We start from the raw sequence: 120420 nt of genomic DNA, 5'->3' as shown, positions 1-120420 counted from the left end.
AACATTTCCTTGTCTTCTAATCCTCTTGATACTATCTTTTGTAGAGCAGAAGTTTTTAATTTGAATAAAGTCCAGCTTATCAATTATTTTTTTCATAGTCTTTTTTTTAACTTTATTTATTTTTTATATAGTAGGTTCTTATTAGTTACCTATTTTATACCTATTAGTGTATATATGTCAATCCCAACCTCCCAATTCATCCCACCCTTCCAACCCCCCCGACTTTCCCCCCTTGGTGTCCATATGTTTGTTCTTTACATATGTCTCTATTTCTGCCTTGCAAACAGGTTCATCTGTACCATTTTTCTAGATTCCACATATATGCGTTAATATACAAAATTTGTTTTTCTCTTTCTTACATCACTCTGTATGAGAGTCTCTAGGCCCATCCACATCTCTACAAATGACCCCATTTCGTTCCTTTTTATGTCTGAGTAATATTCCATTGTATATATGTACCACAACTTCTTTATCCATTCTTCTGTCAATGGGCATTTAGGTTTCTCCCATGACCTGCTATTGTAAATACTGCTGCAATGAACACTGGGGTGCATGTGTCTTTTTGAATTATGGTTTTCTCTGGGTATATGCCTAGTAGTGGGATTGCTGGGTCATATGGTAATTCTATTTTTAGTTTTTTAAGTAACCTCCATATGTTCTCCATAGTGACTGTATCAATTTACATTCCCACCAACAGTGCAAGAGAGTTCCCTTTTCTCCACACCCTCTCCAGCATTTGTTTGTACATTTTCTGACGATGCCCATTCCAACTGGTATGAGGTAATAACTCATTGTAGTCTTGATTTGCATTTCTATAATGATTAGTGATGTTGAGCAGCTTTTCATGTGCTTCTTGGCCATCTGTATGTCTTCTCTGGAGAGTTGTCTGTTTAGACCTTCTGTCCATTTTTTTATTGGATTGGTCTTTTTTTTTTTTAATATTGAGCTTCATGAGCTGTTTACATATTATGGAGATTAATCCTTTATCCACTGATTTGTTTGCAAATATTTTCTCCCATTCTGAGTGTTGTCTTTTCATCTTATTTATAGTTTCCTTTGCTGTGCAAAAGCTTTTAAGTTTCATTAGGTCCCATTTGTTTATTTTCGTTTTTATTTCTATTACTCTAGGAGGTGGGTCAAAAAAGATCTTGCTGTGATTTATGTCAAAGAGTGTTCTTCCTATTTTTTCCTCTAAGAGTTATATATTGTCCGGTCTTACATTTACATCTTTAATCCATTTTGAGTTTAATTTTGTGTATAGTGTTAGGGAGTGTTCTAATTTCATTCTTTTACATGTAGCTGTCCAGTTTTCCCAGCACCACTTATTGAAGACACTGTCTTTTCTCCAATATATATCCTTGCTTCCTTTGTCACAGAATAGTTGACCATAGGTCCATGGGTTTATCTCTGTGCTTTCTATCCTGTTCCACTGATCTATATTTCTGTTTTTGTGCCACTACCATACTGTCTTGATTACTGTAGCTTTGTAGTATAGTATGAAGTCCAGGAGCCTGATTCCTCCAGCTCCATTTTTTTTCCCTCAAGTCTGCTTTGGCTATTCAGGGTCTTTTGTGTCTCCATACAAATTTTAAGATTTTTTGTCCTAGTTCTGTAAAAAATGCCATTGGTAACTTGATAAGGATTGCATTGAATCTGTAGATTGCTTTGGGTAGTATAGTCATTTTCACAATATTGATTCTTGCAATCCAAGAACATGGTATATCTCTCCATCTGTTTGTTTCGTCTTTAATTTCTTTCATCAGTGTCTTATAGTTTTCTGCATACGGGTCTTTTGTCTCCCTAGTTAGCTTTATTCCTAGGTATTTTATTCTTTTTGTTGCAATGGTAAATGGGAGTGTTTCCTTAATTTCCCTTTCAAGTTTTTCATCATTAGTGTATAGGAATGCAAGAAATTTCTGTGCATTAATTTTGTATCCTGGAACTTTACTAAATTCATTGATTAGCTCTAGTACTTTTCTGGTAGCATCTGTAGCATTCTCTGTGTATAGTATCATGTCATCTGCAAACAGTGACAGTTTTACTTCTTCTTTTCCAATTTGTATTCCTTTTATTTCTTTTTCTTCTCTGATTGCCTTGGCTAGGACTTCCAAAACTATGTTGAATAATAGTGGTAAGAGTGGACATCATTGTCTTTTTCCTATCTTACAGGAAATGCTTTCAGTTTTTCACCATTGAGAATGATGTTTGCTGTGGGTTTGTCCTAGATGGCCTTTATTATGTTGAGGGAGGTTCCCTCTATGCCCACTTTCTGGACAGTTTTTATCATAAATGGGTGTTGAATTTTGTCAAAAGCTTTTGCTGCATCTATTGAGATGATTATATGGTTTTTATTCTTCAATTTGTTAATATGGTGTATCACACTGATTGATTTGCATATGTTGAGGAATTCTTGCATCCTTGGGATAATTCCCACTTGATTATGGTGTATGATCCTTTTAATATGTTGTTGGATTCTGTTTGCTAGTATTTTGTTGAGGAGTTTTGCATCTATATCCATCAGTGATATTGGTCTGTAACTTTCTCTTTTTTGTAGTATCTTTGTCTCGTTTTGGTATCAGGGTGATGTTGGCCTCATAGAATGAGTTCGGGAGTGTTCCTTCCTCTGCAATTTTTTGGAAGAGTTTGAGAAGGATGGTTATTATCTCTTCCCTAAATGTTTGATAGAATTCACCCGTGAATCCATCTGGTCCTGCACTTTTGTTTGTTGGAAGATTTTTAATCACAGTTTCAATTTCATTACTTGTGATTGGTCTGTTCATATTTTCTATTTCTTCCTGGTTCAGCCTTGGAAGGTTATACCTTTCTAAGAATTTGTCCATTTCTTCCAGGTTGTCCATTTTATTGGCATACAGTTGCTTGTAGTAGTCTCTTAGGATGCTTTGTATTTCTGCAGTGTCTGTGGTAACTTCTCCTTTTTGATTTCTAATTTCATTGATTTGAGTCCTCTCCCTCTTTTTCTTGATGAGTCTGGCTAATTGTTTATCAATTTTGTTTCTCTTCTCAAAGAACCAACTTTTAGTTTTATTGATCTTTGCTATTTTCTTTGTTTCTATTTCATTTATTTCTGCTCTGATCTTTATGACTTATTTCCTTCTACTAACTTTGGGTTTTGTTTGTTCTTCTTTTTCTAGTTCCTTTAGGTGTTAGGTTAGATGTTTATTTGAGATTTTTCTTGTTTCTTGAAGTAGGCTTGTATTGCTGTAAACTTCCCTTTAGGACTGCTTTTGCTCCATCCATAGGTTTTGGATCATCGTGTTTTCATTGTCATTTGTCTCTAGGTATTCTTTGATTTCTTCAGTGATCTCTTGGTTATTTAGTAAAGTATTGTTTAGTCTCCATGTGTTTGTGTTTTTTACGTTTTTTTTCCTGTAACTGATTTCTAATCTCATAGTGTTGTGGTCAGAAAAGATGCTTGATATGATTTCAATTTTCTTAAATTTACCAAGGTTTGATTTGTGACCCAAGATGTAATCTATCCTGGAGAATGTTCCGAATGTGCACTTGAGAAGAATGTGCACTTGAGAAGAAAGTGTAATCTGCTGTTTCTGGATGGAATAGCCTATAAATATCAATTAAATCTATCTGGTCTATTGTGTCATTTAAAGCTTTTGTTTCCTTATTAATTTTCTGTTGGATGATCTGTCCATTGGTGTTAGTGAGGTGTTAAAGTCCCCCACTATAATTGTGTTACAGTCGATTTCCTCTTTTAGAGCTGTTAGCAGTTGCCTTATGTATTGAGGTGCTCCTATGTTGGATGCATATATATTTATAATTGTTATATCTTCTTCTTGGATTGATCCCTTGATCATTATGTAGTGTCCCTCCTTGGCTCTTGTAACATTCTTTATTTTAAAGTCTATTTTATCTGATATGAGTATTGCTACTCCAGCTTTCCTTTGATTTCCATTTGCATGGAATATCTTTTTCCATTCCTCACTTTCAGTCTGTATGTGTCCCTACATCTGAAATAGGTCTCTTGTAGACAGCATATATATGGTCTTGTTTTCGTATCCATTCAGTGAACCTGTGTCTTTTGGTTGGAGCATTTAATCCATTCATGTTTAAGGTAATTATCGATATGTATGTTCCTATGACCATTTTCTTAATTGTTTTGGGTTTGTTTTTGTAGGTCCTTTTCTTCTCTTGTGTTTCCAACTTAGAGAAATTCCTTTAGCATTTGCTGTAGAGCTGGTTTGGTGGTGCTGAATTCTCTTAATTTTGCTTGTCTGTAAAGCTTTTGATTTCTCCATCAAATCTGAATGAGATTCTCGCCAGGTAATCTTGGTTGTATGTTCTTCCCTTTCATCACTTTAAATATATTATGCCACTCCCTTCTGGCTTGTAGAGTTTCTGTTGAGAAATTAGCTGTTAACCTTATGGGAGTTCCCTTGTATGTTATTTGTCATTTTTCCCTTGCTGCTTTCAATAATTTTTCTTTGTCTTTAATTTTTTGACAATTTGATTACTATGTGTCTCAGCCTGTTTCTCCTTGGGTTTATCCTGCCTGGGACTCTCTGCACTTCCTCGACTTGGGTGGCTATTTCCTTTTCCATGTCAGGGAAGTTTTTGACTATAATCTCTTCAAATATTCTCTCCAGTCCTTTGTATCTCTCTTCTCCTTCTGGGACCCCTATAATGCGAATGTTGTTGCGTTTAATGTTCTCCCAGAGGTCTCTTAGGCTGTCTTCATTTCTTTTCATTCTTTTTTCTTTATTCTGTTCCACGGCAGTGAATTCCACCATTCTGTTTTCCAGGTCACTTATCCTTTCCTCTGCCTCAGTTATTCTGCTATTAATTTCTTCTAGTGTATTTTTCATATCAGTTATTATATGGTTCATCTCTGTTTGTTTGCTCTTTAATTCTTCTGTTTGTTTGTTCTGTAATTCTTCTAGGTTTTTGGTAAACATTTCTTGCACCTTCTCGATCTTTGTCTCCATTCTTTTCCCAAGGTCCTGGATCATCTTCACTATCATTATTCTGAATTCTTTTTTTGGAAGGTTGCCTATCTCCACTTCATTTAGTTGTTTTTCTAGTGTTTTATCTTGTTCATTCATCTGGTACATAGCCCTCTGCCTTTGCAACTTGTCTACCTTTCTGTGAATGTGGTTTTTGTTCCACAGGCTGCAGGACTGTAGCTCTTCTTGCTTCTGCTGTCTGCCCTCTGGTGGATGAGGCTATCTAAGAGACTTGTGCAATTTGGGAGGGACTGGTGGTGGGTAAAGCTGGCTGTTGCTCTGGTGGGCAGAGCTCAGTAAAACCCTAATCTGCTTGTCTGCTGATGGGTGGGGCTGGGTTCCCTTCCTGTTGGTTGTTCGGCCTGAGGCGACCCATCACTGGAGCCTACCTGGGCTCTTTGGCGGGGCTAATGGTGGACTCTGTGAGGCCTAATGCCAAGGAGTACTTCCCAGAACTTCTGCTGCCAGTGTCCTTGTCCTCATTGTGAGCCACAGCCAGCACCACCACCCTCCCCGCCCACCGCAGGAGACCCTCCAACACTAGCAGGTAGGTCTGGTTCAGTCTCCTATGGGGTCACCGCTCCTTCCTCTGGGTTCTGATGCACACACTACTTTGTGTGTGCCCTCCAAGATTGGAGTCTCTGTTTCCCCAGTCCTGTTGAAGTCCTGCAATCAAATCCCACTAGCCTTCAAGGTCTGATTCTCCCTGAATTCCTCCTCCCGTTGCTGGACCCCCAGGTTGGGAAGCCTGACGTGGGGCTCAGAAACTTCTTTCCAGTGGGTGGACTTCTGTGGTGTAAGTGTTCTCCAATTTGTGAGTCACCCACCTGGCAGTTATGGGATTTGATTTATTGTGATTTTGCCCCTCCTACCATCTCATTGTGGCTTCTCCTTTGTCTTTTGATGTGGGGTATCTTTTTGGGTGAGTTCCAGTGTCTTCCTGTCCTTGATTGTTCAGCAGTTAGGTGTGATTCTGGTGCTCCCGCAAGATGGAGTGAGTGCATGTCCTTCTACTCCGCCATCTTGAACCAATCTCTCCAGAGGTTAAAAATTTCTGCGGAGGAAGCAGCTTTTCTCTTTTTTCATAACTTTACAATACCCATTTTTGTCTTACTGCCTAAATCAGAAGTGCCTCGAGTGAAAAACTCTGAAAAACTCTGTTGTCATAAAACCTATTTGAGGGATGAAAAGAAACAGGGTTAAAATGAACATTTATTTAATGCACGATTTCAGGCCAGACAGCTCCACATCAGCCAAGCATATGCAATCAAGCACAAGTTATGAAATATTGTATATTTGAATGAAGATATTAGTACGGAGAGATTAAACACTTCCTGCACTATGCACTCCTTTATCACTAAGTGGAATTTCACATGTATGCTCTTCAGAATTATGTGGATTTAAACTGATATCATTGACTATTTTCTCTTGAACCTAATGAAAATCTTTGCAACTGAAAGCAATAGTGATGCTGCAATGAAACTGTCCCCCTGTAAAAATTCTTCCTGTTTAATTACTATTTCTAATGGGCCCTAAGAAGCTTAAAAATAAATCTATTTTAAATCTGTCATGGATGAATTATTCCACATTTTCCTTGCTGAGTTTAAAATGCAACACTCAAGCCACTAACATAATAGAGATTAAAATGAACAAATATACATGTAATATTTTTCAAACCAATAATTATTTTGAATAGGTAATATATGTAGAGGGTAGAGAGTTTGAATGGTACAAAAAAAGGTAAATCAGCAAAATGTAAGTCTCCCTTCCACTCCTTTCCCCAGATACCCATTTTCTTTCTGGAAACAACCATTGTTATAAGTTTACTATGCATGGATCTAAAAATGAAATAATAATAATAGCCACCATTTGTTGAATAATCACTCTGCACCAAGGTTCCTCACAAAAATGGTATGAGATAAGGACCGCTATTCTCCTCATTTTACTAATGATAAAACTGAGTCATACAAACATTAAGAATCTTTTATAGGGTCACACTTTGTAGGTGGAAGAATTTTGGTTCAAACAAGAGCTATTACTCGTATTTGTACAGGCTGTACTCAAACAGATACTATACTAGAGAAAATAGCTGAACTAGAGTAACAGTTGCTAGGATAATTGAGATTTGATAAAACTTTACAATGATACCTTAATTTAAAGGGTCTTTAACAGTTAAGAACTAATTTACTTACTTATGAAGTAATATTTATTGAAAACCTACTATGGTCCAGGCACTGGAAACATACTTGCCATCCTCACATGAGAAATGCAGGCAAGGGAAAAGCAACTAAAATATGCAGTATACAGAATTGGGATCATGCCATAATAAAACTCTAAAATATGTGACATTGATTCCAAGACCATGTGGCAGATGAAAAGGAAAACTTTAGTAGAAATAGCAAGAAAACGATTGCAGGAGACTAGAAAAAAGATGAGGAAACTGCTACAGAAGCTAAAAAGATAGTGACCCATGTCATATAATATAGTGGTAAAACTATCACCTGCAGTAACTTGAAAGATAGTCCACCCAGTAACCTGATGGACTTTTGGATTTGAGCAGAGATTTCTAGGAAGAAAACTGAGAGTGTTTGTACTAGCTGAAGTATGAGGAGCTTCAAGAAAGAGATGGGCTCTGAAAACAACTGACCAATATGTAAGCAGAATTTAAAGAGATTATAGAGGGGCTAGAATTTGCCAGTCTGGAATGTAAACTCTTATTTCCAGATTCTCAAGCAAATAAAAGATTTTCAAATTAAGATATGGCCTAAAGATAAAGGATAAAATCAAAACTATGGCCAGAAGACACTTTTCTAATGCTTCTAAGGAATTTAAATTGGTGCTTTCTTGGGCTGAACAAAATGGCTTCTCAAAAGCTTAAAGATGTAGGTCCACAGAAGCCTGATCTGAAAGTAGCAGTAAATTAGTCTAAAAAGAGAAGAGTGTCTTGAAAACAAGTGTGGCTTTGGCTTCTAGAGCATGGAGTGAACTTTCATCTGATACATAGAAGACTCCCAAAGTTCTTAAGGGAATTGTACTAGCAAAAGTACTGCCAGCCTGGACTAATAGGGACCATGACTATTCAATCATAAATAAGTTTCTGGGTTCCTAACTTTATAAAGGCAGGAACAGGCTGAGAAAGTTGCTCAAAGGACATACAAGGAGATGAACTGGAATTGGACATTTGGAATTTTAAGTGTCTGTGGGATATCAGAGCAGAGAAATCAGAGGAGTTGAACATGTGGTTCTAAAATTTAGGAGACAGGACTTCCCTGGTGGCACAGTGGTTAAGAATCCGCCTGCCAACTCAGGGGACATGGGTTTGAGCCCTGGTCCAGGAAGATCCCACATGCCGCGGAGCAACTAAGCCCGTGTGCCACAACTAGTGAGCCTGTGCTCTAGAGCCTGCGAACCACAACTACTGAGCCCACGTGTAGCAACTACTGAAGCCCATGTGCCTAGAGCCCATGCTGCGCAACAAGAGAAGCCACCACAATGAGAAGCCCACGCGCTGCAACAAAGAGTAGTTCCCGCTTGCTGCAACTAGAGAAAGCCCACGCACAGCAACGAAGACCCAACACAGCCATAAATAAATAAATTAATTAAATTAAATAAATAAAATTTAGGAGACAGATCTAGGCTAGAGATATAAATTTGAGAATCATTAGCACGTATGAAATACCAAATGCAAACTTTCAGCTTTGGTTGAAATATAAGCAAAATCTTGGGACCCCAAGTGACAATGTTATTCAATGAGAATCTTTAACATAAGCAGAAAATTGTTGACACAAGTGCTTTTGAGGATGCAGAGCACTGGGCTAGTTTTACAACATTATCATAAAAGTCAGGTTCCCAGAAAGAAAACAAATTCACCCTAGATGAATTCAAATAAGACTTTAATGAAAGGAGTAACAAGGAGCGGGCAGAACTGAGGAGGACAGGGAATGCCGAGGCACTGAGAGCTTTGCAGCAGTGGGGAAACATTATTACACCTATGACTAAAAAGTCAAGAGTAGGAAACAGTGTTTTTTGTTTTGTTTTAAAATATTTATTATTTATTTATTTTGCCTGTGTTGGGTCTTAGTTGTGGCACGCAGGATCTTTAGTTGCGGCATACCTGTGGGATCTAGTTCCCTGACCAGGGATCGAACCCGGGCCCCCTGCATTGGGAGCATGGAGTCTTAGCCACTGGACCACCAGGGAAGTCCCCAAGAAACAGCGTTAATGGAACCTAGAGGGAGGCACTGCCCAGCAGAATATAGAGTTGGGGAGGAACACAGCTACTGCAAGAGATATGGCACAGAGCACGGAGCAGGCAGGGAAGAAATGCCCTGACCTTGCTCTCCTCTTGTGCTATATGTCCAGCTGGTATACATGCCACTGGACAAGCCAAAGGGGCACAAGTGATATAGTCCTCAGAGGACAGTTTTCCAAGGCATAAGGCAAGGGAGAGAAGGGCAGAGTGTATCCAGACAAGCAAATGCAAAATAACTAGCACAGGTTTTAGGTAAAGGAGAAGATTTAATAACATTTATAAATCAGGTATCAAAAATGCAAAAGAATGGATAGCACTAGCCAGGTGGGGAGAAGGCCATGTTGAATTTATATATGCAGTTTCTGTATCATAAATATGAATCTCTGGACAGTTTGCTGAGAAGGACAAAAAGAACCTTTTTTGTGATATTCTACTTGTAATTACAAAAGAATTATCATAATCATTGTCATAGTCATCATCATCTCCTTCAAAATGTAACATTAACTCAAGACAATAGATACTACAAAGTTTGTTTTTCATGTTTGTTATGATAATGTATTTATGAATTACATCAGTATTGCATGAAACTGTATCTGTTAGAATGTTTGTTGTAAGAATTGACTCTACACACCTATGCTGTAATATGTTCCCAATCAGCATGAAATAGATTGCTAATAAGGATTCATTAACACATTTATTTTGGCTTTCTCCTTATAGACCTATTTAAACAAGATAATCTTTTTGATTCCAACAACTTCATGTCTAAACACAATGTCAAAGCATTTTTCTTACATGATATGGATGATAATTTCAGTCTGAAGAGCTGATGACATCAACCACAGAGCACTGACAATGAGAAGGAAAGATGCCTAGGAAGCCCGGAGGAACATCAACATTTAAGGGAAATGCAGACCAAAATGTAGCACACAAAAAAGACTAAGAAGGATAAACCAGAGACATAGGAAGAATGTGGTGTCATAGAAACCCAGTGAAAAAAGAAGTGGTCCACATTTTTACTTGCTGCATACAGATCAAATAAGGTGAAGAATGAAATGGTTCCCTTCCATTTTTAGCCACATGCACGTTATTGGTGACCACAGAGAACATACTTTTAGTAAGAGCAGAAGTAGAATGAATGAGAGATGCAGACATTAAAATGCTAAATATAGGCAACATTTTAGAGATGCTTGGCTCTAAAGAGAAGAATAAAGACTAGTAGCTGAAGGAGGGAGTGGGGGACAGGGGTCTGTTTTTCAGTTTGGTTCCATTTAGTTGGTTTTTAACTGGTAGAGAGTATTCAGCACAGTAAAATGCTATCGGGAAGAAATGAGTGGAGTGACAGAAGCTGAATCTACAAAAGAAACAACAGTTAATCAACAAATGGAACATGGCATCTGTTACAAAGTAGATGCTCAGTAAGTCTTTACCAAATAAATGACTGAATTCCTTTATAAGAAATGAGGTATTTAATCCAGAAACCAAGTGAAGAAATTGTCTGTAGACAGGAGGCACCATATCTCTTCCATCAAAAAGGCAAAAAATGAGGACATGAGTGTGGATGCAGTTCATTTGGTAGATGTGGGGTCAAGAATTTGAGAAAGTTCCATTAGATGTTTTCTATTTTCTCTGTGAAATGAAGATGAGATCATCTGAGAAAAATAAAATAAAATCTGGGGAGTGGTAGATTGGAAGGACTGAGAAGAATGAAAAAGGTTTATGAATAGTCTCTTGTGTTCTGAAAGGATGCTTCAGAGAGAAGCTCCTTTAAGCAGCTGCCAGCCTCTGCAGTATGCGGGGTGGCTCGTGAAAAACGTTGCCCAGCGTATATACTCCCTGTACAGGGCCTCAGGGCTGAATCAGGTGAACTCACCATCATCTGGCATCTTTCCCTGTTCCTCCCTTACTTGAAACTCTTAGCCACAGTCTTCAATATTTTTTCCCTCCTGTTTTCCTGGCATTGTTCCACCAGATTTGGTAGAGAGCTCCCTGGGAGTCCATGACCTTGGACAATTCTGCCCCCTAACCAGGACAATGTTCCACGGTTCCACTTGAGGACACTTTTTGTAGCTCATTACAAGTCTGAGACCTGCTTAGCCAGATACTGACCCTACCACCAAGGCACCCACTAACCTTCAAAGGAGCAAACTGGGCATAAGGTCTAAGAAGGGGGCTAAGCCTACTTCATTGTCTATCCAGTCTCTTCACACAGAGCTTGAGTCATCTTTGCCCTCAAGACCCTGCTCTGGCCTGCTTAAGTCCTAAGGACTTCATTCCCTCTACTCACCCAAGTACCTGATGGTGGAAAGGATCTCTCCCTTTGAGAGGAGATCCTGCTTGAAATCTACCTTAATATGACCTTAGCCCATGGCCTCAACAAGGAAACTCTATTAGGTTATAACACAGAAAGCCTAACACGCCCCCCCAAAGAGAAAATAGTCATAAGATAGGCAGTTTTGTTACAACAGTCAGAAGAACTCCCAAATCTGTATAAGGATAAATAGTACAATATTCTGTTCAACACAGAAGTTGAAGACAAAAATGAATAAACTATATGTCCATTGTAGTCATTACCTAACCAGTAAATGATGTGTATATAAAGTATTTTAGACAAACTCTAGGGAATTTTAAGTCAGTTCTCAACAAACTTTTAGAGGATGCAACACAAATTCCTGAATAACACATGTAGCTTTGTAGAAAACTTTGCCAAATAACTGATTATCTAGTATTGAGATTATGTAAGAGGAAACACTGAAAAAGGTGGCCTAGGGAATTTATTTTCAGCAAATGTGGAGGGAGAAGGTGAGAGAAACAAAAGTGATGGCTGAGAAATTAAAAGCACTCTGAGAAGCAGTGGGACCATCTCTGGATTATATAGTTACTAAATTTTCTCATCACTTTGCTCTAATGTATATGAAAAAAGTTATTTAGACCAGGCAGTATTTTTTTATGATTATGGCTATAACTCTAGAGGAGAATTATTCATCTGTTTTGGATCATTAAACTCAGTATGTGCATTTGATTAAATTCCACTCTTCTCTCAGCTACCCATTATGATACTCCCTGTTTTAAAGTAATTCTCCCTTGTAAAGAGTGATGCATTGCTTTCCTGTTTAAAAAAGGAAAGAAAAGGCAGTGAGAGGCAGATCTCTGAAAGAGGCTATTTTTTCTTGTTACTTTGCAAAAACAGCAGCAGCCGAAGTCCTGGAACAGGGAAGCTAGAAAATCTATCTCTTTGGACCCTCCTCTCTCATAAAAAGTAAAGGGAAACTTATTTACAAAATAAGCAATAGAAAAAATTTGGCCAAGTACCACGCAAAATTATTATCATTAAAAGGAGAATAAGAGGCAGAATAAAATCCCCACAAACCATGACAAAAACACTTCGAAAAGACATGGCAACCAAATGTGAAACTATAAAATCTAATATTTCAAAATAAGCTAAAAGAAATTAAGAAAAGTATAGAAGCTATGAAAGAATAACATAAATCAGCATCAGAGAAACTCAAAAATAGCAAAACCAGAATCTGGGGTTATAAAGCAAGGAAGCTGAGACCTTTGTTGAGTTTCTCTCTGCCATTTCTTTCATCTGGCCCTTCAAACTTGAAGCCCATTGAGCACATTATGCTCAACTTGAGCCCATTATGCTCTAGGCTAACTCTGCCTTTGCCATGAGCCTCTGCAGTGCTGACATGCAATACAGCAGATTAAGCACATGGTAGCTTTCATTGAACAAAAGCCAGTGAGAAAGCAGAAGAAAGAGAGGCAACAATAAAGAAAAGGTAAAAGGTTGAGAAAAGTTATCTTGTGCAAACAAAGACTCAAAATTAGAGATTATTATGAAAAGAAAGCAATGCAGTTTGCGCAGCAAAAGGAAATGTCCACCATGACAAATCAAAGCAAGTTCAAAAGTCCTCTGAGCCGAGAAATGACCATATTACAGACCTAAGTAAAGCAAAATACACTTAGCAAGGTGGTAAAAGTACAACCAGGCACCGAATGAGGCTGTAAGCACTGGTCCTCCAGGGTTTGTACTTGTTGCTATAGCCCCTAACGACTCTTCCTTACAGGAATCGAGACTCCCTGCTGGTAGAGGTTCAAGTGCAAAAAGAAATCCTTATATATAAAACTGCCACCAAAAAATGATGCCGATGTCTAAGTTGATCAAGGTGCCTACCTGTCTGAGTAAATAGCTGGCCATTTTGAAATCCGTGATGGAGATCACAGAATAAAGGTTTCCAACACCCTAAAAAGCCAGCTGGATCTCACAGTTCAAGAAGGATGCCAAAGTACAGTGAACCTCGTTTGGTGTGATACCAACAGAAAGTTTTTGGATTAAGCCCTTTTTTTTTTTTTAAATTTATTTGTGGCTCTATTGGGTCTTCATTGCTGCACGAGAGCTTTCTCTAGTCGTGGCGAGCAGGAGCTACTCTTCGTTGTGGTAGGTGGGCTTCGCATTGTGGTGGCTTCTCTTGTTGCTCTAGGTGCGTGGGCTTCAGTAGTTGCAGCACATGGGCTCAGTAGTTGTGGCTCACGGGCTCAGTAGTTGTGACACACGGGCCTAGTTGCTCCGTGGCATGTGGGATCTTCCTGGACCAGGGCTCGAACCTGTGCCCCCTGCACTGGTAGGCGGATTCTTAACCACTGTGCCACCAGGGAAGCCCTGAATTAAGCCTTTGAGAGGTGGAGCTTACTCCACTGCTATACGACTACAATATGAAAGCATCTGATACTTGAAAAAACAAGATTTTCTATGTTACCTCCTCTTTGATGTTCTGATATTGTTCTATGTTTATCAATGGAATGCCTCTTCTGTAGCTCTTGCCTTTGTTCTAATCATTAAGATCAGGAGAAAACTCACTTGAACAAACAGGAACATGACACTAATTCTAGAAGTTATTATACCATCTTCGGTGGTTTTGAGCATGAGGTAGAGGAGATCTGACAATCGTTGTATGACTTTCAGCCAGTCTTCTGCTCTCTCTCTAGTTTAGAGAGTTTTAAGTATCTTGCAGTCTCTGCTCTTGGGAGTTAACATGCCCGTGGCAAGCATTCATTGCAGCAGTGGGTACTTCACCATTTGGGCTTAGGAGTTTTCCTCATATATAAATGTGCCTTATTTAGTGATACAAAAAGTTTATGTAGAGAAAAAAATGAGAGAACTCAGGAAATAATTTTAAAAATTTTAAGGAAGCATATATAAGAAACACAAGAACAAATAAAAACAACAAATAATGACAGAAATAGGAGATCAAAAGGAAGAAAATGTTAAAATTCAAAAAGAAATGAAGAAAGAGTTGAAAAGGATTTGAGAGAAAGTGACAGGTATAGAAAACAGTCAGAGAAGTTCCTACAGATGCATAGCAGAAGTGCCCAAAGAAGAGAACCAAATCAATGGAACAGAACAAATATTAAAAGCCTATAATCCAACAAAATTTTCCTGAAGTAAAAAAAATAAACAAAAACTTGAACATACATCTTGAAAAGCACACTATGTACCTGGAAAAACTAATCCAAAATGACCAACATCAAGACTTATTTTAGTAAAACTAATGAATTTTAAAGAAAAACTTTAAGTATTCGTTTTGTATCTAGACCAAAACACACAAATCATTTATAAGGGAAGTGATATCAAATTGTCATCAGATCTTTTTACAGCAACCCTTTATGACTGAAGACAATGGAGTAACATATGCAAAACACTCAAGGCAAGAAAATGTGAGCTAAGGGTTTTATATCCATGCAAACTGACATTTAAGTATAAGGAACATACAGAAACTGTTGTGAACATTCAAGATGTACAGAATCTCAGGCATGTACTCGTGCATGTAAGAATTCAGACTCCATCTTAAAGGGGGTAGTTACTACTCAGCTCTAGCCAATTATTGGCACTGGAGAATATACATGTAGTATTTTGGGGTCTTCCAGCTTTTTAAAAAGACTCAAATTAAAAGAAAAATTTTGTGGAAACCAAAAGGTCATTTCTGATGAACAATTAGATATGTGACTTTTAAACTGAGGCTAAAGAAAACCACCTATTTATTTATGTATCCATTCATTCATTCAATACTCAGTTTTATTATTTGAAGTTTTAACAACTAGCACATAATTTATAATAAGGTATTTTAAAAAGATGATCACTTGATTTTATTATTTTACAACTTTATTCATGTTTCACATATACTAAAGTATAATTCCTATCTTCAGATGTACACCATGACTTGGGAGAGTTTTAATGTTTAGATTATTTATTCTGTTCACCTTACATACCCCTCAGTCTTATTGTCAATTTCTTTTTAAATGTTTTAGTCAAGTTAGTTTTTCCTAATGATTTGCATGTAAAACTACTTTTAGAAATTTGTTGGAGTCAAACAAGCTTCTTTTACTGCCTATTATGGAACGAACTGCTTACCAATTCATGTATCACAAATCAAAGTAAAAAAAGCACATTATCTGGCTCAAAGTATACTTTAATTATGGCTGTATGTATGATTGAGGCCAGCTATATGATAAAAATTGCTCTATGATGTATCTTGGTCTCCCATCTTGGAGAAGGAACAAATATATTTGTAAACTAAAGATACTAATATCTTTTGACTTTTTAATAAAACATGGTAAATTCTCAGGATATAAAAAATAAGTTATATGGAAATTTTCACACAAATAAAAAAGACAATGGTATAACAATCCCAAATATACACATCACCCAACTCCAACACTTATTAATAAATAGCTAACCTTTCCCTGATCAATATCTAAATGTTTATGGGTAGGAACAGACTCCTCAGCTGATTTGTAGTCACCCTATAGCACTGAAAACCACTGCCACAAAAAAACTTACCTCCTCAAGGGCATGATCAATTTCATTCACCTCAGTATCCTTGGCTCTTGGTATATGTGCTACAGAGGAGACACCAAGTATATAAATGATGAATGGTTAGATGTCTATACTAGAAGGCCAGGGGTTTTTCATGCCCAACTATGAGTGGTGTTTTTAGCAAGAAATAAAATATACTGTCTTTCCTCATCCCCCAAACTAAGCTGCTGCTTCTACAGCATGATGGGGTTTGCACATGTTGGAAGGAGACAGTAAACAGTCTGCTTCTCTAGGGCTTCCCATTTGCCCTGCCATTCATTTGGAAACTCCTATGGGCCTGAACGTAATTATCTGTCTGAATTCCTCCAACCTGTTGCTTAGTCATCATGGCTTAGAATCTACAATCTGCCTACACCCTGCGGTTATGTTCTTGACAATAACAGTTCTTTAATAGCACATCTTAAATATTCCTTTGCCCTTTACCTTGGCACAGAAGTGTGAAACACAATGAGACATGTAAGTGCTTTTCTTTAACAAATGTTCTTCATATGCTAAAATAGTAACTAGCCAAAGATTAATAGCTATTTTCTCCTATGGGACTTGGAATTCAAAAGAGCGTAAATCAGGATCAAGTTAATCAAGCTATGCGATTTGTAATATTCAGTATTTCTGTGTGCTATGAAATGGTGGTTAAATCAATAGCTAGCAGATCCCCTTATCAAATACAGGACTAGTAAAATCAGCACACTCATTGGAGAATGACAGGTGAAATAGTAAAATTCCATTTAAATGGTGGCACCTAAGATTCTCATTCAAATTTGAAAACCTTAATACTTAAACTCTGAAATTCATCAGTATAGTAGAATGTATAAGCTAAATTTATACTAGCATCATTCATTTCATGAGAATATTAATATTAATGAATTAGCACAAAAGCAAGTAGATTACTTCTTTACGCAATATATAAGAAGCTATTTAGCAAGTTACCTCTATACTTTTTAGATGTGTTTAATTATCCCTGTGCAGAAAAGAGTTAACATAGCACTCCTGACTGCTTATACTTAAAAAGGCCAGCTGACAAGGTTGGCCCTTGGTTGGCATCTGGGAACTTGGATTCCAGGAGCGCTCCCACCATTGACTGATATGAGTGGCTCACTGTGCCTAAATTGTTTGTACAAACAATGTAGTTATGGAACCCTCTGCATCCCTTCTGGGAGTCTGAAATTTGGGTACATGACAGGCAGGGGTGCCTATATGATAAGCTCCCAATAAAAAAATCTGGGTATTGAGTCTCTAATGAGCTTTCTTGGTTGGCAACATTTCACACAATTTGTCACAACTTGTTGGGTGAGAGATTAAGCACATCCTGCATGACTCCCCTGGGAGAGGAATCTTGGAAGCTTGCATACGTTTACCCCAGATTTAGCCCCATGTGCCTTTCCTCTTTGCTGCTTATACTTTGTACCCTTTCACTGTAATTAACTGTAGCCATCAGTATGACTACATGCTGAGTCTGGTGAGTGCTCCTAATGAATGATCAAAACTGAGGGTGGTCTTGAGTACCCCCAACACAATCCCCTAACCTACTTTTAAAAGAATCACTTAATTTGAGGATTAATAATGTGCACCTCAACGTAAGATATAGCTTCTAAATGCATTACTAATGAAAACTTAAGGATTTCCTAAGCATTGTAAATCAAGAAATCTGTACAATTGATTGTAATTATACCTTGTTCTGATTTTGGTTACAATGGTGTAGTCAACCTTACAGACCATTAATAAGGAATTCTCTTCTAGTTGTTGTCATGACGTTGCCCAAGATCACATCGGACCCATTGCAGAGTACCCTCTGTATCAGACAGGACCCATAGACAAAATTCAGATCTCTTTTAACTAAATTAGGTGTATCTTGAACTATATGTTTTACTTTGATCTTACCATGCCTCTCATGAGTGGTTGGGGGTTGTTTTTCTGGTTTGTTTTGTTTTTTTAACTTTAGAAGATGAACAGTTATTTGCAACCCAATCTAAACCATTGTACAGGATAGTATTCTATGCGTATGTTTCTCTGCACTGAACTTGGCTATACTATTTTCCTACTCATATTTTAATGTGTCCTAACTTCCCCAGTTTTTTTCTAACTCTCTTATTGCAGGTATTATTGCCAGACATTTCAAAAGTTTTCAGGTAAGCCATAAAGGAAGGAAGAAAAGGACTGAATATGTAACATGTCTAAAGAAAGAAAAGCGAAAAAAAGGGCAAGCAGTTAATACTGGAAAATGAAAATTAGTCAATTTATCACTAAGCACTAGATGGACTGGCGGTCAGATGTACTTTGGCCTCCTGGACAGATACACCTCATCTATAAAGGTGGGCGCATTATAATTCCCCTTTCTCTGGTTTCAAGTTCATTGAGCGCCCTTCTGATTTGCATTTCTCAAGGAGTGTTAATATGTTTTCAGGGTCTACTATGTTTTACATATGGTGTTCAGTTTTCACAGCAACCCCAGGAGTTGTTATCCCTGTTTTACAGCTGAGGAATAGCTGGTCACTTCTGCCTGGGGTTGCCCCTCTGGCCTTCAAATATCCACAGGCACTTTTATTCCCACACACAGAAAACACTACACGTTTGTTCTGAGTATGTAATGTTTAGACTATGCGATGAACTTGGGGGTACAGATATCTCTTTGAATGAATTAATAGAAATGTATAAAACTGCTCACATCACTTATTTGTTAAATGTTTCATTTGGAACAAGAAAATAGTACCTGCAGTCAGTTGAAAATTTCACTGTAAAAAAAGTTTGTCTTAAAATTTTTATTACCTACCTCCAGCACTTCAGGATTTTAAAAACATTTTTCATTACTTATTTAGTTCAATATAAAACTTTAAATCACTGTATACTGAACAATCAATCAACCTGTAATTTTAAGCACTGTACTACTACTAAAGTTTGTTTGTTGCATCAAAAATGACCACAAGATAGGTAATACATAACAATGTTTTAATATTTGGGAGATTCTTAAGGAATGTATATTATCAAATAAAAGTGGTATTTTGTTTCATTTCAAATATTATGTTAGTCTCTAATTTTAAGAGAGCCAGCAATTTTAATTGTAAAATAGTAATTCTGCCACTTACTGCCCATAAAAGGACAAATAAGACAGAAAGCTGACAAATTTCAAAAATCTTTATCAAAGTGCAGGATCTCCATTTGATGCACAGTTGTCTCGATCATATCCAAATACAGGTCCATGTTGGAACCAAAAGTCAACATATCTGCCCACCCCCTACACACCCAACACACATTGGTGGCGCAGAGACAGGAGAACACAAGGAAGAATTCAATCTCATTTACTTATTTATTTACTTACTGGAAAGAGACGAACGGGAGACACAGCTGTCACTGGTCCACAGCAGTGATGAAATCCTGCCAGGAAGGCATGAAGACCTCCTGCCCAAAGTCAGATAACTAACTCAATCTGTTCAGTCTTCAAAATGGGTAATAGGGGGACTTCCCTGGTGGTCCACTGGCTAAGACTCTGCACTCCCAATGCAGGGGGCCCGGGTTCAATCGCTGGTCAGGGAACTAGATTCCCACATGCTGCAACTAAGAGTCTGCATGCCACAACTAAAGATCCCGTGTGCCACAACTAAGACCTGGCACAGCCAAATAAATAAATATATATTTTTTAATGGATAAAATTCTCCACTCTACCACATTGTGTAATAGGCTGACCCGCTGATTTTTATAATTAGTTATTAAATATCTGACTCCCCCAACAGATTATAAGCCCTGTGAAAACTTTCTGTTCACCACTATATGCCAAGTGATTAGCAAAGTGTCTGACACTTCAGAGATGTTCAATAAATATTTGCTGAATGAACGAACAATATAACTACTATAGACTACTTAGCCATTATATTTTCAGTGTAAATTAATAAATAAATATTTTGAGTTATGTACCCATCTTCACTGAATTTGGTTAGCATGAATCATTCCTCCTGAGGCAAGATCATTGGACGGACTGAGTTTCTTGAGATGTTGGGCTAGTAGACCCAACTACATCATCCAGCAAAATGCTATGTATCATAGGTTTACTGCATGTTTGTTTGTTTGTTATTACTTCAGAAGCACAGACGAATACTGGATTAATCATTTAATTGTAGTTCTTGGCTTGTGGCACACTTTCATCATTGGTCTAAACCTAGCTCTCTTCTATTTTAATGTATTTTATGTGTTTATTTAATGATATAATAAACACCATGAACTTATTTCCCAACATGAATAATTGGACATTACCAGTAATTTACATTTACTGTGGGTTCCTCTTCTATCCTGCCTCTAACTTCTCCCTGTCTTGAAACCTAGAGGTGACCAATCACCTTGGTTTTGCTTTTCATTCCCTTTATTTATTTATCTTTATGTTTTTACATACATATATTCAGTATTATGTTACTAAGATTAATTTATGATGTTGTGTATACTTTTTGCTCATTAATTTTCTCTCAGTACAATATTCCATTGTGAAAACATACCACTCTTTATTTATCTGTTCTCTTGTCCACAGTCATATGGGTTGTTGCCAGATGAGGGCAACTTCTGGATCGTGCCCTTAAAGCATCCCTTCTAGTGGAGTTTGTGTGTGAAGCCAGGAGTTGGTACAACCACCCTGAACTTGTTGAAGAAGCTGTACAGTAAGAATAGTAGAGTTATAAGATAGAAGTGTATGTCCTTGATGTCTTCAAGAAGAACAAACAGCTTGGACATGATAAATAATTTTGTCTAATTTAAACCATCGTCATTTTGGGATTACTACCACAGCAGCTGATAACCTAACACATAATTTGTACCTAAAAGTGAGATGCTACTGGAATAAAACGTGTAACAGGAGGCACTGGCAGTCAGGCAACAGGTGGTGAGGATACTGTGGATGGGAACGGTGGTGATTCATGCTATGGCAAAACATCTGATAAAACTATCACCATATGATACTGAAGTTGTAGACCACGTGCTTATAGAGCCTATAGCTCTAAGGTAGTGCTTCTTAACATAGGTCCTCTTGGCATTTGGGGTAGAATAACTTTTTGTTGGTCAAGAATACCCTAGGCATCGTAGGATGTACAGCTCCTCACCCATAAAATGCCAGCAGTATGAACTGAAAATGATTCAATGATCTTATCTACTAGCCCCAGGCAATATAACAATCAAGAACTTCCTCATACATTCCCTCATGCCCTTTATAGGAGCTAGACTGCCCCCAGGTTAAGAACCACTGCACTAGAGGAACTAACTAGAAAAAATGGCAGAACACTGATGTGTTGGCTCCTCCTTGCCACTTTTGGCAAAATTCTACAAGACAGAGAAGCTCAGGCTAGGTTTACATGCAGAGATGGAGGGAACTTCCCTTTGGAAGAGAGGTTCTGTTTGTGGCTGGATGCAGAATGGTGGGACTTTGGGATTGTCTTCCCTTGGGAAGGATAAACATGTTCTGCAAGTGGAAGGAAGGATGCCTGTAGCTGGTGGACAAGGAGGAAGACTAGCAATGACGCCTGGCTTTCCTTAGAATCCCTTTTCTCCCTGTAGCATAGCAATAGAACTTTTAACTGGGCACACAGCTACCCCGCTAGACATTTTCTAGTCTCCTTGTTAGTTAGAAGTGGCTACATGAATAGGTTCTTCCAATGGGATGTGAGTAGAATGAGGTGTGTAACACTCAGGACGTGAGTTTATATGGAGAAGTATGCCCTTCCGTCTCCCTCCCTCTCTTCTGCTGGCTGGTATGTAGGCATGATGATAGAAATTGGAGCAGCCATGTTTTTCACAAGGTGGAAGCCATGCATTGAGAATGGCTGGTCAACTACACAGAAGGAGACTGGAGCCCTCTCTAGCCACCATACCAACTATCTTATTTAGCCCATCTCACCGGGAAGACACATGCACTCTCTTGCATCCATGATCTCATATGTATTATCTTGCCCCGTTTGTTGTTAGCTGGTTCAAATTGTAAACTGAAGGGATAATAACATTAGCTGAGTTCAGGTCATCATTTTCACCAATCCTAAAACGTGAGCTGGACTTTGTGGTCGGACCTATCTCAGCAGGAGAACTCCTTCTTTCAGATTTCTAAATTTCCCCCCAGTTTTACTGAGATATAATTGGTATATAACATTGTATTAATTTAATGTGCACAACATAATGATTTGATATATGTATATACTGGGGAATGATTACCACAATAAGTTAACATCCATCACCTCACATAGTTACATTTTTTTTCTTGTGGTGACAGCTTTTAAGATCTACTCTCTTAGCAACTTTCAAATATATAGTACAATATTGTTAACTATAGTCACCATGTTGTGCATCAGACTTCTAAGGGTTTTTTTTTTAACTTTTAAAGTTTTTTTTCTTTGTTTTATTGAGCTATAACTGACATGCAGTACTACATAAGTTTAAGTGTACAGCATAATGATTTGATGTACAAATATCAGGAAAGACTTCTAAGTTTTAATGATCTCAAAATCTACAATACATAACCTATCTAGCACCCAGACCTTGGTTTCTAGTACCACTGTCTAACAAAAAGAATGAGGGTTCTTTGGGAGAAATGACTGATTCAAATACACAAGGTGAGCCTGGACCATCTTGTAGTGATAAGTGTCAGAAAGCAGTGCTCACAAATTTTTTTAAAGCTGGCGGGGGTGTGTCAAAGGGGCACAGCAGCCAAATGAAAGAGCTCCCAAGAGTCAAAGTTGGAATGACTTGAGGAAAAAGTGTATTCAATTGTAACCCCAAGTATAAAATAAATATCCATGAGTTTGTACTGTTACAGATAAATGAATGAGTACATTAATAATGGGGAGAAGAGATGAATCTCTCTCCCAGGATTCCAAATAAAATATGTAGATACTTCACCATAAAAGAAGGGGAACATAACTCCACATTCCTTAAGTATAGCCTGCAGGTAGTGACTTCCTTCCAAGAGTAAAGTATGGAAAAAAGCAGGTGGACAAGTAACTTTACAGTGGAGAAACAGTCATTACTTCAGCCAGGTTATCAACATCCTCATGAACACTCATAAATCATGTTGCTAGTAGGTACCCTTGATATGAAGTGAGGAAAATGCACTTTCTATCTGTAATACCCATAACTCCAGTTCAGAAAAACATCAGACAGATCCCAATTGAGGCACATCCTACAACATACCTGACCAGTTTGAGTACTCCTCAAAACTGCCAAGGTCAACAAAACTAAGGAAAGTCTGAGAAACTGTCGCAGACAAGAGAAGCTCAAGGAGACATGATGACTAAATGTAATATCATGTCCTAGATGGGATCCTGGAACAGAAAAATATATTAGGTATAAACCGAGGAAACCTAATGTATCAATAGTGGTTCATCAATTATAACAAATGTACCATAAGATGTTAACAGGGGAAATAGTGTGGGGTATATGGGAACTTTCTGTACTATCTTTGCAATTTTTCTATAAATCTAAAACTTGAAAGAAACAAAGTTTATTTTTTAAAATCTAAAGTACAAAATAAATTTTTTTAATTATTTGAGGGACTTCCCTGGTGGCGCAGTGGTTAAGAATCTGCCTGCCAAGGCAGGGGACATGGGTTCGATCCCTGGTCCGGGAAGATCCCACATGCTGTGGAGCAGCTAAGCCCGCGTGCCACAACTACTGAGCCCGCATGCCACAACTACTGAAGCTTGCACACCTAGAGCCCGTGCTCCGCAACAAGAGAAGCCACCGCAATGAGAAGCCCACGCACCACAACGAAGAGTAGCCCCCACTCACCACAACTAGAGAAAGCCCGCACGCAGCAACAAAGATCCAATGCAGCCAAAAATTTAAAAATAATAAAAAATAAATAAATAAATGAATAAGTAAATAAATAAATATTTGAAAAAACTTATTTGAAAAGATAATTCTGCTTAAGTACTTTTAAAAACGAAGCACCAGCATGATGGAAATTTCAACGCCTTTAATTTAATGTGACTATCTTGCCTTCTTTCCACATAAATCTGATATGTATGTTAACCTGTCTTGGCAGCAGAATATCTGAAAATATTTGGGTTTTGCTTGATGAGCTTGGGGATAATCTATTTCTTTTTAGAAACTAAATGCTCATTAATACATTTTCCAACTTGAGAATCAAGTATTTCCCCAAAGTTTACATTTAAGTCAAGTGTTTGAAACTTGAAACACATTTTCCCACAGAAATGTTGTTACAAACAGTGGTTAATTCCCAGGCCAGCCAGGTGAAGCTCATTAAACTCATAATAAGCAAAATAGACATCTTCAGTGAAAACAGTGTAAAACTACATTATGAAAAAAACTTGCCTTTCAAATTCAAAAGATAAATTTAAACATGCAATTTAAATTTATTCTAATCAAATCCATCACCCAGTGTCTGAGCCAAGGGCTTTCTTTGGGCCTCTTTGCAACACTGCAAATGAGGAGGGGGCGGAAGATGGAGGGTGTTAAACTGGGGTGAGTGGGAGATGGAAAAACCATAAGCACAGTCTGCGAAGGCAAGTGTGCGCTTTTGACCCAGATTGGGTGGGCAGGTTTCTACTTTGATTTCTGAGGATACAATGAAGTTGGTACCCCAAAGGACAGAGAAAGGGATAGAAAGGGGACTTTGTCTTCTCCTAATCCTAAATCTTTAATGTGCTACTATGCAGAAGGTGCGTAATAGTCTATGGGCAGCTGGTAAGGATGAATGACCAGTTGGCTAACTCTTCAAGCTGGTGGGACTTGAGTACATGGATGGACAGCAGTAGGCATTGGACCAGCACTCCTCACGACAGTATGCTACCGAGCAGAGGACCAAGAAAGAAAGTGGATTCACATAGGAGATCTGCAGAAATGCTGACAGGGTGTGAAGAGGACTTAAATTCCCAACAGGAAGGCTCAGAAGAGGAAACAAAGGTAAGTGGAAGAAATGAAGTTTCTTGCAGTGATACCAGCCAAAATATCAGACCCAGCTGCGGTCAGGATTTCTATAGCACAGCGAGGCCTACGTTTGATGTATTTCAGGTTTGTCTATCCTGATTTGGAGACACACTATACCGTTTGTTAAAATAAAGATACATTGTACCACAAAAAGAACTATAAGAACTTTTCAGAAGCATAATTAAAAAGCAAACATTTTTATCAAGTATTTCTTAAAAACAATAATACATATTTTCTTATAATGCATTATGGATTTGAAAAAAATTTTTTTAACTGCTCTTCCTCTCCCTCTCCAGATACCCTCTCCATCAACGCTTACAACATGGTAAACATCTTTCCTTAATTTTCCTAATTTTCCATTAAGAATTCAAATATATATTGAGTGCATTTTTCAGTTTTATGAAACAACAATATGTGTTGATAATAGCAAATGTATTGTTACTACATATTGATAACGGCAGGTATATGATATGCTGTAACATAGATATGATGAATTTATTCAACCATTTCTTTATTGACAGTCACTGCTCCCTTTATTTTACTTTTCACCGCTTGGGGAAATGCTGCAATAAAAATCTTCATACAAATATCTTGTGTTATTCAAGTTTATGCTCACTTGCTGTTGTTAACAAACACTCTAAGCTTACCACAAGAGTTTGTTTCTAGCTCACATCACTGTCTGGTGCAAGTCAGGCTGTTACTATGAGTTTGCCTCCGATCGTGATTCCAGGGCTCCATCTTATGGTTTCCCTATCTCAGATTTCTTCGTTTCCAGCAGTCAACACGGGAGAGAGCTTGGAAGACAAGGAAAGGTTTATGACAAAGACTGGATGTATGTTAGGACACTTCTGCCCAGATTCCACTGGCTACAACCCAATCATGAGGTCCCAACCTAATTGCAAGGAAGGCTGGGAAATGCAATCTTCCTGTGTGCCCTAACAGGAACTGGATGAACATTTAGTCAATTTTGCAAATATTTTTATATACAGTAAGTCCCTACATATGAACGAGTTCCGTCCCGAGAGCGCATTCATTAAGTCCAATTTGTTTGTAAGTCCAACAAAGTTAGCCTAGGTACCCAACTAACACAGTCGGCTATATAGTACTGTACTATAATAGGTTTATAATACTTTTCACACAAATAACATAAAACACAAAAATAAAACATTTTTAATCTTACAGTACAGTACCTTGAAAAATACAGTAGTACAGTACAACAGCGGGCATACAGGGGCTGGCATCGAGGGAACAGGCAAGAAGAGTTACTGACTGGAGGAGGGAGAGGAGGTGGGAGGTGGTAGAGCTGAAGGATCGTCAGCAACAGGAGACGGAGGGCGAGCTGCAATTTCACTCACACCTGACACTGATGGCACAGGTTCTGGCTCCTTGCTGGATTCAATTCTATCGACCCTCTTGAAAAAATGATCCAGTGATGTCTGGGTAGTAGCTACTTTTTTTCTCGTCATAGATGACATCCTGGGCTTGAAATAAAGATACTGTACTACTGTACTCTATACAGTACTGTAAAGTACACAAAAGCACACTTGCAGAGGATGTATGCACGTGACAACGTACACCAGACATGTGAACTAACTTACGTGACTGGACATGCGAATGCATGTTCGCATCTTTGAAAGTTCACAGCTTGAAGGTTCGTATGTAGGGGCCTTACTGTATTGGTGGCTTTACTCCAAAGGATATATTCCTGGACTGAAATTTCTGGGCTGTGAAATTCTATATAATGTGTGTATGTCTATCACTTCACAAAAAAGGCCATGACAACTCCTGTTTCTGTCAGCAGAGTAGGAATATTCAGCACCTTTCTTGCTTTTCTAAATCTCCCTTCCAAAGGTACTAAAAGACTAGAAACTCCACTGACCAGATTCCTGTGTCAACAGGGTCCTGGTTTAACTTCCACCAATGAGAGGCACTCTCCCTGAAACTAGAAAAGGTGAAGAAAGCAGGCAGCCTTTATTCCATTCTAACATGTTGACACTTGGCAGAAATGGCCTGTAGTTGCTTCCAGGTGGAACCCTGCATTCTGCAGAGATTACTGGCAGGGGCTTTCCCTGAAGTTCCTGCATTACCGGATTTTCTAAACGCCAGCAATGATTTCTCCTGACTTGTTCTCTCAGTCTTTCTGACAGTTTAGTGAACATCTCATTTCTTGTATAAAACCTCTTCCTACTTGAAATACTTAAAGCAATTTGTTTCCAGACTAAGTACTAACCTACACATCAACCTAGCATTTGTCTTTTATCTTTGTTTATGACCCATTTTTTCCCACATATAATTTTTTAATTCTTACATTTCAAATATATTTGTTTTATGTTATAGCTGTGGTGTTGCTGCTTCCCAAGCCTTAGTTAACATATTCTATAAAACGTCTAATTTCTATCTTTTATAGTTAAATCATTAATTCATCTGGAACTTACTTTTGCATGTGTTGAGACTGCTAGTATCATTTATTAAATCAATCCTGTTTTCTCATCCAACTGAAATATCATCTTTGTCCCAAATATCTTGATCTATTTCTAGGCCACCTAGTCTATTCCAGTGATCTGTTTATTTTCCTGAGCAATGCCATACAGTGTTGATTGCTGTGGTTTTATAAAATATTTTAACAACTGTTTTATAAATCTAAATTCAAAAGAGACCATCTAACACAATAACTTGTGTTACCAGGTTAACTCAGTTGTACATAAACTCATAATAAAATTTGAGTATAATTTTATTATACTCGAATTTTTTAATTATAATTTTTTAATTATAATTTTATTATACTCAAATTTAATATACTCAAATTTAAATAAACATAATAAAACTCATAATAAAATTTGAGTATAATTTTATTATACTCAAATTTAAATAAACATAATAAAACATAATAAAACTCATAAAAACAAAATATGTCTATGCACATATTTGAACTTTCTACAAATATTAATAACAGAAACATCTGAATACTTGGCTAAAATAAGGGAGCAATGACCAATCCTAACCTGATTCCAAATGTTGGAGAAGGAGCAGCCTCACTCTTCTGACTGCTTTCATAAGTTAATGTTATAAAATTGAATTTGTAAAGTAACATTATCCTAATCAAATACTACTTTTGTCATTCATATATACTTTATATATAAGACTATAAAGGACTCTATGTAAGAGTTTGTTTAGAGAGGTGGAGTCAAGATGACTGTGTGGGAAGACGAAGAGTTAGCGTCTCCCCACAACTAGGGCACCTGCCGACCGCTGGTGGGGGACTCTGATGCCCAAGAAGACGCGAGGAACCCCAAAGTGAACTGGTAGGATGAAGGGGGACTGCGGGGGGAGGAGAAGTGGACGCCAGACAGGATGGGCACCCCTGAAGCTGGGGAGATCAGGAGAGGAGTGGAGAGGTTGATTGCCCCGCCCACTTGGACCAGGGGAGCCTGCTGAGCTCCCAGGCTGGTCCTCTGCCCTCCAAGGTCCCCCCCCACAACCGAATTGGTCCTGGGGGCATAGAAGGGAGGCTGGGGAGATCAGGAGAGGCAGGAGGCATGGGCTCTTGCAGGCTGGAGGAGCGGGAGAGGAGAGGAGGGCGTCTGCCCCGCCCACTCAAGCCCAGGAAGCCTGCTGGGCTCCCAGGTGAGGTCCCCTGGCCTCTGAGACCAGGGCTGGGGGGCACTCCTGGGCCCCTTCTGTTCCTTGAGCCTAAGCCCCACCCCCCATAGCCCCCAGGGCCTTTTCCAGCCCTGTGGGTCCTGAGCATTGGCCCCACCCATCACCCAAACCTCGCCCTTGCTTAGGCCCCACCCTCCACAGCCAAGGCCTCCCCCCACTTCTTTTTTCTTTTCTTTTCCCTCCTCCTCTCTTTTACTATTGTGGTACTGACATACCTTCTGATTGTTGATTCATATTTTTATATTCTTCCTAACATATCTGTTAGTTTCCCAGTCTAATTTTATTTTTTACTTCGTTACTGTTCTTTTTTTTTTTTTTTTTTTTCTTTTCTTTTTTCCACCCCATGCACATTGAGGGATCTTGGTTCACGAGCCAGGGGGTTGGGCCAAAGCTCCTGCAATGGGAGCTCCAAGTCTGAACCACTGGACTAACAGAAAGACCCCAGGGAATATTCAACGGAGTGAGGTCTCACGGAGTTCCTCATCTCAGCACCAAGACCCAGCTCTACCCAACAGCCTAAAAATTCCAGTGTTGGAAGCCTCAGGTCAAACAACCAGTAAGACAGGAACACAATCCCACTCATAAAAAAAAAAAAAAAAATAAGACAGCAAAATAATATGTCACAGATGAAGGAGCAAGGTAAAAACCTACAAGACCAAATAAATGAACAGGAAATAGGCAATCTACCTGAAAAAGAATTCAGAGTAATGATAGTAAGATGGTCCAGAATCTCGGAAACAGAATGGAGGCACAGATTGAGAACACAGAAGAAATGTTTAACAAAGATCTAGAAGAACTAAAGGACAAACAAACAGATGAACAGCACAATAACTGAAATAAAAATACACTAGAAGGAATCAATAACAGAGTAACTGAGGCAGAAGAACAAATAAATGAGCTGGAAGACAAAACGGTGGAAATAACTGCCAAGGAGCAGAATAAAGAAAAAAGAATGAAAAGAATTGAAGACAATCTCAGAGACCTCTGGGACAACACTAAACGCATCAACATTCAAATTATAGGGGTCCCAGAAGAAGAAGAGAAAAAGAAAGGGTCTAAGAAAATATTTGAAGAGATTATAGTCGAAAACTTCCCTAACATGGGAAAGGAAATAGTCATCCAAGTCCAGGAAAAAGAGACTCCCATACAGGATAAACCCTAGGAAAAACACACCAGGATACATATTAATCAAACTAACAAAAATTAAATTCAAGAAAAAAATATTAAAAGCAGCAAGGGAAAAACAAAACTAACATACAAAGCAATCCCCATAAGGTTATCAGCTGATTTTTCAGCAGAAACTCTGCAGGCCAGAAGGGAGTGGCAGAATATACTTAAAGTGATGAAAGAGAAACCTACAACCAAGATTACTCTACCCAGCAAAGATCTCATTCAGTTTCGATGGAGAAGTCAAAAGCTTTTCAGACAAGCAAAAGCTAAGAGAATTCAGCACCACAAAACCAGCTTTACAACAAATGGTAAAGAAACTTCTCTAGGCAGGAAATGCAAGAAAAGAAAAGGACCCACAAAAACAAACCCAAAACAATTAAGAAAATGGTAATAGGAACATACATATCGATAATAACCTTGAATGTAAATGGATTAAATGCCCCAACCAAAAGACACAGACTGGCTGAATGGATACAAAAAAAGAACTCTATATATGCTGTCTACAAGAGACCCACTTCAGACCTTGGAACACATACAGACTGAAAGTGAAGGGATGGAAAAAGACATTCCATGCAAATGGAAATCAAAAGAAAGCTGGAGTAGCAACACTCGTATCAGATAAAATAGACTTTAAAATAAAGACTGTTGGGGCTTCCTTGGTGGAACAGTGGTTAAAAATCCACCTGCCAATGCAGAGGACATGGGTTCGAGCCCTGGTCCGGGAAGATCCCACATGCTGTGGAGAAATTAAGCCCGTGCGCCACAACTGCTGAGCCCGAGTGCCACAACTACTGAAGCCTGAGCGCCTAGAGCCTGGGCTCTGCAACAAGAGAAGCCACCGCAACAAGAAGCCCACACAACGAAGAGGAGCCCCCGCTCACCGCAACTAGAGAAAAGCCCACGTGCAGCAACGAAGACCCACCACAGCCAAAAATAAAATAAATAATTTTTTTTAAAGTAATAAATAAATAAATAAGCTACAAGGATACATTGTACAGCACAGCACAAGGAATATAGCCAATACTTTATAATAACCATAAATGGAGTATAATCTCTAAAAAGTTTGAATTACCATGTTGTACATCTGAAACTAATATAATATTGTAAATCAACTATACATCAATAAAAAAATGAATGCCAAAAAGGAAGAGTTTGTTTATAAAATGGGTAACATTACCAGTAATTTTTAAAACTATTGGTCTAATACATAAACTTGTGCTGCTTTTAATATCATTCAACTGTTTGTCTGATTTATTTTTCATTAAGATATAATTCACATACCACAGAGTTCTTCACCCTTTAAAGTTTCCAATTCAGTTGCTCTTAGTATATTCACAAAGTGTGCAGCGATCACCACTTTGTAATTCCTGTTTGTCTGATTTTCTTTTTTATTATTTAAAAAAATGGAAAATCAAAAGTATAATTTTCATTCAATAAATATCATTTGATCCTTAGGCAGTTTTGTTGCAGAAAGTAAAGTTCATGATTTTAGAATGATGGTAGCAATTCATCAACAAAGTAATCAGTTTTCACACAGTTTCAATAACTGCAGCAATTTCCTTGAACTGTCTGTAGAAATTCTGGAGAGAAAGGGGAAAAACAATATTAATTTTGCTTTTAGAGGCTATTTAAGTAGTTCTTTTAATTATATCTAACCAGCAGAGGCTCTAGAACATATTAAGTTTGCATTTTAATGTTACTTCCTCAACTATTATTATTCGAAAGTTACTATAAGAAACAAACAGGTGTAATTTGGTGCAAGCAAAAATACTACTGTAGAGTTGGATAATTAGCTCATAAATAAGCTTTTTAAAAGCATCCAACAAAGTTCTTTGAGATCACAACAGAAAGATTTATTAAATGCCCAGCACTGTTCTCAACAATGAAGACTTTAAAAAAAATGACAGATTGGTTCCCAGGCTCTGAACCACTTTTAATACAGTGAAAGACTGCATTTCAGGGTGATAGGGGCTGTCTTGTCAGTTATACTAAGAGGGACCCAACACTGACAGCAGCTTACATGGTAGAAGCTTATTTCTCTTTCAATTAAAAACTAAGCTGGTATGGTAGTTCTCCTGTAGAAGTCATCAGATAAAACATCAGATAAAAAAGGGATCAAATTCTGTTTTCCTTTCTTATTCTCTACTTGCTGAGAAGTAGGAAGCAAATTTGATATACTCTAATGATTCACATCCTTGTATTTTCCCTCTTCTTTGGACTTAATTCTCTATTTTGCTACTTAAAAGAGTATCTGTATTTTGTTTTAACTCATATGTAAGTTTATTATGGAACGAAGAAGGAAGTAACCATTTCTTAAAAAATATATACTCATGATCATAATTTCAGCTACTAGAAAGATAAAAGTCAAAAGCTCAAAGAATGCTCCTTGGTGCTCAGTCCTATAATGTGACTAACAGGCTGTTTGCCTGGTTAGCTGTAAGCCACGTAAGAACTACCTCTAAAAGAGTTGCCCCATTTGTGATCTTTTTACTATGAGAAAAAAATTTTAAGAGGTGGAATCAGGGAGCACAAATGTGGCAAAGAAAAATAAGAATTAGGCCAGTATTATGAATTACAAAAGGACTGAAACCTATATTCCTTTTTGAAGTAGATTTGGTCTTTATGTTCAGTTGCAAGCTACTCACATATCACAATACACTACACTTATTTCCTTCCAACCAAGTCCTAATTTGCTTCCAAGACACCATTTAGCATTAAAAATAATGAATCTGTGACCCTTTTTTTGTTCTACAGCAGACACAGCTGTTCTAAAAATAGGAATCAAAAGGTGAGAACATCCTTAAAATGTAACTTGTAAAACAGAACTACAATATAACCCACAAATCTCACTTCTGGGTATATATCCAAAGGAAATAAAATCACTACCTCAAAAAGTTATCTGCACTCCCACATTCAGTGCAGCATTACTCACAATAGCAAGGTATGGAAACAACCCAAGTGTCTGTTGACAGATGAATGGATAAAGAAAATGTGGTGGAAAAAAAAAAAAAAAAAGAAAATGTGGTGTGTATATATACACAACAGTATACTATTCATCCTTTAAAAAGAAGGAAATCCTGCTATTTTTGACAACATGGGTGAACCTGGAGGACATTATGCTAAGTAAAATAAGCCAGACACAGAAAGACAATACTGCATGATCTCACTTATATGTGGAATCTAAAAAAATTGGAATTCATGGTAACAGAGAGTATGCTATAAGAAATAATTCATATCTGTTCACTCACCAAAGGGATCAAAACAAACAAAAACAAAACTCTAAGGCCAGTTAAACTAGCCAAAGACAAAGCATTTCCCTGTATGTACATTGAAAAGAAAATGATTTCTCATCCACCCCCTTTCTTCCTTTCTTGCTTACAGATAAGAGGTATAATAATAATATATATAATATTGGATACGAAAAAAAAAATAATATATATAACATGATTCTATAAATAAACTATTGAGTTACTCTAATCCCCAGCAGATAAAATTACCCATCAAGTACTAGTGGTCTGATCTACATTTTGTAAACATTATTAGTCAGAAAATTCAGGGTCAATACTGCTCAAAGGTAAGATTTATTTAGCTTAATCACTCTTGAATATTAAGCCTAAGAAGAATAAAACAGTTAAATGCAAAGTAAATATCCTGCTAGAAAAGATGCAAATTTCTTAAACACACTCACAGATGAGTTCTTGAAAGTGATGGAGTGTCAGTATACAAATTCAGCATATTATATTGAAAATATTGAAAATAATTTATCAAATTCCCAAATAAAGTAAATCCAGATCTTTTGCATGTAAAGCACATCAAAACAATTGCAAATAAAAACAGTTAAAATTTTCTCTTAAAGAAGATTTTATGCATCTTTTTAAGCAGTAATTACAGAACAATGGCTAAACTGAATGAGTTTTATCACAAACCTGAAACTGTGGAATTGTCATTTCGAAGGACTTGTTCTTTACTTGGCCTGAATGATCTGCCACTTTGAGCATCACTGCAACGTAAGGATACTTAAGTGATCTGCAGCTGTCTGAGCTCACAGCCATACCCAGCTTCCACTGAAAATCTATTAGCTGTAATGAAACAGTACACAATACACCAGTTATAATATTGCCCTGAATGAAGATATTTATTCAATTTTACTGCTCTCATATTCAAGTTTTAATTTCAAGGCCAGTCAGAATAAAAGAAAATATCTTCATTTTAATATTGTTAGGGGGATATAATAATCAAATGAACACAGAGAGAGGCAATAAGAGATATAAACAGGGTTGGAAAACAACACTGTCATAATTACAAAAGGGAAAAAACAAAAGTCTCCACCTGATGTGTTATGGAGGTAGATGTGGCAGTACTAGTTTTCTTTTCATTTTGCTCCTGTACTTAAGGGGACTCCAAACGTTTTGGACCATCTCTTATCTCATTTTCCTGTTCCACATATGCCTTGCCCCATTCCACAACCCAAAAGTCCTAAAATGGAAGATGAGTTATATACCATCTTCATATTTGATTGAGGCATACATGGGACCATACCAGTTTCTTTCCTCACCACAGTCCTTGACATGAAACCTTACACTATTGGGGAAGGTGGTTTTAGATTTCATCACTGTTGATGATGGATACCTGCCACGTGATGTGCTATGCAGTTTACATGTATTTAATGCCTCACTGAATCATCATAACATTATAGGCTATTATTTCCATTTTGCAGGTGACAAAACTGAATTTCAGAGAGCTTACGTAATATGCACAAAGTCATGCATTTCTGGACTCATAACTGAAACCAAACTCTGTTTGACTCCAATGATTACATGCTTATTGACTCCTGGTTGCCTCAATACCTTCTAGCTAATTCTTTTCAATGATTGTTCAGTGTTGCCATGGCATAAAACAGGACTGGATAAATGCAACCCTTAATACTGAGTTTAAAAACATAAGACAATAAATGGAGGAATTTTGTGTCTTGTTCCCAAAGCTTCGAAAGATATGTAGTACCTAGCAGGCACTCACAAAAAATACCTGTCTATTGACTGATACCTTTTGCTACCAAATGAATGCTTACTGGGCAAATAGCTTTACATATTAATAAAAAAATTTTTATAAAAGGTGGGATTAGTGTAAGGACCAAAATTTCCTCCTGTCTTCATACTGGCATTAGACGAACCAGCTACAGCATGAAGGGCAGGCTGGTCCCGACAAAAGGTTAACATCTTTGATAAGTAAAAAGACTGTACAGGTACTTCTTAAAGTTTCCCATACAAAAATAGAGAAAGGATAGTAGGTTAATAAGAAAAGAACTACAAACAGCTAATAAGCATATGGAAAGGAAACAGGGAAATGCAAATTTAAAACACAAAGAGATACCACTACACACCTACCAAAATGGCAAAATTTTAAGTCTGATGATTCTAAAACTGGCAAGAAAGGATGTATCACAGTGCTGCTGATGGAAGTCTAAATTGGGTCAATCTTTCGGAAAATTGGCTTTACTTAAACTGCAGTTACGCATATCCAGTGATCCGGTGATTCAATTATTAGGGATATAACCTAGAAAAACAGTATACTTGGGGCTTCCCTGGTGGCACAGTAGTTAAGAATCTACCTGCCAATACAGGGGACAGGGATTCGAGCCCTGGTCCGGGAGGATCCCACATGCCACAGAGCAACTAAGCCCGTGCGCCATTAACTACTGAGCCTGTGCTCTAGAGCCTGCGTGCCACAACTACTGAAGCCCGTGCACCTAGAGCCCGTGCTCTGAAACAAGAGAAGCCACTGCATTGAGAAGCCCGCGCACCACAATGAAGAGTAGCCCCTGTTGCAGCAACTAGAGAAAGCCTATGTGCACCAACGAAGACCGAACACAGTCAAAATAAATAAATTTATTTTAAAAAGTTAAAAAAAAAAAAAAGAATCCACCTGCCAGTGCAGGGGACATGGGTTCGAGCCTTGATCGGGGAAGATCCCACATGTCGCTGAGCAACTAAGCCTGTGCGCCACAACTACTGAGCCCATGTGCCACAACTACTAAAGCCCACCGGCCTAGAGCCTGTGCTCCGCAACAACAAAAGCCACTGCAATGAGAAGCCCACCCACCACAACGAAGAGTAGCCCCTGCTCGCCGCAACTAAAGGAAGCCCTTGCGCAGCAATGAACACCCAAAGCTGCCAAAAATAAAATAAATATTTTAAAAAAGGAAAAACAGGATGCTTATGTGAGAATGTTCCTAGCAGCTATATTCAAAATAGCCCTAACCTATAAACAACCCAGATGTTCATCAGTAATAAAATGGACAAATGAAATGCTGTACAGCAATGAAAATGAACTTCAGCTACACTTAACACCAAAAATCCTGAAAGAAACAAGTCAAAAAGTTATGTGATTCCATGCACTTAAACTTGAGAAACAGGAAATATAATACTGTTTAGTGATGCATACACAGATGGCAAAACTATAAAAAGAAGCAAGAATATGACTATCACAAAAGGATAATTATTACCTCTAGGGAGGAGGGCGGGAGATATATGATTGGGAAGGGGCATGTGGTGGGCTTCTGGGGTACTGGTAATGTTCGATTTCTTGAGTTTTGATTGTAGTGACACAGATGTTCACCTTTAAAGTACCCATTTTTTTGGTAACTATTTGAGGGGATGGAGGTTAACTAGATGTACTGTGGTAATCATTTTGCAGTATATGTATGTCAAGTCATTATGCAGAGCTGTATTTCAATTATATCTCAATAAAACTGGAAAAAGTAAAATTATTCATTAAACAGTCCAAATGTTCTGCACGTTTTGGTATAGATGTTATCTTGCACATATAGCAGGGGGAGGGGAGGATATGTTAGTGAGCTCCACATTTCTGGTTGAAAGGAAAAATTTATTTAGGGTAGGTGATCAAAGGAAAGCTTCAGAGGAGACAGAGCTCAGTTTTGAAGAATAACAGAACTGAAATTGAGAGGAAAAAATTTGTTTTATTTATATATTCCATAAATACACACCTAGCAAAGAATAAGTGCTTAATAAATATTAAGCTGAACCAACTAGAGATAAAAGTAGTTCATATCTGGCTGAGGGATAGAGCACACTGTCTCAAAGTGAAAGGCTCTTATAAGGAAGTATGGAAAATAAGGCTGACAAGAGATCAAGAATCAAGAGGCCAGTAATTTTTTGCAAATTGTACAAGTTTTCAGAATACTCTCATTTACAGTTGACCCTTAAACGATGTGGGTTTGAACTGCAGGGATCCACTTATACACAGATACTTTTCAATAGTAAATACTACAGTACTACACGGTCTGCAGTTGGTTGAATCCACATGTATGCAGAGGAACCTAGGATATGTGACAAGTAGGATGAAGCTGATCCTGTGAAGAATGGATCACTAGGTCTTGATGATCATCTACAGTTAAGGGAGGTATCAAAGACAACTATAAAATTTTGAGCCCAGATGACTGGGAGAATATATCATATATGAATCAGGACTTTTTACATTTTAAGCCCAAAAGTATTATCAAGAAGTGATAATTAACCTATATGAGAAAAGAATCTAAAAAAGAATGAATATATGTATAACTGAATCACTTTGCCGTACACCTGAAACTAACACAACATTGTAACTTAATTATACTCCAATAAAATTTTTTAAAAAGTGATAAGGAATATCTAAATAGGAATGTTCAATAAGTGGATAAAAATTCAAGAACAGAATTCATGGGAGTTCATGATTAGAGATAGTTTTATATCAGTTCAATGGTGATATTCAAGAAAGTAACTTAACACTTTTTAAACATATTTGCCCCATACAACTCCTTGATGCAAGAAGTTCCATTTTTACTGTCCATAGTAAAATGGGAGATAAAACATTGCTTATTTGACTCTAAAAGTATGAAATAAAACTCTGGATTATCCAGAACATTTTAAGCAGAAAAGCAATTAAGGAACACAATGTTGGAATTCACTGACCATTACAATGGTGAAACTGGAAGGTGGGGAAATTGGGAGAGCTGCCATTTACTGTGCAAAGCTGGTATTCATGAGTACAAGAGCTGGGATTAGGGTTATGGGATAAGAATTTCCCAAATTCTGAACTGAACATTTAAATGCAAATTATCAATAAAAGCAAACCTTCTAATAAGTGTGACTGAGCCTTAAATAGGAATTAACTACAGAGGAGATTTTAAAAAGAATAAAAAAAGAAAAAACAAAAAAATCAGAACAGGGCGAACATCACTATGGAGAATATTAAGAATGAAGTAAGAATGAAGTAGCCTCAAAATTCTTGTAGAATTAAGCAAATGATTTAAAAAGAAAAATGTACAGAGAAAAAAAGCTAGTAGTAAAAAAAATATAGGAATAACCAGAAGTAAAATGAATACAAAGAAGAAAAATAATCAGAAAGCAAATATAGATTAAGAGGTAAACAAAGAAATTAGCTGTAGTCTGTCACACTAAAAATAGTTGATATGGTGGCTGAAGTTACTGTTAACATAAAAACATCACTATAAAAACCGTGTACAGGGGCTTCCCTGGTGGCGCAGTGGTTGAGAGTCCGTCTGCCGATGCAGGGGACACGCATTCGTGCCCCGGTCCAGGAAGATCCCACATGCCACGGAGCAGCTGGGCCCGTGAGCCATGGCGGCCGCTGAGCCTGCGCGTCCGGAGCCTGTGCTCCACAGCAGGAGAGGCCACAGCAGTGAGAGGCCCGCGTACCGCAGAAAAAAAAAAAAAAACTGTCTACAAAGAAAAAAATTTTTAAAACCATTTCAGTTTAAATTTAATGTTTATTTTTCAAAACATAACAGGAGAAAATTTAAAAAATAATCGTGTAAAACTGCATCATCTTAAAAACTATGTTCATATTCCTGTGTCCCCGTTTCTAGTCTTTGTATGCAATTTTTATAGCTACAGTCACAAAATACACACTTTTATGTTCTCTCCTTTTTTAAATGAAAGTTTTCAAATGGAAAGAATGTTAAGCATTCTGCACATATTAATCTCTCCCAAAGTACTACAAGGAAAAGACTGATTAAACTCATCCAAGGATACAACACTAATAGAGCTGGTATTCAAACCCAAATTTGTCTGATTCCATATTCCATGCCTTTTTCATTATACCTAGCTGCAACATGACTACCATTCAGAATTAAACCAAGTCCTAATAGGTCAAGAAAGTAGACAGGTCTGGGACAGGGCAAGCGTGTTTGGCATCTCCTAAATGCTAGGCCTGAACTGTCCAGTATAGTAGCCACTAGCCAACTGTGACTATTTAAATTAATTTAAAATGAATAAAAGATTCAGTTCCTCAGTTGGACTAGCCACGTACAAAGTGCTCAAGAGCCATGTGTGGCTACTGCTACCATACTGGATAGCGCCAACAGAGAACATTTCCATCATCGTAGGAAGTTCTATTGGACAGTGCTGTGCTAAACTCTGTGCTTCGTACTTTGTATCTGCAGATATTGATTATGGCATGAGTTATTAGCAAATTTTACTTGAAAATTCATATTAGTTCTAGCCTAAGTGGACAACTTTTGCTAAGTCATTAGCCTTTCTCATCTTGCTTAACGGCACCTTCATCCATGCTTTGATTTTCTTCATAGCACTTAACGGTTTCTAAAATTATGTTAACTTATTCATCCCCTGTGTCCCCAAGGAAATGGCATTATGAATCCAGTTACTACTGAATCTATTACAACATTATCTGATAGAAAGTGAATATTCAAATAAGTATCTGTTGAACGGTTTAGAAGTTCTGGGGTATGTGGTAACTGGTCTCCAAAGATAGCCTCCAGCAATTAATTCCACCCGGCTCTGTAAGTACACGTCACTCTTCACATCAAGAAGTGGAGCTTATTTTCTCTCTGCACGAATCTGAGCTGTGCCTGTGATTGTTTTGACAAGTAGAATATGGCAGAAGAGGTGTTCTGGAATCTTTGAGCCTAGGCCTTAGGAGAACTGGAAGTGTGTCCTTCCTTCTTCATGGAATGCTGGCTCTTGGGACTCTCCTTGGAACCCAGCCACCATGATGTGAGCACCCACATGAAGGAGAACCGAGTCACGCCAATGATCAGCTCTAGCTCAGCTCATAGCCCAAGTCATGACTAGCATGTGAGTGAGCCCTCTTCACTTCCACCCAGCTAAGGCTCCTAGATGACTGAAGCCCCAGCTGACATGATAAGGAGTAGAAACCACCACCCAGCTAAGCCCAGTTAACCCAAAGACTCATGAGAGACAATTAAACAACTGTTTTAAGTCACTAAGTTTAGGTGGTTTGTTATGTGGTGACAGATAACTAAAACAGAGCAAACACAACTAGCTGAAAATAGCTTTGTTAATAAACTTATTACGATATACGATTTATCAAAAATGAATTCTCAAAACTATACAATCTGAACTATATTGGTTTATAGAAACTGTAGCAAATATAAATAATCAAAACAATGTTTCATATTTGGTTAGTGTTAATACCACCAGTAAAAATAATCCAGAGAACGAAAGCGTTTCCCATTAAACACAATCGCTACTAGTAAGTTCACAGTACTACTGCCATGCAACACAAAACAAGTATCAGCTTTCCTCAAAATGGTTTTTAATCCTCATTTCTTTTCTGATGACCCCCATTTTCTAAGTGACTCAGGTTTGAAACTTCAGTCAACTTTGATTTTTCTCTCTCCCTTACACAAAACACTTATGAATCGCTAGGTACTCAAGATTTTATTTCAGCCAATGCCACTTATTCCCTTCTTCCCAATCTCACTGTTACAGAGCCTTTTAAAAGGCTTGCCTTCAATTTTACTGCAGCCTCCTAATCAGTTTCTTGCCTAGAGTCTTCCTCAGTTCCAATCCACAGGATGGACTCTAAACACTACTTATAAACTTACCAAATCTAAACTTGTAATGTCTACTGCCTCAGGAACTAGTTAACCCTTCCCCTAGCACTTAAGTCATCTCACAGCATAGTCCCAAACAGCCTTCCCACTCGTGCTCAAGCTGGACCGCATCCTCTCTTTATTTTTATTTTTATTTTTTTTGCGGTACGCGGGCCTCTCACTGTTGTGGCCTCTCCCGTTGCAGAGCACAGGCTCCGGACGCGCAGGCTCAGCGGCCATGGCTCACGGGCCCAGCCGCTCCGCGGCATGTGGGATCTTCCCGGACCGGGGCACGAATCCGTGTCCCCTGCATCGGCAGGCGGACTCTCAACCACTGCGCCACCAGGGAAGCCCCGCATCCTCTCTTTAAATTATCTTTCAGTCTTCAAACCTTTGCTCATGCTGCTCACCCCTCTTGGAATACAACTCTCAAACACCTATTTAAAATTCAAAACTCCTCTCAAATTCTACTTGCTCTGTAAAGTCTTTCCTGGTTTACTCAACTTTTCTATGAATGGTCACGTCACTTCTTACACCCCAGCACTTAGAACATTCTGACTTGAACAGTAGTCATCTGTGGATCTGTCTCCCTCCCCCACCATCTACTAGACCGTAAACTCCCTGAGGGGAGTTCATACATCCTTACATGACTTGTAGCACCCAACAGGACACACAGAAGAACAAAAACAGACATACGTTTATGAACTATTACACAAACTGTACAAAAACTTAAGTCACTGTCTCATATACGGAAGAGGGAAAAGGGCACTAGATATTGTGCGTCAATATACATATTTCTGTTGATTTATACCATAAAACTGGCAAGCAGGAAAACAATAAAATGTGGCAACAACAGGAACAATCATTCATCTATGATAAGGAGTTCTAACTAGACATCTATAAAAAAGAACCATGAATTACTTCAAAACAGTGATTATCAGCATCAGAATGTGAAGTAATGAGTAACCTTAGACCTTCTGGTGCTGGACAAGGTAGCACGACAGTTTGTTAAATTTAACAAGTTCAGACTCTGAAGTTAGACAGACCTGAGTTTGAATCTCAGCTCTGCTACCTTCAACCCATGTGACTTTGGGCAAGTTACTATGTCTCTATGCCCCAATATTCAGTTAAATATTTACGAAACAATACTATGTTCTAGGCACTGGGACTATAAAAAATAAAACAAAGGGTTCCTGACCTCAGGAACTTACGTTCTAGTAGGGAAGACAGACAATAAGCAAATATATATACAGTGTCGTTGTACTAAGTGTTATAAAAAGAATTTTTTAAAATGCAGGTAAGGGGACAGAGTGACCAGGAAGGCTATTTAGATAGAGCCTGGGGGAGACCTCTGTGAGGAGGTAGGTTTTGAATAGAAAGACACCTAAGTAAAGTGAAGGAAAAAGCCACAAGAATAACTGGAGAAACGAGCATTCTGGACAGAGGGAGAAGCATGCCTGGCCTGCGCAGGGAACAGCAATGAGGCCCGCATGGCTGGAGTGGCGTGAGCTAGGAAGAGAGGTAAGAGACAAAGAAACACTTTCTGAAGGGCCTTTAGGTCAAGGAAAATACTTAAGACATTTTTCTAGTGAGACAGTACTCTCTTAAATGGCTTCGAGCAGGGAAAACACCTGGTCTAACTTAGACCACAAAAGTCTCCTCCAGATTGATGAACAGGGCATTAAGTTTAAGAAGGAAAACAAAAAGACTCAATTGGGAGACCATTACGGTATCTACACAAGAGGGTGGTGCTTGGGACTCAGGTGGCGGCAAGGCGAGGTAAATTTAGAGAATATTCTTAAAGGTAGAGAAAACAGTATTCTGATGGATTGTATGCGGGGTCTGCACTCTCACGGGAGGTGTGGTCCCAGTTAGCCTCGCTGATTCTTATATTGGTGAGAAATATTTAAAGAAAGAAAGAAGGTATTATAGCTCAAGGAATTTAAACTAGTGTTAGCCCTAAAAATTAGCTATATCTGGTACATTTAAAAAGCATATACTACAAACAGAAATGACTTACTGCTAGGTCAAGGCTTTTCTCCCCTACAAGACTGCTGAATACACATAATCATTTTATCTAGCAATATAATATTTAAAAAACACATCATGAACTATGAATAAAAAGGTTCAATTTAAGAGTTCCTGGAGGTAAAACTCACAAAAGTGTGAGGTCCCCCTAATGACTGGGGTGTAGGTGGGTGCCTGAGATTTTAACTCGGCCTTGTCCACGCTGAGCCTCCAGTAATTCATCAATTATGGTTTAGGTTTTCCTACCCCTAGCACTGGTTTTCACAGAGGTTTCTGTTCTGGTTAAGTTGTGCTTCTCTGTATTCACCTGTCTCTCCAATTTGGGAGACAGGAGCTTGCCCTGTGACCTCATTTTTCTGACTTATCCAAGAAGAACTGTTCATTTTTCAGTCTATTCAGCTTTTCATTTATTTTAAGGCACAGGTTGGGCTTTATAAGAAGGCGGCAGGAGGGTCAGAATCAGAGAAGGCAATAGGATGATGCTGGCAGAAAGAGAAGTGATGACAGAAGCAGAGGCTGGAAGGATGTGCTTTGAAGATGGAAGTAGATGCCATTGCTAAGGAACACAGGCAGCCTCTAGAAGCTGAAACAGACAAGGAAGCAGATTCTCCCTTAAAACCTCCAAAAGGAATACAGCCCTGCTGGCAACCTTGGCTTTAGTCCCACAAGACTAATTTTGGACTTCTGATCTCCAGCACTATAAGGATAAATTTGTGTTGTTTTAAACACACCTCCCCCTACACACACCCCCAAAAGGTTCAACTTTTAAAACCCTATAATCTAGTATAATTCAGTTTCAGGATACCTTACGCAAACATATGACTTAATGTAAGTATAATAAATGGATAAGATGATTTCTGAGACATTGAATCAAAGTTATTGAGCAGTAACTCAGATCAAAGCCAGATAGGGGGTTGACTACTATCTGAGTTTCCCCCTATCTCCCAGGAATCCTCAAAAACAACAGAAAAATCAGCTGGAGACAGATGTCACAGAGCAGTCAAAGGACATCTCTCAGCCCCCGTGTTCTCATTATTTATCTCAGCCCTTTCTTATACTTTGTGGTCCTGGGTAACTCCTATATTTCAAATACTCTAGTTTTAGTACTCTTCTTCTGGGAAGAGTTATAAGCTATTTGCCTAAAAGCAGTTTATTAGCTGAAACAGGACGGGAACACTCAGAACAAAGAGACAGTCCTAAGACATATTTAAAAAATCAAATTGTTATTCCAAGCATAAAAAAAACAGACACTGAAAGGTTAAAGAGGTAAACTCTCCCTCTTCCAGAAACTGCTTTTTAAAGACTTAAGAAAATGTTTGCGCAGCTATCTTTGGAAATTTTGATAATTTCTTCTCTATATATATTACATCCCCAAATACTATGTACCTAGTATCAAATCAACGGCGCTTAATCAAGGAAGAACAATATTTGGTCTGTACTCTTCGGGCTGGAGTGGGTGGGGAAGATTAAATTACAACGGCAGTGGCTACTACCTCAGAAGCCAAGTGGAAGGAGCAATGCAGGGTGGCGGGAGGAAAGGCACGGGCTCACGGACATGGGCCTTGGTTTGGGGTTGAGCTGGGGAAGGCTCACGGTGGCATCGTCCCGCGGCTGCCAGAGGCGGGCGGAGGACCAGGTGCAGCCGCCCGCCACTTGTCCAGCCGAGGCCGGCGGAGGCCGCGAGGGATGGCCACTCACTCACCTGGTTGGTGACCTGAAATGGAAGCAGAAAACACAATTTAGGGAACGATCTTTCTTGCTCCGGAGCCCACTGCCCCGGCTCCTTCCAGGCCAGGTCTTACCTTGGCCTTAGCATCCAGCTGTGGCTCGCTACACCCCTCCATAGCAGCGCCCCAGAACCCCACCACCCACTCAGGTGGAAGCTCCCGGGGCCACCACCCCTTCCGCTTCCTCTTCCCGCCCCTCGCGGCCCGTCGCACGCAGCGGACGTGGGGGGAGGAGGGCAGAAACATCTTTGTATACCTCATCCTTAATCTCAATTAGACATCAGTTTTATGGAGCCGATCAGTAACAACGGAAACACTGTAGGGGAAAAGGTCCGAAAACTGGCAGATACCTTGTGAAGGGAAGGATAGATTATCTTTTAGGTGCCGTCGCCCCCTACTTATGCCATGGACGTGGACTCTTCCTGCCTGCAGCGCCAGGCGCCCTTTGAGCGAGCGCAGACTTGTAGCTGCGCAGACTTGTTAGAAATTGATGCTAACCGAGTTTGAAAGCTGTGGGACAATCGCTCCCCCTTCCCCACAGATGTTTGTCCTGCGAGGGAGATGCCAATGGGACCTTTAGTTTTATGATTAGCTTCTGTCACTCGGATTCATTTCACTGGCCTAGCTTGGAGGTAGGGTGGGCATGCTTTTTGTTACGCTCCTTCGTGGAGGATAACACGAAGTGCTGGGAGCTTTATAGTCACATAAGCCTGAATCTAAAACCCTCTACCACTCAGCTGTACGCCTTGAGTAAAGGTAGACTTTCCGGAGATCGTCTTTCTAATTCGTAAAACTCAGGCTGTAGATATTTGTCTCACAAGGCTTTATGAAAGGTTCTGTGACATCCCATATGTAAAGCACATAGCAAAGTTCCTGAACATAGCGAGTATTCAATAAATACCAGCTCCTATCATCATCGTCATGATAGTCAATCCTCAAAAGAAGCCTATAAGTTATCTAGATCACAAATTATCTCCATTTTAAAGTTGAGGAAATGGAAATTCAGGAATGTTAAGCAATATCAGCTAACTAATAGATAAAACTTCAAACTCTGGTTTTAATGTACGGTCTGCAATCTAATTGCAGAGAACTCCAGAGGGGTTTAGCGCTCCCAGTGTACCTGCTGAAATCCTTTTCCAGCTGCCTTGTGCTAATTGAATGTTCTATTTATACTCCAGGCTACTGAAAAATATGGATGATTGTGTGTGTGTTTGTGTGTGTTGCAGGGGTGTTGGGGGAAGTAGATAGTGGTGGAAATCCACGGGCAGCCTGAGCAACGATGCAGAACGGAGAATAAGCATGATCACTGATGCTAGAATCATAGAGGTTTTAGAGCTTAAAGCAGAGTACGTACCACAGATTGTTAGATTTGGGGCCAAATTTGACGGACCTACATATTTAAAACAAAACACAGCAAGTAAGACAAACTCTATCAGAAACTGAATGGCAATGCATTTAGATAGGTTTTATGTGTTCCATATTGTCACTGTCCCACATTCTTCTTTCAGCTCACCTGGCCGAGTCACACATTCACCTGAAAGCTGCACGACATACTTTTTAACCTTTGGCTTAAGGGGAACTTACAGAGTCTCATTTAAAAAATGAGACCTAAATAGATTAAGGGCCTGGCTTATAGAAACACAACAATATTATGTTAGTCGTGATTTCTGATCAGGTGCAGACAATTTTTCATCCATACTGTGGACAGATGAGACCAAATTGTGTTACGTTTTGATGTGTCCTTTTTTTTTAAGTTAATTTTTATTTATTTATGTATTTATTTTTGGCTGTGTTGGGTCTTTGTTGCCACGCGCGGGGGGTGTCTCTAGTTGCTGTTAGTGGGGGCTCCTCTTCGTTGCGATGCGCGGACTTCTCACTGCGGTGGCTTCTCTTGTTGCAGAAGCACGGGCTCTAGGCTCGCGGGCTTCCGTAGTTGTGGCTTGTGGGCTTAGTTGCTCCAAGGCATGTGGGATCTTCCCCGACCAGGGATCGAACCCTTGTCCCCTGCATTGGCAGGCAGATTCTTAACCACTGCGCCACCAGGGAAGTCCCGATATGTTAAGTATTGCAAAAAGGCTATGTTTTAGGATGGTTATTTGGCAATGCAACAAAGGCTAAAGGCAGATACAGCATGAAGACAGCTGGACGTATTCCTATTATGACAAGTAATATAAGACAGAGTAATCATGGTGGTGTGCCATGAATGAGTTACAGGTGTGTAGCGAAATTGACACCACCACCACCACCACCCCACCACCCCGCCATAGCCCTAAGGAAAGCCAGGTGAGGCCTCATCCTAGAAGATTCCCTGAGCTGGTTATGACTGCAATGACAACCTTATTTGATTAAGTCAGGTGTTGTACAAATACTGAATTTCATCAATTGTTAGATGCATATTTTTTCGCATCTGACTCCTGAGAAATCATACTGCACACTGCATCAGATGGCTGCTTACAGTGGCGGGTAGGCAGGCAGCAGGTGTGACTCAGTTGTTTTTGCAGGTGTATACGTGAACTTGGTTACAGCTGTTCAACACTTCTATTGAATCACAGGTATTGCTGGCTGTGTACATACTATGTTTAAATGCCATGTGAAATGCCTTTAAAAAGATTATGCTGTTGAGGAGCAGCTAAGCCCGTGCGGCACAACTACTGAGCCTGCGCTCTAGAGCCCGCGAGCCACAACTACTGAGCCCACGTGCCACAACTACTGAAGCCTTGGCGCCTAGAGCCCGTGGTCGGCAACAAGAGAAGCCACCGCAATGAGAAGCCTGCGCATCGCAACGAAGAGTAGCTCCCGCTCGCTGCAACTAGAGAAAGTCTGCACACAACAACGAAGACCCAACACAGCCAAAATAAATAAATAAATAGACAGACAGATAAATAAATAAATAAGTGTTCCTTTAAAAAAAAATTATGCTGTGATTTGGCATTAAAAAAGTTACCAGGAATGGAACCAGGCATGGAAAGAGAACAGTGTGTTGTAAACTTAGATCAGTAAGGCAAATATGGGTTATTGGAGGAACGACCAAAATTCCATGTGTTCTTACAAATCAACCAAATTACAATTCCTAAAAAAGGTGGATATACTTGAGTAGATAAAACAAAAGTGTTGCTTATTTCAGTTCAAGGTTGGAGAAGTTGCCAGATCCCTCAGAATATAAGAAAGAAATTTATAAAAATGAGAGAGCAGTTTTTGAGTCTCAAATACTTTCGTTAAGACATCAAACATCAGTTTGTCAAAAACTTCCCAGTGTGTTTGAATAGAAGCTGCTGAATTTGCAACAGTTGCTGAAAAAAATGAAACTATGAGTTTAGTCATGTAGGAAATAACATTTTTCGGAGGTTCAGCTGCATGTTTTTATTTGGTTATTAGAATTTGGGGCAGCTGTATCAATTATCTGACGACCCCTTTGAATTTGAGTATGAAAATTTTTGGTAGATATAGCAGTTAGGTGTTGCTGTGTAAAAAAGCCCTGCCCCCCACAAATTCCCAATGTCATACTACAAACAAACATTTATTTAGCTTACATGTCTTGGGGGTTAGCAGTGAGTTGGCCAGTGGAGGCTGGGCTCAGCTGAGGCGTTTCTGCTGTGTTCCAGGTGTCCTTACTCTCTTCCTGGAACCAGCAGGCTGGCCCAAGCTCATTCTTCTCCAGGTGATGACACAAGTACAAACAGCAAGCAGAAGCTTATTCAGGCCTGGATTTCGAACTGGCATACAATTATTTCTGCCTCATTTCATTGACCAAAACAAATCACATGGCTGAACTCAATGTCAAGGGGTGGGTAAATATACAGTTAATTCTCATTATAAAGCTACCACAAATGCTGAGTTAGTAAATACTGAACCATTGCTCCTAGCGGAAACAGGTTAGGTTCCTGTGAGCCTCTGGTCACATTTTAATCAACAAATCAACACATTTTTTATGTGTATTTTTGTTGAAAGTCCCCACATTTAATCTATATTGTTGATTCGTAAACACTGATCCCAGGGCTAACAGCACTGTAACTCATGCCTGAAGGAACTTATCTAATACATGTATTTTCTCTATAAGGCACATCACAGTCTTCCTGTGTGTGGGAACACAAAACAGCACATGAGCACAATGCTTGGGGCCATTTTATACAGTGAAATCATCAACAAAAACACACAAATGCCTTAAAAATGTGGCACTAAATAGACTGCAAAAAGGACACATTTCCAATACAAGACCTTGAACAAGAACGCAGAGCACAGACTTGCTTGACCTCAGCTGGAAACTCAATTTTTTTTGCCACTCTGAGCATGTCTGTGAATGACCTTGAAAGTGACATGGGTACTGATTTGGGGGTTACAAATAAATGTTAGCAAGTAGGTAAATTCAAAACGCAGAACCCATGAATAATGAGGATTGACACTACTTTGCCTCTAGTGGAAAAAACTTCAGTGTTACATGGCAAAGGTTATAGATAAAGGAAGAATTAAAACATAGGGACCTGGACTTCCCTGGTGGCACAGTGGTTGAGAGTCCGCCTGCCGATGCAGGGGACACGGGTTCGTGCCCCGGTCCGGGAAGATCCCACATGCCGCGGAGCGGCTGGGCCTGTGAGCCATGGCCGCTGAGCCTGCGCGTCCGGAGCCTGTGCTCTGCAACGGGAGAGGCCACAACAGTGAGAGGCCCGCGTACCACAAAAAAACAAAAAACAAACAAAAAGAAACATAGGGACCTTATACATATGTATAACTGAATCACTTTGTTGCACACCAGAAACAACATTGTAATCAACTCTACTTCAATTAAAAAATTAAAAAACAAAACAACAACAGAAAAAAAGGGAGCCAATAATGCAGAATCTTGGGCCCCATCTTAGACTTATTGAATCAAAATCTGCATTTCAGATTCCCTAGGTATTTTTATGTACATCCAAGTTTAAGAAGTACTGGACTCAATACCATGGTGGGTATATGCATGCCAGAGGCTGAGAATTAAACCCTACAAAGATCAGAGGCTACTACATTCATAAAGCTTTTTTTTTCTTTCTTTCTTTCTTTCTTTATTTTGGCTGCATTAGGTCTTCATTGCTGTGCGCGGGCTTCCTCTAGTTGCGGTGAGTGGGCTTCTCATTGTGGTGGCTTCTCTTGTTGCGGAGCACGGGCTCTAGGCGTGCGGGCTTCAGTAGTTGTGGCACACGGGCTTAGCTGCTCTGCAGCATGTGGGATCTTCCCGGACCAGGGATTGAACCCGTGTCTCCTGCGTTGGCAGGTCGATTCTTAACCACTGCACCACCAGGGAAGTCCCTCATAAGGCTTTTATGGGTCCAAAGGTCTAGCCCATAATGGGACAACCTCTCTAAGATGAAGGATAAGCTATTGTACCCTGCAAGAGGCAGAGCACTTGGTGGGTTTCTGGCTTTTGGATGCAGCATACATCACATTTGGGAATACAGGTGCAACACACTTATTGGGTGATATGGATGGCTGCCAGTTTGAGTAGATCCCTGAGCAAGAGAGTCCTCTGCAGCAAGTCCATGCTGGAATGCAAACTACCTTCTGTTTGGCCCTAGATCTCAGCAGATCCAATGGCGCTAGAGAGGTCCACGCTGTGTGGAGTCCTAGGGAAGCCCTAACAGGAGGGTGACAGTGCAGGACCTCAAGGTTCTGGACCAACGCCATTCCTCTGACAGTAAGTCATTTGAAAAACAACCCCTGGCATGCCACTAAGAGCCTGGCTGTGCAACTGAAGTGATTATGCAACTATGGCTTCCCATGATGAGCTGGACATTTCAGATGTACCACCTCACAGTTGGGTGGTATTGCAACAATCTCTCAGATAGATAAGGAGAATGGGGAGTCTTGGAAATTCCTTGGAAGTTGAATAGTGGCCAGAAGAACATGAGTGGGAGAGTTGGAAGTTCCCCAAGAAAGGCAAGCTCAGTGTAATTATCTTTTCCTCACTCCCTAACTGCTCCTCTCCCTGCATTCCCTCTCTTGGGTGCAGCAGTAACACGCACTCTACCCCAGGTCAGATCTCTGGAGTCGTCATTGACAGTGCGGGCTCAGCAGTAGGATACCCCCTTCAAACAGTATCTCTTTATTCTATGCCTGCCCCTCCTGCCCTTCCGTCACCGCTACTGCCTTAATTAAGTCTCTCATCATTTCACTCTGGCAAGTTTTCCACATTATTGAAAATGGGGTTTATGCATATCTGATTATTCCATTCACTCCTCAAATATTTATTGAGCATCTACTATGTGTCAGGCACTGGGTTAGGCTTTGGGGAGAACGATGTGAGGAATTCAAAAATGACATTGCTGCAGGCCTTATGGAATTCACAGCCTGATGGAAAAGAGAGATGAAAATTCTCCTTAAAATCCTTCAGCGGTTCCCCGCTGTTTTCAGTATGAAGCCCAGATATCTTGACCAGTTAGTCCCTTCCTATCTCTCCAAAACTGTCTCTAACCACTGCCCTTCAGTCTTGCAGGCTCTGCAGCCACAGTGCACACTTTCCCTTCTTCCGAGCACCCTCCTCTCTGACTGGCTACCATCGACTTTTTTAAAGGCTCACTCTAGCTGTCCACTTCCTCCAGGAAGCCTTCTGGACACTCCCTTTCCCCGTTAGCTGCCCTTTTGTGTAGTTTCACCAACCTCATGCTACCACTATCACACGTGTATCACACTTCATTGTGATTCTTCGTTCTTTTGTCCACCTCTTCTACCCTACTGTAAGCTTAGCTTTGTGTACCCAACTCTTAGTTACAGCGTCTGACTCATAACAGGTACTTGACATTTTTTCTACACGGAACTGTGTAGGTATATAGAAATGTTCCCCACTCTGTAACAGCAGACAAGGCCGACATATCACTTCTGCACCCTGGCAAAGGAGCTTCTGAGCACGACTAGCGTCCTCTGGGTGTGGGGCCTCCTGACTGGCAGCGCCCAGGTCCCTCCCTCGACGAACAGGACTCAGCGGCGCGCCCCCTAGCGTCTCCGGCTGATGATACAGGCATGGGAGGGCGCCGGAGAGCACGCGGTCCCAGACCCCCGCTTGGCGCATGCGTGGCACTGGAGCAGTCCCGTCGGTTCGGAAGAGTCCAAGCGCGAGGGGAGAGAGCTGAGATTCTTTTCCCTTCTGCAATAGGAAGCTGGCTCCTATTCTTTTCCTCTCCGATTGTATCTTAATTTAAAGTGGAAACCTTGACTTGTGGTTCTGTAGCGAGCGATAAAGGAGCTAGAGTGTTGTTAGACTTTTCTAAGTCTCTCGGCACCCCTCCCTCGGGGCGCAGGGTTGGACGGGTCCAGGTCAGGAGCAAGGGGGCGGAAGCGGCGGCGGCTGTCAGAGCTGGAGAAGGGCCGGGCGGAGTGGCCATGGAGAGTCAACGCTGGCTGCCGCTGGAGGCCAATCCTGAGGTGAGCGTGGCTCGGGTCTTGGCTTGAGGCCGCGGGCGGGGGCAGAGGGCACCGGGCTGCCGCCTCTAGTCCCGGGCAGTTTGTCGCTAAATGGTGTTCTCTGTTTCGTTTTCAGGTCACCAACCAGGTGAGTGAGGTGTCTTGTCGCTTGGGACCCTGGCCGCCTACACCCCTGCACTCCCCAGGAGTCTGGGATTTAACTCCGTGAGGGTCCTTCTTGCTCACCTTCAGACGGGCGTGCCCTGTTTGCGGCCGCTTCCCTTCCACCTGGGTCCTGGAGATGCTCCCAGCTGTCTCTGGTCCCATTCCCCGTCGTCAGCGTTTCCTGGGTTTTTTGGGTCAGAGGTTTTGAGGGACGTTCACCCTGTATTCCAGTTCCTCTTCTCTCTTCGTTTTGCCTCCTGCTAGTGCCGAATCCATGATTGTCCCAGCCCTGTACCTTCTAGGTGACTAATTTGCCTGCAGCACCTGACTCCAAGCTTTGTAAAGGCTCCCACTCAGTCCTTGTAATCTCATCCGCCACTTGCACCATGAAATCATCTTCCAGTCATCTTCTTTCGCCCGATCAAGTCACTTCTCTTCTCCGCCACGCCCCCTTTCTCTTCCAGTTTCTTAAAAGTGGAATTTAGTTGCTTTTATACCATAGGAAAGCTCAATTCCCACGTCATCCTTTGCCAGCTACAACCCTTTAAGTTCGTTTGGGTGTTGGAGGTTCGGGATGGGGAAGGAAGAGGGAACATCTCGCAGCCTCTCGATCAAAAGGACAATAAGTGCTACCAGGTATAAACTTTTTATTTGCTCAGGTGTATTTTGCCTTCTCCTGTTTTTCATTCTCAACAGCAAGTTTACTTTTTACTGCCCTCTTAGTTTATCATACTTCTCCCCCCCCACAATAATCTTCCTTCTCATCACCAAGGAATAATGATTCATCCTGTACTTCATTGGTTTTCGGTTTTGAAAGCTTGTAGAAAATTCCTTATATAAAGAAAGCAGATAGAAGTGCTTTATTTTAATGTTGTCAGCAAACTATTTTTTTATTCGGGTTTATTACATGCTATTGAAATGATTATTACTGCCTTAATTCTTGTCTCTTTAGTAATCTAGTAATTTGGTAATGAACAAAGCTTGGAACACAGCATATATCTTTCATGTTATTAAGGTGGCATTTCCTATCAATATTAATTTTCTTTTGTTTTACCCTCTTTGACATTTGTTGTTCATTTTTTTGCCTAAAACATTTTGACAGCTTTGTAAAGAAAAAAATTTTCCTTCTGAAGAAGTCAGTATTTACAACTTCTGATTTAGTGCCCTAGGAAGGAAGCATATTTCTCTCAGACCTAATTCCAGATATTTTTATAACTTTGGTTAAAAATCAATTTACCGTATATCTGGGCTCTGTTCTATTCTATTGATCTATGTGTTTGTTTTGATTACTGTAGTTATATTACTGTGGTCTTGAAATTAAATAGTATGAATTCTCAAACTTCATTCCTTTTCAAAATTGTTTAGGCTGTTTTAGTTTCTTTGCCTTTCGATATAAATTTTAGAATCAGCTTGTCAACTTACACAAAAAATTTTGGTATGATTTTGATGACTAGGCCTATAGATATATTTTGGGGAAAATTAACATCATAACAGTATTGAGTCTTGCAATCCATGAAGCTGGTACCTCTCATCATTTACCTGGGTCTTTGATTTCTTTCAACAGTGGTCTGTCGTTTTAGCATGTCGATCTTGCACATTTTTTTGTTTGTTTATACCTAAGTATTTAATGATTTTTGGTGCTATTGTAAATGATGGTGTTTTAAAATTTCATTTTCTAGTTGTCCATTGCTATGTATAGAAGTATAATTTATTTTTACATGTTAACTTTGTCCTGCTGCTGTGCTAAATTCACTTACTCTAGTGGCTTTTTTTGGTAGATGCTTTGGGATTTTCTATACAGACAGTCATATTCTCTGTGGTTAGACTGTGTTATTTTTCCCTTTTCAGTCTGTATGCTTTTTATTTATTTTTCTTGTTGAACTAGTTAGGACCTTTAATACAAAATTGAGTAGGATGGAGAGAGAGAGGACATCCTTGTCTTGTTCTGGAACTTAGAGGGAAAACATTTGATTTTTGATCATTAGATATGTTAGGTGTAGGGTTTTGGTAGATGCTTTTTTATCAGGTTAAGGAAGTTCCCTTCTTTTCTGAGTTTGCTGAGAGTTTTTATCATGGATCACTGTTGAATTTTCTTAAATGACTTTGCTATATCTCTTGAAATGATCATTTAAGGAAGAAATAATACTAATCCCACATAAACATAGAAGAGGGGGGCACTTCTCAACTCATTTTATGGCCAGCATTACCAGACAAGCCGTAATAAGAAAAACTGCAGACTCTCCCTCATGAACATGGATGTAAAAATCCTCTACAAAATATTTGCAAAGAGAATGCAGCAGTATATAAAAAGGATAGTGTATCTTGATGAAGAGCCGTTTCTTCTGTTATTGCAAAGCTGGTTCACTATTCTAAAGTCAATCAGTGTAATTAACTGTATCAACAGACTAAAAAATACAATCATTTTTAGATGATACCATTATTATTTTTAATAAGATGTAAGCTTATATAATTGGAAACCTATATTCTAAACCTATGTTCTAATTGGAAACCTTTGTTCCTGAGTAATCTTGGTAGACTATAAAACACATTCACTTATTCACATCAATTAAATAATATTTGAGGGGCACCTTTTGGAATACCAGATATCTGTGCAGGAGCTGGTTATATTTGGTGATGAAAACATTTATGGTTTTCTGCTTTTCAGTCCATTGGGAAGACAGACAATAAACAAGTAAGCAAACAAATAGTTAGCAATTATTATAAGTGCAGTGGAGAAAATTAATGGTACAGTGATGAAGACCATCAGGGAAAACATACTAGGTTGGATGGTCACAGGAGGCCATTCTGTGGTGACATAAACAGAGAAAAGATATTATTAGTATATGATTGTACACTATTTCTGGCATGCTTTGGTGTGGTTAAGTTTGTTTTAAATTTATTTTCTTTAATTAAAAAAATTTTTTTTGTGTTAGTTTCTGCTTTATAACAAAGTGAGTCAGCTATACATATACATATATCCCCATATCTCTTCCCTCTTGTGTCTCCCTCCCTCCCACCCTCCCTATCCCACCTCTTTAAATTTATTTTTTAAAGAAGTAATGTACATTTAGTGGGAGAATGGACAAGTATCTAAGAAGTAATCAGTGTAACCAAAATTTTTGTAGTTGTTTCTTTATTCTCTTTATGTTAGTGGCAGAACTGAGGATCGAAAATGAATGGAAATTTAATTAACTCACTCAGAATTTGGAAAATTTATAAATTAAGCCACAGATTAATCCCAACAACAATATCCATCCCCACCTTTTCTTCTTTCCTCAATTGAATGGAATCATAGGCCTTTTACTTATCTTGATTTCACTCTGTTACCATTTGTTGCTTGCATGTGTCATTATACTCAGTGTGAGCAAACACTGTTTAGTGCTCTAACAATGCCTAATTGGTATAAGAATGATTAACACATGTCTACTATATGAAGGTTGTTAGTAACTGTTAGACGTTAACTAGTAACCATATGTCTCAGTAGATGTAGTAAGTAGTGATTTCTTTTGTTGGTTTATATGCTGTCACTGCCTTCTCAGGATATTTTGTCTTGCTATAGGTAGGACTTACCTAGAATAAAATCAGTTAAATGATAGAAAAAATTATTTAAAAAATTGAAGCTCCATTTTATTTACATATGCATTTAAGGGGTAATAGCAGCTTGTAGCTGATGGAAAGTTACAGGTAATTAAGCATCAGGAATTATAACATTTTTTTTAAAAGAACATTTTGTGATGTGGGCAATCATAGAATTTCTTTTTATGACCACACTAGATTTTCATCTTGATTATGTTTTGTGATTTGAGTATTGCACAGCCACATTATGTAATTTTAAATACTGCGTTTTAGAACCACCCATTTCTGATGTGGAAATTCCCTAGAAATATTCCTAATGGTGGATTTTATTGAATAGGCAAAATATTTTCTGGCTGAAGGAAAAGAAATTTACTTAACGTAATTGTTGTATTTAGTTGCTTAGTGTTGGAAAAAGATTTAGAAGTCATCTGCTAAATTATTGCCATGAACATACAAATATTCATTAGTTAGTGTTTCTCATCTTGGGAAAAACACCCTTGTTACCCTGACCTCCTCTACTACCTCCTCTCTGTTTCCCTTCTTTGTAAATTTTCACAAAGCATTGTCCATAGACGCTCTTGCTACTTTCTTATCAGCGTTTTTTTCCCCTGTATTCTCTCCCATCTAGTTTGCTTCTATCCTTACCATTTCACAGTAACTACTTTTCTCAAGTTTATTAATCACGACTTGGCCAGATCCAGCGTTCACTTTTCTGTCACCATTTTCTTGATCTCTCAGCAACATTTGGTAGAGTAGCCCACTCCATCCCTCTTGAAACATCTTTTCTTGGCTGCTGTGATAATTCTGGTTTTCCTCCTATTTCTCTGACTGCTTCTTAGATTTGCCTTTGCTGGATCATTTCCCTTCCAATTACTAAGGAGTTCCTCAGAACTTTGTCCTACACTGCTAATCTTTTTATATTTTCTGTTGTATAGCACTAGTACTGTCAGTTGTCACCTATTCTGTGTGACAGATCCTGTGTTCCTCCAAGTCCTGACTTCTCTACAGAATTGGAAACTACTATATTCAGCTACCGCTTTTACAGTATATCTCATTTGGATGTCTTATAGATATCTCAAATTTAACATGGCTGAAAAAGAAATCTGGCTTTACATCCTCTCATTTCTCCTGCAAATCCACTTCCCCAGTCTTTTAAGGGTACCACCATTTATACAGTGCCCAAGTCAATGTCATTAATTCTTCACAACTATGCTAGTTTGGAGAGGCCATTCTTGTACTGATTTAATTTCTTGGGTTTGAATCTCTGCTCTGAGACTATAGGCAGTTACCTAGCCTCTTTGTACCTCAGTTTCTTAGTTTCTTATAACCCCTCCTAATCCTGTAAAATTGTTGTAAGGATGAAATAAATTGCTGCATGTAAATTATGTATGGCAATGTATAGAACAAAGCATGCACTCTGTGAAGTTTACTGTTTTTAATATTTTTCTTGACCTAACCTCTCAGATCCAATGATCCGCAACTCTGGTAGACTCTTCTTTCAGAATCTATCCCAAACCTGGCCATTCTGTTCATTTCTACCACTACGTACCAAGCCACCATCATCATTTGTTTGGACAACTGCAGTAGCTTCCTAACTAGTTTTGCTGCTTCTCCCTTTACCTCCCTAAAATATATTCTCAATATACACCCAAGGAGATTTTATAAAAATGCAAATCACGTCTGTGTTTCCCTGCTTAAAACACTCAAAACACAAAACAGCCTTCCATTGCTTGTCCTTAGAATGCACTTCAAGCTGCTTACTATGGCCTGATGGGGAGGTACTGCCTGCCTCCCACTTTTGCTGGGCTGCAGTCTTTGAATGCCCGTCCTGTTCCTGCTTCAGTCTTTGTACTAGCTCATCCTTTGCTTGAATCATTCTGATCTGGGTTGTTTCATGGCTGGTTCTTGTCATTTGTGTCTTAACTTAAAGTCCTCTCCTCAGTGAGTCTTTCCTCATTATGCAGGTCATGTTCCTTCCTTTTCCCACCACTGGCCCTGAATCTACACTGACATCATGTCTTGTTTTCTTTTTTTCATAATACTTAACCACCTTGTGAAATTATCTTGTTTATGTGTTTACTTGTTTATTGTGTGTATCATACCACTAGAATGTAAGTTCTGTGAGAACAAGGACAAGTCTGAAGTACTTAGAATGGTGCCTGGCCCATAGGGGGCTCTCAACAAATAGTTATTCAATGGAAGAATGAATAAATTTTATATAGCTCCTTTCATGCTCCAGAAAATCTTTCTTAAAATTATCTTTAATGTCATGAATCTTTTGCTTGAATACTTCAGTGAGCAGTATTCTATCTCATAAAGTGATTTAGTTTTTTATTATCATGAGAATAATGTATAATTAGAAGAATTATATTTCTTTATATTGAAACAAAATCTGCTTTCCTGTAACTTCCTCCAGTTGTCTGTCATCCTCCCATTGAAACCATACAGAGTAAATCTAATCGATTCTTCATGATATTACTAGAAATATTGGGGGAAAAGGATTATAATAATTTAAGTTTTCTTCGAACATGCCCAGATTCTCCAGCTGTGATGTCTTCCAAAACCTTATCATTCTTGGTGACCTTTCTTTGAGCCTGATTATTTGTTGTCATCCTTCATAAAATAGGCCTACCAGAGCTGATATCATATTCCACTCTGAATAATCTGTGTTGAAATAGTGTGTTACTAAATTATCCCGAGTAATACAACTTTTAAAGCAGATCAGCATTGCATCACTTACGTTGACAATTGTGTAGTCCATATTGAGCCTGCAGTAAAGTAAACTCCTTTTTTTCTTGGTTCCTACATAAAATGTTTTTAGTATTTCCCCATTCTGTACTTAAGTAATTTCATTTTTGTTTGTTTACTAAATAGCTATTAAAATTCATTTGGCTGGTTTCCAGACTTTAAAAACCATTGTTTTCTCATTTAACTATTAGTTATTTTCCTAGTTCTGCATCTAGCAGTTACTACTAGTATACTTTTACTAGTAGTGATATCAAGCAATTACTAGATAAGTATAATTTCTGTCATAACCCAAATCATTAGTAAATTAGTAACAAGGCAGAATCTATTACTGTCCTGAGCTGGCCATTAAAGACCAGAGCAAGTGACTTAAGAACAAATTTGAAAGGAAGGTAGATTTAATTTTTCTTTTGTTTTTATATATTTATGTAATCAGAGTTTTTGTTACTTGACTATCACCTAAAGAATGAGGAGGAATTCATTAAAAATGAGGGGGAGGGCTTCCCTGGTGCCACAGTGGTTGAGAGTCTGCCTGCTAATGCAGGGGACACAGGTTCGAGCCCTGGTCTGGGAAGATCCCACATGCCGCGGATCAACAAGGCCCCTGAGCCACAACTACTGAGCGTGCATGTCTGGAGCCTGTGCTCCGCAACAAGAGAGGCCGCGATAGTGAGAGGCCCGCGCACCGCAATGAAGAGTGGCCCCCGCTTGCCACAACTGGAGAAAGCCCTCGCATAGAAACGAAGACCCAACACAACCAAAAATAAATAAATAAATAAATTTTTAAAAATGAGGGGGAGAGGCTAACAGTTTTTCAGATATAAGTCCAGTTTGTGTGCAAAAGCAAGGTAAGGGATGGTTATCGACCCTTTGAGAACTTGAAGAGTTCGTTGTGGCTAAAATTAGAGAACAAAGTACAGAAAGGTACTTTAAGCAGTGAGAGACAAGTAAATAAGCACCAGAACATCCAGAGCTTGGCATGTGGGTTCTGGCAGCATGACCTTGAAGAGTCACAGAACCTCCCAGGCTCAGTTTTCTCATTGGTGAAAGGATGTAATAATAAAACCTCCTTTGCAGTAAAGGTGAAGTGCATTAAAGTTCCTAGCATAGTTTCTGATACAAGATACTATTTTTAAATATTTACAAATAAATTAAAATATTCTGTATCTGGTGGAAATTTTCTCTTTGGACCATTGAAAAGGATAAGTTAACCAAGAATGTTTTTGGGCACATATTCTAATTTACTAATTGTTTTTCTTGATAGGCCAAACGTTATTGTGGCATTATAAAAATTTAGTGAGCTAGTCAGTCAGAATTTTTTGTTATTTTATTACCCAATGTTTAAAAAAGCCTGAAGACAGATATTAAAGTTTATAAATCCCTTTATCATATTTGATGCAAACAGGATGCTTTTAATTGTGTAGAGATGGCTTTGCAAGTGCCTGTACTATATAGAATACTTTTCTTTGTAAGCTGGAGAGATTTTTTGGGAATAGTTTTAAAACTGGCATTATGTTTTATCCCAGTTTTGTAAATTTGAAGAAAATACATGCATATCAGTTCTGTAGATTTGTATCTTTGAAACTACATCTATTGTAAAAATAACACTTTTTAAAAACACTGGAAGAAAAAAAAATGGAAGATAAAAAGTTGAGTTCCATACCATCCAAGCTAACTACTATTAATATTTAATATTTTAGAGAATTTCTTTTTAATCTTTCTCTATTTGACTATGATCATCACAAATGCACGTAGGTTCTTCTTTTTCCTTTAATTATAAAAGTAGGATACCTTCGTTATTTAAAAAAAAGTGAGAGGTAAAAGTCGGAGACTTTCTTCCTCACCTTTTCTCCGAAGCCCAGAGGTAGTTACTAGGCATAGCCTCTTTTATTCTTTCTATGCATATGATGACTTCCTGTGTGAGTCTGACCCATAACAATCTGGAGTCAGAGGTTGCATCGATGTACTTAATAGATATTAGTTAAATTGAATGTCTTTTTATCAATCTTATTTGATTGGCTATATGAGTAAAAAGTTGAGGAAAAGTATGATTCCAGTTAAATTTTAATCATTTTTTTATATTTAATCTTCTATTTAATCATTGATGTGTCCTCAGTTTGATACTAATCACTCTTGCTACAACTGCTGCCTTTGGAGCTTGGTAATTTTTATACTCTTTAGCTTTGGCTGATAATTGGAACAAGTTTACAACTTCAAGGTAATTTGCCAATTTTCTCCAGACTGTTTTTTCACTAAGATGTTTAACTGTTACTTTCAGTTTGCAGCACAGATGTAAAAATTACTCTGTTACATGTACCTCTTGTTTTATAACTTTATAGCAATATGGCTATTGGGGGTACATAATATTAACAAATATATTTAAATTCTTTTATCAGGGTTTATGATACTTTTCCTTGACAGTATGCCTTTCAGAGCTGTCAGTCCTGTGCAGGTAGTATTTGGAGTATTTGGAGCTGATAAATGCCTGGTTTTAGATTAGAAGCCAAATGTATCTTTCCTACCTCTTGGCACAACTAAAAAGTATATGTAAAATATTCATTATAGACATAGCTTAACAGACATGTGTAGACATACAGATGGCTAGATTATCTATTAAGATAGAGATACAATCTTTAACAAATTCAACAAATTTCTTGCAAGTTCAGCAAATAGAACTTGAGTGTCTATGGTTTGGCCAGTACAGTGCTAGGCAGTGGGATTAAAAAGATGAATAAGACACAGTTCCTTCCTTTGGCTTTGCAGTCAGTTTTAGTCCTTTTTTAGTTTCTAGATAGAATTGAATATTGAGGAGGGCATAGACTAAGAATTTCAGAGGAAGTGGAGAAGGGAGAGGGAAGTAGTTTGGAATACTTCATTGAACTTTATTAAAGTCTGGAATCATTAATAGGAATCAGATGAAGAATAGGTATTAACTAGAGAGGGCCATTGATTTCTGTGGCCCCAGACTGTTGCAGAGCATGTGACTTGATGAATCTATGGATGTTGAGCACATTCTGCCAAGATAAGTTTTTTAATTCAGAGTATTTCTTATTAAATGTATCTAAGACCTTATTTTTGACCAACCATACTATCAGTAAGTAGCGTTTTTTCTACAGGCAGAGAATTGGAGGGATGTGGAGAGTGGTCCTTTAATCAGGAATGTCTTGTCTTATAGAACCTGACTGTGAGATGAATAACACTGTTTATGTAATAGGGCATGGCTTCCATTGGTTTTGCAAGATCTCATTTGATGATCTAAGTATGTGTGATCGTTCTTCAGGGAGAAATACCCAAGGCACCTTTTTATTTTTAAATCTCAGTTAATGTTGGAGCTTCCCTGGTGGCGCGGTGGTTGAGAGTCCGCCTGCCGATGCAGGGGACACGGGTTCGTGCCCCGGTCCGGGAGGATCCCACATGCCGCGGAGCGGCTGGGCCCGTGAGCCATGGCCGCTGAGCCTGCGCGTCCGGAGCCTGTGCTCCGCAACGGGAGAGGCCACAACAGTGAAAGGCCCGCGTACCACAAAAAAACAAACAAAAAAAACCCAAACAACAAAAACAAAAAAACAACTTAAAGATAATGTTAGACCAGTAGATACTATAATGTATTCTCAAAGTAAGGTATAATGATGCATTTTTAGTATGTTTTTTGTTTCCTCTACTCCTTTATTATTTCTATCATGTAAAATTTATTTTGTGATGGTGAACTTTTTAAAACCATCAATTTCCTTCAGTACAGGCATTTATTGAGTTTATTGTGAAATTGACATCATTCTTATTATTATGTTCTTTTTTCCTTTTCTCTCTGCAATAGATTAGGGTCTGATATTTTATTTCCCTATGAATTCTTAAGAGTTTGAAAAAACCACTGCTCTTTTGTTACAGTTTTTTTTTTTGCTAGTTGTAGGGGAGACAGTGAAGCTGAGTAGGTTTCATTGTGTACTGAAAGTCAGGAAGCCAGCAGGTTACTTTATTTTTTATATAATTATTTTTTTAATATTTATTTATTATATATTTATTTATTTATTTTGGCTGCACCTGGACTTAGCTGCGGCATGTGGACTCTTAGTTGCGGCATGCGTGCGGGATCTAGTTCCCTGATCAGGGATTGAACCGGGCCCCCTGCATTGGGAGCGCAGAGTCTTACCCGCTGGACCACCAGGGAAGTCCCAGGTTACTTTTTATATCAAGCATTTCCTGGTGTTCCCACAAGTTGCTTGGACTTTTTTGGCCTTATACACTCTTTGTTCATTGATAAAACTTGTGATATCGACCTATCATCTATCTTTAAACCTCAGTCATCATTTTTGATAATTAGGATAGACTATGCTGATTTACTACCAAAATAATTCTTTATGTACTAGAACTTAGATGCATTTCCTTAAAAATCCAATGTTGGGAATGAGTTTAAGATACCAACCAAGCCACTTGTATGTGTTCGGTGAAGTCCTCATTTATTATGTTCAATCCCAAAGTAATGGATTTTGAAAAACGGAGTTTTGCTTAATATGTTGTAAATTTTAAATGTTTGTTAACTGATATAAATAAATTGCTATCTCTTCCTACCTTATTCATGGAAAACCTGCTTGACTTCATTCTTATTGAACATCAGTAATATTTGTACCTTCCATTCCCTTTTATGTATCAGATATACAGTATATACACATTATTTCCCTGTTAACACTAAACTAGTTGTTTCCCCTTTTTACCAGTTTCTCAAACAATTAGGTCTGCATCCTAACTGGCAGTTTGTTGATGTATATGGAATGGATCCTGAACTCCTTAGCATGGTACCAAGACCAGTGTGTGCAGTGTTGCTTCTCTTCCCTATTACAGAAAAGGTAATTGTTAAGTAAGATATAGTTTCCAGTAAATGCAGAATTCTCTTTCAATGTTGAATTAAACCTATGCTGTTGAATTAAACCTATGAATTAAGAACAGATGACTCCCTTCTTGCATAAAGTGAGGAAATCTAGACAGTGGGGACATCCTAAAAATCTAGTTTTATTAAAGAGATGTATTTAGATTTTGATTTGTAGATTGACAGAGAAGCCCTGAGTCTTTTAAACTCTGGTAGTTTTTTTTTTTTTTATAAAATATGGTTAGTTTGCCTCAACTGTTTTGATGTGACATTTAACCACAATTTGATGTGTATGCTTTAGAACTGTTAAGTACTAGGATATTCTTAAATCTGTCTTAGAAAATATATGAATAAAGAATATTCAAAATTTTAATATATAAAATATGTAAATGTTTTCAATATATACGTAAAGAAATCTTTGTTTTAAGGAGGTAGATGTAACTAATGACATGGGTTACATTATTTTCAGAATAAACTTGATTTGGGTGAGAATCGTTAAGCTTAAATACAATTTAATTGGCAGATTTAGGATATGTTGGGGATTATAAACAGCTATTCTTAGCTCTCTGTATCTAAGTTCAAATCTCCATTTTTCAGGCCTTCTAGAATGATATCTTATAGCCATGTGCATTATGGAGCCATTTTAAAACAGTTTTGAGTCTGTATCTTTCTGATTTTTATTTTTAAACTTAGAAATAATAGGATGAATTCAACATTGTAAAAAATGAAGTAAATGGGAAGATGTGAGGAATGAGTATTTATACTTATATAAGTAGAAAATGTAGTGGCATCTGCCACTTTCTGATATCTCTTACAATTTGGTCGGTCCCTATTTCAGCTCATAAGTGACATAATAAAAATCACTCAAAGGATATGTAGTGGATGGTTTAGGAAATATGAAGTGTTTCAATCTTCTAAGTTCTAATTTAGAAACTGATTATGTAGCTGTGAATGGCTTCAGCATACTAATAGCAAAAGAATTGTTATGGGTACATCATTATCTTTTAAATAAAGTCAGTTACAGTGTTTTAAATGTGCTTTACGCTATTAATTTATTTCTCTCTGATATTTTTGTTGTCTTTAATTATGGCAGACCACAGTGAAAACACAGTCACTTTCCTTTTTCCTATACTTGCTCTGAATCATTTTAGGATTTTTTTTCTAAACCTTAAATCTTGAGAAGTTATCAAACTTTTTGATAACTTTATGGTAAGTTTTTGATAACTTCAAACTCTTGCTTTGTCACCAAGGAACATTGATGTTAAGCAACAACAATAACAAACTAAACTCTAGGACTGTACAAAACATTTCAGCCCAAGACCTTACTGTATTGAACTTTTCAGTTTTTATCAGTTGAACTTATATGAATGAATTAATGGTTCAGAATTTATTCTGAAAATATTTACAAATTTAATTTTGGATATATGTATATGTATAACTGGTTCACTTTGCTGTACAGCAGAAACTAACACAACATTGTAAATCAACTATACTCTAATAAAAAATAGTAAAAAATTAAAAAAATAAAAATTTGATTTAGGAGCACATTTATAAAAATTATTTTTTCAGGCACAGGTACGTTTGTTGTTAAAAGCAGTTCCTTAATTATGGGTTTTAAATAGACATCATTTGTTTCTTTTATCACAGGGGTCAGCAGACTTTTTCTGTGAAGGGTCAGCTAGTAAATATTTTCAACTTTGCAGGCCTGATAGTCTCTATTATAACTATTCAACTTTGCCTTTTAGTATGAAAACAGCCATAGACAATACAAAAATAAAACTTTACTTACGAAACCAGGCAGTGGGCCAGGTTTGGCCTGTAGCCTGTGGGCTGTAGTAGGGCTCCCTACTCTACTGGAATCTGAAAATTATAGGAAAACAATAAACAAAACAATAAAATCATCTTCCTACTCTCTTCCTTCTCCTCACTTTTGTTTTTAAATTTATTTAATTAAATAATTTATTTATTTTGGCCACATAGGCTCTTAGTTGTGGCATGCGGGATCTAGTTCCTTGACCAGGGATCGAACCTGGGCCCCCTGCATTGGGAGCACGGAGTCTTACCCACTGGACCACCAGGGAAGTGGAGGAAGTCCCCATCCTCACTCAGTTTTTTAAATATTTATTTTATTCAGGTATAGTTGATTTACAATGTTGTGTTAATTTCTCTCCCCACCCATTTTTTAACCTCATTATTTTTAACGCTTTTTACAATTGGAAAAATGAGGCACAGAGACATTAAGTAACTTGTTGGAGTTGCACAGCTAATAATGGCAGAGCCAGATTGTGGGTTAAGGCAATCAGATGTAGAGCTCACACTTTTGACATTATTGTACCATATTGTTTTTACAATCAGTTGTTATAGATAATGGTGAATGTTATGAATACCATATACTTATAAATATAGTGTGAATTTTGTTAATATAATATGATGTAACAGTATAGAAATGTGAAAAATAGAAAGTAAAAATCCTCTAGTAATCTCTTATCCCAGATCTCTTATCTCTTATCTGTTAAGTTTTTCTATATCCTTTAACACTTTTCAATGCATATATAAAGTAAATATTTTTAAAACATAAATGAGAATCATATTAATATATACTGGCCTGTAACCACTCTATAATCATGGACAGATTTCTATGTCAGAATATGTAAATCTATTTTATTCTTTTTAAAATGTTTTATAGTATTGCATTCACATATGCCATGTTAACCAAATCCCCATTGATGTATATTTAGAGTTTTTCCATATTTATATTTAAGTCCTTTTTAATATATTATTTTCACATGTAGGCTACTGATTTTTTTTTGATAGTATGAAATATTCAGAACAGAAGAAGAGGAAAAAATAAAATCTCAGGGACAAGATGTTACATCATCAGTATATTTCATGAAGCAAACCATCAGCAATGCCTGTGGAACAATTGGACTAATCCATGCTATTGCCAACAATAAAGACAAGATGCACTTTGGTAAATAATTTTTCATTACTGCTACCTTCCCCCTGCTTAAGTTATAAGTTAACTTACTGAGCAGTAGGTGGTGTTCTAGTTCTTTCTTTCAAAGTATCAAATAAAGCTTTTCCTCCCTTCTTTCTTTTATAATGGGAATGTATATACTGTTAGGGGAAATATTAATACTCCCCAGGTTTAACAAATAGCTTAAGCCCTATCATTTATCCCAATATTCTTATATTCCTAACTTACCAGTAAAAGGGTTTTACCTGAGAAGTAGTTAGCATGCTTCTAGTATTTTCATATCTCAGTCTCTTTGAGATAGCAAGGCTTTTCAATTTTATCATCTTTAATATTCTCAGAATCTGGATCCACCTTGAAAAAATTCCTGGAGGAGTCTGCATCAATGAGCCCTGAAGAACGAGCCAGATACCTGGAGAACTATGACGTCGGTACCTTTTTCTGTCTTGATCTCATGTGTGGGCAAAATTCTCTGGGACTGTAGATTCTTTTGGGGGGTTTGTCTTGAAACCGTATATTATGCAATTATGGATTTTTGTTGTATCCATTAAAACAGCCCTTTTGTACTTTTGTAACATTATCTGAAATATCCATAAATGTTGATAAATTGCCACTTCTTTTCTATGTCCAGAGCTGAATGAGAGAAAAAAGGCAATTTGATTTAACAATTTATAAAATATCTTATGATTGACTGTTCCTTACCATTCCCTCCCTATAATAAATATATGCTTGGCAATACCCTGTGTGTCTTTCACTGGGAATTTGGAACAAGGCTGAAGACCAATGGAAAAAACAAAGGTTTAAAGGTAGATGTTAGAATATTCTCTAGCTATTTTATCAGTGTAATATTTTTGCATGTGTGAGGACACAGGCCACATAGTCTAAGACGTTTTAAATGATTGTACCTTTTCATAGAATTTAGATTGGTATTTACATTTTATTCTATTTGAAATCTATTTTTCTTTTGAAGGCTTTTTACCTTTTAATGACATTATTAAGTAGATTGTAAGTTCTTTGAAATTAGAAACAGTATAGTGTACAAATTATTTGGCTAGAACAATGTGTTAGGCAGAGTTTGTGCCCAATAAATCCATTGACTTGATTATGTTGTTTTAGCATTCTAATGTACTCTGATTATTTTAAGTTGTATTTTCTTTAAGAAAACCTGCTGATCTCATAAAACGTCTTTATTTTACATAAAAATAAAATGAACAACATAAAAGTCACCAGTAATCCCACCAATGAGAGGTAGCCACCATTTATGTTTTTAATAGGGAATATATAATTGTATGCACAATATTTTAAAACAAAAATTTGATCACACTGTAATATTGTTTTATAACTTGCTTTTTTCACGTAACTTATCACAAACATATTACATACCAGTAAGTATATATTTGACATCATCATTTAATGGCTGCGTAGCTTTCCATAGTGTAGTATTTTATTTAACCAATAAATTATTGTCAGAAATTTAATATTTTTCCCTTTTTTTCACCATTTGAAAAAATACTACAAGGTATATCATTGTAGCTAAGTCTTTGCAAATATCATTAGTGATATATAATTATGTACAGTTATATGTAAATATATAAACTCCTAGAAGAGAAATTGCTGGACGAAATAGTTTGCATGTTTTTAAAGCTTTGATACTTATTGCCAAATTGCCATTCATAAAGGTACTTTCACCCGTAGTTTACTTTGACTGTTTCTCTTTGTTAATAGTGCCTATTATAAGAGCATTTTTGTTAATAGTGCCTATTATAAGAGCTTTTTTTTTTTTTTTTTAAGTTCAGGAACCTAAAATCTCTAGCTTCTGTTAAATGCATGCCTTTTGCTCCACATTTCTAAAGTGCTGACTGAAGCTGCATGATTAAGCATAAATACAGCCAGAGCTGCAGAATAGCATGTAACCTGGAGAAACAGATGAGCTAAGCTTCTTCAGTCTCTATCTGTGAGATGCTTACTTTATTCTAGTCTCAGTTGAATAAAGTGTTAAATGTTAGTTCCAGCAATTAAATAAGGTAAATGACTCCCACTTACCCCTGGCAATTACAAATAAGCAGATACTCAGTTTCCTAAGGTTTCAGAGATTTGAGGGTTGGAAAGCACAGCAATTCATTTGCTTACTCAGAAATCATTCTTAAATATTTAGTGTTAAACTGTTCCAAAAATCTCCTCCGATTTGTTTCTTAACAAGGCTTTAGATGTTAAAATTTAGCATTGTTGTTTTCATTTAAAAAGTTGGATATAGTCATTTGTTCCTGTTAATACTTTATATTCTTATTACAGGCCATTCGAGTTACTCATGAGACCAGTGCCCATGAAGGTCAGACTGAGGTATTTCACATTTTTCAAAACTTTTCCTGCCACTTGTAAATTTAACCATAGTTCTATTGTATGACATGTAGTTTTAGAAAATTATTGGGATTTTTTTTCCTTTGAGGGAATTTGCTTACGTAAAAGTAGTCATAAAGTAGCCCAAGAACATGTTTTGACAAACTGTCAATATGCACTTTGATGACAGCCATCTCAGTTTGTCTAGTCATTTAGACAGATGCAGATTGTGTGCTGTTTGCTTTGGCTAACGGGTGGTCTTCGTGTTCCCCATCAGGTTCCTTTGACTTGCAAGTATTTTGAGAAAAATACCTGCCCTGTAGTAAAGGTAGATAGCCAGTATGGTTTTCAAGAGCCTTTATCATGCTCAGCTTCTAGCAAAAAGCTGTAACATTCTCTTTACTCAGGAAATCTGTTCTGGGGCAATGTGATGGTCTTCACCATCTTTACTCTGTTAGCTAGTTATTTCTTCAGATAGGTCACCTCTCCTCTCCTTCTCTTGTCCCTTTTTTCATTCTCTTTTTCATGAGGGATTCCCTCCCTCCATTTCTCCTTTTTCTTCCCTCAAACCTCACCCTCCCACTCTTGGGGGAAGTTTGTCAGAAGGTATTTCAGTCAAAATGAATAGAGTTTAATTAAAATCATTTGGTGTATTTATAACACATTTAAGTGTTAATACCAGAGAATTATAGATTTTCTTCTTTCTTATCCTATGCGTGACTTGGAACCATACTTTTTCATGTACAAAGATGACATTGCCTTTATGCTTTAAAAATACTTGAAAAAGGGCTTCCCTGGTGGCACAGTGGTTGAGAGTCCGCCTGCCGATGCAGGGGACACGGGTTCGTGCCCCGGTCTGGGAAGATCCCACGTGCCGCGGAGCGGCTGGACCCGTGAGCCATGGCCGCTGAGCCTGTGCGTCTGGAGCCTGTGCTCCGCAGCGGGAGAGGCTACAACAGTGAGAGGACTGAGTACCACAAAAAAAAAAACAAAAAAAAAACCTTGAAAAAATACTGATTTAAAAGTATTGAACTTAAATATTCCCACTATCTTCAAAAAAATTTTTTTAAGGAGAAAACAATTTGATACTATGATATAACTGCAGTTTTTCATAGCTCTGACTGGTAACTGTGAATGTTTATAATAAAACCACTTAGGAATTTAAACATTAATTCTCCATGTAATTGTATCATAGTTTCTTGGTTGCTCTCAGGTTCTGCTTTCAGATGTGTGTACCATTGCTTTCTGACTAAGTTTACATAACAGACGCACACACACACAGTGGCATGTCTAAGTGGTTTCGACACCATATTGGAAATGAACGGGATGCTCTGTTTTTTGTATTGCTTTTTACGATCTTGAGCATGTTCTTAATCTTCACTGTGTTTTGCTTTTTTTGTTTACAAATTTGTAGTGTTAAAATTAGCAGTGATGGGCTTCCCTGGTGGCGCAGTGGTTGAAAGTCTGCCTGCCGATGCAGGGGACACGGGTTCATGCCCCGGTCTGGGAAGATCCCACATGCCGCGGAGCGGCTGGGCCCATGAGCCATGGCCGCTGAGCCTGCGCGTCCGGAGCCTGTGCTCCGCAACGGGAGAGGCCACAACAGTGAGAGGCCCGTGTACCGAAAAAAAAAAAAAAAAATTAGCAGTGATGGTGAAGATCAGCATGAAATTATTGTAAAATATGAAAACCGTTAATTGTAGTAAAGCAGTTAAATGCTTTAATACCTGTTTACTTAAAAAATTGTCTTTATGGTGCCTCCTCTTGCCTCCCTTTTGGCCTTTATCCAAATTACGGCTTTTAATACCTCCTTTTAGATGATGTTCACATCTCTTCTCTAGACGTAAACTCCTTCCCGCTGTAGACTATTTTATTTTATATGATTCCTACTATTTGCATTTTAGCTATTTGTTTTCATATTCTTTTTCATTTATTTAAGATGTATATTTTTTTAACATCATAACAGCTCTGAAATTAGGGTGTATCTTACAGTTGATTTTGTAATTTACTTGGTGGTATTTCTTTCTTTAGTTGTACATAAAATGATGCATCTTAAAACCACTGGTGCCTTAGATTTGCTGAAATGTGGTGTCATGTCTCCCTTACTGTGGCTCTTCGACCTAGCATTGGTGTTCGATTCCTGTGGGTATGCCCCAGAGTATCCAACACCATTCCTTGTGCATAGGCACAACACATAATTATTAATTCACCAGAATTAGCTCAAAACTAACCTTAGTGGTGTAAAAACTACCAAAAAAGACTAAATCTTGGTGTTCTGTAGTCCCCTGAGTAAACCAAACATACTATTAGCCACTGTTCCTCAATAGGGCACTATTAACATTTTGGGATGAGCTCAGCTCTTTGCTGTATGGGCTGTTTTGTGCATTCCAGGGTGGAATATAGATTATTATATTCTAGCCACTGTATGTTAGTGACTCCCAGTCACTGAGAGAACAAAAACCCACACCATACATTTCCAAATTCAGTATCAACCACCTTAAAACTCCTGCACCAGGGACAGGTTTTGCGATCACTTTATTTCTGGCTCATCTACCATCTGTGGACTTAAGAGTCTTTGACATATTATTATCTCCATTGCTCTCTGTATTCCAGCACACTATTTTTTGTCAGTTCCTATGACACACCTCAGTCTTTCCCATTTGTATTTGTTTGGTTTTGCTGCCATAGCAAAATACCACAAACTGGATGACTTAAACAACAGAAATTTATTTTCTCACAGTTCTGGAGGCTAGAAGTCAATATCAGGGTGCCATCAGGGTTGGTTTCTGGTGAGGCCTCTCTTCCTCACTTGTAGACGGGTGTCTTTTCACTGTGTCCTCACATGGCTTTTCTTCTTTGTGCACTTGCAGAGAGAGAGAAGTCTCTAGTGTCTCTTCCTCTTCTTATAAGGACACCAGCCCTGTTGGATTAGGGCCCATCCTTATGACCTCATTTAATCTTAATTACTTCTTAAACGCTCTGTCTCCAAACACAGTCACATTTGGGATTAGGGCTTCAGTATATGAATATTTGGAGAACATTGTTCAGTCCATAGTACCATTTTTGTGCTTTGTAAGGGCCCAGTTCTTGTCCAGGTATACCCTTTCACTTTACATAGTTGGTACCTTCTCATCCTTTAGGTTTCACCTTAAAAGTCATTTTTCAGAGAGGTTTTCTTTCATTACCGTTAAGTAGGGCCACCTCAGTGAATTTTCTGTCATAAAACCCTTTTTATTTTCTTCCGGGCATTTTTTAATCTACAATATGTTTTTTTGTTTGTTTATTCCATTTATTTCATAGAATAGGAGTCCCATGAGGACGTGGGTCTTTTTTGTCATATTTACCTTTAATCCCCAGGACAGTGCTTGGCATTGGACAGTATATAGGCATTTATGAAAAAGTGCATAGTATAAAAGTAAGGAGCACAGGATGTAGGTTTGTATACTGACTCTACTATTTAGTAGCTTAGGCAAGATACTTTCCTTAGCATAAAATGAAAAGAATAGCATCTACCTTATGGGATTGCTGTGAAGATTAATGAGTTAATCATATAAAGTGCTTAAAATAGTGCCTGGTATTTAATGGGCCCTCAGTAAATACTAGGTGGTGATTTTGTTTTACCAGGCTTTCAGAAAAATGAATATGAGTGACAGAGGATGAGCTGAAGCAATAGGGTGAAGCCAGATCAAGGGGTGGCTTGAATTTTATAAACGATGGGGAGCCACCAAAGATGGTATGTTTAGCGTTCAGCACATTGAGTTTAAGGTGAGTAATGGGTCATCTGTGTAGACGTTGGATATGGAGTCTAAAGCTCTAGGGCGATATCTGGAGTTCTGTATTTGGTCGGAGAGTAGTTAGAACCTTGAGAATTCTACAGAGGGAGAATAGTGGTGAACCACAGTGAATCCCTGGGGCACATAGGTGCTAAAGGAGTGGGTGGAAGAAGAGGAGCCAGTAATAACAGTGTAATAACAACTGACGTCATTGATACTCTCTGTCAGAACGCTTTCATGGGAATGGAGTAGGCAGGAGCCTTATTGCATGCAGAGACTTGTAGACGAAATGAGAGATCAGTAAGATGAGCCACCAAAACGCAGTAGCCTCTTTAGAAGATTGGCCGTAAATGCGGCGAAAGACTAGTTGTTTACTTGTATGTTCTGAATCCCACCATGATTGTCTGGCCGACTCTGGCTAATCCAGAAATTTGGATGGTAGCCCCACCTCACTTATGCTTCATTAACCTACGCTGGAAGTTTCTGCTTTCATGTTTCACTTAAGTTTGGGAAGATAGAAGAACAACAATGGGATATGAGGAAATTAAATTAAAAGTGTTTTTTTAAATTGTGAACAAATACAGTGATACAATAATGGAAACAGTATGCAAATCAAACGTAAAGGCAAGAAAAGAAAAATCCAAAAGAATATTTTATTTGCCTTCAGACTCTAGTTTTACTTCATCAATACTTATCTAAAAAGCCATTTCTAAAGTTTGTGATTTGCCCATATTAATTTAGGAGCCAGCCCAGATATGAGTAGAGATCTCCTGATGATTTATTGTTTATTTAACTTTTTACAAAAAGAATAAATTTATTATATTGCTCAGGAACCTCCATACAAATTTATAGTAATAATGAAGAATAATAGAAACTGACACAATTGTTCTATGTATGTATTAAACAAACATGCCAGTATGGAAAATGTAGCAAAAAATGCTTTTAGTAGTTATGGTTTTTTTTTTTAACTTCAAATCTTTTTTTAGCTAATTTTAGAACAGTCGAAATCAAACATTTTTGTGGGACTTTTTTCTTAATATTTTATCATGAGTATTTTCTTCATCAAAACCTCTTTATAAATAATTCCTTATGGCACTGTACTCTCATGTGAATGAACCATAATTTACTTTCCAGTAACCTTAACTTTTGATATTTAGATTGTTTTCAGTTTTTCAAGTTAAACGCATAACTTCATTGAATATCTTTGTTTATTCATATATTCATTCTAGGTTCTTTCTTTAAGATCATTTCCTATAGGTAGAATTACCTTGAGTCAAAGGGATGAACGTTTTTCAAGTTCTTGTTACATAATATGAAATTATTGTCTGTCTTTCATTTGATTAACCTAGTAATCTGTTTGAGCACCTACTATGCCAGGTATGGTGCTAGCAACTATATATACAGAGATAAATAAGATGCAGTGTGTGTCTTCGAGGATCTCTTACTTCAATGGAGATAGCTTCAAAAATAGCCATTACCGGTGTTGAATTCTATTTTTAAATTTTGGCTTGTTTGATAGAGGGAAATAATGTGGTTGATTGCTAAGACCATTCAAAGATCTGTTGTAAAAGTTTATGAAATGAATTTCAATCATGAAATTAAATTGTAATTAATTTACAAGTGAAATGTGTAATCTGCTTTGGTTAGTGTTGTCCTATAAGAGAAGGTGTTTTTGACTATTGGGAAAGCAGTGGGTAAGTTCTGATTTCAAGTATGTGCTCATGTATATGTATACACAATTTTAAATAAATTGTGTATGTGTGTATGTATATGTATGTGTCTAGTTGGCTTTTCTGGCCCAATCAGTGCAGAATGTCAGTGATGGGGGAGGAAATAGTGTCAAGTTTTATCTTTATTAGTTGTATAAGTATAGTTTGCATGGCTTCATTTTACTCTGAAGTATAGTTTTTCATTATTTTGATTATGTTAGAATTACAAGGAGTTAAGATGCTCTCACATTTATTTTCCTTCTTTAGGGATTTATTTTCTTCTTTCCTTGACTCTGAAAGAAACGAAAGATATTAGGAAGAAACTTAGTTCTTATAGAATGTACAATTTAAGGTCCTGATTGTTTTGGGAGAATCAGATGGGAACTGTAAATGAAACTCAGATGCAAGTACCATGCATTTTAAGCTGTATAGTCCAGTTTTGTCAAGAAATCTGAAATTGCATCTTTCTGATCTTTCTTTTTGTTTTCCATTTATTTTCCATATCCCATTTTCTCTATTCCATTCCAACATGATGTAAGGGAAATCCTTTTGGGGCAACTTCATTTTATGTCATTCTTAAAACTGAGAAATGCTCTGGAACTTCTGTCCTAACTCCTTACACTTTTGCCTTTTTCTCTCCTTCTGTTATCATTTTTTCTGTATATCATTCCCTGAATAGAAGCTGGTTTAAAGCGTATGTGTGGAGTTGAATGGGAGAGCTGAGTTTGAAGGAGGAAGTACAAATTAGGATTAGTCATAGTGGGGGAAATATTATTGAAATGGTTCTTTTTCTGATCCTTTGTTTTCAAGCAGTGATATTGTGTCTCCTTACATGTAATCAGTTCTTCTTTATCTAATATCACTTGAAAATGAATGATGGTTAAATGGATTAAATTAGTTGTTGAAAGGGTCAGAATGTAGTTACTACTCTGTCCTGTTTACACTTTTTTCCCTTTCTTAGGTTAACAAATATTTTGTCCTAAATGAATCAAAATAGTCTGTTTTTTATTCTTTCTGCATCATCTTCTTGTTCTTCTTATTTTCTCCAATATCAGGGTTTTGGAAAAGGAGATATATAACTATTATTATTTTAAAGTAAATTCTTATATTGAACTCATCAGTTGACTCTTCCAGACCTGACTAGATGTAATTCTTCTATCTAAAAATGTCTCCAGCAATAAAAATAGAGTTGAGGTTGTAATGATATTTGAGGATGGTGGATTTTTCTGTTTGTTTTGTTTTAACCACAACTTTCCAAAACAAAGCGTTAAGATTTAAGATTCTTTTCGTTTGTAGTCAATGAGAATCTTATTGGAGCTACTCTCAAATTGTAAAAAAATAATAATAATAATAAAGAATTTCTGGGACTTAGTTTTTGGCCAGCTTAACAATGGTAAGCTTGAGTTTAATGTAAAGTATAGAGATATAGGTCATTATCTTAATAGAGATTTTGGAGAATTGTTAACGGAAGTGAGAAAATACAGTTGTTAAACCAGTAAGAGAAAAAAGTCTTTAAAGAATATCTAGAAATCTGTGGGTATCTTGATTTATTAGGTGAGCAAAATGAAGAAATTTGCCATTTTCCATGGAATATGTAGTGGTATTTTGTGTATTTCGGCATCTAGCTCATGTTTCACTTTGACTTCTTTGCCAACTGAACATGGATACTTTGTAGGAAAGTTTGCATCTTTTGCATGAATCTGGTTTTACTTTCCTATTTTAAATTTGGACCTCAAATTTAGTGTAATTCAATGTATTATACTGAAATTTATTCAAATCTACAGGAGTCCATTTGGAATTAATTTATAATTTTGACTTTAAACTTTTAAAGTTTTATATATGTGTACATATCCTCATGCATGTATGCCTACATTTATAATTTTACTTCTTTTCATGGCACTTGGAAGCCCTAGAGAAGTTCCTAATTTTCTTCCTTTCCATGTGCCATTTTTTTAGACTCAGTGGTATCTCTAAAGTTTGAAAGGACATGTCCTATTCTGGAAATAAATTTAATTGTCATGATCAAGTATGTATTTTATCAGCAGGTCAATAAAAGGAATGATTTTGTAGGTATTTAAGACAAAAGAGTCTCACCATGAGATACCTGGGGTTGCTGGAAACATTGGGAATCATTTTGGGGTGTTACAGTATCAGTCTTGATTATTCTTAAGTGTCATTTATGGGTGAATGCAATGGAAATTGACATGCTTATCAATTGCCAAGTATTCTCATCTTCTTAAATTCTCACTGCTTTTAAAAGTATGTCTGTCATCTTATTATAATGATGGTTACCATTTACTGAACGCATCTTATGTGGTAGGCATTATACTAAGCACTGTGTGTACCCTACTCTAATCTTCTCAATTCCTTAAGATAGATGTTATCCCATTTTACAGACTGGAAGACAAAGAAGTTACTAACTTGTCCAAAGTCACACAGCTAGTAAGTACTGTCCATGCTCTTAAGGCAACAAAATGTATAGATAAATAAAAATTGCTAAAACAAACAAGCTCTTAGTCAACAGTAGATTTTTCCTTATATTAAACATAAAGTCTTACCCATAAACCAACCACAGTCTTTTGGTAATTATGTTATCTGTATTTTGGAAAACAGTAATTATTTTAAGTACCTACCAGCCAATGATCCCTTTATATTTAGGAAATTACATTGTTATAATGATTTTTTTTTAGTAACAGGATGCCCTTTTAGATGGGAAAACATTTTGGGTATAAGCCAAAATCTACTTGCTTTATTTTAACATTTTAGAATAATTTAGATTTAAGCACTTAGGGTAAACTACCAAACACTTGATTTCTTAATAAAGAAGTAATACTAGTCTGACCCTCTGCCCCCTTTGTTAAAAGGTCTGTATCATTTCTTTTTAGCCTTTACAACATTTCTAATTCTTTGGTTATTATTAAGTACTCTAAAGAGTAATCTGTTTTTTGTACACCCAGAGAATGTATATTAACTGAAGGAAAAGTAATTTGGCTTTTTAGACCGACACACTCTTTCCACCTTTTTTTTTTTTAATTATTTATTTTTGGCTGTGTTGGGTCTTCGTTTCTGTGCGAGGGCTTTCTCTAGTTGCGGCAAGCGGGGGCCACTCCTCATTGCGGTGCGCTGGCCTCTCACTATCGCGGCCCCTCTTGTTGCAGAGCACAGGCTCCAGACGCGCAGGCTCAGTAGTTGTGGCTCATGGGCCTAGTTGCTCCACAGCATGTGAGATCCTCCCAGACCAGGGCTCAAACCCGTGTCCCCTGCATTGGCAGGCGGACTCTCAACCACTGCGCCACCAGGGAAGCCCCTCTTTCCACCTTTTTATTAAAGGTTTGAAAATTTTTTTTTTTAGACTTCATGACATTTCTAATTTTGTGGTTATTAAACAGTTTAAAGGGTAGTTGACTCATTTTTTCATATACAAAGTGACATACACATTAACTGTGAAGGAAAAGTAATTTGGCCTTCTGGGACCCAGGTATTTTGGTTTCTTTCTGAACTAGTTATAACTTTGAAGATAGAAAAATTTGAACTGTTGATTGTTTGGGGAATACAGCTAGAGATAGTAATAGGTTTGCCTCTATGAATTAGGTAGTTGACAGTTGATGGGTGGGTGGCTTTGTGTGAGATGAAAACACTGAAATTGGAGCCAGGAGTCATGGGTTCTGCCTCTGCTTTGAGAGTCACTAGTTATACGACTGTGGGCAAGTCAACTAAGTCCTTGTGCCTCTAAAAGACCCCGACACTGTTCTGATGCTCATGGGCTGTGTCCAAATGGCTCACCCTGTATTTTTTTTTTTTAACTCAAGAGGATTTAAGTCAGAATCAGAATGCTTAAAAATCTCAAAATGAATGTCTATACCTAATTCCTTTATGCAAAAAATATTTGTTAAACTCCTTAGAGTACTTTCTGAAGAGCAAATCATTTAATTCCTAGGGTTTTTGAAAAGCCTGTTCTGGTTTTTTCAAAACTGTAATGAAGAGATAGGTTATATTGCAGTGGTGTATGTGAAGTCACATTATACCGTTGCAGACCCACGCAGTAAGCAGAGGGGGCACGGGTTCAGTGTTAATGTCCTGGCAGACAGTGATGTCATTAATAATTCTAATGAAATACATAATTTTTGACAACTTTGGATTCCTCTACCAGAACTGAAAAACTGAGGAAGTGAGTTCTTTATTCAGATGCTCTAGAAAGTGAGCTCTTTATTAAAATCTTCTGAAAGACTCAAGAATAAGCTGTAGATATTTGATCCTTTCCAGTCAGTATGGAAAGGAAATTGGCTATTTATTCTGAAGATTCTACTCACAGTTTAAATTTTCATATTTGAAAGCAAAGCTAACTTAGTTACTTCGGTAGCTAATATTATGACAACGTAAAAGTTGGTGAATATGTCTTTAATATTTGTAATTCTAAGAGAAAGCCTAGGAATATTAAGATTCCATAGTAACGTTCTTCATATCAGTCTTTTCATCTCTTAAAAGAATATTACTTGAAAGTCCTTTCCTGAAACTAACACAATATTGTAAAGCAATTATACTCCAATGAAGATGTTAAAAAAAAAAAAGAAAGTCCTTCCCTGAATTATCATATAAACTTTCATTGGAATTGAAAATATATGTGATGTACACAGTTATGTCTATATTATGAATTAAATTATCTTTACAAATTGTACAGTTGGAAAAGATGTGTATATATTGTGTTCCTTTAGCTTTAGGAGGTAGAAGTAAATATGACTAGAGTAAAAATTTAGAATTACTGTTTCTAATGTTTAACAACTCAACATATTCATTTACTTATGGAAAACTAGTATACTAGCAATATGATAGTGGATAAAAGGTTTTTCTAAGAGCATTACAAGGTAGTTACAAGTAAGATAGTCATAATGTAGTAACGTACTGTCCTGTATTTGATATTGTAAAACAGTTGCCAAATAGAAACACATGCACACACACATGAACCTTGATGTATGGAACTCATTCAGGAGGGTGTGCTTTTGAACATATCCTTTCTTTTTTTCATTCCTTCCTCTTATATATGGAAAACGTGATGAGCAAAAAGAGGGCTAAAATTACCCATAGATAATCTGATAATGTTTGGGCAAAAATTGTATCTTCATCTTTAAATAGAAATGATCATAATTTCTACCTTAGTACGATCATTGTGAGACTCTATAGCATCCACAGTTTAGAACATTTGGTATGTAATAGTAAGCACTCAGTGCTAGCTATTATTATTGTTGACTGATGAACATATAAAGATACCTGTGTGAATGTATTTACTACAGCATAGTTTATAAATGTAGAAAACTAGAAACAAACTAAAGATGCTATAATATGTTTATGGTGCATCTATTTAAGGAATAATATGTTGTTGTGAAAAATAATGTACATATATACTTACTGAGGTGGATAGATGCCCAAAATATATGGAAAGTGAAAGCAGCGTGAAGAATATGATTTTTTTCCTTGTAAAAAATGTTAAAAATTTTAACAAATTGCTAAAGGTCAAGTATAGGCTGGTATGATACTATAAAATCCCTGTAAGCAGTGCCAAAGGGGAGCTCACATCCACTCTCCACAGACCTCACTGGGTGCCTATAAGCATAAACTAGGGACAAGGCAAGAGAGAGGCCCAAGGTGCAGGCCTGGGGGGAGGAAGCAGCTTCTACTTTGGGAACAGCCTGGATTCTTCTCCCCTGTGGAATAAAACCTAACAATGCTGGGACAGAAAACCCTCCCTGGAGAAGGGAACAGACAAAACTACCCCTTCAGGGGAGGTATAGGAAACTCCTATGAGAGAAATCAATGGAGGAGGGAAGGATCCCATGGAAAGCCTTGTCCTTGATATCCAGGTACAAACAACCTACTTATGATGGAGGCTGAACCATGTCAACAAAGAATGCCTTCACCTTCCCACCATTAGACCAGCCAGCACCAACAAACAAGTGTCAAATGTGTGGGGTAGGCCAAGAGCGTGAAGAGAGACCTTCTCTGAGGCATAGACTCTGAGAAAAATCCTAAAGCTATGAGTGGAACAAGAACGTTGAAAAAGAAAGCATTCAGCAACCCAGCTCCTACCCTAAGCACACAGTAATGCGAGGCAGATTTTAAGCTGGTAGATTACTGAGGATGACCATAGCAAAAACAAACCAAACAGCACAACTTCTAACTAGATTGACTCAACTCCACACACTAAAGCCCTAGCAGAAGAGGAGGCATGCCCATTCCCAGACATAAATACATTTGTCTCAGTCTCTCTGCTCCTACACAGGATGTGTGCCTTTTAAACAAAAATTATAAGATGAAGAAAACAAGAAAAATAACACACTGTCACAAGACAAAGGAATCAACAGAATCAAACTCAGATATGATCCAGGTGTTGGAACTGTCAGATGCAACTTAAAATAACTGTGATTAATATGTTAAAGCCTCAAGTAGAAAAGGTAGACAACAGATACCAACAGATGGGGAATATCAACAGAGAGTTGGAAGCTCTAAGAAAGAATCGAATGGAAATCTAGTAATTAAAAACACAGTATCAGAGGTGAAGAATGCCTTTAATGGATTTGCCAGTAGACTTGCAAATGTTGAGGAAAGAATCAGGAAATGTGAAGATAAATTGCTAGAAATTTACCCAAACTGAATCACAAAAATAAAAAATCATGGGAAGAAACCCCACAAAACCCCCCAGGTCACCCAAGAGCTGTGGATCAATTTCAGATGATCTAATATGTGCAGGTAGAATCAGAAGGAAAAGAGAGGGACTTCCTTCGTGGTCCAGTGGTTAAGACTCCGCGCTCCCAGTGCAGGGGGCTTGGGTTCGATCCTTGGTCAGGGAACCAGATCCCACATGCTGCAACTAAAGATCCTGCATGCTGCAACTAAAGGATCCCGTGTGCCACAACTAAAGATCCCACATGTCTCAACGAAGATCCCACACGCAGGATCCCTTCGTTGCTACGAAGATACCATGTGCTGCAACTAAGACCTGGTGCAGCCAAATAAATAAATATTTTTTAAAAAAAAGAAGAAAAAGGTTTTAAAATGAATTCGATGGAACAAAAATATTTTTCAAAAATAAAGGAGAAATAAAGTCTTTTAGACAAACAAAAACTGAGAGAATTCATTACAAGCTTACCTGCCCTACAACTTGAATCTACACAAAGAATTGGTGAGCACTGGAAATGGAACAAGTGAAGGTAAATATAAAATAAATTTTGTTTTTTAAATTGTTCTAAAGAATGATTAAGTGCTCATGGATAGACCATATTATGGATCAGAAAATAAATCTTAAAAAATTTTTTTAAAATTTAAATTATACAAAGAATATTTTCTAACCATAATGGAATTAAATTAGGAATTAATAACAGTAAAAAGTATCTGGAAAATCCCCATATATTTAGAAATTAAACAATACACTTCTAAATAGCTTGTTGGATCAAAGAGGAAGTCTCAGAGAACATGAGAAAACATTAAAAAAAATTTTTTTAATTGAAGTATAGTTGATTTACAGTGCTGTGTTAGTTTCTGGTGTACAGCAAAGTGATTCAGTTATACATATATACGTATATTCTTTTTCATATTCTTTTCCATTATGGTTTATTACAGGATACTGAATATAGTTCCCTGTGCTATACAGTAGGACATTGTGTTTTATCTATTTTTTATATAGTAGTTTGTATCTGCCAATTCTGAACTCCTAATTTATCCCTCCCCTAACCCCCTTTCCCCTTTGGTAACCATAAATTTGTTTTCTGGAAAACATTTTGTATTGAAAGAAAAATTATTAAATATATCCAAATTTACAAGTTGCAGCTAAATCAGGGATTAGAGAAAAATCTGTAACATTAAATGCTTATAGTAGAAAAGAAAAGGCAGGGGTTAGAGAAAAATCTATAGCACTAAATGCTTATAGTAGAAAAGAAAAAAGGCTTCAAGTCAGTGATCTAAGTTTTTACCTAAAGGTAGCAAAAAAAAAAAAAAAAAAAGAGCAAATTATCCCTAAAGCACGCACGAGGAAGAAATAATTAAAAGTGAAAATCAGCGAAATTCGTTATTGTTCTAGAGGTCCTATAGCCAATGCAGTAAGGTGAGAAAAAGAAACAAATGGCATATGGATTGGAAAGGAAGAAATACAGATGTCTGTATTCACAGAGAGCATGATTTTTTTATGTAAAAAACCTGTATATTAAAAAATGTGGGAAGGGGACTGTGTGTTAATGTCATAAAAGACAAAGGCTGTTGGAAATGCTCCAGGTTAAAGGATACTGAAGAGACATGACAAAAAAATTCAATACCTGCTCCCAGATTAGATCCTGAGGGGAAATGCTACAAAGGACATGAATGGATCAACTGACAAAATTAAAATATGGATGGAAGGTTAGACAGAAGTCTAACGTGACACCCAACCTACACACATCCTAACACAGCCCATATCTATATGAAATTATGAAGGTGATAACTGCTGTTATAAAAGAGAATTTTCTTTTTTAATTAATTAATTATTTTTGGCTGCATCGGGTCTTCAGTTCTGTGCACGGGCTTTCTCTAGTTGCAGTGAGCGGGGGCAACTCTTCTTTGCAGCGCACAGGCTTCTCATTGCAGTGGCTTCTCTTGTTGCAAAGCACGGGTTCTAGATGCGCGGGTTTCAGTAGTTGTGGCATGTGCACTCAGTAGTTGTGGCTCGCAGGCTTAGTTGCTCCGCGGCATGTGAGATCTTCCCGGACCAGGGCTTGAACCTGTGTCCCCTGCATTGGCAGGCGGATTCTTAACCACTGCGCCACCAGGGAGGCCCCTGGTTCACGGATTCTTAACCACTGTGCCACCAGGGAAGTCCAAGAGAATTTTCTTAGTCTTAAGAAATACTGAAGTATTTAGGAGTAAAGGACCATGATATATATAACTTATCCTCAAATGGTTCAGGAAGAAAAAAAAACAACTATGTAGAGAGACAGGAAGAGAGCAAGAGAGTGTAAGTACAGATGATAAAAGCAAATCAGAATAAAATGTCATAGGTAAATCTAGGTGTTTCCTGTACTCTTTTTATTTTTGTAACTCTTTGTAATTTGAAATTTTTTTTTAAGTTTTAAAAAACATTCTTCAAAAATGGCAAAAGAAGAGAGCCATCATATTTGAAGTTAGAAATCACTTTTCTCCCAGTAAGCACTGTGAGGGATGAGGTAATGTCTGCCTCCAGAACAAAGACAAGTTTGCTTACTGCTTATTATAATACATCAGTTTCCCCAAGCCCAGTGTTCCTCTCCTATAATGCAGCCCATTGTGTGTGCAGCCGTCCATCTGGGCCCTCTGTGTTGCCCTCATGTGAACTGACACTAACATAGTGATGATCGTGCTCCTTGCTGGGCTATGAGTAAAGTCCTTTGTCTCTGACACAGCGTCTCATGTCTTCTGCCAGCACCTATGAACAAGTAACAGGATAACTTTTTAGATGGGAGGGGTAAAGTCAGATCCCAGACCTGATAGTCTAGTCCTCTGAACATGTCATCCTCATTCCTATTTTTGTCTTTTTTCTCAACGCTGAATTCTTTGCTAGGAATACCTTTCCCATTTTGCCTGCCCAAACCTTATATGTTCTTTCAATGTATGCCTTTAGTTCTACTTCTGGTTTAGTAATCTCTCCTTCCCTAGATTCTTAGAAAATTTTTGTTTTCTCCACTACTCATTAGTCATCTCTTCCTCTCTTCCTTTACTCCATTTTCTTTCTCCATCCATTTTCCTTTTCCTCTTCCCCACTCTTCTGTCTTTCTCTTATTTAAATGTAATCAGATTGAATATGACAAACATGTTAGACTATGTGAGAGCAGGCACTTTATTATATACACCTTTGTTCCCATATAGAGCAAAGTATAGGATTCATCTATGTATTTCTAATTGATTGATTCTTACTATGAGCAGCTAAACTGTTCACAAACATGTTTTTAAAACCCTTTATTTTAGGTTATTGTATTATTTTACATAGATCAGAAGTACTAAGTAGGATCATAGGGTTTTCAGGGTTGAAAGAGTCTTAGAAATCATTCAAGGAAAACCCCTTTATTTTCCTAAAGAAAATAGGTCATGGTTAGTGAAATCCATTATCACTAAGCAAGGACTTATATCACTTTTTTTTTTTTACTTCTTCTCACTATGGTTGTTAGTGATTATAATTTTATCATACTGCTTTAAACTCAGTTTCATGTGCTGGTGTTATTTATTGGAGGCGACAATTGTAAAATTATCATTTGGATTACCATTAATAAGTTAGTGTTTATTAGCATGTGCATTTTGTGGAAAACTCTTAGGTCAGATTCACCTTTTGTGGTACAATAGTGTTTGAAAATGTGACTCCCAAAAATCTAATTTTAAGAGGATTACTCCTCTGCTCGTTGGAATCTGGTCTAATAAATTAGTATTAAAATCTTTTTCTTGGCCACTTAGGCTGTACACCACAGTTATTAAGATCATTGGATTCTAGAACTAGATTTCCTGTATTTGAATCCCAGCCCTGCCGCTTCCTGGCAGTGTGACCTGGGTTATGTTACTTAACCTCTCTGTGCTCTGATTTCTTATTTGTAAAATGGAGATAATTACAGTAACTATCTCATGGGTTACTGGGAGATTAAATGAATTAATACGTGTAAAGTGCTTAAAAGAGTGCCTGGCACAAAATAAGTGATACATATTTTAACTGTTTTTTTCTTTTACTAAAAGATGGCTAAATAATCCATGATAGTTTCCATTTAATTTTTCAGCCTAAGTAAGAGGATAGTTTATGCATGGCATCAGCTTCTGAGGGATTTGTTTCACTCCTCTATATTTTGAAGTTGTTTTTTTCCTTAGTGTTTATTACTGCTAAGGAATTCTTTTTACTAGTGCCTGTTACCATACAGTTTTCTTTTACACATAATTCTTTGTATGTGTTACGTGTTTTTTTTGTGTGTGTGTTCTTTTTTTTAAAAACAGTTTGATGTAATAATTCCACCTTAGTGACTTTTAAATAATTCCATGAGTCTGCGCTATACAAATGAGGGTAGTTTAGATGTGCACTTAACAGAAGCTATGGAATATAACCTGATACTTTGGTTATGTATTTCCACTTCACGTACCTTTAACTAATATTCATTTACGATCCTTTTCTAAATTATGATTGATTAAAAATACTAGACCATATAAATCCAAGTATGACCATACGGTGCTTTTAAGAATAACTGATCTCCCAGTAACGTGGTCTCAGTAAAATGTTCTCTTTTTTAATTATGTAGTCCTCTCCGCCATCCTCATCACAGCCTCATTCTAGCCACTGCAGAGCGAAGGCCTCATCATGGTGTCACCATGCATCCCTGCCCTGGGCCAAACGTAACCATGTAGGCCCTGCAAAGGCTACCAGTCCATCTCTCCGTCTTCGTCGCTGGCGACCCTTCTTACGCCTACCATCTTTGGGTCTCCATTCTGTTGTAAGTGTAGTCAATCTTCCATCTCTTCTTCCAGTGACAGGGGCAGTCCATTTTTTCCCTTAAACTTCTTCAGTCTTCAAAGCGCTTTTCTCTTGGTTCATCAACCATTAGCTTTTTCTCCCCCAGTAAGACTGCAAGCATACCTCTATGTTTTGCAGTCCAGCTTGACTCTCACCAGTGCCTTGGTGAACATCCATCTTTCCACTCCATATAACACCAACAGGTGCCTGCCTTTTGATGAGTGCTGATCGACATTCATGATAATGTTTAAGTTCCTGTCAGTTGTTAAAGTGAATATGTATTCTCTTACCCTTCATCTTTCCAATTTCATTTAGTTGACTCAGGTCAACAAATGCTGTGTATTGTCTGAGTTCTTTGCCATCTCTTACTTTATTTTTTTTCATGTTTCTGAACATGACTTTAGTCTCTTGTCATGCTTTGGGGTTATTTTACTCACTCTATCCTTAATCTAAGCCTCCATGGTGTAGGGTGTTTCATCTAAGCTATTTTATTCCCTGAGGTGGCTCAGGTACTTGGTTTAATCTTGATCCAATCTTCCCTGCCTATTCAGTTTCTAAAGATCTTTTCTCAAGTAGGAGGTGACGATTTTTCTCCTTGTGAATTGATATAGACTTCCCACAAATTTTATAATTTCTCCTTTTTAAGTTGATAATATTAGCAAACTGTTAAAAAGTACATTTGTTCTTGTAATTGTGCTAATTACCTAATTACCTTAAATGTTGAGGTTGATGATGGAATTCTAATAATTCTCATAATTGAAATAAGATGCAGGATAGCAACTATAGTTCTTGTCTTTCTGATGTTTTAGAAAATTAATGGTAATGACTATAGCTTGACAGAGCCTACCTAGAAATGCTACATCCGAAAGATTTGGTGTATGCCATACATTTATAAGAAACTTGACACTTCAGTAAATCATCGTGACTTTTGAAGCCAGAGGAAGTCTGATTACACATACTTTCATGCTTAAAAAAATTAAAAGTTGGTGTCAGACATTCTTTCCTTCCCCTTATTTACTCTTCTAGAGCTATTCTCAAACTATGAGGTGGAGTCTTGGCACTTTTCCTTAAACATCTGCTTCCACCAAATATCAGTATAGTCATCAAAATAGCCTTTCGTCCACAAACTGGTATCAACAGACTGGTGTCTCCCTATTTCATTATCCTCATTGGGTCACAACATGCGTTTGTCGTATTTATCCATCTGATATTTATTGCTTCCCTACTGTGCCATACGCTGGCACAGTAGGAGACACAAGTGAATTAGATGATCACAGTAAAACCGTAATTTTCTAAATTCTGACTTGGGCACAGTTGATTCCAAATAGGAATAAATTCCTTTGTACTTAAAAAATATTCTAAATATAAATGAACATGTCATAAAAATTGGCATTCTCAGTTTTATGTTTTTATGTAATATTGATCTTTTCCCCATGTTAATTCCATTGCTTTATAGCTTCATAAGTGTTTTCATAGCCTAGTGGTTAAGAACATGGATTCTAGAATGACATTGCCTGGATTTGAAACCAGATTCTATCACTTACTAGCTTTGTGACCCAGAGCATGTTACTTAACACTTCTGTGCCTCAGTTTTCTTGAGAGTACAATGGGTATAACTATATTACCTACCTCATATGGTTTATATAACAATTAATTGGTCAGTTCTTATAAAGCACTTAGAACAGTGCCTGGTATATATTTAGTGCCACAATTATAAATTAAATTTAAACTGTTTTTTATAATTTGAAATTTTTATTTTGCATTTAGTTAATTTCTATCTAATTGATTTGTCACATCATTTTTTTAATCCTTCAAGGTAATAAGAAGTATGTTCTAAATTAAGAAACTTTGTAAAAAATAAGATACAAAAATGTAGGTAAAAATTATCTAATCTGTAGCTTCTGTTTTTTGCCTTTTGTTAGTTATTGGTCACTTTTTGAAACAGAAGACATACTGGAATTTGCTTTTTTTTTTTTTTTTTTTTTTTTTGCGGTACTCGGGCCTCTCACTGTTGTGGCCTCTCCTGTTGCGGAGCACAGGCTCCCAACGCGCAGGCCCTGCGGCCATGGCTCATGGGCCTAGCCGCTCCGCAGCATGTGGTATCTTCCTGGACTGGGGCACGAACCCGTGTCCCCTGCACCGGCAGGCGGACTCTCAACCACTGCACCACCAGGGAAGCCCTGGAATTTGCTTTTTATGTATTGTTCTTGTTTTCAGTGGAATAATGTTTAAGCAATTGCATAATTACAGATTTCAGACTCTGACTAATTGAAGTTGACCAAAGGAAAAGGCTTGTAATAGGTGCTGAGGTCTTGTGGAAGGTTTAGAAATTTTGAGCATCTATCTTTTATAATAGTTTGAAGGATTTTCATGCCCTCTTTGGCGTTTTGTATTTTTAGTATGCACTTTTGGTTAAAAGGTACAATGACTCACAATTTTGAGTCACTAGATTTAGTGACTTCTTACATTTGTAATAATGTAGTCTTAGTATTGTAATAACACATAATGTTTATATGACACTTAACAGTTTACAAAGTAGTTTCATGCATTTCGTTTAAACCTCAAAACAGATAAGAAACCCAGTGCTCACAGGGGTTGGGTACATATTCAGGTCTCTGGTTCTGGTTGTATTACTTTTATCTCTAGCACGGTTGTATTTACTGACAAAATGTAAAAACCAGATTAGAGGTATTATTCTTAAGAAGAGATGGTGTTAAAATAAGTAATAATTTTAAAGACATAGGAGCTCAAAAGATTTTAAATATACTTTATATCCTATTGGAGAATTATCTTAAAATAAGTAAATCAAGCCCCTTTCCTAGTTGGTTAAGGAATTTTTTGTAGTGTTCTTGTTATAGAATTGAATTTATAGTTTGTTGAATTGCCTAGATTTAACCTTGAAAAATTGGGTTCTCTCTGGTCATTGGTGAAATGGGGGTATTGGATTGAGTGATCATTAAAATCTTTGATTCTCTGACCAGTAAAATAAGGGAACTCATTATCACTGTCTTTAAGTGTTTGAAGAAATATCATGTTCAAGAGGGATTAGACTTTTTTAAGATGATGGAAGATATTGGGAAACATTTTTTGCCTCAGTATGAGGGATAATTCTAACAAAACTGTCAAAATGGAATGGACTGCCTGAAAACCTAGTGGCAGTTCCCTGTTGTTTGCGGGGATACCACAAGATGGGGCTACAATAGAGAGCAGTCTAGCATTGGAGCAACAGTAAAACTATGTAACTGTGATTCCTACCAACTGTGAAATTCTTTAGTTCTAGGTTGAATTTAGGAAGAGCTAGTTTGCCACAGCAATTTATGTTGCGTTGTTGCCATTCGTAATTCGAGGGCAATAATCCCTGAAGAATAAGATGAGGTTAGATAAGTCACTATCTGTAAATGCTTTAGAGGCATCCAGTAAATCCAAGATAGGAACGTTTGTTCTGTTCCTTTCAATTTCTGCATCTGAAAACTTCGTATTACTTAAAACTTAAAATTATATAATTACTTGAGGGTGAAAAAATAGAAATTTTAGAGTTGATACTGTTGTGTTACTTACTGGATATTAAATAATATGAGATATAACTTGATTATGCCTCTTTAAAACTTTTGCCTCTAAAATCTGTACTTACATTTAACAGTGATTATATTTCATTTCAAACCATTTAGATTTGGTATATAGCTAACACATATTAGTGTTATCTGTGTAGTTACTATATATTGTAAACAGTGCCAGTTTATCATGTATTGACTTGCATAAGTTATTTGAATGTCTAAGAAATGTAGCACAAGTTGCTCATGCAAATTGAATTTGGCAAGCTAAAAAAACCTAGGTATAGTTTTAATATCAAATAGTTCACTGAGAAAACAAGAGAAAAATTGTAGGCTAAGTTAAATTTTACTTTAACTTGTTCAAGTTACTTTAACTTGTTCCCTTTTTCTCCTTTAATCTTTTGGGCTATTTTCCTGCTTCTCTTCGTTTTTTTTTTTTTTTTTTTTTTTTGCGGTACGCGGGCTTCTCACTGCTGTGGCCTCTCCCGCTGCGGAGCACAGGCTCCGGACACGCAGGCTCAGCGGCCATGGCTCATGGGCCTAGCATGTGAGATCTTCCCGGACCAGGGCACGAAACCGTGTCCCCTGCATCGGCAGGCGGACTCTCAACCACTGCGCCACCAGGGAAGCCCTTCTCTTCGTTTTTAAACCTTTTGAATCTAGGATGAATAAAAATACTTATTTTATTCTAAGTCTATATTGCATTTTTCAAAAAAATGAGATTAAGTTTACATCATTAAGGGAAGAACTCACTTTCTTGATGTCCTAAAATTTAACTTGCAAAGAGTTTTTTAAACTCTGTTTATGCTATTATTAAACTTCTAAAAACTTTATTATTTCAAATTTCAGAAATTAGACAAATTAGTTCATGCATTCATTTCATTCAGCAAGTATACACTGTATACCTACTATGTATCAGGTGTTGTGCTAGGTGCTGGGCTTCCAGAGTGAACAAAACTTTAGGTTAAAGTCAATTGAGATTAAGAAAGGTGTGCCTTGAGTCAGTGTTCTCCTTGTTGATGGGCAAGCACATTTGTTATAAATGTAGGCATGTTCACTCTGTCCACTATATCAAAGATTAAGCCTTGAATTATATTGGATAAATATTTTTTCATGTCATTTGATATTATTTGTATGTGTTTACGTGTAGTTGATTGATTTGTTTGACTACTAATATATATAATATGTATTTTCCCCTCCTATTCCAGGCACCAAATATAGATGAAAAAGTAGATCTTCATTTTATTGCATTAGTTCATGTAGATGGGCATCTCTATGAATTAGGTAAGAACTATTTTAATTTATCCTGGGGAAAGAAATAGTAAATGGGGAAATCTGTATTTATGATAAACATGACTGTTGATATTTATTGTGTTTACTTAAATTAATTGATTACCATATAACATTGAGTTGGCATAATGGAAGTTTTCCATTTAAAAATTTTTACTAGAAAAAATAAATATGTTTTTGATGTTCAAGTAACTTATAATTTAAGAATTCCTGCATACCACCTTTGCATTTTAGCAAAGCAGGAAAATGCTTTGCTAAATCATTTAGGAGACTCCTGTAAATCACTTCAGCAGTCTTTACTAAATTTTTGAGTTGGTTATCATCAACATCTTGGATGAACGATCTTGATCCTGAAACTAGTTTTAAAACATAGCGTATTATTCATAATGACTAGTTTTTGTATTCAATAATGAGTATTACTAGTTTTCAGGCTTTTGTACTATCCCTTTTTATCACATCTGATTTTTAAAAAGTCTTTACAGGAGTCTATGTTTTCTGGCAACAGTTCCCTAAGGTATGTGTCAAAGTAGCCATGATTAATTACTTGGTATTTTGGCCTATTCCTGCACTTACCTTTTAAAAGTTTAACTATAGGTGGACTACTTTAGTTTGTATTTGGAGGAGAGGATATTTTCATTGATAATTAAAGGATAATTAGAGGATAATTTTAGAGGATAATAACTCGAGGATAGTTTACATTGATTCATTCAGGCAGAAGAAACTTTTATGATTCTTTCAAAATTGGTAGATAGTACTTATGAGTCCTTTTTGTCTTTCTCTCTGAGACCTTCTTTGATTAAAAAAGGCCGAATAAAGAAACAAAAAAGTGAAATCCTTTTCAATTTCTAGATACCGTGATTTTTAGTTCTCTTTCTTCTCATTTGCTGTAAATAGTAACTTTTCACTTTCATTTTCCTTAACTTAAAGACTGAAGAGTTCCAAAAGGACTCTGATTGTGACTGTAAATGTGGTCCATAAAATTTAGATGGATTTTGTATTTGGAATATGGCAACAGAATCATACACTTCATTAAAAAGAAGTGGCTCTATTAAAGGGGACAAGAAAAGGAATGTACATCCCTGTGGGTCATCTGCAATAGTAGAGTGATTTGAGTAGGAATCAGATAGTTGTCATCGGAGTATGTAACAGACCTGCAGAGCAAATTGGAGCATATGCTTTGCTAATTCAGTCTCTAGAATCTACATAAAGATAAAATGTAATAGGGATTGGGGATTTCAAATATCCGATTGCTGGAAGCTAGTTTCTGCTCTGAATTCTGAATAATAAAGAGTAACTAGTAGAAGTGGAAGTAAAGAGTGTGCTGAGACTTACAGACACATTCTGTTGACTTCAAGAAAGTAGATTTAGGAGAGGCCAGAGGAGTGATAAATATCCATAACCAGAGACTATAAAAGTAATGGTGACTTTCAGAATGGGCGACTTCATGATAGAGCAAACAATAACGTCTAAAAGATATTCAGAAGAAAAGCATCTCTGATCATCTCATGGGAAGGAATGAGTTGTCTAAAAACCTCAGTTTGACTGATTAGCTAGCTTTCTGAGCTCAGAGACTAAAAGGGCAGTAGAAGGAAAGATGTGTATCCGGGATAGGCTACATATGCAGAAAAGTTCTTTTTTGTAGCGTGCCAAGATCAGCACCAAAGTATTTTAAAATTGGTTTGAACTAAGAACATCAGAAAAGAAAGGCAGAACTACTGAGGTCTTGTTTGGTTCAAGTATTCTTTAGCAGGAAGAATGATCGATGTTGCTGATAGAGAATCAGAGCCCTTTGAGGATTACATTCTCTAAATGAGTTTAAAGAATTTCAGAGTTCTACAGAATAGCTGGAATCTTTGAGATGTTAGAGAGGACAGGGATGAATGCAAGACAAATGAAGATGGGCAGCTGCTGACTCATTGCAAGGGGAATTGGTGGTAGCCCTGACGCAAATTCCTAATAAAGTTAAAAGGAATGTTGAGCAAGAGGAGTATTGAGTTAGTGCCTAGAAAACAGTGGGTAAGAGAGCAGCATATGGTTTTTAAGAAAAAAGTCATTTCTGGGCTTCCCTGATGGCACAGTGGTTGAGAGTCCGCCTGCCGATGCAGGGGACACGGTTCGTGCCCCGGTCCGGGAGGATCCCACATGCCCCGGAGCGGCTGGGCCCGTGAGCCATGGCCGCTGAGCCTGCACGTCCGGAGCCTGTGCTACACAACGGGAGAGGCCACAACAGTGAGTGGCCCGCGTACCGCAAAAAAAACCACAAAAAACAGTCATTTTTACATATCCTTATTTTAAAAAACCAGGCTATATAATTATAGACGTGGTGCAAGGTAATTTCTACAGGACAATTGTATAACAAAGGGTAGTGGTAGTCTTCAATGTATTCATTCTATACCTAATTGTAAGGTTAGCTGATGAAAGAGACTGAGCTATTCATCTTTCTATTATCACCTCTTGTCCTTAGGGCTTCATGTAGTTCTTGGCATATGTCCTTTTTATGTGTCCCTGTCATTGTTTTGAGCACTTTCTAACTTGCTAGTAGAAAAATATTTCCTGGTTCATCCTTTGTTTTTCGTGCCCCAGCCCTGTGTTCAGCCACTTCTCCAAGGAGCCCTGGTTCCTTTTATTGGAAAATGATAATTAGAACCAAGACCTGGGTGCTAAGTGTGTTAATTGCTATTAAGATATCATTACTTCTAGGCTTTCTCACAGGACAGAGCTAGGAAATATTTGTCTGTATTATATACATAGACACATGTATGTGAATATGGATATACATACACACACAATTATATCTGTTTCTCTATATATTAAAAAGCATTTATTTACATCCACATTTATAATTCTAACCTAATAATATACAGTTTATTCTAGTGTTATCCATATTTGTGACTTCCTTTTCTGAACATGGGAAATCTAGCTCTCATTATCCTTCATTTCTTTTCTGATTTACGCATTCCCCTGGTATATAAACAAGCTCTTGACCACCCCAGCCCAAAGCTCTGTTCCAGACACACTGCTTCCCGCCCCCAGCTGGCCCACTGATCCTGGCCTGGTCCCAGACAAAGAGCAACAGCTCGCCAAAGTGTGTAGCTACCTTCTTCCTGGCATTGTGCAAACTCCACCTGCCTCAGCCTCCTTGAACTCTGCTCTTTCCCCTCAGTCTCCTAAGTGAGGCTGCTGTAGGCTGCTTGGGTTTTCCTTTCCGGCACTGGCAGATAAGTGGACATTGCTGTTAGGCTTACTAACAGTTCTGGGCTACCTGTTTCCCAATCTATAAAACAATGGTTTCAGATATCTTGTCCAGGTCTTTAGTTGTTTCCAGTGGAAGGCCTAGTCTAGTACATTATTTCATTCTGGCTAGAGGTGGAAGTTACCTAATGTTATTCCTTGGCTTCCCACAATGAAGATAATCTAGCTTTCCTTTGTCACCCTCTTTACCTACCTCTCCCTCCCAATCACAAAATACATGGTTTACTTTTTCCTGTTCTTCCAGTGTTGTTATAGTTGTTTATATTCTTATGACTACAGAAATACTATTCTCAGATGAGCCATAGTCAATGTACTTTTCTTTTTAACTTTTTTATTTCTTCAGATTTCATAATTGTCCTGTTTTGCTTTTTGGTTTGGTTAATTTTCACTCATATTTTCTTTAAAAGTAGTATCTTTTAGTCCAGGTCTATCACTATGTATACATATTGATTCAAAACTTTTTATTATGTTTAGAAGCCATGAAATTACAGAGGGAGTTGTGTTTTATGGCTTGAACTTGATGTGCCACTTATAAAACATCTGAAATTATAGGCTTGTATAGAGAGTATCAGTTAACTTTGGGTTAGCAGGAGTTTATATAATTCTGGACTTTTTCGTTTTTCATAGTATTGAAAAAGTACTAGTTTATTCAAGGTGATACTGATTACTTTTGGTGGTCAGTAAAACAATCCTAGGTGATTTAGATTGTTGCTCTGTACTCCTACCTTGGTACACAATTAGTAGTAGTAATATATAAACCTTGTAGTGGCTTCCTTTCATTGGTATAAACATGTCAGTCTTACTTAGGAGCCTTCATCAGAAGGCTTTAAAGTGAAGAAAGAAATTTTTTATATTTCTGATGGTCATAACTTTTGAAAAGCTGACATTAATTTTGCATATTCTTTTTAGGAAATTAAAGCCAATAGTATATATTTCTAATAATGTCTGTTTCTGAAGATAATATAGGCTTTCAAACATGGAAACAAGGTTCTAAATAACTATTGGTGTTAAAAATATTCGTAGGTAGCATACTTAAAGTGTTTGTTTTAGGATATATTATTTTATCTTTTAACTTTTGCCTCACTGTGGGAAGAGGAAAATGGATGTTGAAAGTACATTATCCTGTCATTCTTAATTAAGGAGGACTAAAGAGATAGGATAACTAAATAGAATATGTGATTCTTGATTAGATCCCACATAAAACAAAACAACATGGATAAAGGATATTTCTGGGTGAATTGGAAAAATTTGTACGTGAAATACATGTTGTTAATTGTTTATAGTATTAAAAAGAAAGAAAGAAAGTACATTATCCTATACAAACAACTAACCATTCACCTGTTCATGTATTTTCCACAGATGGACGGAAACCATTTCCAATTAACCATGGGGAAACTAGTGATGAAACTTTATTAGAGGTAACAATAAAACTTGTTGGCCCACCTTCAGTGTCATTAATGTTCTTGTTATCTTTAAAACATCTCTAAAGATAACTGGTATAGGACTTCCCTGGCAGTCCAGTGGTTAAGACTCCACACTTACACTGCAGGGGGCACAGGTTTGATCCCTGGTCAGGGAATTAAGATCCCACATGCCACGTGGCATGGCAAAAATAAATAAAAGATAACTGGTATAACATTTTTCTGTATTTCTCCTTATCCTGGCTCTCTTGAGAAAATCCAAAAAGAAAAATTTGAACTAGCGCTAAAAATCTACAGCAAATAAAGAAGTTTGCAGAGCTCTTTGTGTGAACAAGTATCAAATTTGAAAAAGACAAGAATAGTATTGAAAGAGATGCACATCATATCCCATATTTCATTAAATCCAAGATACCATCATTTATATCTTGATCTTAGAGATTTTTAAATTTACAAACAAATTTTATGGCTTAGAATCAACAAAATATGTAATTTTCATGTTAAAAGTTTCTTAAAAGCATTTTAAGAAAGAACACTTAGCAGATCTTATACTTTCGTACTAATCAAATTAAACCACCAGCCATTCACTCTTCTAGTGTCCTTTAAGTTATTTTTTATTTGAGAAAAGAAGTCTGCAGTATAAAATTAGTATGGATTAGGAAAACGTGAAACATTTATTTATCAGTTTTAAGTAAAACACGTTTTTAAATTGAAAGATTATGTATCTTTTTTCCCTATAGGATGCCATAGAAGTTTGCAAGAAGTTTATGGAACGTGACCCTGATGAACTGAGATTCAATGCCATTGCTCTTTCTGCAGCTTAGCTTGTCCAGAATGGAAACACCAAATACTGTATTATTTGCAACAAAATTAAATTTCTTCTGCCATACACTAACTCAAAAATTTTGATATTTTCATTAACTTGACTGATTAAACTTTATGTGAACTAAGCTTTGGCTTAATCTGTGTTTTATATTATTTTTGCCTCAAATTAAAGCTGCAGTTCTTCCGTTTCTTTCTTATGAAGGATTTACCTTATTGGATGACTAGCTGTATCTTTCTCACTCTCTTTGAATTTCATGGGAGATTCTGTATTGGGACACAGGCACAATTTCCATCTGCATAGTATGAACATATATCATATATTTATTTAGCAAACATTTGGTTAGCATCTACTTTTAATGAGCTGAACATTGTTCTAGGCGCTGGAGTTACAGCAGTGAACACTGTGGGCATGTTTCTTAGTCACGGAGCTTATGTTCTTGTGAGAATAGACAGATGATAAGCACATTAATAAGATACATACCAATAATGACTGCTATGCAGAAATTAAAGTCGGATTTGTGTTAGAGAGTGACTGAGTGGATACTTTAGATTTTTGTGGTTAGGGAAGGCTTCTGTGAGAGCTAACTTTGAAGTTGAGATCTGAATAGCGAGAAGTAGCCAGTCATAGAAATGGGAGAAGAGGGGAGAGTGGTGGGGAGAATAGAGGGAATAATTAATGCAGAGTCCCTAAAGTAGGCAAGTCTCACTGTGTTGTAGGACCAGAAAAAAAGGTTCATATGACCAGAGCGTTGAAAATAATGGGAAGATAACAAGAGATGAGGTCAGAGTAGGAGGGCTTAGTGATACAGGAATATGGGAAAAGGAATTTGGATTTATTGCAGGTGTGATGGTAAGCCATTGGAGTGTTTTAAGCAGGAGAGTGACCTGATTTGGTTTATAATTTTATATCACTGACTACTCTGTGGATAATATATTGGGGAGGGGAATAAGAATAGGGTAGAGAGACGTGAGGAACCCATTGCTTTAGTTAAGAGACAGTGATGGCTAGGGTCTTAAAATTAGTAGTAATTTAGATTGAGGTATGTGAGTGAATTTGGGGTGTGTTTTGAAAAAGAAGGGGCTTCAGTTAAGTCTTAAAGGATAAGGTGGAAGGCAGTGGAAAGGTGGAAGAGTATTTGAAGAGTTAACGTCAAAACACGGTTGGTGTGATGGTCCATCTTTTCAGGAGAATATTGGTTACACAGGTGTATACATTTAGCAAAACTCATTGAAATCTTACTTCACTTCACTATATATACATTTTACCCCCCCAAAACAAAACAACAATAAAAAAAAAAAAACAGAGCAGAGATGGGGTGGAATGAGTATAGCAGAAGACCAGATTGGACCAGAATGAAGTTCTGAACCCGTAGAATTGAATGTAGATGTTTTATACGCGCTTCACTGAGTTAGGGTGGATTCCTGAGGCTGCAACATGAAATAAGTGGTATTTTAAGAATCTAAAAAAGAGGGACTTCCTTGGTGGTCCAGTGGTTAAGACTCTGTGCTCCCAACGCAGGGGGCGTGGGTTCGATCCCTGGTCAGGGAACTAAGATCCTGCGTGCCACATGGCACAGCCAAAAAAAAAAAAAGAATCTAAAAAAGTGGAGATATATATATATATATGTGTATAACTGATTCACTTTGCTGTACAGCAGAAACTAACAGAACATTGTAAACCAGCTCTACTCCACTAAAAATTAATTTTAAAAAAGAAATGGTCAGTAACTTGATGCAGGTGTTAACACTATGGTAATTATTTTGCAACATATAAATGCATTAAATAAATTGCACACCTTAAAAAAAAGTTGAATAAATTAGCTGTTTGTTATTTAAAGTGTGGTTACATCAGTATTGGGGAACTTGTTAGAAATGAAGAATTTCAGACCCCACCCTTTACCTACTGAATCAGAATCTGTGTTTTCAGCAAGATCCCTGAGTGATTCATATTAAGTCTGGGAAGCACTGGATTAGAAAAAATAGACTATGATGAGGTCACTTTGGACCTATCTGAAGAGGGCCTGAATGAAGTGTTGGCAATAGGGATGAAGAAATAATCTGAAACAATGCTGTAAATGGATAGTATATAGAGATGATGCTTTGGCATGCCAATAACAACAACAAAGTGTTCGGGTTTTTTGTTACATTGTTTGCATTTTGCCCTCAAATTTATCTTGTGTATCATCTTAAATATTTTAAACATTCCTAAGCAGTGTTCTGCCTGTTGCCTTGCTGGATTTCTCCTACATAATTTCTTTTTTTTAATAAATTTATTTATTTTTGTCTGCATTGGGTCTTCGTTGCTGCACACGGGCTTTCTCTAGTTGCGGCGAGCGGGGGCTACTCTTCGTTGCGGTGCATTGGCTTATTGCGGCGGCTTCTCTCGTTGCGGAGCATGGGCTCTAGGCGCGCAGGCTCAGTAGTTGTGGCGCCCGGGCTTAGTTGCTCCACGGCGTGCGGGATCTTCCCGGACCAGGGCTCGAACCCATGTCCCCCACATTGGCAGGCGGATTCTTAACCACTGCGCCACCAGGGAAGTCCCATAATTTCTTAATAGATTCTTAATCAGTGACATGTTAGCAAGAATTTACGTAGTTTCTCAAAGTTTTCTAGGTTGAGTACTATTAAAAAAATTTTTTTTTTATTGAGGTATATTTGATTTACAATATTAGTTTTAGGTGTACAACATAGTGATTCAAAATGGTTATGGATTGTATTCCATTTAAAATTATTATAAAATATTGGCCATATTTCATGTGCTGTACAATATATCCTTGTCGGTTATTTATTTTACACATAGTAGTTTGTGTCTCTTAATCCTATACCCCTATTTTGCCCTTCCTCCCTTCCCTTTCCCTACTCCCCACTGTTAACCACTAGTTTGTTCTGTATATCTGTGAGTCTATTTCTGTTTTGTTATATTCATGCCTTTGTTTTATTTTTTAGATTCCACATATAAGTGATAACGAACAGTATTTGTTTTTCTCTGCCTGACATTTCACTAAGCATAACGCCCTCTAGGTCTATCCATGTTGTTGCAAATGGCAAAATGTCACTATGGCTGGGTAATATTCCATTGTATATATACCACATCTTCTTTATCCATTAATCTGTTGATATACACTTTGGTTGCTTTCATATCTTGGCAATTGTAAATGATGCTGCTATGAACATTGGGGTTTACTTATCTTTTGAATTAGTGTCTTTGTTTTCTTCAGGAAAACTACACCCAGGAATGCAGTTGCTGGCTCATATGGCAGTTCTATTTTTAGTTTTTTGAGGAGCCTCCATACTATTTTCCCCAGTGTCTGCACCAGTTTACATTCCCACCAAGTATATGAGGGTTTCTTTTTCTCCACATCCTCACTAACATAGATTATTTGTGGTCTTTTTGATGATAGCCATTCTAAGAGACATGAGGTGATACCTCATTGTGGTTTTGATTTGCACTTCCCTGATGATAAGCAACGTTGAGCATCTTTTCATGTGCCTGTTGTCCATTTGTATGTCAAGTTCTGGGTCATTTCTGTATGTTGCTGTTAAGGACCATAATGTTTTGGGGAAATGGGACTGACTAAAATGAAACTTTAAATTTTTTCTTGGTGGACTTTTGAGAGCTGACTAAACATCACCTTTCAGCAGGTGTAATTATTTGCTTTAAATTATTGAAACAGGAGCATTTATAAACTCTATAATATTTAACCCCTAATATATTGTGTTCATTTGTGACTAAAACAGAAGTTATCTGTATTTTATGGTGAATCAAACTTTAATATATCTTAAATGCAAACGATCTTTTTTTTTTTTGCAAACGATCTTTAATTCTGTAAAAGTTATTTAAACAAAGATCTGATTTAAATTTAATTTCCATCTTACATTTGTGTACAGTATTTATTAGGTAAGCTTTATAATTGGGTTGTGTATAACATAAACCTGCTTATTTCATGTAATGAAAATATAGTTTAAGAGGTTTTTAGCCATTAATGTTTTTTTAAATAAATTTATTTTATTTTATTTATTTTTGGCTGCGTTGGGTCTTCGTTGCTGCGTGTGGGATATTCTCTGGTTGTAGCGAGCGGGGGCTACTCTTCATTGTGGTGCGCAAGCTTCTCGTTGCGGTGGCTTCTCTTGTTGCGGAGCATGGGCTCTAGGCATGCGGGCTCAGTGGTTGTGGCACATGGGTTCAGTAGTTGTGGCTCACAGGCTCTAGAGCGCAGGCTCAGTAGTTGTGGCGCACAGGCTTAGTTGCCCCGCAGCATGTGGGATATTTCCGGACCGGGGCTCGAACCCGTGTCCCCTGCACCACTGTGCCACCAGGGAAGCCCCTAGCCATTAATGTTTGACTACTACTATAGTTTTCAAAAGAAGCATCTATAGGCTTAAGATTCCTATATTGATGCTTATAAGAAAATTGCAAAGAGGCATATTTTCATTACTTTTTAAAAACTTCTATTTATAGAAATTCATTTCTTTTAGGGAAAGTATACATACATGTATATAGGTGTATTTACACCCACGCATGCATATATATATGCATGTGTGGGTGTATATACATTATCTGGAAATTAATAAGTATATATGTGTATATATGTATGTACATATGCATATATGTGCATGTATATATATGTACATACACATTCATACCTTGAATAGGAAAATAACTTTGGTCTAAATTCTCTGCATGTTATTAAAATCCCTGACTGAAGTTAAAGTAAAACCAGTTTGAAAAGGGTGTAATCATTGTGAAGGTTTTTAGAGATAATTTAGATGGATTTGTACGCATATAAAGTTTAATAATGTTTTAATCTTACAGAATTCTCTGGCAAGGTCTTAAAATGAGGTTCCTTGTGCTCTCAACAGAATTACTACCAAAAACCAAGTGTGGAATACACTGAGTTTTCAGATAGCAGAAAATAAGTTTTGTCACTGCCTTTGTTCCTTTTGATTTCAAATTTTGACTGCTTACAAGCATAAACTATTGTGATTTGGAAGATCCAGTGTCCTAAGGGCATTTTTTTTCTTGGTGCCAATGGTGTCAGTAGATGAGACCAGTCCACCATGCCTTAGTTTCACATAAATTCTTACTTGTTTTGCTTTTCTATAAAAGTTATTCTAAACCTTTCTCTTGATTTCTTCATTTAGGATAGTGGTTCTGAACCTGTCTGTTGCTTCCACCTGATAGGTGAGAGTCCCCAGTATGACATTACTACAGTCCAAGCCTAGATATTATAAGGGAGGCTATGTAGACAACAAGGGCTATATAGATTATGAGCATTAATTTCTTGTCTAATTGATAGGATGGTTGGAAATCCCTGGTTTAGAGGCATAATCCATACTAAAAGCTATTTTTCAAAATGAATTATTTAAAATAATTTAAAATGCATAGAAATATGTAATAAAGCTGTTCTAATCTATGAGACAGATATGAGTGTAAATTGAATTAAAATAAAAATCCATATGGTCAAGAATAAATCCCAAATGATATGAGTGACACATTTTAGTTCATTTAAAACTCTGCCCTTTATCAACATGTAAACATAGTTGGTATTTAAATAACAGTAATTATGCTAATAACATTATGCTAAAACATAAACATTGTTTATGTTGCATTGCCTACTGAGAGTTTAACTACCTATGGTTGAAGAATGACAAAAGATGGCTTTTGAATTTTCCTTAGGGCTCAGTAGTAGAAAGTTATTTTCCTTTATTCTGCCCTGAATACTAAGTATTTGAAGGCAGACATTCCTCCCATCCTCCACCACCACTGGTAGAAGTATACACATTTGATAATAGTGTATACAGTTAATGGGAATGTTACATTGTTTATATATATATATTTTTGCCACTGAAACCAAAACATATTTCATGGTCTGGGTATAATTTAAAAGAAACATGAAGAACTGATTTCTTTTATAAACAAAATGCACATGCCTTAAATAGTTCTTCATTTTAATATGATAATATTTGCTCTCATAGCTGTATTCTGGTATGGCTTAATAATCAGCTACATATGAAGTATTTGAGATAACAGTACAGTAGTACTGATTTTATTTTAAGAACCTTAGAAAATGTGACTTGTGGGCAAAATAAACACAGAAAGAATGTTTAAAGGGAACTATTCACCTTACTGTTTTAGTTTTTACTATGCTTTTTTCCATTTTCAGAACCCATGTATCTCATTTGCTACAAGTATTCCAGTGGAGGCTCTTAATTTCCCAAGGTTAGTAGCCGTCTACTGTTTACTTACTGTGCATGGAATGCCTAGAGAAAGTGACTTCTATAGCTAAATTAATAAAGCATAGGAGAGAAAATGCTTAGGCTAATTTATTCATATCCCTCCAATATTAATTCTCTAGTTTATAGCTATGTAGATATTAAGAATTTGTTGAGCAGTTAACCTGGTTTAAAATGGGATCCAGTTATTCTCAAACTTTTCCATCTCAGGAACCCGTTAACACTCTTACAAATTATTGAGGAGCCCAGAGAACCTTTATAGGTTATATTTGTCGATCTGTAAGTATTAAAAATTTATGCAAATTTTAAGAATTTTTATGAATTCATTTAAAAGTAAAAATAAACCCATTACAAGTTAAAAAATAACATTTTAATTAAAATAACTTTTAAAATTTAGTGAGAAGAGTAGCACTGTTTCACATTTAACAAAATGCAAAATCTCTTTAATATATGACTTATTGAAGACAGCTAGAGTCTCCTTTCTGATAATGAAAAGTGCTTGCTGAAGTTGGCAGTTTAGGGAGTCGGTGGTGATCTATGTCAAAACAATTTGAAGACAGTCATTGGAGGACAAAGTCAGTGTCTTTTGCACAGCATTTTATCCTCAGAGTCTGGTACAGTGCTTGGTACATAGTAGGGCCCAGATGATATTCAGTAGATGATTGAACTATACTGCATTGGGTTGACATGTGAATAGAGTGTGAAGATACGGATTCAGGGAGCACAGACACCACCTTCAAGCCACTTGGTTGAGAACAGGAGAGAAATTAGGTCATAACTGGATTCAGAGCAGGATCAGAAAGGTCTTTTAAAAGAGTGTTTCTTTGTGAGGAAACAAAAACAGCGGAGAGAAACTGAGGACACAGGAAAGAAAAGGGATGACAGGGGGACCTACGGAGGGTGGGGATGGGTAAGATATGTATCATCTAGCAAAGCATTTCATACTTTAATGAGCATATGAGATCCTAGATCTAGTTAAAATGCAGATTCTGAAACTGTGTATTTCTAACTAGCATCCAGGCTGCTGGTCTGAGGACCTCACTATGAGTAGGGAGATTCTAGAACCCAGCTGAAGAGGTGAACCTTGGAGGAGAAGTAGATACCTCTTCCATTGAATTGGGAGATCTTGGCTGATGGAACTTTTTTTTTTTTTTGCGGTACGCGGGCCTCTCACTGTTGTGGCCTCTCCCGTTGCGGAGCACAGGCTCCGGACGCGCAGGCTCAGCGGCCATGGCTCACGGGCCCAGCCACTCCGCGGCATGTGGGATCTTCCCGGACCGGGGCACGAACCCGTGTCCCCTGCATCGGCAGGCGGACTCTCAACCACTGCGCCACCAGGGAAGCCCCTGATGGAACTTTTTTAAGAGAGAATTTTTTTCCTCTAATATCCAGTTAGTACCCTTTTCCTTTCTAAATACCCTTTCTAGTAATTTAGAATTTCATTGTTCCCACAATGCTTGATTGATAGCATGATACTGAGGTTATGACATAAGATATAGTGATTTTACTATTTTAAAAAAGAGACATTATTAGGATCACTAACAATTGTCTAAATGTCATTGCTTCATAAACAGAGCTCAGACTTTGGTGTTAGACATGGTTTGATTCTTGGCTCTGACTCTGAGTGGTTTTGGGCTATTAACACCTTAAGTAAAAGTACTTCCATGCAGGTTGTTTTGTGAGAATTACAGATGTAGTACATAAAAGCCAGCACACAAAAAGTGGTGTCTATCATTACCACAATCACTCCACAAGTGCAATAAGCTATATTGAATGTAATTTCAAACTTTGTTTCATGAATCATCAGATTCATCTAATTTTTTAAAATAATTTAAATAAGAAGGTGGAATGAACAGATCACATTTCATTTCTATGCACAAGAGAACTGTGCATATTTCTTCTAGAATTCGGACATGGTTTAACTTAAAAAAAAATCTCAAAATAGCTCAAGTTAGCAGACATGCAATTTTAGCAAGGATGATTGGAATTTCAGCCTTTCCTGTAATACTATTATATCCAAGCAATCCAAGCATACTGCTCATTAGAAAACATTTTTATCTGAATCTCTTACTCTTGGGGGCCAAGAATGCTGTTTTTCTTTTTTATAGCTATGTTTATGGAATGTAGATCACCCTGAGCAATTATTTTGACATTTCAAGTTATTATAACTACTCATTCTTCATTTATAGCTATTTGAATTTTGACAAATTTCAATACAGTGACAACACAAGGTCAGGTACATTCAATATAAGGTTATGGTGTACACCTATTTTAATTTGTTAGATCTACTATGAAGAAAATGAGGATATACAATATTTCACTTTTTACGGTTGGACTTCCTATACTAAGAACAGACCTCCGAGCTCTGGGAATTTTGAGGCAACTGATCATTGCCCAGTGTCTGGGTATGTGTGGGCTTGCGGTATCTCAGGGAGGGAGTCAGCAGCACAGAAGGTAATAGTCCCTTGACTACTTCTATATTGTTGCTTTGAAAACAGCAAGGCAGAATGTCCTCATTTGGCTTTCTTCAGGAAACACATGCAGATGGCAGAGAGGAACTCAGTAGAAGGTTAAGAAATAAATACTGCAATTGCGATAAAAATTAAGTCAATATTCCAGACTATTCCCAGGCACATTTTACCTGAACTTTTATTGCCAGTAGTCACAGTATTGCAAATAATTAGCTCTGTCTTATCTATTTTATAATCATTGTTGATCTCTTGCACTGGTAGAATATGTGCAGATGGCGGGAGATATTAATATAGCATAAAGCATATTGTAATTTGTAGCGTGCTTTCACATACAAGGTGATGAGGGCATGCACAAATGTCAGCCAAGCTACTTGAAGCCAGTTGTAGTTTACGTTTGCGGGCCCAGTGTTATTAGGATCCTGCTGGACTTTGCTTTGAAAAGTTTTTCTCATTCTTCTTCTAAATCTTGTAATTGTTAAGTACTACCGTCATAATTCATGCTCCTATTCTAATCATGCTTTTAAGAGCTTTAAGAATTCTAAGCCCAGGGATCCCTTCAAAAAGACCTGACTAGGGCTTCCCTGGTGGCGCAGTGGTTGAGAGTCCGCCTGCCGATGCAGGGGACACGGGTTCGTGACCCGGTCCGGGAAGTTCCCACATGCCGCGGAGCGGCTGGGCCCGTGGGCCATGGCCACTGAGCCTGCGCGTCCGGAGCCTGTGCTCCGCGGCGGGAGAGGCCACAACAGTGAGAGGCCCGCGTACCGCAAAAAAAAAAAAAAAAAAAAAGGACCTGACTAGAAATGGATGCTTATGGTGGGTGCCATGCTGATTTACAACAACTATCCTAACCTGACATTAGATCTATTCAACAGATACAGCAATAAACATGGAGTATACTGATGTCTGATTCTGTAACATTTAGTTATGCACATGAAGAGTTTCTTTTCTCTACTGTATTGGCTGATTATATCAGGATACCAATTAAAAGAAGGTCTGAAAATTAATAACTCCTGCTTTTGATTTAACATCCAATAAACTTTTCTCTGGCCATAATGGCTTAAAGAACTGAGCACTTCCTTGGCAAAGAATTTTTCTGGCATGAAATATTACTGTAAAAATTTTTTTGTTGTATAACAAAATGAAAGGTTAATTTTACATTGCACTTATTTTGCAAATGATATGAAATTTCTACAAGCCACTAGAAGAGCAAAAATAATTTTAAGTGTCTCTAAAATTTGAATTAAAGTAAAAATATTCTTAGTATTTTATCGGGTACATATTTGTGTTTGACTTTTTTGGGACAAGCACTTGTGTATCTTGGTATCTCTGCTAGCTAGTATAGTGCCTTGGAGACTCAGCAAATGTTTGTTGTTGCTCAATAAATATATGCTGATTAGTTAATTTTCATTTTTCCCCATGTTAATGGTTTAGCTCTCCTAGTCATGAATTTTTATGCAGATATAAATTTGGAGATTAAAAGAAATTCTGGAAGGACTATTCTTATTAAGGTAAAAATTTTCTCTAATTTCTAAGCCAGAACCAGAAAAGTCAAAGCATTTTTTGAATAATTAAATTGGTAATTTATTGTAGGTGTTGTCAAATAAAATTTTTCTTTCAAAATGGTGAAAACCTAGGCTATTGAAGCTTATCAATTTAGATTTGTTTTTTGTCTTTTTTGAGAAGGAAGTTAAGAGTGGCTTTATTATTAACAGTAAAGTAGACACCAGGATAATACAAAACATAAAGAACAGAAACAGAGAGGAACATTACATAATAACAAAAGAGTCTATCCATCCAGAAGACATAGCAATACTAAATGCTTGCACCAAAAAATAGACTTCAAAATATGAAAAGCAAAAAATGATGAAATTGAAAGCAGAAATAGACACATCAAGGCCCCTTAATTTAGATTTATTTTTAAATATGTTACAGGAAGATAAAAATTATTGAAAATTTGGCCATGGTATAATTATTAATAAGATTTTAGAAAGTGAAATGATGGGTAAATAACATTCTTCTGGCCTATTCCACCACTAGGAGAATAAAGTCAGTTCATAAATGCATATGATACCCAGGTGTCTCTTGGGTATTCCTAAATCTTTGATCTTTTGGAGTTACATCTCCTTTAATTTTCAAATAGAATACCTTGAATAACTATTCTAGCTTCCCCAAATATCTCCAAGGATTTTTAAGAGCACATGTATCTCCAGCCTTCTCTGGTTCAATTATATGCTTCTGCTGAATTGTCAATTTCTGTTTCAGTCTTTCAACTATGACAGACACTGATCTTTCCCGGGTAGCACTTTGCCTCATGTAGGACATTACCGTACCCTTCAAAGCACCACTAACATAAAGCTGTGTACCCAACTTTACCAAAGGTCTCCATACTTCAGGAAAGAATTAGAATATAACAATGTCCACCACTACCTTAAATCTATACTTTGAATATAACTATATCTCGAATCTAAGGCAAAAGAGTTAAACCTTTTGCAGGTATATCCAGCTTCCTAGCTATTCTGCCCTACATCAGAGTCCACCCTGTACTTGTTTGTTGGAGAAAACACCTTTCATAAATATTTCACAGGGCCAACTTCCATCCTACTTTAAGAATATTCCACTCACTACCTACAGGAATTGGTTTCTCTCTAGGACTCATTAGACATCCTTAGACACAAGAATGCACACAAGGGGACTTCCCTGGTGATGCAGTGGTTAAGCATCCACCTGCCAATGCAGGGGACACAGGTTCAAGCCCTAGTCCAGGAAGATCCCACACACCGCAGAGCAACTAAGCCTGTGCACCACAACTACTGAGCCTGTGCTCTAGAGCCCGCGAGCCACAACTACTGAGCCCACGTGCCACAACTACTGAAGCCCACATGCCTAGAGCCTGTGCTCCACAACAAGAGAAGCCACCACAATGAGAAGCCCACACACCGCAATGAAGTGTGGCCCCTGCTCACCGCAACCAGAGAAAGCTCGCGTGCAGCAATGAAGATCCAATGCGGCCAAAAATTAATTAATTAATTAATTAATTTTTAAAAATTGCTGTTGTTTAAAATAAATAAATAAACAAACTGACCCATACATTCAAGGAAATCCCTTTGCTTTGTTTCATAAAGAACCTTCTGAAGGAGGTGGGACCAAAGCTGGCCTCTTCTGTGGTTACTTCCAATCCTTGAGGGAACACCTGACTCTGCTCTGTGTAGACTATTTCATGGCTGTGCTGGAACTCTGAATAGACAAAGGCTTCAGTTCTTTCTTTTTCTTTTTTAAAGGTAGAATATTTATTTATTTATTTAGGCTGTGCTGGGTCTTAGTTGCAGCACTTGGGATCTTCATTGCACATGCGGACTTCTTAGTTGTGGCATGTGGACTCTTAGTTGCAGCATGCATGTGAGATCTAGTTCCCCGACCAGGAATGAACCCCGGGCTCCCTGCATTGAGAACGCAGAGTCTTACCCACTGGACCACCAAGGAAGTCCCAAGGGGTTCATTTCATAGCTGTTTTGTAAGGTCTCTTCACTCTGCATGATGGTGAGCATGAGATGTGCTAGAGATCACTCTGATCTCACTACTGATGCTCAGACAACTACTAGGGCTAAATCTAGGAGCACAACTTAGGTCTCTTATTCCCCAGGCCAGTCCATTTTGTAGTTTTGGTAACCTTTCCTTTTTGAAGCTAATGTTTTTTCGATATCCACCCACTATTCACAGAATAGGAAGAATGAAGGGGTTATTTTTAAAAATGTAGTTTGAATTTTTAGAAGTTTCTTATAATATATGGGTGTTTCCTCTCTGCAAAAATAAAATGAAATCTTTTATACTTCAAAATATAAATAAAAATGGCTATTACAATTCTAAGTTAATAACACAGTAAATGCTGTGCTTAATTTTTCTTCCTGTTTTTTTTTTAGCAGAACAAGTTGAACAGACAGTAATGTTGTTGGTCTTTTCAAGTAAACTTAATGAGAGGTCAGGTAGAATTTCTGTGCCAAAACATAAAAACACTAAGAAAGAAAATGTTTTAGAGAAAACAGGGCTTGACTATTCTTATCTTTGATTATTATTACTAAATATATCCTTTTAGGGAAAATACAGAGTTCATTTTACTCATTTCACTAGGTTGCAGGAAGAGAAGTTTAGTAAACAGACATTCTCTCTTTCTTCTTACCCAGAAGCCCCAATAGTTTATTTTAAAGATAATTTTAGGGTAAGTCCTTTTGATCTTACTGCTATCACTTAGAGAATTATAGTGTGGTTTTGCAAATCTGGCTAGAATGCAGGACCTTAACAACAAAAAAAACCCAACAAAAACCAAAGTCTTAGATTCTCTGTTAAATCATTTGAGTTCAACGATAGGAAACTCTTGTACATGCCGAAAAAATGAAACAAAACAAAAAACCCCAAAGCCTTCAGATCTTTACAGTAGGAAGAAAATAACCAACTACTCTTCAAATTATGGGGTTGGTCCCATGTTTTGAAAGTTACCATCTCTACTGGTCTCTTAATGAGCTGTCTGTGCACACAGGGGAAAGGTCAATAAGAACCAAGGGCTTCTATCTAGACTATCCCATCTCCTCGAGCAGATTCAGAAGACATGTTCAGGACCCCTGCCTTTATCCACTGGGCAAAGCACTCATTATCATCATCTTAAGGCTGTACTGAAAACTTCCTCAGTATTTGTCTGCCTTTTGGGGGAGTGATATAATACAGGATTCACTAGAATATTTTCCCTTTCTGCTTCCTGCACATCTACATTCCTCCCTCTTATCTTCATTTCTTAAATATTGTCTGTAACATTGTGGCTACTTTTTGCTCCCTGGCTTCCATTTCCAAATCTAGGGTTAAACCTACCTTTCTGAATATCATTATGTAAGTACTAACAACATCCGTAATCCTTTAATTACCAACACTGAAGGATGTATTTTTGTGGGCAAAGATGGGATAATTAGAATTTTATCATTATATATTTATTTATTTTTTCTGTTTACGTGAACTTTTATTTTTTTCCAGTTTTATTGAGACATATAACATATACTGACATATAACATTGTGTAAGCTTAAGGTGTACAACATGATGACTTGATGCACGTGTAATTGCGAAATGATTACCACAATAAGGTCAGTTAACACTTCCATCACCTTACATAATTACCATTTCTTCTTTTTTGGGGGTTATAACACTTAAGTTATACTCTTGGTAACTTTCAAGTATATAATAAAGTATTGTTAACTATAGTTACCATGTTGTACATTAGATCCCCAGAACTTATTCATCTTAAATCTGGAAGTTTGTATCCTTTGACCATCTTTCCATTTCTACCAGTCCCTGCCCCTGGCAATCACCATTCTAGTCTCTATTTCTGAGTTTGGTATTTTAAGATTTTATATATATATATATATATATATATATATATATATATATATATATATAACATGTGTATATTTTCTTTATCCATTTATCCATTGATAAGACACTTTGGTTATTTCCATGGCTTGGCTATTGTGAACGTTGCTGCAATGGATATGGGGTTGCAGATACCTCTTCAAGATACTGACTTTATTTCCTTCAAATATACATTCAGAAATGGAATTACTGGATTACATGATAGTTCAATTTTTAATTTTTTGAGGAATCACCATACTATTTTCCGTATTAGCTGTATCAATTTACATTCCCACCAACAGTGCACAGGGTTCCCTTTTCCCAGCATTCTTGCCAACACTTATCTCTTGTCTGATGATAGCCATTCTACCAGGTGTAGGATGATATCTCATTGTGATTTTGATATGCATTTCCCTGATGATTAGTGACACTGAGCATCTTTTCATGTGCCTGTTGGCCATTTGTATGTCTTCTTTAGAAAAATGTCTATTTTTTAAATCAGATTTTTGTGTGTGCTGTTGAGTTGTATGAATTCCTTATATATTTCAAATATTAACCTCTTATCAAATAGATGGTTTGCAAATACTTTTTCCATCTTCATTCTGTAGATTACCTTTTCATTTGGTTGATTGTTTCCTTTGCTGTGCAGAAGCTTTTTAGTTTGATGTAGTCCCCCTGGCTTATTTTTGCTTTTGTTGCCTGTACTTCCGGTGTCATCCAAAAATCATTGTCAAGACCAGTGTCAAGCAGCTTTTTCCCTATTTTTTTTTCTAGGAGTTTTATGGTTTCAAGTATTACAATTAATTTATTTCCTGTTAGTTTCTGTCAACGGTATAAATTAAGGGTCCAATATCATTCTTTAGCATGTGAATATCTGGTTTTCCCAACACCATTTACTGAAGAGACTATACTTTCCTAATATGTATTCTTGGCTCCCATGTCAAATATTAGTTGACTATATATTTGTGAGTTTACTTCTGGGCTCTTGATCCTCTTTCATTGGTCTATGTGTCTGTATTCATGCTAGTATCATACTATTTAGATTACTATAGCTTTGTAATATAATTTGAAATCAGAAAGTGTGATGCCTCCAGTTTTGCTCGTCTTCCTCAAGATTGCTTTGACTATGTGGGGTCTTTTGTGGTGCTGTATACATTTGTTGATTGTTTTTTCTATCGCTGTGGAAAATGCCATTGGGATTTTAATAGGGATTGCACTGAATCTATAGATGACTTTGGGTAACGTGGAATTTTAACAATATTAATTCTTCTAATCCATGAACACTAGATATCTTTTCATTTTGAATTTGTGTCTTCTTTAATTTCTTTCATCAGTCTCTTGTAATTTTCAGTATACAGATCTTTAACCTCCTTGGTTAAATCTATTTCTAAGTATTTTATTGTTTTAAAATAGGATTCTTTTCTTTCTTTTTCAGGTAGTTTGTTGTTAGTGTATAGAAATGCAAATAATTTTTGTATGTTGATTTTGTATCCACTACTTTACTGAATTCTTTTATTAGTTATAAGCTTTTTGGTGGATTCTTTAGAATTTTCTCTATACAAGATCCTATCATCTGCAAACAGAGAAAATGTCATTATATTTTTTCATCTACCTTCTAGGAGTGATTCTTCCTGTTGATAAATGTGTTTTATAAGCATGAGAAATATACCGGCCATTTGGATGTTGGCTATCTGAATCCATGAGGGTTGACATTTTTATGAGCCATATTCAACCAGAGTATAAAACTCACTTATTTTATTAGAAGTGTTTCCACTGTACCTGTCTCTTCTTGCAATTCTTTCCAGCCACAAAGTCCCTTCATTCTTATAATCTTTGCCCCAGGCATCATCCAGCCCAGTGCTTCCCTGCCCCTTCCTCTTTCATAACACAGAGTAACTCCTTTCCCACAATTCACCTAACTCCTCTCTACTCTACCCCACACGCTTGTTTAAAAAAACTTGGGCACCTCTACTGAACCAAAGCACGAATCAATGAAGCCAGTCTCTCCCTGTAGAGCAGTGGTTCTCAGCTGGTGGTGATTTGGCCCCCAGGAGACATTTGGCAATGTCTGGAGACATTTTTGATTGTCACAGCTACAAGGGTGCTACTAGCATCTAGTGGGTGGAGGCCAGGGATGCTGCTAAATATCCTACAATGCACAAGACAATCCCTTATGACAAAGAATTGTCCAGCCCAGATTGTCAGTAGTATACCTGTTGAGAAATCCTACTGTAAAGAAATTCTTATATTACCTTCAGTAATCATTGGTATTTTCTACTCTGCTCCTATTAATGTTTTATTACTTCTGTGCATTAAAAGTTATATATTTTATACCCATACCCACACCAGTCAGTAATCAATGGTTGAACACCAGATACGTGTCAGGCAGAGTTAGGCACTCCTAAGTTGCTCATAGTTCTATGAGGAAGACAGACAGTATAATACCTCGTGATTGAAGGGGCTATGATTACATAAAGAAAAGGTACCTGGGCTTCCCTGGTGGAGCAGTGGTTAAGAATACGCCTGCCAATGCAGGGGACATGGGTTCGAGCCCTGATCCGGGAAGATCCCATATGCCACAGAGCAACTAAGCCCATGCACCACAACTACTGAGCCTGTGCCCTAGAGTCCATGAGCCACAGCTACGGAGCCCACATGCCACAACTACTGAAGCCCACATGCCTAGAGCCTGTGCTCCACAACAAGAGAAGCCACCGCAATGAGAAGCCCGCGCACTGCAATGAAGAGTAGACCCTGCTTGCTGCAACTAGGGAAAGCCCACGCACAGCAAGGAAGACTCAACACAACCAATAAATAAATAAATTAATTTTTTTAAAAAAAGAAGGGGTACCTAATGTAGCCCAGGATGATCTGCAAAGATATTTTGAAGGATTCTGAGAAGGAAGAGGCCTGAATTGAGCCTGGAAGAATACGTAGGAGAAAGCCAGGCAAAGAAAGGGAGAGAAGCACGTTTCTCACAAAGGGAAAAATATGGGTCAAGACACATGGTTAGAGAAGAGGGCAGCAGCAAGTCCTGAAGGATGTCAATGTGCTGGCAACGATCAGATGGCCCTTAAGCTGGCAACTGGGAGTCCTTGAAGGAGAAGCTAATTGGGTAGAATGATAAGATAAGATTTAACTTTAGAAAGGTCATACAATTTCTGAAATCTGGCTGAGAGCTAATGAGGGCCTGAACTAAACTGGAAATGAGGATGAGTAAGAGGGGCCAATTGGAGTGATATTGAGGAGAAAGAAAGGACAGGACTGGGGATGGAGTGGACGTGGAGGTAAGAGACGCGAAGTCCAGCATGACCCCCAAATTTCAGGTGTGGTACCATTTACAAGTCAGGGAAGGCAAGGGGAAGTTTGTGGGATGAGACAGAAAGTCAATTTTGGACGTATCTTTGTGTCATACAAATGTTTTCATTTATAAAAGTAGTATACATGTCTCTTACCAAAAAATTGTAGAAGAGAGAGAAGTATGAAATGTCCATCCAACCAGTGCTAAACTTTGGATGGAGTTTCGTTTTGTTTTGTTTTGTTTTGTTTTGTTTTGGCTGTGCTGCGTGGCTTGCGAGATCTCAGTTCCCTGACCAGGGACTGAACCCTGGCCACATCAGTTAAAGCCCGCAATCCTAACCACTAGGCCACCAGGGAACTCCCATTTTTTGGGAGGGAGTGAAGTTTTTTCCAATTTGTTCTGTGTGGAAAATTATGCATTTTAAAAATACAATCAGTGGGATGAATTGGGAGATTGGGATTGACATATACACACAAATATATATAAAATAGATAACTAACGAGAACCTGCTGTAGAGCACAGGGAACTCTACTTCACTTTGCTGTACAGTAGAAAGTAACACAACATTGTAAAACAACTATACCCAATAAAAAAAAATGCAATCACCAAATTGGGGTGCTTTATAGATGTTTTTTTCCCCACTTCGTAATATATTTTTAAACATCCCTCTGTGTCATTGAACATCCTTTTACATTTTTATTGACTGCGCAATATCTCACTCTATAGAAGAACCATAATTTACTCCACCATCTCTATTGTTTAGATTGCTTCGAGAGTCTCATTTCTAGCAAATCATGTGTAATGCCATCACAGGTTGAGTCTTCCAGAAACTGACAGAAATGCCACTTGAAACATATTTATTAGGGATTGACCCCAGGGAAGTGAAGAGGGAAGGAACAGCAATGGGCAAGGGAGAAGTTGAACTATGACAGAGGCTGACTGCTTCAACAGACCTCATATCTACAGAAAGGGCCCATCAGAGTTGTCCTGAATTGGGTGGAAATGACTGGGCTTTTATAACCTCAAGTCACTCAGTCACCAGACAAGGGCTGCTCTGGCAGGGCATGACCTCAGGTGAGGCTGCACTCTGTGGCTGAGGTAGACTTCCAAAGGGAGGTTTGGCCAGTGCATCTCTGTGTCCACTGCAGATGCTCATTGTGTGCATATATCTTCACTCACATCCTTAGGATAAATTCCCAGAAGTAGGACTGCTGCAGTAGAACGTGGGCATTTTAAAAAGCTTTTAATATTTATTGCCAAATTACCTCCCAGAAAGATGGGTCACTTTCTCCTACCAACAGTTCAGTTCGTCACTAATATATAAGAACATGACAATTGTACTGTTTTATGTTTTTAAATATTGAAAGGCACCTCAAATTCTTTTGGAAAATAAATATCTGTGATGTTTTGTTATTGTGAATTTCATTTTTAACTCCTAAGGCAGGTTACCTTTCTCTATAGAGCTGTATAAATCTTTCCAAAAGGATAAAACACTCTAATGACTGATGGTAAGACACAAAGAACCGGATTTCGGTCTCGTGAGTTGTAAATCTGCAACACTGAAGTGACAGAAACGGCTGGTGCGTGAGCTGACTTGAAACAGAATCTGCAGTACCCTACAGCTCTTTCCCTGTGAGTATTTGAGCAAATAAATGAAATTCCCACTTATTAGGAAGAATCCATATTTGACACACTACTGTTAGAGAGAGACGAACGGGAACTAACCATCATTTATTGAGTGCCTGCTCCATGCCAAGCAATGCCCTTGGCTTTTACATACACCATCACATTTAATTCTCACAAGAACCCTTTGAAGTAGTTATTATCACCACATTTTTCAGGTGAGGAAATTGAAGCTCACAGAATTTGGTAACTTGGTAACCTTAGTCATACAGGTTCCCAAGCCTGTGCACTTCTTGCCATCCTGGGCTGCTGCCCCCAAAGCTGTAAGTCAAGTGACACAGCAGTAGCTTTAAGTGGTATAGTATATATATATATAAAACAACTGTAGTAACAGTAACTCTCATGAAGCTTGCAGAATGTCTGTCTTTCTACTGGGTTGGAAGTCCATAGGATTTACTATCTAAAATTTTTAAATTTTTGTAACACTTATGATACCCAGCACATCACACATATAATGTGCTCACTAAATATTTAATAGAACAGGTCTTAAATAGCTGGAAAGAAATTTCTTCCTAGTTTCGTTTATCCTTTCATCCTCATTTTGGGTTTGTCCTGATCATGGTGTCGTCAGGAGGCGAAGAGATGATCCAGTCGACCGTTTCCCACTTTAGCAGGAACAACTGTGAGCTCTTCTAAACAGACCCACTGATTACAGACAACGCCAGTGAAAAAAGGGTTGGATGAAAATAAACATAACAAATTCCTCTAGAAGTCACCCCAATCGGGAAGGATGCTGGTGAAATCTTTATTCAGAAGTGTAAATGAGTTTAATCCAGCCTTTAGATCTAACTTCTAGGTAACAGGAAATAGTGAGGGAAGAGAAATATGTTGAACACACCACAAAGAAGCCATAAGACAAATCTAGAAGTCTGCCTGGTTTCTTTTTAAGAAGATAATGTCATTCGAAAAAGGGGGAGGGGGTAGAGTGGGAGAGAAGGAGGAGGCTATTCTAGGCTAAAAAAAAAAAGAGGTAACCGAACGCAATGTGTGGTTATTGTTTGAATTCTGGTCTAAGTCAGCTGTAAAAGACATTTTGGAATCCATTGGAGGAATTTGAATCTGGACTGGGCATATATTAATACTAAGTAATTAAGGTTAGCTTTAGTTAGGTGTGAAAATGGTAATATGGTTATGTAGAAAAGCGTTCTTTAAAGAACGAGATGTATATTATAATACTTAGAGAGGAAATATCTTTTTTAAAAAATTTTATTTTATTTATTTATTTTTGTTTGCGTTGGGTCTTCTTTGCCGCGCGCGGGCTTTCTCTAGTTGTGGCGAGCGGGGGCTACTTTTGGTTACGGTGCGCAGGCTTCTCATTGCGGTGGCTTCTCTTGTTGTGGAGCACGGGCTCTAGGCGCGCGGGCTTCAGTAGTTGTGGCATGTGGGCTTAGTTGCTCCACGGCATGTGGGATCTTCCCGGACCAGGACTCGAACCCGTGTCCCCTGCATTGGCAGGCGGACTCCCAACCACTGCGCCACCAGGGAGGCCCTGAAATATTTATCTTTAAGTAGGAAATATGTATATTTTCAGCAGAAAATGTGACGAGGTAAATATGGCAAAACTAGGTTTTAGCTATCCATTATACTAGTCTCTCTGCTCTTTGACGTCGTTTTGCATCATAAAGAGGATCAACCAGGAAAAAAAAAAAAAAAAAAAAGGTATGGCTTCCTTTACCGGAGTAAGAATCGATCTTTATCTTCTTCCAACAGTGACAACATCAACGTGTGGGCCCGGATAGGGCTTCAGGAGCATGAAGCGAGATTCCAGGGAGCCTAGACAGACGAGCAGGTTCCTTTCCGGAGATCTGATTTCTGTGGGAAAAGAACCCGCGTAAGGCAACCCTTGAGCCTCCTACCCTCCAGTCCTGCGCACCTACCCAGGCCCCCTGCGGATGGTGAGTAACCCGTCACCTTACTGCTCCCTAAGTGTTCCCAGACCACGCAGGGTGGCGGGTGTGACGCTCAGGGTGAGGGCGGGAGAATGCTGGGTTCCCCTCCTCTCCGACCCTTCGCGGAGGGATGGGGCCTGAGTGGCAGGTATCTTCCACCTCACCCACCTGGAAGCGAAGCGGAGAGGGGCTGGCCCAGGCTGGGGGAAATGGGCCGCACATGCCAAGGCCACTACCCTCACCTGCCGCCAGGAGAGCTCTGGCCGCGGCAGGGGGCGGAACCCGGGAGTGCGGACGTCCTCACCTGGCGGCGGGGCGGGCGCGCAGCGGACTCCGCCGGAGAGGGAGCGGCGCGCTGCGAAGTCGGGCCGCAGGTGAGGGCGGCGGGCTGGGCCGCGCTCCACCGCGGGGGACGTTTCTTGGCTGGGAAAGGTGCAGTTGTGAGCAGCTATTCCTGGTATGTCAGGCGGGCCGGGCGGCCGCGAGCCCTGGGGGCGCCTCTTCCTGGGGCCCCGGCAGAGGGAAGGCGGCCAGGCGGCCGGAGGCGGGAAGGATGCGGACAGGATGCGGGCGCGGGGGCGCATCTCCTCCGGGCGGGGCCGCGGTCCGGCGGGTGGCGCGGGAGCGGGTGCGTGGCCCGGGCCACGGCCTCCTGGCGGACTGTGGCATCCCCTGGGCCAGACTGTCCGACCACAAAGGCCGCTGCGGCCGGGAGCCCCCGGGCGCGGCGGGGGGTAGGGTGGGGAGGACGGAAGCGGCGGCTGGCCGGCCGGGGGTGGGCGGCGGGGGTGCGCGGGGGCGGGGCATTCCGGGAGGGCGGCGGCCGCGCAGCCACTTTTGAAGTCCCAACAGTCCTCTGGGTTGGTACTGCGCGCCGCCTCTGGTAGCCCTTTCCGCCTCCCGCGCTCTGCCTGGGTCTCCGCGGCGTTTTCAGGAGTTTAGAGAAAGCCCCGGCTTCAAGTTCTCGTGGGTTCGAAACTTTACCGAACTGCAGGGTGCAACAAAGGGTCAGAGAGTCCGGGCGTCTTGCAGCCGGAGAGAGGCCGGAGCAGCGGGCCGGACGCGCGCGGCACTCCCGCCTTTCCGCGCACCCACTATGTCTCTCTCTCCCCCTCTCCCCCTAGTTCTGGAAGTGATGGAGGAGGCGGAGGCCGACTGCGCCCTAGCGTTCGCCGAGGCCCAGAGATGGGTGGAGGTGAGTGCCTTTACTCCTCTTCTTTCCGCAAGAGTTGGCGGCCTTGCGGCCGCTCCCGCCACTCTGCTTTCAGCCGCCTCCCGGACCTTAGCTTGCGCAGCGCCTCAGGCTGGTTCGCTCAGCAGTTTGGGGGACTTTGCAAGTTCTGCGCCTCCTATGATTTAACGTCCAGGGAAGCTTAGCGCTGCCCTCCCCGCCGACGGTCTCGCTGGCTTCCCCGGATCTCCTCTGCCAGGACAGAGTCGAGAGCTTGGCCCCGCGGGTTTGGGGACCGCGCATCTCTGTGGAGCAGCCCACGTCCGCGCCAGGACGCCTGGGATGTACCTGCTGGGCAGAGACGGCCCAGGGTCCTCGGGAGCGTTTCTTTGGGGTGGCTAGAAGTGGAAATGCCTGAAACATACTTGCTTGGGCAGCGTATTGTGTGTTGTGTGGGAGGGCGGATGGAGGAGGTTAGACACCTGTGGCGCACCTGGAGAGATGCTTTCTCCGAGGCAGCTTCTGGAGCCCAGGGTGTGTGAATCAAGTCGCGTACGTTTTCCAAAGTCGGCATTGATAAGACTAAGATATCCTGAAATCACTTACTCAAGGGTTGTTAGTTTCCCAGCTGTGCCTCAGGGAGGAGATCTTCCATTCCCTTCTTTGCCGTTAAAAAGGAGATGGTCTCTTGGAAGTTCCTTGATCAACGCATTAGGGTTACGTTTGTCTGTAGAAAGTTAACACCAGGACTTCTAGCCGTTTTATTATTGGATGAAAAAGATGACTTTTATAATGATGCTAAAGAAGTCTTCGGAGCAGATGTGAATCAGGAACCAAAAGTATTGCCTTTACCAGCCTTGCAGTCATTTAAGGGTTATTGATGCCACGTGCTGGTCTACTCAGCGTATTTAAAAATTCAAATTAGGATTAAAGGTTATTCCATGGAAAAACAAAATATTCAAGAATCCCAAAGCAAACAGTACTTTAAAACAATTCATTTCTCCTTAAAGAAGTAAATTATGTATGTGGGGAAAAAAAAGATAAACTTTAAATGTTATGTTTTTCACGCTAAAGGAAAGTGAATGTATCATTACCCACTAGACAGTGGCGGGAGATGGAGATGGGGGGCGGCTAAGAAATTAGCTTTGCCGTCTTTTTGTACTGAAACTTGAGCTGGTTTGAAGGTGACTTAGAACGGGGTGAGGGGAGCGCGTGGGGAGGTTGGGAGAAGAATAAACACTGTATTCTGAATTGAAATGAGAGTGGAAAAATTCCAGCAATGTAGTTAAGGGAAATAACTTCCCCCATTCATAAACCTTGAAAAGTCAGGGCTTCCAAAGGTAATTTTCCATTAGCAGTATGTACACTGCATAATTTTAGAAATCAAACTTGCCCTTCTGTGTCTGAATGTTGAGATGGAGAGAGGGAGAAGGGAAGAAATATGGGGATACTTTTTTGGCCATACAGGGCTCCTGTGTGGAGTTTGTATCTGCAAGTTCTGTATTTGCTTCAGGGAATCTGTGAATATGGATGATTTCACATCCTTTCCTTTTTCAGTATACAGATATTTGAAATCTAAACATTGTTTTGTGTGTGATAGCTTGCTTATAATTGGAGACTTCTGTGAGAAATTTGTATCTAATAAACTCTGGGGAGGTGTGTTGTGATAAAAGATACCCCGTGTGCGCGGTAAATGTGCTCTTCTTCCCACCACCATCCCACTCCACCTAAAAGTGTTTGTCAGCAATGATTTGGCAACTCTGTAGAGTGCTTTGTTCATCATTAGCAGAAAGCCAAATCTTTCTAAAGGCTTTGCCATATAATTTTGATATGGTTAACTCTCATGAAATTAAAATCAAGTGACTTTTTTCCCCTAGTGCCACAGGGAGCGAGGCAGTGCGTTCATTGAAGATATGTGAATAATTTACATATTCACATATACTGTTGGTATACTTGGGACATTGAAGTGACAGCATTGTGTTCACTGTTAGGTTTATGTTATTTCTCCAGTTAGTGTCCAAATTTATCTGTCTCCTTAGCTTTGCCTTTATAACCAGAGCACATATTTTAAAATATCGCTCTTGCCAAAAGAAGCAGAGTGAATGAGTGTCTCATTCCACAACCACTTAACCCTGAGAACCCCTAATTTGAGGATAAAATATTGAGTCCAAAGTGTATTTATAAACTACTTTGGAAAGCAAGGAAGATTATAGTGTAAATCTTTCTTCTGCTTACTAATAGTTTTGCTCCATTTTTCCATTTCTGTCATATTTTCTCCTACATACATTGAAGCATAAGTGGTTCATTCATATATATATTTTTATATATACACAGTACACATATATAAACATATATGTATTATGTGAATTATATCATTCATATATATGTATTTATATATATATACATATAACACAAATAAATACATTAATATATTATATACTATAATATACATATTATATGTATTGTATGTAATATGCATATAATATAATCTGCTACCT

The 120420-nt window shown here is 38.0% G+C and overlaps 2 protein-coding genes across 7 annotated transcripts; one reads left to right on the top strand and one right to left on the bottom strand.

Moving 5' to 3' along the window:
- Nucleotides 1-24520: 24520 nt before the first annotated feature.
- COMMD6 (COMM domain containing 6) lies at nucleotides 24521-44626 on the bottom strand (the record flags this gene model as incomplete). Of its 6 annotated transcripts, none has more annotated exons than XM_082675878.1 (5): nucleotides 24521-25803; nucleotides 31121-31419; nucleotides 33766-33918; nucleotides 44334-44454; nucleotides 44543-44626. In XM_082675878.1, the coding sequence occupies 3 exons, from the start codon at nucleotides 44582-44584 to the stop codon at nucleotides 33857-33859; spliced, it is 225 nt and encodes a 74-aa protein (XP_082532004.1). In that variant the 3' UTR covers nucleotides 24521-25803; nucleotides 31121-31419; nucleotides 33766-33856. The 6 variants fall into 6 exon arrangements, with proteins under 6 accessions (XP_082532004.1, XP_082532007.1, XP_082532003.1 ...); XM_082675881.1 differs by having other exon boundaries at nucleotides 44443-44454; nucleotides 44543-44584; XM_082675877.1 differs by lacking the exon at nucleotides 24521-25803 and having other exon boundaries at nucleotides 30907-31419.
- Nucleotides 44627-51785: 7159 nt separating this feature from the next.
- Nucleotides 51786-95903, top strand: UCHL3 (ubiquitin C-terminal hydrolase L3). Its single transcript, XM_082675694.1, has 8 exons — nucleotides 51786-51856; nucleotides 63031-63159; nucleotides 65994-66150; nucleotides 66495-66580; nucleotides 68446-68493; nucleotides 90208-90283; nucleotides 94901-94959; nucleotides 95700-95903. The coding sequence occupies exons 1-8, from the start codon at nucleotides 51815-51817 to the stop codon at nucleotides 95781-95783; spliced, it is 681 nt and encodes a 226-aa protein (XP_082531820.1). The 5' UTR covers nucleotides 51786-51814; the 3' UTR covers nucleotides 95784-95903.
- Nucleotides 95904-120420: the final 24517 nt, after the last annotated feature.

Source organism: Grampus griseus (genome assembly GCF_964374135.1).
Source record: "Grampus griseus genome assembly, chromosome: 18".
NCBI classification, from domain to species: Eukaryota; Metazoa; Chordata; class Mammalia; order Artiodactyla; family Delphinidae; genus Grampus; species Grampus griseus.
This window is presented reverse-complemented; position numbering and strand designations above follow the sequence as displayed.

Bases quoted from the DNA above. Each gene is read 5' to 3' on its own strand.
- UCHL3 (XM_082675694.1), top strand. From the start codon at position 51,815: ATGGAGAGTCAACGCTGGCTGCCGCTGGAGGCCAATCCTGAG. The intron at 90,284-94,900 runs GTAAGAACTATT...TATTTTCCACAG, and splicing joins TGGGCATCTCTATGAATTAG to ATGGACGGAAACCATTTCCA. The intron at 94,960-95,699 runs GTAACAATAAAA...TTTTCCCTATAG, and splicing joins GTGATGAAACTTTATTAGAG to GATGCCATAGAAGTTTGCAA.